The sequence below is a fragment of the Trichomycterus rosablanca genome, chromosome 20, assembly GCF_030014385.1.
Source record: "Trichomycterus rosablanca isolate fTriRos1 chromosome 20, fTriRos1.hap1, whole genome shotgun sequence".
Taxonomy (NCBI): domain Eukaryota; kingdom Metazoa; phylum Chordata; class Actinopteri; order Siluriformes; family Trichomycteridae; genus Trichomycterus; species Trichomycterus rosablanca.
In genome coordinates, this window is record NC_086007.1 from 1,778,811 (window position 1) to 1,895,229 (window position 116,419).

Consider the following 116,419-nt stretch of genomic DNA (forward strand, 5'->3'; position numbering starts at 1 on the left):
TTCCAGTGTGACTGTTCCTCTTTACACAAAATTGAGTCCATAAGGACCTGATTTGACCAGTTTGATGTGGAGGAACGCCAGTGGCTTGCACAGAGCCCTGACCTCCCCCCTACTGAACCCCGTTAAGATGAATTGGAACGCTGATTGAAAGACTGTTTGTGCATCTGGGTCTGACCTCATCAATGTTTTCATGATTAAATAAGCACAGTTTCCCAGAAACACACTCCGAAATCCTGTAAAAGCCTCCCAGTAGAGTGGAGGAGGGTAGAGCTATAGAAGGTGGGGGCAACTCCAAAATAATGCCCACGCTTTTAGAATGCAACAGCCAACATGCTCGTGGTAAGACGTCCACATGTTTCTGACCTATGAGTGTTGAGATTCTCGTTTCAAAAACAAACTGTGTTATAACAGAGCGACCCTCTTTTCAGCTAGAACTGCAGCCGCTCTTCTGACAAGCTTCTCACAAGACTTTGAACTATGCCTGTGGGAATTTGTCCAGTAAAAAGAGCATTTGTACGGCTGGACACTGATGGTTGACGGTTGATGTTCCGGTCCCAGAGCTGCTGAGTGGGGTTGAGGTCGGGGGCTCTGTGTAGGATGCTGGAGTTTCTTTAAACTGAGCTTTTCTTCAGGTCTTTATTACTTTGTGCTGAAACAGGACAGGGCCTTCCCTAAACTGTTGGTGCAAACCTGTCTGTCTGTCTGTCTGTCTGTCTATCTATCTGTCTGTCTGTCTGTCTATCTATCTATCTATCTATCTATCTATCTATCTATCTATCTATCTATCTATCTATCTATCTATCTATCTATCTATCTATCTGCCTGACTGACTGCCTGTTTGTCTGTCTGTCTGTCTATCTCTCTGTCTGCCTGTCTGTCTGTCTATCTCTATCTGTCTGCCTGTCTGTCCTTACCTTACTGACCACACATATAAATTCAGTTCGTGTTTACACCCCCGGCTGCGCGGTTCATTTTGGCTTGAACGCCACCACCAGCGACTGAACTCATAATTCTGTCCAGTTTAATTATATCAGCGTTTGAACTCCGTGCCTGGTGATGTGTAAATTATTTCCATATTATTCTTCTCTTCCCGTTCCTCTGTAGCGCGTCCCACCGGGGCGTGTCCTGAGCTCGCTCTTTTTGTGATGGATGAAGGAAAGTTGGCCACCGCGGGGCTCCGGGCAGCTCCGACGTTTCCATTCGCTCAGGCTTCTCGGGATCAGAAACGCTGAAGCAGCTTTTTTATCTTCACTTGGCGCTTATTAATTTATAGAGCGATTAGAGCATCATTAAATAAACTGTGACCAGGACATGTGTGTGCTGTAAGTCTGTCCCGGCTGCAGTACCCAGGCTTTTATGTGCCCTTATGTGCTGCAGAGTGTTTGTTTATTAATGAAGGTTTTTATGCCAGATGAACAGAGAACTCGAGACCACACCAGAAATCTGCCACCCGCTTATCCTAATCAGGGTCGCAGGGGGTGCTGGAGCCGATTCCAGCTCTCAATGGGCGCAAGGCACACAGAAACACCCTGAACAGGGCGACAGTCCATCTCAAAAACACATTCACACCTTAACACCACTGACTGCATGTCTTTGGACTGTGGGAGGAATCTGGAGCACCCACTGGAAACCCACACTGAGCCAAGGAGAACATGCCAACTCCACACAGAAAGGACCCAGACTGCTCCACCTGGGAATCAAACCCAGGATCTTCTTGCTGTGAGGCGACAGTGCTACCCACCAAGCCACCGTGCCATCCTAGATTGAATGGCACTGGACGTTTAAATCATTGAAACAGCTTAATAATTGGAAAGTCACTGGTTCAAGCCCCACCATTTCCAGATTGCCACTGTTGGGCCCTTGAGCAAGGCCATCAACCCTCAACCTTTGGATAAAAGCGTCTCCTAAATGCCGAAAGCGAAAATGTATTGTGGTGGCAGCCTTCTCAAGAGCTCGGAGGGGCAGCGGTACGTTGCATCTTTCTGCACTGCCTAGTTTGACTAGCAAATGGGGTACGAGGTCCAATTGCATGTCTCTCTTCAATCACCTTGTGGCTTATATATCACATCTTCTCGCTGCCTTCCTTGCCAGCTCCTTGGTTGGCATACCAGCATTGCTCTTGAAGCCATGAACTCGATCCGCTCCAGTTCAGCAGTCCATGATGCTTGGCCACTGCTGTTGGGTTCAAGTCCCAGCAGTTCCACCCACCGGTATGGTTTGGTGCCTTCCTGAAACAGTTGGCTGTTTCTGAGAAGGAACACCAGAGACTCCTACTGTCAGATTGGAGGATTACTGGAAGTAGAGCGTGTTATAGTGTAGAAATCCGCCGCTGGATGGTGAAAAGAAGCAAAAGAGCCTGATGGATGATTTGGAGGATCTGGATGTTCAAATCATTAAATTAAGCACCCTCGATGGAGCTCAGCATCGACCCTACAGCTCCTGATATGCAATGTGTGTTTGGTTATCACCGTGTGTGACTAGCAGCAGTATATTCTGAACACAGAGGTGCCAGATTCACCGATGCGCTGCAGATGTTTGGCACTTCGGTCGCTGTACAGTTTCACATTCTGCGTTCTTTTATCTGCAAGCTCAGCAGAAACTCTGGCGCAGGCTGGTGGGAATCCACAGGAGAGGGAGCGTGCTAGTCTGGAGTCCTCCTCGGCCAGCGTGGACGTTAGAAGCCGACCAGGAACGGGGGGTGCTTGAAATAAACTGGTCAAGTTGGTCACCAAACTGGTTTGCCCAGTCCCTCAAATAATATTACGGTATATAGCCAAAAGTATAAGGACACCCCAGTTCCTAACAGGTGCAAGGAATTTATTATATTTAGGAAATTATATGCGTCCAACTTTGCAGCAACAGTTTAGGGAAGGTTCGTACCTGTTCCAGCAAAGCAAGCTAGTGACCTGTACTGAGCCCTGACTAGAACATCATACATAGGCTTTCCTGACCAAGCTGTCTGTCTATCTATCTATCTATCTATCTATCTATCTATCTATCTATCTATCTATCTATCTATCTATCTATCTATCTATCTATCTATCTATCTATCTATCTATCTATCTATCTATCTGTTGATCTGTCTGCCTGCCTGAGGAAGGACCTTACCTGTTCCAGCAAAGCAGGCTCTATAGTGACCTGTAGACTAGAACATCAACTGAGGCTTTCCTGACCAAGCCATACAACTGCTTTTTGACTAAATGGGTACAAATTCCCACAGACATACTTCCAAGTCTTGTGAGAAGCTGTCTCAGAAGAGCGGCTGTTGTTAAAGCTTAAAGCATTACATTAGAGCTCAATGGGACATCCAACAAGCTTACGGTCAGGTGTCCAAATACTTTCGCCCATACACCAGCAGAGCAGAACAGGAACAGGAAACACCCGCCGGAGGTCCTAATTTTGGCTGCGTTCCTGTAATTATTCGACCTGAACCTCAAGCACCAGTCTGCTTCACATCAGCTTCAGTTATTTACAGGATTCGACACAAACTAGCGCTGAACTCCTCCTCTGTTCCAGCTGTAGGAAGGTTAGAAACACATCTGGATCGAGAGGGGGGTTCTGGGAGAATTTGGTGCAGTGGTACCTGATTGGATCCCAAAACTGCAGCGTGAAATCGGAACCACATGATAGACGGCGCACCAGATCCTCTGATCTGATCTTATTAGTGCAGACGCTAGTGCAGACGCTACAGAAATGAGAGCGAGTCTGTCTGTCTATCTCTTTATCTATCTATTTTGGCTGGCAGAGGGGGCATAGAGGTGCTCTCATGAGCATTAACTCGCTCCAGGTGGAAGTTTTCTACATATCACAGGTCCTCTCTCTCAGATTTGCCAGCTCCTTTGTTGGCAATCCTGCTTTTATCTGAAACCGTGAAACCAGGCTGCCAGCATACTTGTACCGTGGAGGCTGCTGAAGTAGCTCGGCATTGAGTCATGTTGAGTCATGTCCTCTTACGTTGGCATTTTGGCTGGCAGAGGGGGCACGGAGGCACTCTTGTAAGCATTAATTGGCTCCAGGTGAAAGTTGTCTACATTTTCTGTAAAAATTTTTTTTTTTCCTTTTAAAAACCCCACTAGTGCCAAGATCTTGAGCTCCTGAGTTCAAATCTCAGGCGCCTACACACACACACACACACACACACGATTGTTCAAAAACAAGTTCCAGAGGCTTTTATTGTAATTTCAGCTCTAAACAAGTACATATTATAATGAAACAGTGTTTCTCCAGGACCAAACAACACAATGCAAACAGTGCAAATTAAAACTATAAGGTTTAACCTAATAAAATAAAGGGACAGGATCAAAAACAAGTGTGGTGTTGGTCAGAACATGGTACTGAGTAAAGGTCAGGTGGGTAAAAAAGAATATACAACATATTTTGATATGTAAATAACAGTGTAGGGATTCCTCAAAACTGCTGCAATTACGACCTCTGCTGATTGGTTGATAATGGGGGGATAATGGAGATCGGTGCGTGACTGTGCGCCATACAGATCTCCATATAAACTCACCTGTTGCAGGACTAAAGAAGTGCTCGGTACTGCACACAGGTCGTAGGGGGCGTGTGATAGTCACGGCTCTCCTCTGTCAGTAGTGGAGGTGTGCAGCAGTCGAAGTGAAACAGGATGGGGAATTGGATATGACAAAAAATGCAAAAGAGAAAAGTTTAGGGAGCTGATGGGTTGGGAATCACTTCAGTTTAACTGGTACTGTGTTATTATTATTGATGAGGCTGGCTGTGAGCGTACGGTCTTATACTATATGTAGGAGCCGTACCGTGCTGTGTGTGTGTGTGTGTGTGTGTGTGTGTGAGTTAGACGTATTCACTGATATGCTAAATCCATTAGCAGCAAACTGGTTTAGCTTATGTAACCCAGTAAGAGATTTTCCATTGTGTTATGATCCGACTTTTTGGATCTGGCAACCATCAGTGTCTAAAAGTCCCGACACGCTCCCGACACCACCTACTGTCTCACTGTACCGGCCTCATAGCTGCACCACACTGAATCCCAAAAACTAGCCATGCTGCCATCGTACCCCCAAGTTTTCCTTTTATTGTGGAATTTTGGGGAGTCGAAGACATTAGCCAATCTTGTCCGTCCAGATGCCCGACTGGCTGATAGCACAGCTGAGATTCGAACCCTGGATCCCTAGACCTCAGCAGTATTTGGCCAGTGTTTTGTATTTGTGCCAGTCAATAAAGTATCTGTCTGTCTGTCTGTCTGTCTATCTGTCAATCTATCTATCTATCTGTCTGTCTGCCTATCTATCTATCTGTCTGTCTGCCTATCTATCTATCCATCTGTCTGTCTGTCTGTCTGTCTGTCTGTCTGTCAATCTATCTATCTATCTATCTGTCTGTCTGTCTGTCTGTCTGTCTGTCTGTCTGTTTATCTATTTTGGCTGGCAGAGCGGGCACGGAGGTGCTCTCGTCAGCATTAATTGGCTCCAGGTGGAGATTTTCTATATATCACAGTTTCTCTTATTTAGATTTGCCAGCTCCTCTGTTGGTAAGCGTACTTGTAACGTGGAGGCTGATTAAGTAGCTCGGCTGTGAGTCACGCTAAGAGTCGTGTCCTTCTTCGTTCTAATTTTGGCCAGCAGAGGGGGCACAGAGGCACAGATGATTGATTGTCTCGATTGACAAGACAACACTTGTGCCTTAATTCGCTCCAGGTGGAAGTTTTTCCATTTGACAGCTCCTCTGTTGGCGAACCTGCTATTTTTCTGAAAACTTGATACCAGACTGCTTGGTCCAGTCTGGTCCGGTTTCTGGTCTACTGATTTGCGATGCCACCATATTAATCTTTTTCTGGGAACTCACCCTGTGTCGCGGTGTTTCCGCGCCTCATGACGGAACAGCACTGGGAGAACAAGCGACCCCAGAGGTGGCATGACATCCCGTTTTTGGAACAGACTTCACCTGCATTTTGGTGCCATTAGGTGTGGTTTGGTGCGGTGTCCACATACTTTTGGTTACATAGCGTACTTTGAAAAAAGCACAGAAGGTACAGGGGGTAGTGATGGAGCTCTCTGCTATCCATACGGACCCTCAGGGATTCAGGAACAGTCCCGCTCGCGCTCTGTGATCCTGATGGAGGAAATTAGTCACAGAGAGGAAATATTTTGGAATATGGATCTGACGGAACCCGGCGGCTGTGGGGTGGAACTTCTCGCTAACAGATGGGGAACCAGATCCACCAAATCTCAGAGATAAACTGTTTACAGGTTCCTGTTCCTGGACCCTGGTGAGTCGTGTCTCAAATGTTATTCATGGCTGTTTGTTCTGTCACGCTCTGATTAATAGTGACTGATGTCATGTACCACCGATACTGTAGGGCACATCTGGGCGTCGTACGGCCCCCGGGTCACATCCGACCCCGTGGCTGGTATCGCCCACTTGAGGTCAGTGCTAGAGCCAAAAACAACAGCTCACGTTTGTCCCCTCGTTTTTTCACCCAATCCTGATCAATGGGAGCGCTTCTTCCTAGTATTCTACCGCTTCTTTTCACCAGCAAGGGGCGGAGTCTTATAGAGTCACGCACTGCCATCACTGATCAGCCGCCTTCCCTGTGCAGATGCCACGACCACTGTCCCTCCCCCTACAGACACCCAGCCAATCGTGTGTCTGTGTGGCTGCTCGGCCAGCTGATAGCAAAGCTATCAAAGCTACACAAATGACCACTTTTTAGAGAGTAGTACATTACGCTAGCCCACTACCTCTGGGATTCAGGTTCGAATCCCCATCAGTGCACCACGCAGTCCTGTCCGAGTTGCGTAACTGCACCGATCCCGGTAATCCCGGAGAAGTCGGACCCACCACAACCCGGGCCAGGATAAAGCGGTGGTTACATAATGAAAATGAACTGACTGGGAATGAAAGTACATTAAAGTGTTTTATGTTCGGGGGATTTATGAGGAGTCTGGTGTGTTTCGGGGGGACTTTTCATGTGTGGTGTGGTGTGGCGTTCCGAATGGAAACACTGGAACACAGATGGACTGTGGGGTCTGTGGTGGACCATGATTTTATCCTCTTCCTGATTCTGAGAACTAAGATGTGATTATTTTTTGACTCTTCTCTCGGGATTCTGTAGCTTGTGTTTGATGTAAGACCTTACCACTAACAAACCCGTAACTCCTCAACATCGGCCCTCTGACCCCCGACTTCCCTCGTCTGGAAAAAAAACCCAGCCTTGTCCTACTGAGTCCTTTCCTAAACAGTAAAACACTGGGGCGAGTTCCTAGAGAAACAACAGCATCACTGATTCAAGAGAAAACTGTTTGACGAAGAAGACAGGAAGAAGCCGTGACACATATAGACAACCTTCCACCTGGAGCACATCATTAAAAGAACAGCAGCTCATGAATCTGTGACTCCGCTCCCTCTGCAGGCCAAATTTAGCTGCTCAGCAGGGCACGAATCTAAACATGTGTGCTTAACAAGCTGCCTATCCCAGCTTTTCAATGGGCTCATGGCACACAGTAACACCCTGGACGGGACGCCAGTCCATCACAGGGCAGACACACACATACACATCATTCACCTATAGGGCAATTCAGTGTCTCCAATTAACCTGACTGCATGTTTTTGGACTGTGGGAGGAAACCCACACGGACACGGGGAGAACATGCAAACTCCGCACAGAAAGGCCCCGGACCGCCCCGCCTGGGGATTGAACCCAGGACCTTCTTGCTGTGAGGCGACAGTGCTACCCACCGAGCCACCGTGCTGCCCAGCGGCTAAACTGCATATTTTTATCATAAACTAGTTCCGTACAGATCGTTAGCTCTCATGAAACACAGGAGACTGTTAGTACCGTTAGAGCGTGAGAGCTGGCAGTGACCGAACCCTGATGATGCTCAGACTGACGTGAATACTGTCGAATACTCGCAGCCCTTCAGCCGCAGACGAGATTCCTGATAGATTTAAAGTAAAGCGCTGGTGCAGCTACAAGTTTCCCACCGGGGTTCATAAAACGGACCGTAAAACTCCGGCGCGGAGAGAAAAACCGTCCTGGCTGAAGTTTCTCAGTCTAGAAATCCTCGGTCAGTCCGGGACAGAAAGAGCTTACGGAGAGCACTGACTCATGGGACGTCTAATGATTTGTTATTCTAACTGAGGATGATGATCTTATGGACTTGATCGTGGTTATGTGGAGCAAAGAGTCACCTGCTTATTTTGGAACTGGTGCTTTTATTACATTTTACAAAACGTCCCGAGTTTTATGACCAGGAAACACTACCACAGTGCCGACTGGGAAGTTTTGTGAATGTGTGATGTTTTTTTTTTTCACCCCTGGTAGGTATTTTTTGCACGTCATAAAAAGGTGCAGACAGAATATCGCTCGGCTCCCTGTAAATGTACAGGCGCCTCGGGCTGCTAACCAGGATCCTTACGCAGCGTTTGAAGACCACACCCACTTTATTAGTCCTGTATTTTTCCACCCAGCAGACTCGATGGGTAATTCTGTCTGCTCCAGGCACTGCCAACTGTGCACGGTAGATGGCGCCCAGATGACCGGTAGCAGAGCTGAGAGTAACGCCGGGTGTAGCAGGAGAGTCTGGTGGAACGTATGGAAACGTCGATCCTCTGTTGACTCAGCTGCCCCCAAAAAGCTCTGACCTGTATCCAGGGTCTCGTAAGAACTCACAGACGTTCCTGATCTTCTGACAGGTTCTCCTGACTGGTGTGGTGAATATAGTCCTCCACGATCTCGTGTCTGCTAGATATACATTTAACCTGAAGCTAAACTGGTCGCTAAGGGGCTAGCTATGGAAATGTCGTTATCCGAATCCGGCGGGAGCTGCTGATTGGGTGATGGATTGGAGAAGCTTCCTGTGAGACCCGACTGTGAACCGTAGGAGCAGGAGATGGGAGTACGGGTTCCGTGTCAGAGATCAGGACTGATGGGTTTACTTTGAACTCTCTCGTTTGGGGGTCGCACCCTGGGAAATGGGAACTGGACTCCATATATTTTAAAGCTCTTTGAAGAAATGCACCATTGGTCGGTGGAAAGAAGCCAAAGAAGGTGACTACGCATGTCAAAGGAAGCATGATTAGGTGTCCACATACTTTTGACCATTATAAAAACAACACTTGGCTGTATCTGCTGGACACATGGCTGTGAAATATATTTTTCAGCTTGAGCTTGAGTGTTGGCGCTTGGGTGGCACAGCAGTCTGATATGCCAGCTCACCAACGCTGAGAGATCAAGATCCCGGGTCTCAGCAGACCCAGGAGCTCAGCAGACCCAGGAGCTCAGGAGACCCAGATCAGTTCCACAGAATGCAGATAAAGTTCAGGAGAACCAGGTTCCCATGGTTCTAATCTCGGTGTATCAGCCGTGACTCTGCGCTCGACCTCACACTGACGCCTCTCTGACTCGGGGGTCCAACAGAGACTGAAACAGCACAATTACTTCAGTTCAGACCGGCGCTCTGAGGTCAGGGCTCTGATCTTCAGCGCTGTTCTGACCTGATAAGCTGGACTGTGCTGGGCTTTGAGCTGGACACTTTACTTTATTATACACTAAATGGCCAAAAATATGTGGACGCCCCTCCTAATGTTTGAATTCAGTTGTTTCAGCCACATCCATTGCTACAAACGTACTTGTATATGGTAATTGATATGCTCCTAATGTTGTGGCAACAGTTTGGGGAAGTTCCCTTTCTCTTTCACCATGAAAGTGAGCTCCAGCTTCCTACAGAGAGCCCTAATGAACACTTCTGGGATGAATTACACTCGGACTGTGAGCCAGCACTTCTCTTCTCATCTCTTCTTTTTACTTCTTTTTACTTCTCTTCTCATCTCTTCTTGTCTCTTCTGTTCTGTTCTCTTCTGTTCTGTTCTCTTCTCTTTTTTTCTCTTCACTTCTCTTCACTTCTCGTCTCATCTCTTTTGTTTTTGTCTCTTCTCTTCTCGTCTCTTTTGTTGTCATCTTGTCTTTTCTCTTCTCTTCACTTCTTTTTTCTTCTCTTCTTGTCTCTCCTTTTCTCTTCTCGTATTTTCTCTTCTCGTCTCTTCTGTTCTGTTCTCTTCTTGTCTCATCTCTTCTCTTCTTTTTTCTTCTCTTCTCATCTTTTCTCTTCTTGTCTCTTCTTGTCTCTTCTGTTCTGTTCTCATCTCTTCTCTTTTGTTCTCATCTCATCTGTTCTCTTCTTTTTTCTTCTCTTCTCTTCTTGTCTCTTCTTGTCTCTTCTGTTCACTTCTCTTCTCTTCACTTCACTTCTCTTCTCTTCTTTTCACTTCTCTTCTCTTCTCTTCTTTTCACTTCTCTTTTTCTCTCTTCGCTTCTCTTCCAACATCAGTGCCTGTATTACCCTATTGATTAAACTGACACAAGGGAGTGGATGGTTTTGGAATATTAGAATATGACGTCCTACATTCTCATGGTGAGGTGTCCCAATACTTTTGGCCACATGATGTACACATGCTATTCTTTCTTTCTTTCTCTCTCTTCTCTTTCCTCGCTTCCTTCCTTTATTCTTTCATTTTCTTTCTTTCTTTGATGGGTACAAATTCCCACAGACATACTTACAAGTCCTGTGAGAAGCTGTTGTTTTAAATCTCTGGTCGCTCCTCTGCTCGGATCTTCTAGCGTCTGATCTATCCAGCAGTGCCGTGGAGTCCGATTTCAGCGGCTCCTGCTACACGGCGCTAGGTCCTCGCGCGGCACAGCTGTGGAAAGTCTAGATGGGATTTACTGGTGTGTGGAGAAACCAGTAACTCTGGGAGGAACGACTGGTTCTAAAGGCTTTACTGGAGGAGCCGAGTCGTCTGTATTGTGTTTGTATTTGCAGCATTTAGCAGACGCTTGTATCCAAAGTGACTTACAATTATGACTGATACAGTTGAGGGTTAAGGGCCTTGCTCAGGGGCCCAACAGTGGCAGCTTGGTGATGGGGCTTGAACTGGTTCTAGTTCAGTACCCTTAACCGCTGAGCTACCACTGCTATTGTCACTCTGGGAAAAGGACAAAACAAACATCAAAGCTCGTCTGACATTTGCAAAGTAAAAAAAAAACAATCTCTCACACTGTTATCCTGGTCAGGGTTGCGGTGGTTGTGGCTTCATCTGGAAGCTCTAACCTCAGTTCAGCAGTGACAAGTTGAAAATTCATAGCAGTGTAACACACACACACACACACACACACACACACACACACACACACTCATCCATTTGCTTTAAAAAATATTCATCTTTTTCTTGTGTTTACAAGGGGAGAACATGCAAAACTCAGAGAGTGACTAGCACTGGGATTCGGACCCAGGGCTAAAGGAACTGTTCTGCCGTGTTCTGTCTGCTGTACCAGCTATACCATCACGCCGACATAATGCTAACGTGAAATGAAATAAAATGATGTAACGCCTCACAGCGAGAAGGTTCTGGGTTTGATTCCCCAGCCGGGCGATCAGGGTACTTTCTGTGTAAAGTTTCCATGTTCTCCCTGTGTCCAAAGACACGTGGTCAGCTGCTAAAACTCGTCCTGTGATGGATTGCAGACCTGTCCAGGGTGTTTCCTGTTTTTTGCCTGATGAATCGGACCCACTGCGACCCTGACCAGGATAAATTGGTGGTGAAACTCCTCAGTTCTTCTCTGCAGGTCTTGAAGGATTCACACGTGTGATTTTTGGGGATCATTTCATTCTCCTCCTGAGTATCTCGATGATACGTGGACGTTTTTTTTTCCACATCTGTACCTCCGTTATCCAGATGTCAGGTTAATCTGAGACTCGCTGAAGTAATCAGACAGAAATCTAAACTTCTATCCTGCCAGAGGGTTTTTTATTCTGCTGTTTTATTTCTGCTCTCAGAATATCTGAAGCAGGTTGAATCTTTTATTAGAGACGTTTATGTGATGAATTGCTCGGTCTGATCAAACTTGGACGATGATCTGATGGAGAAGAGATTTCTGAGCTACACGTGGAGTTAAAAAAAGTAACGAGCCGATTCATCTCAGCCCGAGTGCTATTTTATTTTTACTCCTTTAGTTTGGTATTTTTATGTTCTTTAAAGTCTGATATATTTATTTTATTTTGTTTTGCTCTATGTGGTCGTGTTTGTGATGCTTGTGATGTTTGTAAATTGCTGCTGTAACTAAGTTTCCCTTTGGAGACCAATAAAGTAATCAATCAATCAATCAATCAATCAACCAATCAATATCTAAGGCTGTGAGACTTTTTTAGAAGTGTGTCTAAGAACAGTCCGAAATAAGCGCTGGAAAGATCCAGAGTTTTTCCGTTTTTGCCCCTGATCCAGGCGTATTCCATGATCTCTCAGGCTTTAGGTCTTACATGCACCGAATGGCCCAAAAGTATTCGGACGCCTGACCCTGAGCTTGTTGGATGTCTTATTTCAAAAACAAACAGTATAAATATGGTAGCACACTTCAGCTTCAGAGTGGACAGGTTACGCTATGAGCGTTCACTCATACCGTTTTACTTTGCAGTCGTATCTCAGTGGTTGAGGTACTTGACTAGTCATTTGAAGGTTGCTGGTTCAAGCCCCATCACTGCCAAGTTCCCACCTTGAGCAAGGCTCTCAACCCTCAATTGCTCTAATTGCATTCAATGATAATTGTTAATAAAAGTTGCTTTGGATGCCGAATGTTTTGGGACGTTGTAGCCTAGCGGTTAAGGTAGTGGACTAGTAATCAAAAGGTCGCTGGTTCAAGCCCCACCACTTGTCTTGAGCAAGGCCCTTAACCCTCAATTGCTTAGACAGTACACTGTGACAGTACTGCTGGAGTACATTTGGAGCAGTCTGGGTCCTTTCTGTGTGGTTTCTTCCGGGTGCTCCGGTTTCCTCCTGTAGGTCCGAATAGATGCAGTCAGGTCAACTAGAGCTACTAAAATGGCCCTGTGTGTGTCGGAATACTTTTGGGCCATGCGGTGCATGTAGATGCCCCTTCTAAGTAGTGCAGGTCATCTCATCCAGCACAGAAGTGACTAAAGGACTTTAATGCTTGTTCTTTTCCAAGCACAGCCAAATCGTGTCTGTACAGAGATGCCCGACCGGCCGATAGCATCGCAGAGGATTCGAACCCTGGATCCCGAGGTAGTGAGCTAGCACAGTTCACCACAGCACCGTCCGAGCGCCTCGGCCGTATAAAGTTTGCAGGTATTCGCATCACCTCAGATTCACCGTCACTCGTGTCCTGATGGCTCCAGGTTTTCTCCTCAGTTTGCAGTTTGTGCTCCGTCCGGTCATTGCGAGTTACCGGGTTCGGTCCTACAGTGTCCACTTACTCCGATCTGGCGCTGAAGCTTTCCTCTCGTCTGGCCAGAGCTTCCCGCAGGATTCACGCTTCAGTGCAGAAGGGAAATGAGTGAAATCATTCTGGTGATGTGATGTTATGGAAAATAATCAGACCGTGTTTGGTGATGACAACAAGCCTCAGTAGTAAAGGAACAGATACACCGATCAGCCATAACATTAAAACCACCTCCTTGTTTCTACACTCACTGTCCATTTTATCAGCTCCACTTACCATATAGAAGCACTTTGTAGTTCTACAATTACTGACTGTAGTCCATCTGTTTCTCTACATGCTTTGTTAGCCCCCTTTCATGCTGTTCTTCAATGGTCAGGACCCCCACAGAGCAGGTATTATTTAGGTGGTGGATGGTTCTCAGCACTGCAGTGACACTGACATGGTGGTGGTGTGTTAGTGTGTGTTGTGCTGGTATGAGTGGATCAGACACAGCAGCGCTGCTGGAGTTTTTAAACACCATGTCCACTCACTGTCCACTCTATTAGACACTCCTACCTAGTCGGTCCACCTTGTAGATGTAAAGTCAGAGACGATCGCTCATCTATTGCTGCTGTTTGAGTCGCTCATCTTCTAGACCTACATCAGTGGTCACAGGACGCTGCCCACGGGGCGCTGTTGGCTGGATATTTTTGGTTGGTGGACGATTCTCAGTCCAGCAGTGACAGTGAGGTGTTTAAAAACTCCAGCAGCGCTGCTGTGTCTGATCCACTCATACCAGCACAACACACACTAACACACCACCACCATGTCAGTGTCACTGCAGTGCTGAGAATCATCCACCACCTAAATAATACCTGCTCTGTGGGGGTCCTCTGGGGGTCCTGACCATTGAAGAACAGCATGAAAGGAGGCTAACAAAGCATGTAGAGAAAGTGTGTGTGTGTGTGTTTGTTTGTATGTGTGTGTGTGTGTTTGTATGTGTGTGTGTGTGTGTGTGTGTGTGTGTGTGTGTGCGTGTGTGTGTTTGCCCTGTGATGAACTGGCGACCTGTCAATCACACCCATCACCACCGTGGGTAGGACAGAGCGGCAGTAAAACAAACAATGAATGATTGAATATATTTACCCATCATTCTTTCCTAATAAATAAATAAAAGATGGGGCAGCTGCCTGGCACATAGAGGGCGCCACCCTGAACATTCTCAGTGCCCCCCTCTGTTCTCTTGCAGTCTCATTGGCTGTGTCTGAAAACCTGGTGACCCGCCCTGTTCCCCACCTACCTGATCAGACGCTCCCTTGTCATTCAGTCAGATCATCACTCAGAATTAAGGCGCCTCAGTAGGAGCATTTTAAGGGATCTGAGAATTTAGACACGCCCTCTTCTCGAGTGTAGGATGACACACAGTGAATCATCATGTGATTTATTTTAAATTAGCTGCAGTACACAAACACACCACACGGACGTTTCTACTCAGCAGTAAGCAAACAAACTTTGTCATGAACAATGGCGACTAAATACAGTAATAAACCAGGGATGTAACGATGCACCACATGTGTGCCACGATTCGAATCGGTTACTCATTTAAGATACATCAATATTCACTTTAAACAGCAGAGGGCGCTGGCGCTATTCACCTTGCCTGGTTGACGTCGCTACGGGGTTGCCAGGTTCGGAATTTTCCAGCCAAATTGATTTATGTGAGGATACTTTCTTTATTTGTATTATTAGTTTATTATTCATTTATTTATATAATGTTGGATTTGTTTTAAAATTTTATTTAAGTTTTTTTTACACAATGAGCATTGTTTGGCATAGTTTGTACCCACGTCAGAAATAAAAGGACATTAATTATTTAGATAAATAGCAGCCGTATGCATCTTATCACCTACACTTTGACGAGTGCAGTGCAGCTCAGCGTTGTGTACGGAGAGACGCACCCTGAGAGCACTCTCTTCTCATCTCTGTGCAGGCGCCATCAATCAGCCAGCAGAGGTCGTAGTTGCACCAGTCATGAGAGAGAAACCCCATCAGGCTTAGTCCCGCCCATATCTGAACAACAGGCCAATCGTTGTTCATGTGGCCGCTCAGCCTTAGCCGGCAGGCAGAGCTGAGATTCGATACGATGTATTCAAGATCCAGCTCTGGTTCCAGCGTATGTTTTATTTTTAAGAGAAATAATAAAAAGAAACTTTGTCATAATTTGTCTTCAGTTTAATTTTGTTTTAAAAAATCGGGAAAAAATCGTATCGTGAACCCAGTATCGTGAATCGTATCGCATCGTGGGTAGAGTGTATCGTTACATCCCTATAATAAACACATTAAACACGACGGCGTCACAAACGACATAGTGGCACGTTATAAAAATATAGACATTAATCACGTGGACTGATCTACAGTCCGCTGAGAGTCGAGATTCTTTAATAAAAGTGCTGAAGAGTTTTCTAGCGAATCGTTGCGCACGCAGACGCGCGGCCTGAACGTGGCGGATAACAAGCATCTCAGAGGAAGGGCGTGTTTATTATCTTGTGCATTTGAACCAGGTTTAAACGGCTTCACAAAGCCAAATAATCGTTTACGATATACGAACACATCAATGTTGTGATTGGTGGATTGAATTCAACTTAAATAATGAAGCTCCGCCCATGGATGTTCAGCACACGCTAACACCATACAGTAATTAATAAGCGAATATGACGCTGTAGGTCACTTGGTGGCCTCTGTCCCAGGCGTACAGCGTGCGCTCCTTGGGATTGTAGTCGATCTGCGTGGCGTAGGTGTAGCTGTTCACGAAGGGCAGCTGCGGCACCATCTGCGTGTGCGTGTGCGTGTCGAAGGCGTACGACACGGTGGCGTTGGCGCGCTCGTGACTGTCCACGGCGTACAGCACGCCGCAGATGACGAAGCTGTTCCCGTACGTGTTCCTCCTCAGCCCCGTCCTCCACGTGTTCTCCCTGTGTAGATCGAAGGCGTTCAGCTTGCTCAGCACGATCACCTCCTGGTGGAAGCCCTCCTCGTCCAGGGCGGGATAGACCACCCAGAGTCCGCTCTCGTCCACCGCGAAGTCCACGTCCGAGTGTCCCCGGAAGCTCCACGCCGCCTCCTTGTCCTCGTGCTCGAAGATGGCGTCGTGTAGGGTGGTCCAGGCCGGGACGTAGCGCAGGCGCAGGTCGTATTTGATGATGTCGTGGGAGAAGGCGCGGTTGTAGTACAGGGCGCCGCTGTAGATCACGTGACCGGTTCCGATGTAGCTGTAGGGGAGCTTGTACGAGTTGCTGGGACGACCTGAAACGCCAATAATAAAAATTACATTTAATAATAACAACAACATTTATAAATACGCACAAAACACAGGACACCAGCACTTCAAATCTAAGCTCTGCCACCGGTCGCTTGGGCGCCCCCTAGCGGGCACGATTGGCGGTGCCTGTAGCAGACACAACTGTGCACTAGTCTTCTGCGTGGGAAAAGACCGGACTAAAAAGTGGGCGGGGTCTTCGGCAAAGTGTAAGGACCCTGGTTAGTAGCCCGTGGAGGAATGTGGAGATCAGCGTGTGACTCTCCATGCGCGAGTCCAACCTCACACACGAATCCACTGAAGTACGGGCAAATAAGAACTGGTCGGTGGAGTGTGCACGCATCGTAGGGAGGGCGTGTCAGGTGATTATACCCTCCTCATACGCCATCGGGGTCTCCAGCAGAGAAAGAGGAACTGGCTATGATAAACATTTCATGATTTGTAGTCCCTTTGGCAGCAGTTATAAGGGATACGCCCGTAGCTCTACACAGCTGAATTTGGACTGTTTATCCCACTCTTCATGGCGGATTGAATGTCGAGCGTCTGTGAACCATCGCTGAAGCCGATCCAGTGTTGTTTTGGCTGTATGCTTCGGGTCATTGATGCATTGAAAAGTAAACCGTCACCCCAGTCGGAATTCACATGCACTCTGGAGGAGGTGTTCCTGTTTTTGGCAGTACTCATCCGTCCCTCAGCATTTACGCCCATGGCAATGAAGCTTGCTTGACTGTGGACAGTGTCGCCTGTAATTCAGCAGCTTTTAATTCACAGCAGATTGATTTTTATTGGTTCTTGGATTACATCTGATCATCTAGGTTTTTTTTTTTTCAGCTCTATGTGAGACAATGCTTAGATTTCACTACCAACCTTGGCAAGAGACCACTGCAGCCAATCTATCCTTATTTATGTGGGCACAATACAAGCCACCAGCTATACTCAAGCATTAGTTAGAGGAATAAGAGACCCGTGCCACAAAAGTTAATTGACTTTATAGAACTTTCTTTAACCCAACCAACAAATGAATGATATTTTTGGTCCAAATAATAAAACCAACAAAGTAAAATCATCAGCACGTTTACGTTACCTTGCTTGAACGACTCCATATCCCGGAATTCCAGCAGGGTGCTGCCGAAGTAGTGATTCGTGACATAAATGACGTTGCCGTTCCCTTTTGGGTCCTTCATCCAGGCTCCTTCTTCGCGACCGTAGGTGTTGTGTGTCACAGGGTCACCGATGGAAGCTAACGTGTCCTTGCAAACACCTAAAATTATAAATCAATACAGTGAAGGTTAGATTTTCTAACATTTTGTTTTTTTGTCCACTTATCTGCCCCTAAGGGTCCGTCCTCATACCCTACCGAACGTTTAACGCCGTAGTCTCATAGCTTCAGAGGTATCTAACATTAGCTGGTCAACAGGGTGAGAGAAACTCACTCACTTTCTTACTCGCTTATCCAGTTAGGGTCCCAGCTTTCCCAGCATTTCAATGGGCGCAAGGCACACAGTAACACCCTGGACGGGGCGCCAGTCCATTGCAGGGCAGACACTCAGTGTCTCCAATTAACCTGACTGCATGTTTTTGGACTGTGGGAGGAAACTGGAGCTCCCGGAGGAAACCCACGCAGACACGGGGAGAACATGCAAACTCCACACAGAAAGGACCCGGACCGCCCCACCTGGGGATCAAACCCAGGACCTTCTTGCTGTGAGGCGACAGTGCTACCCACTTAGCCACCGTGCCGCCCGTGAGAGAGGTGGCTTGGTAGGTAGCACTGTCGCCTCACAGTAAGAAGGTCCTGGGGTCGATTACCAGGTGGGGCGGTCCGGGTCCTTTCTGTGTGGGTTTCCTCCGGGAGCTCCGGTTTCCTCTCACAGTCTAAACACGTGCAGTCAGGTTAATTGGAGATACTGAATTGCCCCTAGGTGGGGTGCCCAGTGAATCGTACCCACCATGACCCTGATTGGGATGAATCGGAGGTAAAACAGAGGATGAATGAATTTGTTTCTGAGCAGCTCGGCTGAAACTCACCGGGACTCTTCGGCGCCGCAGTGCTCGCGGTAGATTCTTCATCCCAGGTGAGACGCGACTTCAGTTTCTTCACCGCTGTTGTGGAGTTGTGTTGAGTTTTGGAAGCTTTGGGAGGATGAGAGATGAATGCGGATTGGTTGGCGGCTGCTGTCTGTGCAGTGCTGGTTGTGCTGGTGGTTGTACTGGTGCTGGTAGAAGACAGCAGTGTTGCGGTGCTGGTTGAAATCATCTCAGTCTTCCAGGTCTGTTTGGTGACGTTTGGCTGAGCTGTGGTGCTCTCGTGGGTTGGATTCGGTGCCGCAGTGGTTCGAGGGCTCGTGGTGGACGGTGTGTGGACCGTGTCCTGCTGTTCGGGGATCTGATCGTCTATTAATAAATCCACTGGACCGTCTCCACTCGGACTGTCATCCACATCTGCTTCAGAGAGTAAACAATATCCAAAATTTGAGGGGTGCGACAGTATATCATTATTATGTGTGTATACACCGATCAGCCATAACATTAAAACCACCTCCTTGTTTCTACACTCACTGTCCATTTTATCAGCTCCACTCACCATATAGAAGCACTTTGTAGTTCTACAATTACTGACTGTAGTCCATCTGTTTCTCTACATGCTTTGTTACCCCCCTTTCATGCTGTTCTTCAATGGTCAGGACCCCCACAGGACCCCCACAGAGCAGGTATTATTTAGGTGGTGGGTCATTCTCAGCACTGCAGTGACACTGACATGGTGGTGGTGTGTTAGTGTGTGTTGTGCTGGTATGAGTGGATCAGACACAGCAGCGCTGCTGGAGTTTTTAGGTACCATGTCCACTCACTGTCCACTCTATTAGACACTCCTACCTAGTCGGTCCACCTTGTAGATGTAAAGTCAGAGACGATCGCTCATCTATTGCTGCTGTTTGAGTTGGTCATCTTAGAGACCTTCATCAGTGGTCACAGGACGCTGCCCACAGGGCGCTGTTGGCTGGATATTTTTGGTTGGTGGACTATTCTCAGTCCAGCAGTGAAAGTGAGGTGTTTAAAAACTCCAGCAGCGCTGCTGTGTCTGATCCACTCATACCAGCACAACACACACTAACACACCACCACCATGTCAGTGTCACTGCAGTGCTGAGAATGATCCACCACCTAAATAATACCTGCTCTGTGGTGGTCCTGTGGTGGTCCTGACCATTGAGGAACAGCATGAAAGGGGGCTAACAAAGCATGCAGAGAAACAGATGGACTACAGTCAGTAATTGTAGAACTACAAAGTACTTCTATATGGTAAGTGGAGCTGATAAAATAAACAATATCAGCAGGGTAGGGCAGAAAGGGCAATTGCCCAGCATTCTGTCAGCTTCTACATCAGAAGAACGAGTGGGATTAAGTACTTGAGTTTTATAACCAGCAGTGCATTGTGGGTCATGTGCAGTAGGGTGTGTTTCCTGGACATATTAAAGGTTGTTGAATGGGTTGTTGCGACTAGCAGCTTCAGGATGATTACAGACTGCACACCTAACAGCAGTCGTTACAAACAGATGTTTGTGCTTCTTCCAGTTGAATTAAAACAGATGTAACACCTTGACATCTTCATGCAACATCTGGAGAGACCGGGTGTCTGTAAGGGACGCTGTGAGACCCACGTTTACAAGAAATACAAACTGGTTCCACACACAAGGGGTTTCAACTTTTATTGACTAAACGGGACAGTGGTGGCATAATGGGTAGAGCTTTGGGCTATCAATCAAAAGGTTGAGGGTTTGAATCCCAGCTCTGTCACGCAGCCACTGTTGGGCCCATGAGCAAGGCCCTTAACCCTCAATTGCTTAGACAAAACACTGTCACAGTACTGTAAGTCACTTTGGATAAAAGTGTCTGCTAAATGCCGAAAATGTAAATGTAATGTAATGTAAATATGTACAATCTGGTCCCACTGTGGTTTACAAGATGCAACGTAAAGCCTCCACAAGGGGGCGCTTGTGTACAAGTTCATTTTATATTCAAGTTCCTGTTAATATTAGCTTATTTATTTATTATTATTGTTGTCTGTGACCTAGTTTTTGGCTTGTGACCCATCCAAAAGTCATGATCCAAAGTTTAAAACACCCTGACATAAACCTGCTACATGGATCTTCTGCTGGTCCATAAAAGATGTCTTGAGTAATGTGTTCTGGCGTCGATGAGTCTCGGCCGCCCAACAACCCGTCAGCAGTTTGAGATCTGTCCCTCCTCAGACCCCCGTCTGTGAATACTCCTCACTGTTTCAGAGGTCAACCCAGTTATCCCCACCTTATGAGTCACTTAGGTCTTCCTCCATCAGCCCAACATCTAACACCACCCTTACATCCACCACTGGTGCCAAAGAGGCACTGACGATCATTTTTGGGAGGTGATACAAATATTACAGCTTACCATTTGGTTCTCCGTTCTCGTCCTCATCAGCATCAGCTTTGTAGAAGGTCATGCTCCTGATGCTCATCCCATTAGGTCCAGTTTTAACCTTTGTTGGTTTGTGTTTCTCCTCTGTATGACTTCTCTTCAGGAGCCTGCCGGAGTCCTGACTGCTGCCTACGAACTTCTCCTCGTACTTCTTCTGCACACACAAACCGACTTCTGTTTAGTGTCACACCGGTGATGGTCAAAATATAAAAAACATCAACTTGACGTTGAAACGTCTACATCACAGTTACAACCACAGCTGTACAGATGAGTCTGATATTCTGAATTTACAGCAGGTATCTCTAATACCTGATCCACTTTTGCCAATTTGCCAGAATGTTATTTGCTGAGCTCACATTTTCCTACAGAGGAACTCAGCAGGAATGGGTTTGGTGGAACTTCCATGGTTGAAATACTCTTTGCTGAGCGATTTATTCACCCAAAGCTTAGACTGTTCCTCTAGGCTGGCAGTTTGGTCCATCCACTCCCACCCCATCTTTAAACGGGGACCCAGCAGCCAGGACGTTCCACTGCTGTCGTAAGGTAGGATTTGGAACGCCGGGAGCCATTCCTTTAGAAGAAGGTACTGTAACATCCCAACCTGCCTGGGTTTGATTACCTGAATGGGCAGTCTGGTCTATTGGAGCTATTAAATTGTCCATGTGATGGACTGGCAACCTGTCCGGGTGCCTTTCATCCAAAGAATCAGACCAAAGAATCAAAATACTGGTAAACCAGACAGTGAATAAATGGTAAACAATGTTTACCAGTGTGTGAGACCTTGATGTGTAAGGTTCTTTCTCACCTCTGTATGTGAAAATGCTGCAGCCACTTTATTCTGCAGCGATGATTCTAAATCATTCAGACGCTTTTTCTTCTCCTCTCGGTGCTGGTTTTGTAGCTCTTTCTCTGCTTTTACACTCTCTCTCTCTTTCGTTACGTTTCCAGACACCGACTGGAAGAAAATTAGATGATTAGCTGAAATTCAGGGGGATAAAAATCTCAGGATGATGGATGATGTATTTGTATTGAAAGCGTTGGGAAACATCTGTACTGAAACATCAACCAAACCTTCTCGATGTTCTCCACTCGCTCCAGGAGTTTCGAGGTCACTGAGTGGAGCTTCAGTAGGTCCATCCCATATAAAGCCCCCTCCAGGAGGTCCATGATGGTAGAGAGCTACCAAAAAAACATAATAATACAGAAGCATTATTGTTTTAAAGCTTTATAGTATTATAAGTATTATACATCACTTTCCGCCACTAGAAACAGCCAAGCATCACAGAGCTATTATTATTCCCTACTCATTTACAAATCTGATATTTAAAAATGGATTCTGTCAGGGGTTTGAAGGTAGATGCATCCCATGGTCATCCCCATCTCCATTAGCTTCCGTCTTTGTGCTGTGCAGCACCACAATCAGCCAGCAGAGGTCAGAAATGCAGCACTTATGAGGAACTTCTATGGTCCTCCCTCCTTTGATCCTCTGCCAGCTTGAGATGCCAGCACTGGTGTTATCATGTGACCAATCATAAGTGCCCGACCAGGCTGGTGGCACCACTGAGATCTAAACTCAACAGCTCAGGCTCTCAGAGCTGGTGGATTAGCGTATTTGCCCGCTGCACCAACTGATGCTCTCTCAGAAAAACAAAAACAAATGATTATATTTTATTAACGTATCCGTGATGCCATCCTACCCTGACATCGTCTCTGCCGGCCTCCTGCAGCTTCTTGAACCTGAAGTCCCCCTCGCAGGGGTTGAGGGCGGACGGAGGGGCGATGCAGGCGCACTTCTTGCAGTTGGGTCCGTCCGTCACCGTCTCCACCGTGTAGAAATCCTCGGCTTTTCCGTTTCCCTCTTCGATGCGTCTGCAGGCACTTCTGCTCAGCGGCCGGACCACACACCTACAGCGACAGTCCGGCCCCACCGACAGCGTCTTCACCTTATCATAGTCACCCAGGAGCTGAAACATGAAGAAATTAGCTCAACATTCATGGATCTTGGTATCGTCTGCTTTAATAAATGTGGTCAGAAGTATTTGGAACAGGAAAGGATCTTCCCTAAACTGTTGCTGCAAAATTTACTTTATATAATTGATTTATTACACCTGTTAGTACGGGTGTGGCTGAAACACATGAATTCGATAAATAGAAGGGGCGTCCCAATACCTCTCCCCTTTTGCCCAGTGAATCACACCCACCGCGACCCTGACCAGGCTGAACACCCACAATTTTCCTCCCAATCGAATCATAGCCGATCCTCTTATTTCGGCCAATTCCAGTCTTCCCCTGTGTGCTGGCCGAGGAGAGCTGAAACTGTCACGTACCGCTCTGACAGGCGTGACCACATCTCACCCGGCAGTCGTGGAGTCTCACAGAGAGCCGTATCACGTACAGACCGCCTCGCTGAGCACTCCACAAACCGTCTCTCACTATTGTGAGGACGGCATAAGGCACCATTACATAGATACATAGTGTCACTGAAAACGTTTTTGACCTCCTAAGTGTGCCTGTTGGATGCACGGCCAGGTCGATAGCACTGCCCGGAATTGGAATTCGGAAGCTTGAGATCCTCAGTGGTGGTGGTGGGGTTTAATTCCACTTCTACTTGCTTTCTAACACAATTTTAATTATTATAATTACAACTAAATTACAATTTTTGCTAGAATAGAAGAAAAAGAATTCAGGTGTTTTTTGCAAACTTGAGATTTATTTATTTATTATCTATTTATCTATTTATTTATTAACTTATTTATTTATCTATGTATTTATTTATTTTTATTTATTTATCTATTTATTTATTTGTCTATTTATCTTTTATCTATCTATTTTTTTATTTTTTTATCTATTTATTTTTTATATATATTTATTTATTTTTAATCTTTTTATCTATTTATTATTTATTTATTTATCTATCTATTTATTTTTAATCTATTTATCTATTTATTTATCTATTTTTTATCTATTTATTAATTTAATTATTTATTTATTGATTGATTTAATTATTTATTTATTAATATATTTATGTATTTATATATTTATTTAATTATCTATTTTTTTCTATTTATCTATTTACTTATTTATTTATGTACTTATTTACTTGTTTATTTATTTATTAGCACCAGTGTTTCTTGACTCAGGATCAGAAATTTCTGCAACTTCTAAACATTTTTGCATGCTGTACTCTTGGTGTGATCTTTGCAGGATGCCCATTTCAGAACAGAATAACTACGGCAGAATTCTTTGTAAAGGCCCATTTTCACCCTATAGAACCCGCACCCCCAAATCTCATTCATTCCTTTACTGTGTGCTTTACCACCAGTTTATCCTGGTCAGGGTCGCGGTGGGTCTGATTCATTGGGCGAAAGGCAGGAAACACCTTGGACGGGTTGCTAGTAAATCACAGGGCAACACACAACCCGGAGAACCCGGAGGAAACCCACACAGACACAGGGAGAACATGCAAACCCCACACAGAAATCGAACCCAGGCCCTTCTTGCTTGGTGGAGACAGGGCTCACTGCTCCACTGTGCCATCAAGTCAGGATCTGACTGATTTATGAGGTTTTAATTAATTGGTTTTTTAGAAAAGTGGAAATTCAAGTAAAATACTGATGGCATTTATTAACTGGTCCCAGTTTCCTGAACTGGGCTCTGATTACCTGAGTTAAAATGTTTTCCTGGTTGTCCAGCTCGTCCTCCAGCAGCCCACCGTTATCTTCTACATCCTCACCAATCAACCCACCGGTCCACGCCAGCGGTACACAGCACAGCGCACCAGTCCACACCAGCACTACCAGTCTTACCGCAGAGATCGTCATTCTGGACGTCCAACCATCCACAGAGGGCAGATCAAGGGTTCTGATGTAAGATGTAAGAGCTTCCTGGTGGACGATCCTGAGGAACTGCTGCTCTTTGTGCAGATGTTGAAATGTAATCCACAGATGTTCGGTGGACCAGCAGTCGTGTTACGAGTCCTCCAGGTCGTGCTCCAGCCTCAGATGCTTGCAGATGAATGGATGGAGGAAAGATCTCCTGCTTGAGAGGGAGGAAAGTGGGATGGACCATCGGCACAGACAGGGAGGAGTCAACGGATCACAGACTGGACCAGGGTTTCCAAAATCCTGCTCCTCCAGACCTTCAGACTGACTGGTTCAATGCTTCCTACACAGAAGTATTGAGACACCCCTTTAACAGTTTAGGGAAGGCCCCCTGCCTGTTCCAGCATGAATGCGCCCCCCTCCTGACCTCAGCCCTGCTCAACATTCAACATCAGTGTCCAGCCGTACAAACATTGTCCTCTTTTCACTGAATGGGCACAAATCCCCACAGGCATACTTCAAAGTCTTGTGAGAAGCCTTCTCAGAAAAGCCACTGTTGATTTATCTGAAATGGTCACACAGAGGTCACTCAGGGTCAGGTGTCCCAATACATAAAAGTCCAAAAGTATCCGGACACCCCTCATAAGTATCAAGTTCAGGTGTTCATCCATTAATAACTTTGTGACAACAGTCTGGTGAAGGTCCTTCCCAGTTTCAGAATGGCTGTACCCAACAAGGTGCACTAAGTAAGAAAGCCTGACCCCAACCCTGTTTAACACCTTTGGAATGAATTGGAATGTTGACTGCAAGCCAGGCCTTCCTGCTCTTTTGAAAGATGTTCACAAATTCCCACAGACACACTCCAAAACCTATCAATTCTCAGAGGAATGAAGCTGATTATCTACTTCACAGTTTGAAGAACATAGACAATGGGTGTCAGTATCTCAGAGGATACAGTATTGAATTGGTGATCAGTAGGTCGCTGGTTCAAACCCCAACTCTTCCGAATGGTCGCTGTTGGACTCTTGAGCAAGACCCTTAACCCCTCAGTTCTATGTTGCTTTGAAAATTTCATTCTGGTGTATTACATCAGCAGGAAAGAGTGTTGCACCATAAGGTGCGCTTGGTGTGCAAAACAGGGGGAAATTGGTTCATTCAGTGTCTGATTTACCACCGCTTTATCCTGATCAGGGTCGCGGTGGGTCTGATTCATTGGCCGAGAGGCAGGAACCACCTTTGTGCATGTTTGTGAAAGGTCGGAGGAAACTTGAGTACTGAAGTTCTCCAGGAACCTGAAGCTGTGCAGCACCCACACCACCCACTGCACCATGAGTGTAGAGAAATACAGTGTGTGTGTGTGTGTGTGTGTGTGTGTGAATGGTCGGAGGAAACTTAAGTACTTGAGTACTGAAGTTCTCCAGGAACCTGAAGCTGTGCAGCACCCACATCACCCACTGCACCATGAGTGTAGAGAAATACAGTGTGTGTGTGTGTGTGTGTGTGTGTGTGTGTGTGTGTGTGTGTGTGTGTGTGTGTGTATTCCTGCTGGCATTAATGCCTTCAGGTTTTACAAGACCACATCACTTTTAAAACCTCCTTCCACTGGTTTGCTACCTCGTTTTATTTTCCATTACTAGTAATGATAACGGAGCCAGCCGAGGGTTCTGATAGAAACCACGTGGAACATCTGCACCACCCTTCCAACACCCAGGGCTGATGATGTTCCATGTTTAGAACATGAGCGCCATCTAGCTGCACCTAACATCAATCACTCTACAAGAACAGCTTCTTGATCAAGGTTCCAAACCCAGGTGGTCAGTACCTTGTTGCTGTGTGCCACCCACACTACCTGCTGCACCACCATGTCACCCCAGTGTGAAATAATAGGTCGGGCACCACCCACACCACCCACTCTGAGTGCAAGACAGCAATACACCACGGACACGCCACCACATGCCTACATTTTACTCACTCACTTACACCTGGAGGTGATTCCAGCAGCCAATCCACCTTCTGTATGTTTCTACTTGAAACACCTGAATGCCATTTATACTTATAAAGTATAAATATTTACGTGTTTACCCATTATAGTCCCTTTAATGCCTGTGGCCACAGACACTTGTTTGCTCTATGACCATAACATTACAATCATCCCCCAGTTCAGGGATTCAAACCCTGAATCCCAGAGTTAATGGGGTAGGGTAATGGGTAACGGGGTAGGGTAATTTATCGCTGTAGCACATGTGCGCCACCATTATTAACCTGTATTACCAATAACTCAATATTTATGTAAGGCACAGTGATGTGTCTGGTAGAATGGGTGACACAAGAAACAAGGGTCCCAAAACCTGGGTTTGATCCTGCTCTCTGATTACTGTCATAGAAAAGTTTGTATTGGCAGATCTAAATACCCACTGTGAGTGAATGAATAAGTAAATGAATGCGTTACTGAGTGACTAAATAAGTTAGTGAGTTAATGAGTGAGTGAGTGAATAAGTGAGTGAATAAGTAAATGAGTAAGTGAATACGTGAATAAGTGAATGTGTAAGTGAATAAGTGAATGAGTGAATGAATGAGTAAATGAGTGAGTGAGTAAATAAGTGAGTGAGTGAGTGAGTAAATAAGTGAATGAGTGAGTGAATAAATGAGTGAGTGACCGAGTAAACGAGTTAGTGAGTTAATTAGTGAGTGAGTGAGTAAATGAGTAAGTAAATGAATGAGTGAGTAAATAAGTGAGTAAGTGACTGTGTGACCGAGTAAATGAATGAGTGACTTAATTAGTTAGTAATTAAATAAGTGAGTAAGTAAATGAATGAGTGAGTTAATTAGTGAGTGATTAAATAAGTGAGTAAGTAAATGAATGAGTGAGTGAGTAAATAAGTGAGTGAGTGATTTACTGAGTGAGTGAATGAGTAAATGAATGAGTGAGTGAGTAAATAAGTAAGTAAGTGACTGTGTGACCGAGTAAATGAATGAGTGACTTAATTAGTTAGTAATTAAATAAGTGAGTAAGTAAATGAATGAGTGAGTTAATTAGTGAGTGATTAAATAAGTGAGTAAGTAAATGAATGAGTGAGTTAATTAGTGAGTGATTAAATAAGTGAGTAAGTAAATGAATGAGTGAGTTAATTAGTGAGTGATTAAATAAGTGAATAAGTAAATTAATGAGTGAGTAAATAAGTGAGTAAGTAAATGAATGAGTGAGTGAGTGAGTAAATAAGTGAGTGAGTGATTTACTGAGTGAGTGAATGAGTAAATGAATGAGTGAGTGAGTAAATAAGTAAGTGACTGTGTGACCGAGTAAATGAATGAGTGACTTAATTAGTTAGTGAATAAATAAGTGAGTAAGTAAATGAATGAGTGAGTTAATTAGTGAGGGATTAAATAAGTGAGTAAGTAAATGAATGAGTTAATTAGTGAGTGATTAAATAAGTGAGTAAGTAAATGAATGAGTGAGTTAATTAGTGAGTGAGTAAATAAGTGAGTAAGTAAATGAATGAGTGAGTTAATTAGTGAGTAATTAAATAAGTAAGTCAATGAATGAGTGACTGAGTAAATAAGTGAGTAAGTGACTGTGTGACCGAGTAAATGAATGAGAATGTGGAAGTGTGACCTGGTTGACCTGTTCCTGCTTTGTGCCTAGTATTTCTTGGTGGGCCCCAGACCCACCGCAACCCTGATCAGAATGAAGTGGTTACCGAAGATGAATAACAGCTGAAGCAACATGAGTCCAGGGGTCGCTGTTTTAACAATATACAGAGCATGCAGGAAGGTGGATTGGCTGCTCCAGATTGCACGAATAAGAGAGTCAGAGAGTAAATCGGTAATTAAGTGTTTTCTAAAGTGCCTTGCACCCAGTGCGACCCTGACCAGGAGAATTAGGTGAACGCAAACGATCGAATGACTTACTTGATTTCTTCATTAAGCAGTCGCTGTGACTGGTGAATCAAATGATTCGACTCTTGGCAGTTCGATTCACTGTATTCAGTGTATTTGAAGAATCGATTCAGCGGAGTGACTCGTGATGACTCCGTGTGTGTTTCTCGTTGTGAGTTGAAGACCATGGGTGAGGGTTCCTCTCTCCCTCTCTCTCTTGTATGAACCATGCACTGTTTCTGGACCTCAGCACTCCTGCACATCTTCATTCACTGCTCTTTAATGTGGATCTTTGAGAAGTCAGAAGCCTTCAGTATTAAGGTAAGTCGCATGTTTAACACGGATGAGAATTGATTATAAAAAAACGCGTCGCTTCGCTTCATTCTGCCGCAGATGCGCGAAAACGCGCAAACCGGTGAGTGAGCGGAGGAACCGAGGAGCTTCTGAAGCTCACTGACAGTCCAGGTTTACACAGATTCTGGTTTAATACGTGTAGAACATGATGGTTTGGTCTGACCCACTGTTCCTGCGACTCTGGGCTGAAGATCAAAACCCAGCTGGAGACTTTCGGCTCGGTTGTGGAATTTGGGAGCTTGTTCGAGCTGCACCAAACTTCTGCTCCATTCATCTGACACCAATGAGGCCAAAACCCCTTTTTAGGGCTTCATTTTAAATAGATTTGACCTTATTTGACTAAAAGTATCTGGACTCCTGACCATAATATGCAGCTTCACTTATTTGGGAACGTTTTCTTTTGTTTTCTTTTCTTTTTCTTCTTTTGGATTTTGGAGTGTGTCTGTGGGTATCTTGTGCACGTTCAGTCAGGAGACCATTTGTGCGGTCAGGCACTGACCCAATCAATCATACCAAAGCTGTATGCCAGCACCAAACTTGGCTGACCACTTCTTTAAGGACTTTGGTCAGCGTGGAACAGCGTGGGCATGCCGTAGCCTAGTGGTTAAGGTGCTGGACTAGTAACCAGAAGGTCGCTGGTTCAAGCCCCATCGCTGCCAGGTTGCTGCTGTTGGGCCCTTGAGCAAGGCCCTTAACCCTCAGTTGCTCAGACTGTATACTGTACCTGTATTGTAAGTCGCTTTGGTAAAAGGACCTTCGCTGTATAATTAATGTCATGTAATTGATTTTATACTGTACTGTACACATATTTACTCTGCAAGTCCGGAGCATTTCACCTGAGTAAAACAGGGGTGTCCGAATACTTTTGGCCATGCAGTGTATGCAGGATACACTCGAGCAACTCATAGCATGAATTCCACAAGATTCCTTTAAGATCTCGACCCCTGCTGACGTGATTAATATACATTAAAGCTGCCACCCTTCTATTTCTATCCGGGCTTGTGACCAGCACTTAGAGAGCACCGACAAGCGCACCTCACAACGGCTAGTCTGTTTTGACCCCCTCCTTTTCTCAGACATTAGCACAGCCGAGATTCGAACCCCAGATCTCCTGATCTCAGTCTGGCATACTTTACCTGTAAGTCCTGATCCTACTTCTGCATCAGCGCCCACTTTTATCTGGCATGTTGCTTTGCATCATGCGTACTGCCAGCTGTGCCATCATGCCACAACCTGTTCTGTTTTAAAAGGGGAGGATGAATGTAAACAAACAAGCTGCTCCAGCAGTTCAAAGTAGCTGGTTTAGGGGACATGAGTGTACACCCATCTGCATGTATAAACACTATATAGCCAAAAGTATGTGGACACCCTTCCTAATCACACCATGTTTAGGGGCAACAGTTTGGGGAAGGCCCTTTCCTGTTCCATCATGACTGTGCCCCTTGCACAATATGCTCCGGTGTTTCGCAAGAGCCTGGACCTCAACCCTACTGAACATTTTTGGGATGAATTGGATTGCTGATTGCGAGCTGAGCCTTCTCGGTCAGTCAGTGAATTGCTTAGACTGTATGAGGTCAATCGTTTTGGACAAACGTGTCCTCTAAATGATGATATCTCAGGTCCGGTCTGTTGTACTTTACTTAATACGTAGTACGCAGTAATCAGAAGGTTCCTGGTTCAAACCCCACCAATACAAGACTGCAACAGCTGGGCCCTTGAGCAAGGCCCCTAACCCTAAACAGTTTGGATTGTATTAGGATAAAAGCGTATGAATGTAAACATATTAGCGTTTCATCAGGAAGCTGGATGTCATGTTTTTTTACGCCAGGTCCCGTCCGGAGCGGCGCCTCGTCCCGTATCCACAGACTAAACTGGAGTTCTGTGAACTTTTCGGGGAGCCCCGTCTCTAAAAGCCCTCTGCATTAAAGCACAAAGAAGAGGCCAATCCTGTCTGTTTAGGATGTAAACATCCAAGGGCTATCGAGATACAAAACATATGGGCATGCAGATTCCTGTTTGGACAAGCTTTAAGGTCCCGCGGCTGAACTTAAGGGGGGTATGGGAGGGAGGGAGGGAGGGAGGGGGACTTTTGGGGTGAAGTTGTGGGGGTAGACAAGCACTTATGAGCGCTGTGCTCCTCCACCATGTACGTTCTTCACGGTCACACTGAACTCTGCTCTCAAATCACACATTTACATTTTAGGCATTTAGCAGACGCTTTTATCCAAAGCGACTTACAGTATACAGTCTAAGCAATTGAGAGTTAAGGGCCTTGCTCAAGGGCCCAACAGCTGCAACCTGGCAGTGGTGGGGTTTGAACCGTGACCTTCTGCTTAATAGTCCAGTACTTTAACCACCAGGCTACAACTACCCTACACACATATTTATTTATTATTTATTTATGCAGTTGTACTGCAGTTGTACTGCCAGGTTGCCACTGTTGGGCCCTTTAGCAAGGCCCTTAACCCTCAATTGCCTAGACAGCATACTGTCACAGTACTGTAAATCGCTTTGGATAAAAGCTACTTGCTAAATGCCTAAACTGTAAATTTATTAATTAATTTTATTTACATTTTATTTTGTTTTATTTATTTATGTATTTATTTATTTATGTGTTTAATTATGTTTGTGTTTATTTATGTATTTTTATGTGTTTGTTATTTTATTTACATTTTATTTTATTTATTCATGTGTTTATTTATGTTTATGTGTTTATTTATATTTGTGTTTATTTATGTATTTTTGTGTTTATTTATGTATTTATTTATTTTATTTTATTGTATTTAAATTTTATTTTATTGTATTTATTTAAGTAGTATGTATTTTTATGTGTTTATGTATTTATTTTATTTAAATGTTATTTTATTTATTTATGTATATATTTATTTTATTTTATGTAAATTTTATTTTATTGTATTTATGTATTTTTATGTGTTTATGTATTTATTTATTTTGTTTTATTTAAATTGTATTTTATTGTATTTATTTATGTATTTATTTATTTTATTTTATTTATTTATGTATTTACTTATTTTACTTTATTTAAATTGTATTTTATTGTATTTATTTATGTATTTATTTTATTTTATTTAAGTTTTATTTTATTTTATTTATTTATTCACGTGCAGTATCTTTCACATTTGCCTGTTGTTATATTCTGGGTCCATCTCATTTCTACTTCCAAAGACAACTTTGCAGCAACAGACCAAGCCATGCAAACGCTCTTTTGACTGAATGGGCACAAATTCCCATACACAGACATGTCAGGGTTAAATGCAGTTAGGATCGACAAGAAGCAAAGATGTAAAAATGTGTCCGAATGAAGGGCCTGGGTTCGATTCCCTGGTCAGTGTGGAGTTTGTATGTTCTCCCCGTGTCTGTGTGGGTTTCCTCCGGGTGTTCCGGTTTCCTCCCACAGTCCAAAGACATGCAGTCAGGTCAGTTGGAGCTACTAGAAACTGACCCAAGTGTGTGTGTGTGTGTATCCTGTGATGGACTGGTGACCTGTCCATGGTTTTGTCTTATTTTTTTCCCCTTTGAATCAGACCCACAGCGACCCTGACCAGGATAAAGTGGCTGTAAAACAGACAATAAATGAATGAATGTAAAGTGATTTTCCCCCATTTGGCTCATCGGCGTGGTATCCGAGCTCACCGAGTCGGGCTTCAGGCTGTAAGGAGGGGTGTTTATCTCTCCGTCTAGACGACAGACAGGAGTGGGTGTAATTCGCCCGGGGGGCCGCGGGGCCCTTTTATCTCCCGGAGCCGCTCAGAGGCCCTCAGAGTGAGACCTTCTGTTTTCCTCTTCAGGTCGTTACACACCGTCTCGCTCGTCTCTCCGACCGTCCGGCTTCCTGCTCGTCTGGACTCGAGCGTCCCGCGTTGTGTCCCTCTAAACCTCGCTGTATCTTTCAATGTACAAACCCTGTTTCCAAAAAAAGTTGGGACGGGCGTGTTTACCCTGTGTTCCGTCATCTCTCTTATTAACGAGACTTTTTAATGGTTTGGAATCAGAGAACTATGAGACAGCTGCTCGACAGTCTGTGCTCAGCGTCGCCTGATTCTCCTCAATAGGGGGCAGATCTGGACTGCAGGCAGGCCGCTCAAGCACACGCGCTCTGTGTCTACGAAGCTGTGCTGTTATGGCAGGTACAGAACAAGGCCTGGCACTGTCATGCCTGGGAACCTTTGCACATTTGCAAGGTGCTTGTGCCCACACGAACCTGCTTATCGTATCCGGGCTCGTGACCTGCACTGAGAGGTGCATGTGCCCCCTATAGGTGATAAAGTTTATCTGCACATTTTGGAATATTTGGGAATTTAAAGTTGCGATTGTTCCGTCCCCGCTTTGACTTCTCTTCGCCCGGAGTGACGTGAGTTCTTCGGTGCAGCTCTCTACTTTTGGACGTCTGAGGGAACCTCTCGAACCCTTGACTCCTAGAAGCGACTGATATTAGCGAACAGGAGGTTTGTTTCCACACGCCGCAGACGTTTATCTCTAGCGGTGCTGTACACGAGGTGTTGTTTGAATCCCGGTGATGGAGTTTACATTTCAGCCTCCGTCCGCACCGTTTCTCACCGCCGGCTTCAGCAGAACCACCAGAACGAAACTCACCTCAGGTTCAGGGTGGAGGGGCGACGGTACGAACGCTTACTCAACACCAATCTGTATATAATTACATAAAAAATTAAGCTCTTAATTAAAGAAATGTAACATGGGGTGCACAAACTTTTGCACTAAACTGTATATTCACTATGTGGCTCAAAAGTATTTGGACGCCCGATCGTGAGCTTGTTGGACGTCCCATATCAAAAACAAACGTTATTAAAACAGAGTGACCCCTATGTGATCTTTACAGCTAGAACAACAGCTGCTTTTCTTGTCACAAGACTTCGGAGTATGTCTGTGAGAATTTGTGCCTTGTCAGAAAAGTCTCAGTTGATGTTCCGAGTCATACCAGAGCTGTTGAGTGGGACTGAGGTCAGGGATCAGTGCTGGACACTGGAGCTTTTCTTCATGCGCAGGGGCTCAGTCATGCTAGAAAAGGAACGGGCCTTCCCTAAACTGTTGCTGCAAAGTTGAAAGCAAATAATTACTTTAATATAACTGATTTATTACGCCTGTTAGTAACTGTTGTGGCTGAAAAACATGAATTGAAAAGTTAGAAGGGGCGTCCCAATACTTTTGTCCATATAGTGTATGTCAACAAAGCATGACAATGAAGCAGCATCTCTCGTCCTTTCCTTATTTGTCTGTGTCTCTGTCTGTCTCCCTGTCTCACTCTCTCTGTCTGTCTTTCTGTCTTTGTCTCTCTGTCTGTCTCTGTGTCTCTCTCTGTCTGTTTCTGTTTTTCTGTCTTTGTCTCTCTGTCTGTTTCTTTTGTCTCTGTGTCTGTCTTTCTGTCTCTCTGTCTGTCTGTCTGTCTCTCTTTCTCTGTCTTCTCTCTGTCTCTTTATCTCTGTCTGTCTGTCTCTGTATTTTTGTCTGTCTCTTTGTCTCTGTCTGCCCTGCTTTTGTTATGTCTCTGTGTCTCTCTCTGTCTTCTCTCTGTGTCTCTCTCTGTCTTCTCTCTGTGTCTCTCTCTGTCTTCTCTCTGTCTCTCTCTCTCTGTCTGTCTCTCTCTGGGTCAGGACAGCAGGGAGCGGACGGACGAGCACCCTCAGGATGAAGTGGCTCAGTGGTGGGGCGAGTGGAGCAGCTGGTCCACCTGTAGCTGGACGTGTGGTGGAGGAGTCCGTTCACAGGAGCGACACTGTCTACAACAAAGGTATCACAGCGAGATCACAGCCGCCAACCAGAACAGGCATCAGCAACACGACTACTGGGATGCTGCACGCTGTACTGCAACTGGTTTGAAATGTTAAACCCAACGTCTTGGCTAGCAAAGGTGTCATGTGAGCGGGTCCGGGTCCCAGTGGGTTGGATTCCTTGGGCGAAAGGCTGACACACACACACACACACACATTAGTAGCTCCAGTTGACCTGACTGCATGTCTTTGGACTGTGGGAGGAAACCCACACAGACACTGGTAGAACTCCCCTTTTCTTCCAGTTTAGTCATAGCCAATTACTCTTCCGCTGCTGGAGACCCTGATGGCGTACGAGGAGGGTATATTTGCCTGACATGTGCTCCTTCCGACACATGTACCCCTTCTTATCATCATTTGTGTAGCGTTTAAGTGCCTCACGTTTACTGATTAATCTGCACTATGAGGCGTCCTAGCAATCCTACGGCAATTCAGTTAGCAATCGGTTAGTCAAAACGTCCAAGATGTAGAAGTGTAAGGTAGCTAAAAACACGAGGTAACAGGTAACTTAGTTTGGAAAAGTAACGGTCCATTTTAAGGACAACCTAGAGTAATGAAAGACGATGATCTGTAGTAACGTAATGGTCCACCTTAAGGACAACCTAGAAACGGTCCACCTTAAAGACAACCTAAGCTTCTGAAAGACGATGATCTGTAGTAACAATGGTCCACCTTAAGGACAACCTAGAAACGGTCCACCTTAAAAACAACCTAGAGTTCTGAAAGACAGTAATGATCTGTAGTAACGTAATGGTCCAAATTAAGGTCAACCCAGAAGCGGTCCACCTCAAAGACAACCCAGAAGCAGTCCACCTCAAAGACAACCTAGAAACGGTCCACCTTAAAGACAACCTGGAGTTCTGAAAGACGATGATGATCTGTAATAACGTAATGGTCCATCTTAAGGACAACCCAGAAACGGTCCACCTTAAAACAACCTACGGTTCTGAAAGACAATGATGATCTGTAGTAACGTAACGGTCCACCTTAAGGACAACCTAGAAACGGTCCACCTGGAGTTCTAAAAGACGATATTGATCTTATTCGCCCGTACTTCAGTGGATTAGCACGTGAGGTCGGTCTCGTGCATGGAGAGTCATGCGCTGATCTCCACGTTCCTCCACTTCTGTACAGGCGCTACTAACCAGGGTCGTTACACAGCCTCGAAGACCCCGCCCACTTTTTAGTCCCGTCTTTTTAGTCGAAAGCATTAATTTACTGTATACTGTATAACTGATTTATTCCACCTGTTAGCAACTGTTGTAGGGGCGTCCCAATACTTTTGTCCATGTAGTGTAAGTAGTGGTGGGTCTATGGATCATTAGGAAACGTAATGACCGGCTCACATTCCCGCCGTTTTGAGGAAGATTCGTCTGTAGATAAGGGTGCACGCTGAGATACACCAGCTGGCCCCCATTAGCACTGTGTGTGTGTGTGTGTGTGTGTGTGTGTGTGTGTGTGTGTGTGTGTGTATCAGTACTGAGGTGGACGACCTCAAGGCCTGTCTGGAGTTAGAGAAAGCAGATCTGTAGTAAGTGTCACTGATGATGCACGTTATATATGGCTAAAAGTATTTGGACGCCCCTCCTGATAGATGTAGTTTGAGAGCTCTGAGCTCAACCCTGTTTAACACATGATGAATCAGAACCTTGACTGTGAGCCAGGAGTTCAGCATTGACAGTCTGAGGAGTTGGACCAGGATTTACTGTATGGACAAAAGCACTGGGACACCCCCCCGTTTCAGCTAGGAAAATATATGCTTCCAACTTTGCAGCAACAGTTTAGGGAAGGGCCTGTACCCCGGGAATGAAGCTCCAAACCTCAGCCCTACTGAACAGATTTGGAATGAACCGGAACGTCAACTGAGGCATCAGTGCCCAGCCATACAAATGCTCTCATCGTTTGACTGAATGGGCACAAATTCCCACACACAGACTCAGAGGAGCGGCTCCTGTTATAGCTGCAAAGATCATACAGATCTGAAAGTGACCGTATTACTGATCACGTGACCTTTACGTTCCAGACTCACCACGACTCACAACATCAACAGCTCCTTCTGCGCCGGATCCGCCAGGCGCTACCAGTTGTGCACGCAGCAGGTACGCCGCATTTCCTGCATGTTTGTCTCTGTGATCTGCAGCAGGAAGTGCTTCTGGATTTAATGACATAATGGTGTAAATGTTTGTGGATTGTTTTCTCTGCATCTCAGCTGCCGTACACGTGTGTTCCTTCTTAAAACCTCATGTACAGAAACGCTGGCTGCAACACACTCAAAAAAAAGTTGGGACGGGGTAAAGCAGGAGTGAGAAGTTTAGAGAATATTTAAAATGCACCAGTTTGAAACATTCCACTAGAAGCGGGTGAACTGGTAACAAATAATTTAGATCTTTTACCATCTACCGTCCATAATATTGTGAAAAGATCAGGGAATCTGGAAAGATCTCAGTTGTGTATGCCAAACCGTAAACCACTTTTAAATATGCCCTCAGACGGCAGTTCATGAGAAACTGTCATGCTGCTGTAACAAATATAGCCACGTGGCTCAGGAACACTTTGGAAAACCGTTGTCACTTCATACAGTCCATCGCTGCATCAAGGAATGCAAACGGGAAAAAAAACCCAGTTCACTGTGGAAACTCGAAACTTGGTCAGATGAGTCCAGGTTTCAGCTTGTTTTTGGGGAAAAAACGGATACTGAGTTGTCCAGCAAAAAGTGCCAAAGGCAAGGTCTGTCATGGTTCTGGGGTGCATCAGCACCCATGCCAGTGGCTAGCATATGTGTGAACCGCTGCCCTCAAGGTGACGTCCGTAGTAACTGCAGCAAGACATTATCAGCATTTAGCGGACGCTTTTATCCAAAGTGACTTACAGTACTGTAACAGTTTACTGTCTAAGCAATTAAGGGCCTTGCTTAAGGGTCCAACAGTGGTGACCTGGCAGTGCTGGTGCTTGAACCAGCGACCTTTCGATTATAGCCCAGTACCTTAACCACTAGGCTACAAGTACAATATGTACATGCCAGAGGTGGAAAAAGTACTAAAATATCGTACTCAAGTAAAAGTACTATTACTTGAATGAATTTTTACTTAAGTACGAGTAAAATTACTAGTCTAAAAATCTACTCAAGTAAAAAGTTAAAAGTAACTCATTTAAAATGTACTCAGAGTAAACGTTACTTAGTTACTTTTTTAACAGGGAGTCTCTTCTGTGTAATGCAAACAGGACAAGTGGATTTATCTCACAATAGTTGTTTTTAATTAAAATATAATAGAAAAAAAAATGTTGATACAACATTTAAAACATTTAGGGATGTGTAATGTGTCATTTTAGTACAGACCATCCCATAAAACTTTTTCAAACTGTATAACCACTGAAGTTGGCATTAATTGTGGATTCTATAGACCAGCCTTCTTTTCATCACCAACAAATACCAAACAACATCATACTGCAGATCTCATAACTCACAACAAGTCGAGGTTACAGGTGTTGTGACTTTCACTAAATGAAAAGAAAACCTCCAAGATGTAACCGAGACAAAACTTCGCCATTCTTTGACATTAGACTATGTTATCAAATAACGAAACATCAAACTCTAAACATGTTGAACTTTTAAAATCGTCCCTCCCTCCCTACTCTACACCTAGATTACAGCTCCTTTATTTAGCACCAGTTTATTTTCAATCCCAGAATTCACTGCAGCAGTTTCCCAAATGCCATTTTTTTAGCGTATTTTTTTTACTCAGTAACGGATGTTATTCAAAATGTAGCGAATTACAATTCTTAATACAAAACATACTTAAGTAAAAGTAAAATTACTGGTACAAGTACACAAAAAAACTGCTCAATTACAGTAACGCGAGTAAATGTAATTCCTTACTTTCCACCTCTGGTACACGCAATAACAACAGCGTAGCTTTGTCGACACGGAGTATGTGTGCTTGACTGGCTTGCCTGCAGTCCAGATCTGTCTCCTATAAGACTCATCTTGCTCTGTTGAGCAGCTGAAGTCTCGCAGTTTTGTTGCAAAACTGCAAACAATTAGCGTCCGCAGTTCCTAAACCAAGTTGTTAAAAACACCTCCGTCCCAAATTTTTTTGGAGTGTGTTGCAGGCATGATGAAGCTACAGTGAAGATTGAAGAGATTTAAAATGCATTTTACAGACTGTCCCATCTTTTTTGAAACACGTTTATATTAATACTGTATTAAATGCATAAATTATATTAACTGACGTGTGTGTGTGTGTGTGTGTGTGTGTGTGTCCAGCTGTGTCCGAACAACAGAATCAGCTTCAAGCAGCACCAGTGCTCCCAGTTCAACTCCAAACTCTTCGACAGGAAACACTACGAGTGGGTTCCTCTATATCCAGGTAAAAACCAGATCTATTGCTCACACACACCGTACGGCTAAAAGTATGTGGACACGTCACCTTCTGGCAGGATTTGGAGTCCTCAGCGTTCCTCAGACCAGGGATGTCCACATACTTTTGGCCGTATATCGTACTGCAATATTTCCAAAACCGGGGAACCAAAGGAGCCCCTACTTGACTCCGTTGTTAATGATGTCATTTCCTGTCCAGATGATTACCTCAGCATTTCCAGTAAGCCGTGTGACCTGCAGTGCACCACCACCAGCGGCGAGCGGCAGATCCTGGTTCAGGCTCACGACGGGACCTCCTGCAGGACGGGCGTCTATAAGGGCGTCTGCATCCAAGGACAGTGCCAGGTCACTTACCACGGTTTCCTTCATTCACTCATTTAGGGTCTGTTTCACTAGCGCTTTATCCTGGTCAGGGTCGCAGTGGGTCAGATTCATTGAGCAAAAGTTAGGAGACACCCCGGACAGGTTGCCAGTCCGTCACAGGGCACACACACACTTCTAGTAATTTCTAGTAGCTCTAGTATAACCGGACTGCACGTGTTTGGACTGTGGGAGGAAACCGGAGCACCCGAAGTAAACCCACACAGGCACAGGGAGAACATGCAAACTCCACACAGAAAGGACCCTGGCCACCCAGCTGAGGAATCGAACCCAGAACCTTCTTACTGTGTCACCCAGGAATGTTGTGAATATACGTATTTGAAAGGTAAAAAATATGATTGGCTATGTGTGTGGAGGGGATCAGCATCCGGGATTCCTGCCTTGTGTATCCTGATCAGGATTGCAGTGCATCTGGAGCCGACCCAGAACACCTAAAGCTCCACACACTTTCTCACTCACCCACTCACTTAGTTATTTAGACCTATGTGCACGTATAGCAGCCAATCCACCTACTAATAATCAAATAATCTAATTACCCAGAGAATACAAGTTCTGTCTCAACATTCACAATCACTCTAGTATTTTTGCCTCTCTAACCGTCCTCCTAAATGTTCCTGGTGGTAAAATAAACGTCATTAAATCATCATTAATATCTGGTCAGTAGGGGTCGTTTGTGGGTCCCTGTATATTGATGATTGGGGTAAAATGATGTAACGGATCCTACTAGGAACCACAGTTTTGGCTGTGTACCTATTTTTATATATCATCCCAATTTTTTAGGTTCTTTTGTGCACGTATTTTGTAGCTTTATGGCCAATCTATGGCTGTTTACTTTTTTGTAACTACATAATTTCCTAATTCTGTTTATAAACACCTATTTCATGTTCATATCTTTTAGTTCCTTACTTAAAGACACAGTATGTGTAGAGTTTAAGACATTTGCACTGAATCTGTGTTTAATAACGTCAGCGATGATCGAATTCTTTCCTTTTACTGTCTCTAGTCGGACTCTAGTATACTTGTGCTCATGTGCAGGTCGTGGGCTGCGATGGGAAGCTCTACTCCAGCAAAACCGTAGATAAATGTGGCGTGTGCGCCGGGAACGGAGACACGTGCCACCGCGTCTCGGGATCCTACCGAAAAGGGATCACACAGTTAGGTATTATACATCATACCGCCACAGACAGGCCAACCTGTTTCTATACAAGAGGCTTTTTGTTCAAAAAATTCATGTAGAAATTGATGAGACTTTATCGTGACATTTTCTATGAATCGACAGGTTATGCTTTTATAACCCACATACCTGTCGGAGCCACGGACATCCAGATCGTTGAGCGACGAAAGACTGAGAACATTCTGGGTAAAATCTTAATACACTTTGAACATACAACATACAAACACGATTGGGACAGTGGGAAGGGGGGAGGTGGTATTTACTTTTTCTCACCAGTGTAAAATTGACTCGTCGTACTCGTCCTGTTCCGCAGCTCTGTCGGACGAAGCCGGGCGCTTCTTCTTTAACGGGAACACCGTGATCGACAACCCGCGCAACTTCCACGTAGCAGGAACCGTGTTCAAGTACAGACGGCCGCTCACCCTCTTCACCGACGGCTTCGAGTACATCATGGCTCAGGGGCCCACGCAGCACGGCCTCAACGTCATGGTGGGTATATAAATACGTACTCAGCCCAAGGGTCTAAATCTCATTTTAGTGTTTGGTAAAATTCCTCCAGAGGGGGGCGCTAAAGGTGCTATCATAAGTGCTGCTGTTTTAAGGGACCAACCAGTAATACCAAGAATGGCCTGTAGGTGGCTCACTGTAGTGTGATATTTGGGGGGCTGTCATGGAATCACAGCGCTGCTATCGACTGGCCGGGTGTCTGATACGACCCTCCTATTTATCCAGGCTTGTGACCGGCACCAAGGGTGCACTGGGATGTGTCCAGCTCCCATGGCTAGCTTCACGTTACGCTATGTGCCTTCTTTATTTGTGAGCCCAGCCTGGGATTCAAACCAGTTATCACTACGCCACAGCAGCTCACGTAACCTGGGATAACTTGCTCATTAAATAATTGAAATGTGTTATTTAGGGTGTTGTGTATTTATTTACGTTTCTTATGTGATATATCATGCTTTGTTTAATGGTCTGAAGTTATTAAATGTATCCAGTTTGCAGTAACAGAGGTGATCAGAATGGGGGGCGATTACTTTTTCACAGAATTATTTCCCAGTATTAATAACGTCTTTCTTTTTCCGATCCAGTACTACAACCTGAACGGAAAGGTGCCTCACATCACGTACGAGTACACGGTTCCCCGTGCGTCCGGACCCATCCCGTCCACCCCGGCATCCCTCACCCCAGAGCAACCGCAGCTCAGCAGCCTGGTGTCCAACGCCACCTCGCCTCGCCTGCCCATCACGGGGAACGAGGTGGACCCTCGGCAGGACAGCACGGAGGCAGAGATCCAGAGCACCCCCTCTGTTCCCGAGGAGAACCTGAAGGGGCGCGGAGGCTCCGCTCGTAACCTCAGTGAAGACCCCGAGGTGCTGAGCTTCAGATCGGCTGCAGACGTTCTCCGTAACGAGCTGGAGGAGCAGGAGAGCTTCGGTAAGACCTGTGGTATTCAGACCCCTACACAGTCATCAAATGACACTCTTCATCAGGACCGCCCTGTAATTCTGCTCTGATCCCTGCAGGTTCCGACTTCAACCTGATCGAAGGCGACTCCTCCGGTACGATTAATGAGACCCACCCGAGAGCGCAGAGCGTACAGAACGGTGAGGAGAACCCAGCTCAAGGTGTTCATCTGAACTCCAGCTCATCTGTGGTGAACGTCCTACCTCTCCGGATCCACACGTCCACCCACAGAGAACCTGAGTCCAACGGCACCTCGGAGCACACGGCGCAAGCCCTCCAGTTCCAACAGGGGGCAGCACAGCGCCTCGCTCATTCTGAAAGGTCAGTTCGACATAGGGAGGGGTCTGTGGACTCAGATCCTGCAGAATGATCTGTGATGTTCACTGAAAGTGTTATTGGTAGAATTAGGCAGTTACTTGGTGGAAAACAAAACCATGATAAAGACTTACAGGCAGTAGAGCACAGGAATCTGCCATGTTTATGTTTGAAGACTGTAGACCTATTAGGGTGGGAACACTAAGTCCAAACATCCATTGGCTTTGATGTATTCAACACCCCTCCTGATTGAAGAGGTCAGGCATTTCAGCCGCACCCATTGCTAACAAAAACTATTATATGCTTCCGACATTGTGGCAACAGTTTAGGGAAGGCTCCTTCCTGTTTCAGCATGACTGTGCCTCTGTGCCTTGACCTCAGCCCCAAACAGTTTTGGAATGAACCGGAACATCAACTGAGGCTTTCTTGACCAACATCAGTGCCCGGGCATACGAATGCTCTTTTGACCGAATGGGCACAAATTCCCACAGACATATTTTAAAAAATCACAATGGGACATCCAGCACGCTCATGGTCAGGTGTCCAAATACTTTTGGCCATATAGCGTGTGTGTGTGTGCGTAATATTGATATAATAATGTCAGTCTATGCTTGTGTACGCTTCTGATTGTTTACTGATCGTCCGCTCTCTCTCACCGCTGCAGTAATGAGTTTGAGCTGGTGTCTCTCGACCACGACGTCAGTCTGGAGGACACGTACAGATGGAAGGTGTCTGCGATCGCACCCTGCAGTTCGACATGTACCACAGGTGCTGCACACACACACACACACACACACACACACACACACACAGAACTACTGGCACCCTAGGTCAATCATTTATTGAAAATATGAGATAAATGAGATGAGTTCTGACCTCATTCATAAGAGCAGCAGATATGATCAGCCAACAGTGAGGTGGTCACTAAAGCCGGTATTTAAAATCTCCTCTATCTGAAGCGGATTAACACTTAATGAGGTGCAGAGACATCTATGCCTCCATGCCCCCTGCTGGCTCAAAATGGCATAGCAGGAGGGCATGATTCTGTAATTTGCAGTCACTGCTGGTCATCTAACTGTGATCTTTGCCTCTCTAATCATCCTCCTTAATGTGCACGGTGGCAAAATACAGGTGTTGTGATAGAAATGACAATAATAATAGTAGCAGATTTAATATTATTATATAATCGTATAATATACAGACAATCTTTTGGTGTTTGGTTGACCCCACCCTCTTTTATCGCAGGTATCAGCACATCGTATGCATTATGTGTGAGGTACGACGGCTTGGAGGTGGACGAGAGTTACTGTGATGCTCTGACCCGACCCGAACCCACGCATCAGTTCTGCACCGGCAAAGAGTGTCCACCCAGGTCAGAGAGCACCGGGACCTACCGGAACCAACCGGAACCTAGAGGCTCATAACTGGAGAAACACCACTGGAGTTCAAACCTGACCAATGAAAACACTTTATTAGAAATTGAGGGTCTTGCTTAGGGGCAACAGTGGCACTGGTGGGGCTTGAACCATTTTGGCCATACAGTGTATATCAGATTATGTAGTTAGTTCCACACATAATGTAAGTTTACATTTTCGGCATTTAGCAGACGCTTTTATCCAAAGTGACTTACAGTACTGTGACAGTATATTGTCTGAGCAACTGAAGGTTTAGGGCCGTGCTCAAGAGCCCAACAGTGGCAACCTGGCAGTGGTGGGGCTTGAACCGGTGACCTTTTGATCACTAGTCAAGTTAACCACTTAACCACTGTGCTACAACTGCCTACAATTGCCTACAGAACAGCGTGATGCTGTGACATCTCTCTCACTCCGGTGTTGTGTTTCCGAGGCAGGTGGGAGACGAGCCGCTGGAGCGAATGTTCCCGGACGTGCGGCGAGGGCTTTCAGTCCCGGACGGTGCGCTGTTGGAAGATGATCGCTCCGGGATTCGACAGCTCCGTGTACGATGACCTGTGCCACGGCGTCGAGCTCCAGAAACCCGTCGTTCGCAAATCCTGCAAGAGTAAATCCTGCGGCCCTCAGTGGGAGGTGTCCGACTGGTCTGAGGTCAGTCCGTCTGTATTCTGCTGTATTACTTCTTCTCTGTGGTCACTTATTTTGTAGGGTGACCCTAGTACGACACAGTCTGACCCATTTAAAAAATAAATGGTGTTAAAACAGAGAGACCTCTGTGTCTGTGGGAATTTGTGCCCATTTAGACAGAAGATGAAAGTGTTTGTATGGCTAGGCACTTATGCTGTATAATGATGTGTGTGTGTGTGTGTGCTGTATTATAATGTGTGTGTGTATGCTGTATTATAATGTGTGTGTGTGTGTGCTGTATAATGTGTGTGTGTATGCTGTATTATAATGTGTGTGTGTGTGTGTGTGTATGCTGTATTATAATGTGTGTGTATGTGCTGTATAATGTGTGTGTGTGTGTGTATGCTGTATTATAATGTGTGTGTGTGTGTGTGTGTATGCTGTATTATAATGTGTGTGTATGCTGTATAATGTGTGTGTGTGTGTGTGTGTATGCTGTATTATAATGTGTGTGTGTGTGTGTGTGTATGCTGTATAATGTGTGTGTGTGTGTGTGTGTATGCTGTATAATGTGTGTGTGTGTATGCTGTATTATAATGTGTGTGTGTATGCTGTATAATGTGTGTGTGTGTATGCTGTATTATAATGTGTGTGTGTGTGTGTATGCTGTATAATGTGTGTGTGTGTGTGTGTATGCTGTATAATGTGTGTGTGTGTCCTAATATTTTTGACCATATATGTATAGTAAATGTGAAAGTGTTGCTGTTGTGTGTGTGTGTGTGTATGTGTGTGTGTGCGTGTGTGTGTGTGGTGCAGTGCTCAGCCCGGTGTGGACGTCAGGGTGTGAGAAACCGGGAGGTCCGGTGCTCCATGGACGCTCGCCTGTGTAACGAGTCCACTCGTCCCAGCGGTCAGAGGGAGTGCGAGGGGCCGCCATGTGACCGCAGGTGGACCGTCTCCGATTGGGGACCAGTAAGTGTCTTCACGGTCATGTGACCAAACACTTGGATATATCCGAGACCCTGCGATGTTTCTGCAGTAACCTGTTCTCGTGTCGTAAGTGCTCAGGCGGGTGCGGCGAGGGGCGGATGACGCGCTACGTGGTGTGTAAGAGCGGGAACGGGAGGGTGATCTCCGACGGCCAGTGCGACCGAGAGCTGAAACCTCTGGCGGTGCAGCCGTGCGGGGACCCGAACTGCCCCCCGCACTGGGTGGAACAGGAGTGGGAACAGGTACATGTTTATACGCCGGATTTAGGAACACTGGGGTGTCCATGTGCTTTTAATCGTATGGTGTATGATGTGTGTGTGTGTGTGTGTTTCAGTGTAATGCCACGTGTGGGCGTGGCGTGAAGAGCAGGCAGGTCACGTGTGCCGGACTCGAGGGCGGCGTGTTTAAAGAGTTTCCTGATCACGTGTGTTCACGTTCATCCAAACCTGAGGAGAGCGCCACGTGTTTCGAGAGACCCTGTTCCAAATGGTTCACCACCTCCTGGTCTCAGGTAACGTCCACCTACCCACAGTGTGAGGTCACTACGTTACATCATAACGTGTGTGTGTGTGAAAGTGTGTGTATGCTGTATTATGATGTGTGTGTGTATATATACACTGATCAGCCATAACATTAAAACCACCTTGTTTCTACACTCACTGTTCATTGTATCAGCTCCACTTACCATATAGAAGCATTTTGTAGTTCTACAATTACTGACTGTAGTCCATCTGTTTCTCTGCATGCTTTGTTACCCCCTTTCACCCTGTGGATCATTCTCAGCACTGCAGTGACACTGACATGGTGGTGGTGTGTTAGTGTGTGTTATGCTGGTATGAGTGGATCAGACACAGCAGCACTGCTGGAGTTTTTAAACACCTCACTGTCACCGCTGGACTGAGAATAGTCCACCAACCAAAAACATCCAGCCAACAGCGCCCCGTGGGCAGCGTCCTGTGACCACTGATGAAGGTCTAGAAGATGAGCGACTCAAACAGCAGCAACAGAAGAGCGATCGTCTCTGACTTTACATCTACAAGGTGGACCAACTAGGTAGGAGTGTCTAATAGAGTGGACAGTGAGTGGACACGGTATTTAAAAACTCCAGCAGCGCTGCTGTGTCTGATCCACTCATACCAGCACAACACACACTAACACACCAGCACCATGTCAGCGTCACTGCAGTGCTGAGAATGATCCACCACCTAAATAATACCTGCTCTGTGGTGGTCCTGTGGGGGTCCTGACCATTGAAGAACAGGGTGAAAGGAGCTAAAAAGTATGTAGAGAAACAGATGGACTACAGTCAGTAATTGTATATGTATATGGTAAGTGGAGCTGATAAAATGGACAGTGAGTGTAGAAACAGGGAGGTGGTTTTAATGTTATGGCTGATCGGTGTAAATGCTGTATTATGATGTGTGTGTGTGTGTTTTATTATTATGTGTGTGTGTGTGTGTGTGTGTACAGTGCAGTAAGACGTGTGGCAGTGGGCTGAAGGTGAGGGAGGTGAAATGTTATCAGGGAGATGAAATCGGACAAAGTTGTGATTCTGCGCTCAGACCGCAGGCCAGACAGAGCTGTGAGGTTCAACCCTGTCCTGCTGAGGCTCCTGGTAACTAATACACACACACACACACACACACACACACACACACACACACACACACTACAGGGCCAAAAGCATCTGGACACCTGAGCATGAGCTGGTTGGATGTCCCATTCCAGAGTGACATTCTGTGTGATCTTTTTAGCTTCTCATAAGACTTTAAAGTATGTCTGTGGGAATTTGTGCCCAGTCATTCACAGCGTATGGTCGGCTTGGTCAGGAAAGCCTCAGTCAAAGTTCCAGTTCATTCCGGAGCTGTCAGGTGGGGCAAGAAATATATGTATTTGTGTGTGTGTGTGTGTGTGTTATTATTAATGTGTTTCTCCTGTGTGCGTGCGTGTGTGTGTGTGTGTTGTAGTGGAGGACGTGTGTGAGGACAAGGCCACGGCGAACTGCGCTCTGGTGCTGAAGGTGAAGCTCTGTACACACTGGTACTACAGGAAGGCCTGCTGTCTGTCCTGCAGAACCAGAGAGCGCTGACCAGCTGCTGACCAACACCCCCCCCCCCCCCCCATCCAAACTGTCCATGCAAATGTGAAGAACCCGAGAACCTACACACACACACACACACACACTGTACCCTCAACTCTGTTACCTCCAACACTGTACCCGAAACCTACACACACTGTACTCTCTACACTAATCCTGTTACCCCCCAAATCTGTTACCTCCAACTGTTACCCAAACACTGTACCCTAAACACATTACCCTCAACCCTGTTACCTCCAACTGTTACCCAAACACTGTACCCTAAACACATTACCCTCAACCCTGTTACCCTCAACCTGTTACCTCCAACTGTTACCCAAACACTGTACCGTCAACCCTGTTACCTTCACCCTTGTTACACCAACCCTGTTACTTCAACACCTTACCCTAACTGTTACGCCAATACCGTACCCCAATCTAGTATTTTAACCGTTACCCCAATACTGAACACCAGTCCAGTAGCTTAACCCTGTTACCCCAATACTGTACCTCAGTCCAGTATTTTACCCCTGTTACCCCAATACTGTATCTTAACCCTGTTACCCCAATATTGTACCTCAGTCCAGTATCTCAACCCCGTTACCCCAATACTGTGCACCAATCCAGTATCTCAACCCTGTTACCTCCAACCCTACACCAATTCAGTATCTTAACCCTGTTACCACAATACTGTACACCAAACCAGTATATCAACTCTGTTACCTTAACATTACCCTACCTGTTACCCAAATACTGGACACTAACCCAGTATCCCAATTGCCACCTCCAACCCTGTTACCCTAAACTCTGTTACCACTAGTAATGCACAACTACTTTGTTACCTCAGCAATGTTCTCCAGACTTGTTACCATCAACACCTCACCCTAACTCTTTTACCCTAATACTGCACACCAATCCAGTATCTCAACCCTGTTACTCCAATACTGCACACCAATCCAGTATCTCAACCCTGTTACTCCAATACTGCACACCAATCCAGTATCTCAACCCTGTTACTCCAATACTGCACACCAATCCAGTATCTCAACCCTGTTACTCCAATACTGCACACCAATCCAGTATCTCAACCCTGTTACTCCAATACTGCACACCAATCCAGTATCTCAACCCTGTTACTCCAATACTGCACACCAATCCAGTATCTCAACCCTGTTACTCCAATACTGCACACCAATCCAGTATCTCAACCCTGTTACCTCAGACTTGTTAACCTTAAAACTACATCCCGGTTCACATGTACATTTAAAACTTGTTACTTCTGTAGAACCTGTTACTTCTGTAAATATCCTTTAATTTGTTACCTGACCCCAACTATGTACCCTAAGAACCAAACCCAGATCTACATCAACAAACTCTACACCCTGCTCGAAGCGCCAAGCTAAATTCCCTGAACCTACACCTGTGTGTTATCTCTAAAGCAGGGTTCCCAAACCTCTACACTTCACCACACCCTAACAGCACTCTCTCACCTCAGAACCACTCCATATCCTGTAACCTTGACCTGTATACAGAAGGTGCTACGTGTTTATTAAAGTGGGGTTTGTGTTTCAGACCCCTGACGGCAGCTCCCCCCCCCCCCCCCCCCCTCCTGCACCCCTACAGACTTTTACTGTTTGTAAAAAGCTTCTTATTTTTACTTTAAATGTTTTTATGGTCACTTGTGATGGAAGGAAAAATAAACTCAATGTTTTTTTGGTCATCGCTGCCTCCTGACGTTCGTCTGCTCTGACCGCAGTACGTCCAATTATTGGTGTGGATTGTGTATTAAAATGCTTTTGTGTTCTGTTTTGTTCCCCAAAATAAAGAATTTAGGTTTTGAGACTTTCTTGACCACCATCAGTGTCCGGCCATAGAAATACTGCCATAGAAATACTGACATGCTTCAAAATCCTGTGACGTGGTGGTGTGTTAGTGTGTGTTGTACTGGTATGAGTGGATCAGACACAGCAGCGCTGCTGGAGTTTTTAAACACCTCACTGTCACTGCTGGACTGGGAATAGTCCACCAACCAAAAACATCCAGCCAACAGCGCCCCGTGACCACTGATGAAGGTCTAGAAGATGACCGACTCAAACAGCAGCAATAGATGAGCGATCGTCTCTGACTTTACATCTACAAGGTGGACCGACTAGGTAGGACAGTCTCATAGAGTGGACAGTGAGTGGACACGGTATTTAAAAACTCCAGCAGCGCTGCTGTGTCTGATCCACTCATACCAGCACAACACACACTAACACACCACCACCATGTCAGTGTCACTGCAGTGCTGAGAAACATCCACCACCCAAATAATACCTGCTCTGTGGGGGTCCTGACCATTGAAGAACAGGGAGAAAGGGGGTAACAAAGCATGTAGAGAAACAGATGAACTAAGTGGAGCTGATAAAATGGACAGTGAGTGTAAAAACAAGGAGGTGGTTTTAATGTTATGGCTGATCGGTGTATGTGGTCCCATTAAACTAGCAGGACAATAAAGACCAGTAACACATTCTGAATCTCTTAAATTAATTTATTTCATAAACGTTTCTGCTTTTTTATCACGGTCAGTAAATCAGTACACGAACGTTAAGCACCGGACGCTAACGAAGGCTTCATCAGTGACTAAAACACTACAGCAGATTCACAGACGATGTAAACACACACACACACACACAACACGACCTACGAGACACACAGACAGGACGACGACCCCACAGGGTTCCACTCGGTTCTGCTAAGCTTTGCTAATTATGAAACGTGACGGACATTAAAATCTACTACTGGCACACGGCGAATGTTTGGGAGGTTCGTTTCCGTACCGCGCGGCACACGTTCAGCGGCACAGGTTCAGCACCCCAAAACAATTTCGCCTCCATCCAGAAGCTAGCTAGCACCCGGAGGGAGGCGTTCAGGAAGACTCGCGATTCCGAAGCGCCCCGGGAACGCCTACAGGTCATGAAGGACCTCCAGGACGGTGGCGATGGACCAGGCCTGCGTCTCACAGCTGAAGGAGCAGTACTGACCGTTCTCGTTGGTCAGCTCGGGCAGACCCTTCCACGGGGATCTAGTAACAGGATGAGAAAAAAAAACTTAAGTCTGAAGCCATGTAGACACTCCGAATGATCGAATTCAGGTGTTCCAGCCACGCCCACGACTAACTCGTGGACTTTATCAAGTACACCTGTCTGTTACTATTTACTTTCGTTGCGTAACGTCCACCGTTGATGACACAGGCTTGGTTCCCAAAAACTGGTGGAAACGCGGGACGGTTCTCTACAAAACAAAGTTCTGACAACCGGTTCAAGAACAAGGATTCTTTTGGTGGAATTACCTTTCCAAGTGGACGTTATGACGTGAGAGGACGTTCTTCACCAGGAACACCGTCTGCTCGTAGGTTTCCTTCCCCAGCTTCTTCGCAAAATATAATTTAGCTCGTAGAAAATAACCGACTGGCCAAAGCCACTCCTGATAAAATACAAACAAACAAACAAAAACAACAAACAATTACAAACAACGAGATTTACTGTATAAAACACGTAAATAAAATCACAATCACATCATGATCCACAACATAACGGATCAGGACGTGACGGTAACACCTCGTTAACCTAGTTTCATTCTTAATTACTCTTAATACAACACAAACTTTAATTACATCACTATTTGACATTAAAATAAAGTTAAAACTTTATACACATTTTAATTCGTTTACAGCCCGAGGCTGTCACACGCCTCTCTGACACTCTCAAAGCCGCCGATCACTTCTTTTCCCCTGCCAGGGACGGGGTCTCACACTGCAGTCTGTGCAGCCTTCTCGATCGCACTTGCCCCAGTGAAAAGAACCCACTGCCTCGGCCATTGTCCCTCCCTTTATTGGCTGTGTGTCTGTGTGGGTGCGTGGCTGGTTGATAGCGGAGCTGAGATTCGAACTCGAGCGTTTGAGTGCTTAATTCAGCAAATGCTTTTATCCACCTACAATCAGGGTTGAATATAATTTGAGCAATTGAGGGATAGGGGCGGTGATCAGGCGGTCACGGGGCTTGATCCCGCAACCTTCTGATCATAATTTCAGTCCAGCAATTTACCCACTGAGCCACCACGGTCTTCTTTATTTGTATCGTGGCATGCTTGTGTTCAAATCAGCTGTGCTATTTGAGGGAGGGCCGGACGACAGGGATGCTGACTGCACAGAGACGGTGAATAACGGAGAGCAGCTCGTGACTCTCTATACGCGATACTGATCTCCGTCAGGGTCTGCAGCAGTGGAGGAGATACAACCAGGGGAATTGGATATGACCAATGTTTATCATGGTCAGGGTCACGGTGGTTCCGGTTTCTGGAACGTCAATGGATGTAGACGCCCGACAAGCACTGCTAGGGATTTAAACCCCGGACCCCAATGCTAATTACCGCTGCGCCACCTGACTGAAACGAATAACGATCCTCGTTAGTGTTTACGGTTGATTACTAGCTCGTTAGTAGCATCGTTTTCAGACGCAGGAGGAAGACGCGGTTCCTTACAGGCCCTTGGTGGTAGTTGAATCCCTTGGCAAGGTTGTAGTTGTTGTTGTCGAGCGAGTTGTCGTAGACGCCGCAGTAAACCATGTCACTGTTCAAAAACAAGAATCGATCAGCCAATCAGTCAGTAAAACATCAAAAAGTAATCTAACGGGTAACAAGAAGCGGTTCTCACTCTGGATCCAGGGTTTTCATTCCCAGAGGGCCGAGCAGCTTCTCCTCAGCGGCGCTCAGAGCCTCCCAGGCTCGCTCGACTGTAAACATCTCTGGAGCCTACGCAGAACAGAACACAAGAAATACTATAATCACAATGTATACACTATAGGACCAAAAGTATTTGGACACCTGATCATGAGTTTGAATCTCAGCTCTGCTACCAGTCACCGGTCGGCTGGGCGCCCCCTAGCGGGCACGATCGGCAGTACAGACAAAATCAGCCGCTAGTCTGCTAAGTGGGAAAAGACGGGACAAAAAAAAAAGTGGGCGGGGCCTTCGACAATGTCTAAGGACCCTGGTTAGTATCCAGAAGTGGAGGAACGTGAAGGTCGGTGCGTGACTCTCCATGCGCGTGACTGACCTCACGCGCCGATCCACCGAAGTACGAGAGGATAAAAAGGGGTAGCTGGAGTGGCAAATGTACCCTCCTAGTATGCCATGAGGAACTGGTTATGACTAAATTGGAAGAAAATGCAGAAATAACTAAATAAAGCGTGATCTTACCACCACCATGGCGATGGTGAAGTTTGGTCTGAGCTGGTAGTCGCACCACGGGCTCGATGCCCCCACGCTGTCTTTGTAAATGCCCCTCTTATGGACCAGGTTGGGGTTTTTCTGGTTGGGGTCGGTGGGGTCGTGAGACACGTAGAACATCTTCTCGAAGTTCTCCTGGATCTTTCGGTTCCAGTCCTCGTAGGAAACGGTGAGCTGCTTCCCTACAAGTGTGGATGAGGGGGTAAATACTTAGCCTTAGTACGCGTGTGTATGGTACGAGATGACGTGTACGTTCTCACCTTCTCTGTGGACGCTGATGGTACTGTGAGGGTAAAGACCTTGTTTATGAAGCTCCACCAGCCAGCGGAGTGTAGATTTACACAAACCCACGATCTCCACCGCCGAGCCGTCCCTGTGGTACCAGTCAGAGAGGATCTTATGTAGCGTGTCGTCACATAAATGAGGTGACAAACTATTCAGCCACATGTATGTAGACACCACTGCTGATTATTAAATTCATGTGTATTTTCTATCTCCCAATCTAGTCATTTCCAATTCCCGATCGTGAATCCACTGCGCTCGCGAACCCTCTGACGTGTCTGGTCTGATCTGCGGCCGCTTCTTATCACCTATCAACGATCTATATGGACAGCCACACTGAGCCAATGTGCCCGGCGCCCAGAACAATCCTGGAAATCGCATTTCACAGCAGCAGCGACAAGAGTCCCTCCTAAGAGTCCCAGTGTCGGAGTCTTACAGAGAGTCTTAGCATGGACCACGCTACTCTCTGTATTCCTCCTCTGCCTGTGCCAGTGCCTTGACCGTTCAGCCTTCCACGGTCAGCAGTGTGCAGCAGCGGAGAGAGATACAGTAGGGGAATTGGATCCGACTAGTTTGGGAGAAAAAATATCTGTCAACTTTCTCCCAATTCCACTGACGCTCGCACCACCACCGTGCAGGCCGTAAAAACTAGCACCCACGCTCTCAGACAAGTGTGAAGTTGGCAGCTGTTCTTTACACCAGCCAGCAGGGTTTCTCAGGATCAGTCAATCGTATCTGTCCAGAGCGTGAACCTTTCGAGCTCAATGTACCTGGGTGTCGCTGGAATCCCTTTGTTCCGAGCTTGCTCGCTTTCTCCCATTTTATCCATCCAGGTTCCGCAGTTGAAACGATTTCCTCCGTAAACGAAGCCGGTGTCTGGAATCACTTTAGCCACGATGTTAAATCCTGACAAAAAACACACACACTCTAATACATACCCATCAATCATCAATCATTATCGGTGCCCCCTATAGTGCCAGTCACAAGCCTGGATCAGGGTATCTGCAGGTATTGGGAAATTAAATTTAAGACTTTTTAATACCACTCTGAGACAAAAATTAAGACCACTGTCGCAGTAACAAAGCAGCAAAAAGCACACATCAACATTATGTTTACAGACTTTATTGTAAGCATGCGAGTGCTGTATTTTCTGTTTAACCAATATTTAATGATTTAAACTTAAATGAACAGTTTTGTATAAACCAAAACCATTTATACTTATATTTTGTATAAACCAGAACCGTCTGTACACTGAAAAGGGGGTCTCAGTTTTCTGCTCGGGAATAATCTGTCCTGTTACATGTTAGCATAATTAAACAAGTTTATTTCTTAATTATTTGTCATTATACTAAGAGCACTGCTTATTTTCTGCATGTTCTATCTGTTGCTCCGTTACGGCTCTGTGTGTGTGTGTGTGTGTGTGTGTGTGTGTGCGCGTGTCTCTCGCTCGCTCTTTATTATGCCTCTCATTGTGACTGATTAATTCCCTTTACTGATGGAAGCAGAATGGGTGGATTACAGTCGATAAGAACTGTGCAAAACTATTAAAAAAAATACACCTAACGGCTCCCAGAGGCGCGACTCGGTTCATTTCGTTCATTTTAAAGAGCCGTTCAATAGAATCGGATCCTTCGCGAACACATGAATACAGACTGGCAGATCGCAGTCACACACACTAGCTGTCGGTCGCGAACGAGCTCTTTGAGCCGACAATTTTCTCCGTGGCACGGGCAGGCACTCCACAGGCAGAAGTGGTAAAATTGAAGAGCCATTTTGGAGCAGAAAGAGCCGACTCTTCTCGGTGAGCTGAGCCAAATGGCTCACCAAAAAGAGCCGGAATTCGCATCACTCTTAAACACAGGCGGAGCAGTTTTCATTTTAGGCTCTGTGACTTTTTTTATTTCTCTAATAAGGGAACTATTCGGTCCGATAGCTATTTGTAGTGAAAGAAATACTGTTACGATTTCAAGCATTTTCAAGCACTTTACCCAAAATTCCAGCACTTTTCAAACCTGGAAAATACGACATTAAAATTCAAGCATTTTCAAGGATTTCAAGCACCCGTACGAACCCTGTTATTAAATGTACACTTTGTTACGCGTTTAGCAAGTAATGAGCGTAAGGTTACCTCAAATTAGCGCCCCTCGGAACCATTAAGACTGCCGTTGGTTCCGCTTAGTTCAGTCCGCCGTTTAAACAGTTAAACTATTTGCATACGAAATCTGGAAATTACGAGATACAATCCACGAAAATAAAACCTAAATTATATTTACACTCTGTGGCATTTTTAAGACCAGTGGCAGATGAATTTAAGACTTTTTAAGACAAATTAAGGCCTTTTTTTAAGATAAACGAATTTAAGACTTTTTAAGGATCCGCGGACACCCTGCTGGATAAATAGGAGAGTTGGGTCAGTAACCTTAATTAAATATGTGGACCGATGACCTGCTCTAGCGCCCCCTAATGGGAGCATCATTTATTTGAATGACTTTTAACCAGGATGACGCACCTTCGTCTCTCATGTTGCGATCGATCTGAGGGCCGGCGTTCCTCTCTCTGAACTCAATGCCCTGCAGGTGGCGCTGCAGAGCTTCATGAATCACGTCACACAGAGGCTGATCCTGCACACACACACACACACACACACACACACAGAGCATATCAAACACACTGCACATAAAAAGCTCACACACACACACACACACGTTTAACAATAATGTATCTCACCACGGTGCCCGGAGCCTGAGCCTCAGACTCGTCCGTCGGGTACATCCTGGAGACGGGGCACCGCAGCATGCCCTCGCCGTCGGGTACCAGGGTGCAGTAATCCTGAATGCACTGCAACCACCACCACACCGCATCCCGACAGTTAAACCTGGCCCCCACGCCCTCGCCCAACAGGTTAGGGATCAACCCGTGCCTCAGGGTGCCCGCGAACGAGAGGATGATGTTCCTAAGAGAGAGGCACACACCCGGCGGCACACGCAGAGGTAAAGATGTGCTCACACGTCCTGGTTGAACAGTAAATCATTGTATTATATTGTGCTGTACTTTACCTGGCCTCCAGGTGGCGCCCGGTGAGCAGCATGAGACCCCGCAGGGCAATGAACGTGTCTCTACCCCAACAGCGGAAAATTCCCGACGAGAAATGAGGCAGACCTGCGAAAGTGATAAAACCCTCACAAAAATATTCACTCAGTACACGTATAACCCCGACTATACCTCAGTAACGCTGACTGACCCGCCGCCATGGAGACGCAGCACTGCTCTTCCTGTTTGGTGATGCTGTTGGTACGGTGCGGGACGTCGGGCAGCGCTGGAGAGAGGGGCGGCAGAGCCGGTAAACGACCCACGCCGCACATCTGCAGCGAACCCAGAGCCAGCAAACGGACGAACGAGGAGCCGTTCTGCACGAAACTGGTACACACACACACAATCATCAACAGTGGGATCACACACACACACACACAATCATCAACAATGGGATCACACACACACACACACAATGATCAACAATGGGATCACACACACACACACCATCAATATGATCGTCAGAAAGTCTGATTTCATTTTTTATTTACGTAATTATGACGTTACGATTAAAGAGGACATTAGAGGAGGTTCGAGGCTGTAACACAGCCCCTCCAATGCGCATACCTGGCAACCAATTCTTTTCACCTGCCAGGGGCGGGGTCTCACACACTGCGATCTGTGATCAGCAGCCCCCCTCCCTGCAGGTGCCTCAATCGGTGCCTCAAAGAAGCTCTGTTCCAGCCAACGTCCCTCCCCCACATTCACACAGCCAATCGTGTGTCTGTGTAGGCGCCTGACCGGCCGATAGCAAAGCCGAGATTGGAATCCGAAAGCTCAAGATCTCGGCACTGGTGGGCTAGGAAACACAATGCATCTTACTCTCTCTCTACAAGATGTAACATAAAGCCTCCACAAGGGGGCGTTTACGTAAAAGTTTATTTAATTATTATTATTTTTCTCTGTGACCCATTTTTTCCGGGTCACAACCCTTTGAAAAACCCTCCTCTACGCTACCAGTGTCGCTACTAAAAAATGCATTCTGTGTAAATATAAAGGGAACATTTGCTATAATGTCATAAATATCCATAAATATAGCTGTTCTGCACAACACTGGTACACACACACACACACAATGATCAACAGTGGGATCACACACAGGTTCCACATCAAAACATCGTCGGAAAGTTATTTACGTAATTATAATGTGACAATCAAGGAGGACATTCTCTGATCCGCTTTCCTGGCAACCGCTTCTTTTCACCTACCAGGGGCGGGTTCTCACTGAAAGCCACGCATTGCAATCTGTTATCAGCCGCCCCCTTCTCCCGCGTGCAGACAGCATGATCAGCCAGCAGAGGTTGCACTAAACCTGGAGGAGCCCTGATTCAGCTGCTGTCCCTCCTACTACAGACTCACAGCCAATCATGTGTCTGTGTAGGCGCCCAACCGGCCAATAGCAGAGCAGAGATTCGAAATCTAGAGCTCAAGATCTCAGCGCTGGTGAGCTAGCGAGTTTTACCGACCAGGAACACTGTATGTCTGTAAAGCGTCTCTGAGTCTTTGAATGTATTATTATTATTATGATTATTATGTGAACGCCCCCTTGTGGAGGCTTTATGTTACATCTTGTGCAGAGGGAGTAAGATGCTTTGCTTGTGTTGCCTGGGTCATGTAAAAAATCATGGACAAACTGTGGGTCGCTGTCAATCGAAAGGTTGAGAGTTCGAATCCCGGCTCTGCCATGTAGTCACTGCTGGGCCCTTGAGCAAGGCCCTTAACCCTCCCTGCTCCAGCACACAGACACCAGCTCCCAAACAAACTATATAAGCAAGCTTTATATATATATATATATATATATATATATATATATACATACAGGGGTTGGACAAAATAACTGAAACACCTGGTTTTAGACCACAATAATTTATTAGTATGGTGTAGCGCCTCCTTTTGCGGCCAATACAGCGTCAATTTGTCTTGGAAATGACATATACAAGTCCTGCACAGTGGTCAGAGGGATTTTAAGCCATTCTTCTTGCAGGATAGTGGCCAGGTCACTACGTGATGCTGGTGGAGGAAAACGTTTCCTGACTCGCTTCTCCAAAACACCCCAAAGTGGCTCAATAATATTTAGATCTGGTGACTGTGCAGGCCATGGGAGATGTTCAACTTCACTTTCATGTTCATCAAACCAATCTTTCACCAGTCTTGCTGTGTGTATTGGTGCATCGTCATCCTGATACACGGCACCGCCATTGGATGCACATGGTCCTCCAGAATGGTTCGGTAGTCCTTGGCAGTGACGCGCCCATCTAGCACAAGTATTGGGCCGAGGGAATGCCATGATATGGCAGCCCAAACCATCACTGATCCACCCCCATGCTTCACTCTGGGCATGCAACAGTCTGGGTGGTACGCTTCTTTGGGGCTTCTCCACACCGTAACTCTCCCGGATGTGGGGAAAACAGTAAAGGTGGACTCATCAGAGAACAATACATGTTTCACATTGTCCACAGCCCAAGATTTGCGCTCCTTGCACCATTGAAACCGACGTTTGGCATCGGCACGAGTGACCAAAGGTTTGGCTATAGCAGCCCGGCCGTGTATATCGACCCTGTGGAGCTCCCGACGGACAGTTCTGGTGGAAACAGGAGAGTCGAGGTGCACATTTAATTCTGCCGTGATTTGGGCAGCCGTGGTTTTATGTTTTTTGGATACAATCCGGGTTAGCACCCGAACATCCCTTTCAGACAGCTTCCTCTTGCGTCCACAGTTAATCCTGTTGGATGTGGTTTGTCCTTCTTGGTGGTATGCTGACATTACCCTGGATACCGTGTCTCTTGATACATCACAAAGACTTGCTGTCTTGGTCACAGATGCGCCAGCAAGACGTGCACCAACAATTTATCCTCTTTTGAACTCTGGTATGTCACCCATAATGTTGTGTGCATTGCAATATTTTGAGCAAAACTGTGCTCTTACCCTGCTAATTGAACCTTCACACTCTGCTCTTACTGGAGCAATGTGCAATTAATGAAGATTGGCCACCAGACTGGTCCAATTTAGCCATGAAACCTCCCACACTAAAATGACAGGTGTTTCAGTTATTTTGTCCAACCCCTGTATATATATACAGTGTATCACAGAAGTGAGTACACCCCTCACATTTCTGCAGATATTTAAGTATATCTTTTCATGGGACAACACTGACAAAATGACACTTTGACACAATGAAAAGTAGTCTGTGTGCAGCTTATATAACAGTGTAAATTTATTCTTCCCTCAAAATAACTCAATATACAGCCATTAATGTCTAAACCACCGGCAACAAAAGTGAGTACACCCCTAAGAGACTACACCCCTAAATGTCCAAATTGAGCACTGCTTGTCATTTTCCCTCCAAAATGTCATGTGATTTGTTAGTGTTACTAGGTCTCAGGTGTGCATAGGGAGCAGGTGTGTTCAATTTAGTAGTACAGCTCTCACACTCTCTCATACTGGTCACTGAAAGTTCCAACATGGCACCTCATGGCAAAGAACTCTCTGAGGATCTTAAAAGACGAATTGTTGCGCTACATGAAGATGGCCAAGGCTTCAAGAAGATTGCCAACACCCTGAAACTGAGCTGCAGCACAGTGGCCAAGATCATCCAGCGTTTTAAAAGAGCAGGGTCCACTCAGAACAGACCTCGCGTTGGTCGTCCAAAGAAGCTGAGTGCACATGCTCAGCGTCACATCCAACTGCTGTCTTTGAAAGATAGGCGCAGGAGTGCTGTCAGCATTGCTGCAGAGATTGAAAAGGTGGGGGGTCAGCCTGTCAGTGCTCAGACCATACGCCGCACACTACATCAAATTGGTCTGCATGGCTGTCACCCCAGAAGGAAGCCTCTTCTGAAGTCTCTACACAAGAAAGCCCTCAAACAGTTTGCTGAAGACATGTCAACAAAGGACATGGATTACTGGAACCATGTCCTATGGTCTGATGAGACCAAGATTAATTTGTTTGGTTCAGATGGTCTCAAGCATGTGTGGCGGCAATCAGGTGAGGAGTACAAAGATAAGTGTGTCATGCCTACAGTCAAGCATGGTGGTGGGAATGCCATGGTCTGGGGCTGCATGAGTGCAGCAGGTGTTGGGGAGTTACATTTCATTGAGGGACACATGAACTCCAATATGTACTGTGAAATACTGAAGCAGAGCATGATCCCCTCCCTCCGGAATCTGGGTCGCAGGGCAGTGTTCCAGCATGATAATGACCCCAAACACACCTCTAAGACGACCACTGCTTTATTGAAGAGGCTGAGGGTAAAGGTGATGGACTGGCCAAGCATGTCTCCAGACCTAAACCCAATAGAACATCTTTGGGGCATCCTCAAGCGGAAGGTGGAGGAGCGCAAAGTCTCGAATATCCGCCAGCTCCGTGATGTCATCATGGAGGAGTGGAAAAGCATTCCAGTGGCAACCTGTGAAGCTCTGGTAAACTCCATGCCCAGGAGAGTTAAGGCAGTTCTGGGAAATAATGGTGGCCACACAAAATATTGACACTTCAGCAACTTTCACTAAGGGGTGTACTCACTTTTGTTGCCGGTGGTTTAGACATTAATGGCTGTATATTGAGTTATTTTGAGGGAAGAATAAATTTACACTGTTATATAAGCTGCACACAGACTTCTTTTCATTGTGTCAAAGTGTCATTTTGTCAGTGTTGTCCCATGAAAAGATATACTTAAATATCTGCAGAAATGTGAGGGGTGTACTCACTTCTGTGATACACTGTATATATATGATAAATAAATAAACACGAAGAGGGACTGACGGTGACATCTGACTGAAGGTTGCGTCCAGGGCCGTGGTGTACGCTCCGATCAGGATGGCGTCAAAGTAGCGGGGGATGAGGTAGCGAGGGATGTGCTTCAGGTAGCCAAACATGGCCTGGAACCACTGACCCACCTACAGGACACAGAGAGGGGAAAAGAACCACGCCCAACACACTCAGGTTCTGACCATCTACATTTACAGCATTAAGGAGATGTTTTGTTCCAGAGTGACTAACAGTCCTGTGACAGTATACAATGTCTAAGCAATTGAGGGTTAAGGGCCTCGCTCAAGGGCCCAACAGTGGCAACCTGGCAGTGGTGGGGCTTGAATCAGCGACCTTTCGATTACTAGTCCAGTACCTTAACCGCGAGTCTACAGCTGTGCTCTATCTCACTTCGGCTGCTTGTGGTTAAGGTACTGGACCTGTAATCAAAAGGTCGCCGGTTCAAGCCCCACCACTGCCAGATTGTCACTGTTGGGCCCTTGAGCAAGGCCCTTAACCCTCAATCGCTTAGACAGTCTACTCTATACATTCTTGATGATTATTACTTTTACTTATATCATTATTATTATCATTATTATTGCTCACCTCTCCCAGAGTTCCTCCTCGAGAGACCAGGCGCTTACTGACGTAGTCGATCATCCAATCTCCCTGCCGCAGGTTATCACAGAACGGGTGGCCCAGGTCGTTCTTAGGCCGGATATCAGCCATGACCGATATCAGACCTGCGTGGAAAAGGGTTCATCTATAATTCAGCCGGTGTCGTTAATAATACGGACAAAAGTATTTGGACAGCCCTTCTAATTATTGAATTCATGTGTTTCAGCGCTTCGGAATGATCTGGAACATCAACTGAGGCTTTCCTGACCTCTTGTGCCCAGTCTTTTAACTAAACGGGCACAAATTCCCACAGACTCTTCTCATTAGAGCAGCTGTTGTTCCAGGTCTGTCTATTTTAATTCCATTAAAGGGTGTAAAAGTGTCCATATAATTTTGTCCACGTATTTGATTTCACAGTGCATTTGGGTATGGGCGGTCTGTACCTTGGAGGCCACCGTACTTCAGCGTGGTCCATCCAGGGATGCTGTAACATCCTCCTCCGTCCTCCTTCTCCTCAGCATCACAGCGGAACAGCAGCACGTTCAGATCAGCCAGCGACAGTTTCTCTATCAACCTGCACCGTGGAGAAACACACAGAATTAACACGTGAACGGACATTCAGACTAATGGTGTGTGTGTGTGTGTGTGTGTGTGTGTGTGTGTGTGTGTGTGTGTGTGTGTGTGTGTGTGTGGACTCACGTCTTCAGCGGGGTTTTCAGTACAGCTGGAGTGTTACTGTCCGCTTCACTCCCTGCTCTGTACTGGGGGTTAAACTGAACCAGATGACTCCTCAGAAACCCCACCAGCTCCTGCGCCTTCGGGTCCAAACTCACCCTGCACTCAATTATAATAATAATCATATTAAATAAATACAAATATAAACAATAATCAGTAACAATAATATCAGTAAATACTATACTGTTATTATTGATACTGCTACTAGTAATAAGTATTATTATTAATAATCAGCAGTAAAATACGCTAGCCCACCAATAATAACAACAATAATAATAATAAATAATCAGCAATAATAATCAGCAATAATAATAATAATAATTATAATAAAAAATCAGCAATAATAATAATAATAATACTAAATAATGAGCAATAATAATAATAATAAATATTCAGCAATAATAAGAATATAAATAATAATAATAATAATAATAATAAATATTCAGCAATAATAAGAATATACATTATAATAATAATAATAATAAATATTCAGCAATAATAAGAATAATAATGATAAATAGCCAATAATAGGTCTAATAATAATAATAATAAAGCCAATATACAATTACAAAATTACAATTACAAAAAAATAATATTCATAAATAATAATAACAGTGATAGTAACCATCATAAATATAATATTATCATTAATAATAATATAAATAATAATAACAATTATTATTATTAGTAGTAGTATTTAGTATCATTGTTATTGTTATTAATTATAACCAACAGCAATAATAATATTAATAAACATTGTTATTAATAATAATTACAAATAATAATAACACACTTATTACCTTTAATAAAAATAATATAAATAAAACTAATAATAACTACTAATATAAACAATGCAAAAATATTACTTACTACAATAACTAATGAATAATAATAATAATAACAATTTGATTTATTAGCTTAAAAAAAGAACTCATAGTGGAATCTGTGACACATGGACGGCCGTGTGTATGAGTATATGGTGTGTGCATAGTGTGTGTATGCCGTGTGTATGAGTATATGGTGTGTGTGTGTGTGTGTGTGCATAGTGTGTGTACGCCGTGTGTATGAGTATATGGTGTGTGTGTGTGTGTGTGCATAGTGTGTGTACGCCGTGTGTATGAGTATATGGTGTGTGTGTGTGTGTGTGTGTGTGTGTGTGTGCATAGTGTGTGTACGCCGTGTGTATGAGTATATGGTGTGTGTGTGTGTGCGTGTGTGTGTCGATATACAACCTGAAAGCGATGACGCTGCCGGGCGTGAGGTGCTCAAACACAATTTCCTGAACAAACTCGCTGCGGCCGCGGGACGTGACCCCGGCCTGCTTCACCACCCCGCTGTCCTTCAGCTAACAACAACAGAACCGGTGGGTTAGATTCAACTTGCTGAAGCTGAAGCTCATACAGGATTACATACAGTATATATGTGTTAAACACACAAAAACACAACAGCGTGATGAGAAGATGAGAAAGCCGCTCTGACCTGGATGTGCTCCTTAATCTCCACGGTGAACTCAGGGAGGCCGTTTATGCTCCTCTCATCCTTCTTATAGGAACCAGCCTGAACCTCCACCGTACGCACCTCCAACACCACCTCCTCGATCTTACCTACAACCCCACGGTGAGAGAGCGAGCAAAACGTGAGCGTGGCCAAGCTCCACACAGGAAAGGACTCGAACCCAGACCCTTCGTGCTGTCTTGTCTGTGGTGTGACTCACCGGGGATGAACATGGGCGGAACCTCCTTGGAGTACTGGTGGTGTTTGGGGTTGCGGAAGGCGGTGCGACACACGGCCACGACGGACTGGTGCGAACTGGGAGAGTGACGCGTCACCGCCACGACGTCCTCGTCCACCTGATCCACAAACACCTGCAGCCGGGAACGCGGTCGGGGTCAGAAGTTTATAGACACGAGGGACGCAAGTCTGAGAAGCTCGGAATAAATCTTAGAATCCAGATCACAGATTTACAAGGTACATGGAACAGTGGTCTCTTTGTCAAGGTCTGAACCCAGAGTAAATCTAAGAAGAACATATTTTTTGGTGGCTTGGCAGTGCTGGGATTCGAACCCACAACCAGGGGGTTTCGACTGATAGCCCGAAGCTCCACCCACTGAGCCACTGCCGTCCCTCTCGGATAGGAAGAGCTGAGAGCAAATTTGTAGGGATGTTTAGATCTGTAAAAAAACATCCTTAAATTAAATAGAAGCCACTGGGGCGTGGCACTGTCCACAGTCGAGCAGGCTTTATAATGCTGTGAGTTTTAGGCTGCTTCAGTGTATGTAAACGTTTATGGGGACACTTTACATTCAAGATGCTTGTTGGAATAAGAGCAGAGGGGTGGTGGTACCTCGGCTTTTGAAGCACTGGACTAGCAATCAGAAGGTTGCTGGTTCAAGCCCCACCACATGGCCCCCTGAGCAAGGTTCTCAACCCTCAATTGCTCAAACTAAATTTACAATAATATTAGATGCTCGCTGGAATGATAGGAAATACTGTCTGTTTCAGCCACACCCCTCAGACGGCAGCCAATCATGTCCGTGCAGACGCCCGACCGGCTGATAGCACCACTGAGATCTGATCCCTGGATCTTTAAGTATGAGGAAACGCCGTGTGTACCTGGTTGAAGCCGTGAGCCGCCAGCTCCTGGTGCAGGCGGTTGAGTGCCAGTTTGCCGGCGATGATGCCCGTCTGCAGGTTGACCTCGCCGGGCGTGGCTCGCTTGGCCTCTGGGTTCCACTTCTGATAGAAGCGCTCCTCTGTTACCACGGAGATCTGTAACACAAGGTCACACCGAAACTCCAGTTCCACCCTGCGCGCACCGGCGAACCAGTTCTTTTCGGAGAGGGGTGCGGGGTTACCTGATGAGGTACGAGCTCATCGTAACCTCGGGTGCTTCCCGTGGCGCAGCAGGCCATCGAGACGATCCCAGAGCTGGGCAGCGAGTCGAACGCCGAGCGGATCTGCAAGACGCAAAACAAATGACTTTCACATCACTGAATCCTGCGTTGTCATAGCCGACTCCCATCCCACCCTGAAGCTGCTTTTCTCCACATGTGCGACCCTGTTGCTTTTTTCGCGTCCGCCCCGACTGTCCCTCCATCGTACAGCCTGTGCTGTAAAGCCATCAGTGACCGGGAGCCGAGAGCTGATTGGTGTTGCCCAACGGTGGCTGCTTGGCAGAGCTGGGATTCGAACCCACAACTGGGAGTTTCGACTGATAATCCAAAGCTCCACCCACTGAGCTTTCAAATACAAAGAGCTGAGAGCAAATTTATAGGGATCATTAGATCCCCAATCAAGGGAACAGAACAGAAGTCTCACAGAGCGCAGTATTGTGTGTGGAGGCCACGTACTGCCGTCTGTGATCAGCCGCCCCCTTGTGGAAGCACTCAGAGCGGTCAGCAGACAAGAAACCCGTTTGGAAATCGTCCCTCCCCCTACAGACACAGCCGATAGCCAATAGAGACGTTTATTGACCAAAGAACCGGATGATGGACTTCCTCACCTCTATTAAACACCAGTACCAGTAAACAGAAGAGGTTACCTGAATGGGGCACTCGTTGTCATGCGTGACATCCAGGAACATGGCATGGGCGATACTGGGTACCAGAGGTCGAAGGCTCGGCTGCATGAAGGCTCCGACCGGCTCTCCGCCGTAGCGGTACACCAACCGACCCTCCTCGTGACTGTCTCCGGCACTCATCGCCTCTGTGACACACACACACACACACACACCGAGTACTGACCGATCTGGCACAACATTAACAACCAATTAAATCAAAAGTATTGGGACACCTGAGCCATTTAAAACAAGTTATATTAAAATAGAGTGACCTCTTTGTGATCTTTTTCAGCTAGAAGACTGTCTGTGGGAATTTGTGCCCATCTTTCCTATATATAATTCAATGATTAGGAGAGGTGTCCCAATACTTTTGTCCAAATACAGTGTACATTATTGCTGTCCTGTTATAAGAAATGAGCTCACACTCGCTAGCCAATCAGAAGCAAGCATTTAATCAGACTGTGGCGTGATGAGCGTAAGTGCAGTGTCAGATCAAACAGGACGCATCAAATGCCTTCGTTAACTATTTAATAATGACTTTAATTGTTACTGTAATTATTACTGTGTGTGTGTGTGTGTGTGTGTGTGTGTGTGTTAGCCGTTGTACCTCGGATGAGGGAGGAGATTCCTAGTCTAGTAACAAACACATTGTCGAGTTCCTCACTGCCAGTGAACAGCTCTGCCACCACATACAGATCAGGCCTGATAGAGCGAGCAGCCGCCAACATGAACTACACACCGAAACCAGGGCGGGGTCATGGGGGGAAATTAGGAGAGGGTTATGGACAGAGGAAGGTTCGGTGACCAAAGGAGAAATTGAGAGGGGGGCAGAAAAGCAACATGGAAGATAAAATGGGGCAAAAAGAGATGAGAAAATGAAAAGAGAAGAGAATGAGAGAGAGAAGCTGGAGAGATACAGAGCAATAAATACGAGTGATGAAATAAGAAAAGTAAATAAAAGAGAACGAGTGAAGAGACCGAGGGGAGAGAAGATGAGAGGAGAATAAAAAATGTAAAAGAGAGCACAACAAAAATCCAAAAAGAAAAGAGAAGCAGGAGGATAAAAGAGAGAAGAGGAACCAGAGTGTGAGAAGAGTCGGGAAAATTAAAAGAAGCAAATAGAAATAGAAAAATAACAGCAGGAGCGAGAGGAAGAGAGGGACGAGAAAGGTGGAACAGTAGAAGAAGCATAAAGAGAAAAGCAGAATTATAAATGAGAAAGAAAAGAACAAAGAAAAGATCAAAGAGAAAAATCAAAGGGAAAAAGATACAAAGTGACAACAAAAAGAATAAACAACAAAGGAAGCAAAACGAGAGAGATAAAAAATAAGAAATAAAATGTAAAATATAAAAGGAAAACAATGACAGATGAAAGGAAGGAAGGGAGGAAAAACAGGAAGGAATGAATTAAGGAAGGGAAATGGGAATTAAGAAATGAAAATATGAAGGAAGGAAAGGAGGAAGAAAGGTAAAAGGGGGAGAAAGCAAGGAAGCAAAGAGGAAAATGGGGAAGGAAGGAGGGAAGGAAGGAGGAAAGAATTAATTGAGGAAGAAATAAAGGTCGAAATGAAGGAATTAATTAAGGGGAAAAAATGGGAATGAAGAAAAAAGGAATAAATAAAGGAAGGAATTAAGGAGAAAAAGGGGAAGGTAGAAAAGAAGGGAGGAAAGTAGGAAGGAAAGAAGGAAATGGGGAAGCAAGAAGAGAAGGAAGAAATGAAAAAAGAAAGGAAGGAATTCATTAAGAAAGAAAAGGATAGATGAAAGGAAAGGGGAAAAGGGAAGGAATGAAGAAAGGGAGGAAGGCATGAAGGAATTAATTCAAGTCAGAATGAGAGAATTAATTAAGGAGAAAAGGGAGAAGGTAGGAAAGAAGAAAGGATGGACAGAAGGAAGGAAGATGGGAAGGATGAAAAGTAAATGAAGTAAAGAGGGAGGGAAGGAAAAAAAGAAGGAAAAAAGGAAGTAAGAAAAGGAGGGAAAAAAGTTAGAAATGAATAAAAGAAGGAAGGAAGGAAGGAAAAAAGGAAATGAAGGAAAGAAGAAAGAAAGGGGGAGGAAAGAAGAAAGAAGGAAATAAGTAAATGGAGAAGCAAGAAGAGAAGGAAGAAAGGAAAAAAGAAAGGAAGGAATTAATTAAGAAAAGAAAAAGGAAAGGAAGAAAGGAAAGGGGAACGAACGAAGAAATGAAGAAAGGGAGGAAGGCATGAATGAATTAATTAAGGAAGAAATCAAGGAAGAAAGGAATTAATTAAGGTCAGAATGAAATAATTAATTAATTAAGAAAGGACGGAAAAAGTTAAGGAGAAAAGGGGAAAGTAGGAAAGAAGAAAAGTAAAATGAAGTAAAGGAGGAGGAAAGGAAAAGGAAAGTAGGAAGGAATGAAGAACACAAGGAAAAGAGGAAGGAAGGAGTGAGTGAATAAAGGAAGGGATTAATTAAGGAAGGAAGTCGGATGTTAATGTTTTGCAAACGTGAAATCAAGACAAAGCCGTGAAAAAGATTAATAGGTGGACAAAAGAAAAAAACACAAACAAAGATTCGGTTAGTGTCTCACTCACACACACACGCACGCACGCACACACACACACACACACACACACACACACACACACACCGTGCAGTACCTCGGATCAGGCTGCTTATTCCCAGCCGGTTTACAAACACATTATCAATCATCTCGCTGCCGGTAAAGAGTTCAGCTATAACGTACAGATCAGGTCTGACCGCTCTCGCCGCACACAGCATCGCCTGCGCGGTCAAAACCTCCGGTCAGCGTCCACACCCCACACTGCGAGCAACTCAGGGTTAAGGGCCTTGCTCAGGGGCCCAACGGTGGCAACCTAGCTGCCAGTACCCTAACCTCTGAGCTACCACCGCCCCCAACACATCACATTCCTAAAAACCTTAGAGACATGGCTACACTACATGGCCAAAAGTATACGGACAGCACAAATTTGAGCATGATTCTGGTCAGGAACGTGGTGGGTTTGGTGGATTTATGGCGGTAACACACCCACAAATTCATTTAATGTTCGTCTATAATGTTTGCAAGCAGGCAGACTTGATTAATGTGGCCAAAACATCATAATGTGTCCACATCAAATGTTCACATATTTTTGGTCATGCAGATTTCAGCATTTTTCCACAACTGAATGTTTGGAACACGATGTTTTGTCCAAATAAAATAGGTTAAAAATATACATACAACATCCACTATATAGACTTAAGTATTGGGACACCTCTTCTAATTGTTGGATTTATGTCTTTCAGAGAGGAAATTATACTGTTCCAGATTTAAAGCAACAATTTAGGGAAGGTCCTCTCCTGTTCAGCATGACTCTGCCCTGTGCATAATCAAAGCTCTATAAGGACATGAAGAAGAGCCTCACGTAACAGCTCTGGGATGACTCAGGCCCTCACATTAACTTACAGTACTGTGACAGTATACAGTCTGAGCAAATTGAGGGTTAAGGGCCTTGCTCAAGGGCCCAACAGTGGCAACCTGGCGAGGGGTGGTGAGGCTTGAACCGGCAGCCCATCCATACGAATGCTGTAATCTTTTGATTGAACGGACACAAATTCCCAGACATACTTTAAAGTCTTGTGAGAACATTTACACTGTCAGCATTTAGCAGACGCTTTTATACAAAGGGACGCACAGTGAATAGACCAAGCAATTGAGGGTTAAGGGCCTTGCTCAAGGGCCCAACAGTGGCAACCTGGCAGTGATGGGGTTTGAACCAGCAACCTTATGCTTACTAGTCCAGTACTTTAACCACTAGGACACACTGCATTCTATTTTAATACTGTTTGTTAACCTTTGTCAATAACTTTGTCAGGTGTCCAAATACTTTTGACCATATAGTGTAGTGCTGCAGTTTTATCTAGTGTGGGAGCAGGACCTTACTATGAGGTCCACACAGAAATTTGTGTTTCTGTTTCTGTATCTAACATGGATTCCGTGCGTACCTCGGCCACGTGGAGCGGTGTAGAATGGCAGTTGTCGAGCCGGACGCCGGTGAAGTACGTGGCGGTGATTTCGGTGTATTTCTGCATGTGCGCCCACAGGTACGGGCAGTCCTCGGGTTTACCGCCGTACCGCAGCTTCACGCTGTCGCCCCAGCAGATCAGCTCCCGTCTGACGTACACGTTAGATCCTAAAACGGAAGAGGAGACGCAGAGGGGAGACGTTCAGCTTCCTGGTCTGTCTGGCACGGTGGTGCGGTACCCGTCAGCACCCGCGCTTCGGTTCGTACCCGGTTCGGCGAAGTTCCTCAGTGGGTCGTCACCCATCACCCAGCCGTTGTGAGCCAGGAAGTGACAGCACTTATCCGGCTGGTCCATCAGCAGCAGGTCCTGCTCCAAAGTCGCCTCTTTGAAGGGGAAGGTGAAGTACCTGCACACACACACACACACACAATAAATAAAGATCAAAGCCTTCACATCAGGACACACATAAATCAAAGATGATGTAATACAGTAGGGTTTTGGATGGTCCTCTGGTCCCACCCCCCAGTTATGCACCCAATTTCGTCATAGCCAATTGGAGTGTGATGATGCTGATGTGGTACCTACAGTGCTGATCTGGTGATGCATCAAAATGTTGTCGGTTCAAGCCCCACCCCTGAGCAAGGCCCTTGAACAGTATTCAGTCATGAATTTAAGTCGTATAGGGCAATAGGGCAGCGGTAGATCAGTGGTTAACAAACCAAACTAGTTATCAAAAGGCTGCCAGTTCGAGAACCTTTTACAGCTAAGTTGCCACTATTGGGCCCCTGAGCAACTCCTCTTAATGCCAAGTTCACACTACACGACTTTCCAAGTCACTGTACAGTTCACACTACACGACTGAATCTCCTGCACTCGGGAGTCTTTCAGTCGGTGTATATTTCACACTAAACGACTGATCGGCGATAGGGGGTTTCACACTACACGATCCATCACTAACTGGAATCGCAGACGAGCGTCTCTGGTCTCCCTTTTTTTCTTTCTTTTTTTTTTTTTTTTTACAAAAACACACGTGAGAAGTGACGAGAAGTTTAATGATACCACGTCCAAAAAAATGAACGTCAACAAGTAGCGAGAGATCAAAGGGTTTGTGCGCTGATGTGCAGCGTAATATCAAGGAGGAAAAATAAATGAATCTGAGTGGATTTGGTAACACGAACAGTATATGGCTTGTTTTGTAGTAAGTTTTGCAATGCAGCGTGGGTATTATGTTTTGTAGAGGACGATCAAATCAGAAATACTGTAAAACGTGTGCGTGTCGGTGTATCCTGATATAAACTACAGTATATTAATTAAGCCCCTGTCCCCTGTCCTCTCCTGCATTTCCCCCTCACGCTGTATCCTGTGTTCTCATTGGCTGTTCGACATGTCACTCATTCCCAGTTGCCCGTCTGAGATCAGATATCTGGCGTGCTAGAAAACTCAATCCGGTCGCCGAGCGCTCGGCGAGCCGGTCGGGTCGAGTTGTTGGATAGTTCACACTTAGCGACTGAGAGCCGAGTTTTGATCGCCGAGCGAACGCTGAGTTGCTCCCGACCCGGAAAATCAATCGCCGACCAGTCGCCGAGCGAAAATCAGGGCAAAAATCGTGTAGTGTGAACTAGGCGTAACTCTCAATTACCCTCAGATTGTATTCAGTCGTAATTGTAAGTCGCTTTGGATAAAAGCGTCTGCCAAATGCTGTACATGTAAATGTAATGTAAATGCCCAATGCCACGCCCCTGAGCGGAAATGGAAAAGTATTTAGGGCAGCTGTAGCCCACTGTGGGGCCCTTGAGCAAGGCCCTTAACCCTCAATTGCTTAGACTGTATACTGCCCCAGTATTGTAAGTCGTTTTTGAATTAAAAGCATCTCCTAAATGCTAAGAATGTAAATGCTTTAGAAAAAAACTGCTGCTAAATGCCGGAAACTCAAATGTAAATGTGCGGCCCTGTAAATAAGCGGTGGGACATCAGGCGAACTCAATCATATGCTTTTTGGATTTACGCTTGATCGAATCCACACATGTGGAACCCGTAGATACAGAGGACCGGCTGTAATAAATCGACGTAATAAATCACAATCCATCCGATTTCATGCCGTTACCTTGTGACCAGCGGGTGCTTCCTGGTGACGGGTCCGAGTTTGGGGCCGTGGTCCGCCACACGCTCATACACCACCGTACCCATGCTACAATTAACAGCCTGAAGAGAGAAACACTAAGCGTGAAAGCTAAAAGCATGTAGTATTAAACATTACACGATCGGGGTTCGAACCCGGCTGACCTGTTCCTGATGGTAGTTGACCTCGCGGTACTGCTCCGCGTTCAGTTCCTCCAGTCTCTTCCTGAACCAGGTACAGCAGTCCTCGATCGCTCCGGGACTGTTCCTACAGCACACGGTTCATACCAGGACCCGTCAGGATCGAATACAGCAACAATTCATCCATCAACACACACAGAGGGTAACACACTGACCCGCTGGGCACAAAGATCTCCAGAGCTAAATTCAGATCCACTTTGCTTCCGAATCTTCTGTACTGAGGGTCCTGGATGATCCTCAGCTGCTTTTTACCGTCTAATTTACTCCGGTCTGGTTGGGCTCCTGTGCAGAAAAGAGACTGACTAGTAATCAGAAGGTCATTGGTTCTAGCCCCATCACTGCCAGGTTGCCACTCCTGGGCCCTTGAGCAAGACCTTTAACTTAAGTCTTAATTCCTTACAATTGAAGCATCATCTAAACATCAGAAATGATGGTGTGGTGCAGTGGGTGGTGCCAACCTCACACAGACACACTACTGTGAAGTACTCAAACTAATAAGTTTAAATATTAACAGAGCCACGAGCTGGTCAGATCTCCACGACTAGTCTGTGTGTGTGTAACAGGGGGTGGGTATGGACCCTAACATACAATGGACCATAGTTCGTGATACGGCTCTGTGTGAGAACCAAACACTGGCGGGTGATAAGAAGAGACTGAACGCTGATCAGATCGATCGGATCTGGGGTTGTGCAAGCAGCAGCAGAGTTACAACTGGAAATCAGAAATGACTCCATTATTCTTCACTACATTTTATATTCTGACTTCATTAATCCTCAGAACTGCATGTAAAATATTTTATTTTGTTTAAGTAGAAAATGTAAAGACGTCATGTGTGTAAATTTGATCTGACGTTTTGTTGTTATATATCTATAATTTATTTATCTGTTATTCATAAATCTATCATTTATGTATCTATAGTGTATTGACCTAATTATTAATATATATATAATATAATGTAATATAATATATATTAATATATAATTTATTTCTTATTTACTAATTTATTTTTCATCTGTAAATTATTTATGTATATTTTATTAATCTAATTATTTTATCTGTCTTATTAATATAATTTATTTATCTATATTTTAATAATATAATTACTTTATCTATGATTTATTAAAATAATTTATTCATCTATATTTTATTAGTCTAATTATTTTATCTGTTTTATTAATATAATTTATTTATCTATATTTTAATAATTAATTATTTTATGTTTTATTAATATAATTTATTTATCTATATTTTTTTTTTTTTTTTTTTTTTTTTATCTGTTTTATTAATATAATTTATTTATCTATATATTTTTTGTTTGTTTTATCTATAATTTGTTTCTGTATTTTAAATACCCACTTAAAATAAGTAATTTATCTATATTTATCAATAATTAATTAATATGTAATACTTTATCTATACTTTATTTGTCTATAATTTATGTATCTATAATAAAAAAAATTATAATTTATGTATCTATAATTTATGTATCTATATTTTATTTATAATGTATGCATCTATATTCTATGAATCTATATTTTAGGTATCTATAACTTAGTTATAATTAATGTATGTATAATGTCTCACCGTTCTGAAGTAAAGTTCTGAACTGATCCACTATCGGCTCCACTTTGATCTGGAAAAACTCCCACAGCTTAATCTTAGGAAACACGTCCTGCCCGAAGATCCCACGGAGGCTCTACCAACAAAACCAGTAACACCAGTACAATCAGAATTAGTACAGTCACACACACACACACACACACGTCCTGCCAGAAGACGGAGGCTCTACCAATAAACCAGTAACACCAGCATTAATACAGTCTCACACACACACACTCACGTTGAGGTGTTCGTTGAGGATGAGGGCCGGGACGCCGCGCTGGGCGTATTTTCCATCGGCGAGGTTACAGGTGACGTGCCAGAGCGCCCTGTCCAGAACCCAGGCCGGTCTGAGGTGGGGCGAGTTCACCAGGTTGTACCCACACTCGGGGTGTTTCTGAATCCACACACTGTTCGCAGCTAAGAGAAAGAGCAAAGGATCATGGGAGTTAGTGGATTTGATCCAGCAGCTCAGGTGATGAATGTGATGGGATGTAAACAGGGAACCAAGGAAAACTGGTCCGAATAAGAAGCTGCTGGAGGCTACAGTGCAAAAATGAAGCTCCAAACCCAACAACACTGTACCTACTGCCAAACATAGTGACGTCTGAGCTGAACGGGCACAAATTCCCACAGACACAATTCGAAATCTTGTGGAAAGCCTTGTCAGAAGAGTGGAGGCTGTTATAGCTGCACATGGGGGTCAAACTTATATTAATGCCAATATTTTCCCGCAATACACTGTATGGCCAAAAGTATCTCACGCCAGGCGTGAGATCGGGGTCCTGTGCAGACCACTAAAGTTCTTCCAGACCGAACGTATCAAACCTGGTCTTTATGGACCCTGTTTTGTTTACAGGGGCACAGACTGTTTGGAGAGGTTAAGGGCCTTGCTCAAGGGCCCAAGAATGGTAACCTGGGACTTGAACCAGGTGGGGCTTGATTCAGAGACCTTCTGATCTCTAGTCCACAACTTTAACGATTGAGCTACCGCTGCTCTCATACATTACATATAATTAAAAAAAAAACAGATGGGTGTCCACATACTTTTGGTCACAGTGTACATTAAAGAAATCTGAAACCTAAGAGCCACAAATACAGTACTGTCTGGTTTACTGTCCAAGGGTCAGAAGGTACAGTTAGAAGGAACACAGGACGCTGGTTCTTCTCCTCGTTCTCCTGCTCCTCAGTAACGTGGCCTTTACAGTGAACTACAGATGAGGTTTCATTCACCCGCTGACCTTTAGCTTCTGCGTGTGTGTGTACGTGTGTGTGTGTGTGTGTGTGTGTACGTGTGTTTACTCCACAGCCCTCGACTCTGAACTTAATTTAGAATCCAGATAACTGAGCGTCGCTTTAGCAACACTCCTGTGGAACACCGTCCACCGTGTCGTGCATGTCAAGTGTGCAGAGTGGACGCGGTTCCCAAACCGAGGCCTCATTCGGAGCATCGCCGCCCGGCAACGGTGCCAAACTTCACCAACCGAGCGTCACAGGGCAACACCGCGGAGGTATATTTAGTTTGGTTCAGCGGAGTGACCTTTCAGTGCCGCCCGCAGAGCTCCCGCAAGAGGAATACAATCCAGGGGTGTCCAAACCTTTCTTGCTGAGGGCCAGATGGAGTAAGAAATACACAAACATGAGGCCACGGAGTCTTAATAATAAAAGAAATACAAATATAACAGAGCTCCTGATCACTAACAATTCCACCTTCTGTTTATTTATTTATTTTTTAAATGCATTTTCTCCCCATTTTCCTCCCGATTTAGCGACTCAATTTTGTCTTCCGCTGAGAGATACCAGTTTGCATCCGAGGAGAGCACGCCGCTGTGCACGCCTCCTCCGACACGTGCACAGCCCTCCTCTTCTCGCCCCTGCGTTCTGCACAGGCGTCTCTTCCTCCAATCAGGGTCTTACTTATTTACACAGTGTATGTGGACCCACCCACCGACACATACACCGACCCTGCAGATACGGTGGTCAATTAGTATCTGCTGCAGGCACTGCCAATTATGCCCGCCACATGGTGCCCAGCCGATCGGTGGCAACCGAGGAGTTCAGAAACTTGGTGCTGGTGTGCTAGCGGAATATCCCGCTGCGCCGCCTGGGCGCCACGTCCTGTTTATTTGAGTGATTAATGATCTGTCGTCCACAGTGTCGTGTAAACTCAAAAGTTTAGAAACATACCCACTTCCCTCTGTACTCAGCGCCCCTGAAATCTTCTGCGTTCGCTAGTTTGTCTAGTTTTCGTTTCTCTGGAGCCGCCGCATTTATCCAAAAACTGGGGAACGTTAATGTTGGTGTAACATTGGGGGTAAGAAGACGGGAAGCATTTTAGATTTGGTTTATGTGAGAGCGCCACCCAGAGTTCAAACAGTTTAAAGTTAAGTCAAGTCAAGTTAAAACCTGATTAAAAACCTGATTACCTCACGACTTGTTTTAAACACAAGTGACCCGCGGACCGTAGTTTAGACGCCCCTGGTCTACACTATACTACACAATATGGCAAAAAGTATTTGGACACCTGACCATGAGCTTGTCGGACGTCCTATTTAAAAAACAACTGGTATTAAAACTGAGTGACCTCTGTGTGATCTATCAGCTAGAACAACAGCCGTATGTCTGTGGGAATATGTGTCCAATCAGGCCACAGAGTGTTTGCACGGCTGGGCACTGATGTTCCAGTTCATTCCCAAGCTGTTCAGAATTCTGTGCAGGACACTGGAGTTTCTTCTTCGTGTCCTTACAGAGCTACACAGTCATGCTGGAACAGGAAAGGACCTTCCCTAAACTGTTGCTGAACAGTTAGAAGCACATAATTTCCTTTATATGACGGATTTATTACAAAAAAAAAATTTGAAATGGTGTCCAAATACTTTTGTCCATATATTGTATTATATAGGTGGGTGCATTCAAGATGTAACACACACACACCTGTATGGTTGTAGACCACGTCGGTGATGCACAGCATGTTCCACTCCTTCTTCATCTTCTCCACCACGACCCCCACATCACTCCAGCCGTAGTTCTTACCGGGTGGGGAAAAGTCAGGGTTCAGCGACAACTGATCGGCCAGAGAGTAGCAGGACCGGGACTCGCCCAGCGTCTGCAGCGGCGTGAAGTGGATCATGTTATAACCTGCAACGACACACACACACACACACACACACATACACACACACACAGATACACACACAGATACACACACAGCACAGACCAGGTTCATTATACAGTATTTTGACTCTCAAGGTCACCTGACAACACAAAATCAGTAATAAAACATTTAATAAGCAAAAACATCGTTAAAATGTTGGGCTTTATTGCCATGACTATCTTGGCCAGGGTCGCTGTGGGTCCAGTTCCAAGCAAGGCATTCACCCTGGACGTTTAAAGATCCGGGGATATCTCTGTGTGTAGACTCACATCACCTTCCCACATCACAGCAGCTCAGCTACACTTTACAGGATGTTAGGATTGATTGCACTGGGTATATTTTAATACCTCCGTGGCTGCACCCATATTTAGGCGTCGCCACAGCGGATCTGGTCCACATACCAGCCTTGGTACAGTTTTTACTAAGGCTATCCGTCCTGACGCAACCCCTCTGTTTCTATCTGGGCTTTCGACTGGCATTTATAGCCCGTTCTGACCAAAAGAAACTCTGGTTCTTGAACTGGTTCAGTTTTGGCTTTTTCAAAGGTGCTTTTTAAAAAACACCCCAAGTTTCCACCAGTTTTTGGGAGCCAAGTATGCGTCTATGATGGAGGAGCATGTAGATTACCTGCAGGGATTTGTGCTGCTGTTACAGATGTTCGTTTTGTGCAAAAAGCATTGCTCAACTACTGGAGATAAAAAGACGTAGAAGGCGACTCCGAGCGAGACGAACGGTGTGTGAAACGTTTTCGTTTACAGATGTTTAGTTTGTCAGTTTGTATATGGACACAAAAATGTATATTTATAGTTTTAAACTGTATTTATATATTTTACATTATAAACTTTACAGTCATTGTTGCTTTCTTTATTCTCTACAACTTGACATGCCACGGGTCATGCTGAAAACCCTGGTATTCTTTGGATCCAGCTGCAAATGCACATTCACACTTGCTTGTACCTCCCAGTCATGTTACCCTAGCATGCGCTGATTGAGTAACGTAGCTGGAACGGTCGTTCGGGCCTCGAACCAGAGATTTACGATTAGGCACCGTCGCTACGTACATCATTCTGATAGGATCGACCAGACACAGTGGATCCAACAGCGGTTGAAGGATTATTGGTAGAGATGATCGTCACACGTCCGCGCCCCTCTTACCCGATTCCTTGGCGACCCTCAGCCGGTCGAGCCATTCGTCCAGGGGCCCGAGACATTTACCCAGGTACGTCTGGATGCTGATGCAGTCCAGCGGTAGGATGTGATTATCGGCTCCGACGCGCAGCACCGGATCCACCACCACGTACCCTCCTCCCACCTTCTCCTCATTTCTGTAAACACACGGAACAGGGAATGCTCACGTACTTCAAATTCCACAGAGAGATGATGGTACTGGCACCAGTTCTACCAACCGAAAGCAAAAGTTTAAGCACCCCTGGTTTAAGCACCAGGTATTTCTGAAGTGAAAACACACTTTAAATAACCTTGACAAAATGAACAATGACATTATTGCAGCTCTTTTGCCGCATGTTGTTATCAAAGGGTTGATCTGTAATAATACTTACAAAGTCTGTAATAAAACAAACATTTAATAAGCGAGACAAACGGCATTAAAATGGTAGTATAAATAAATTACAATAATTAAGCAAGTTTAAAACGCTAAGTTATTAGAGCAGCTTTCAATTCTGGGTCAGAACCGTGTGGCTTTATTGGCATGACTTTTGAAATCAGTCGCATTATCCTGAACCCCTGTTCCACATCGGTCTAAAAGGGCTGAGAGAGACACGCTATACATGATCGGCTTTTCATCCAACCTCAGTGCCTGATCTGACAATTGCTTTTTCATGGCCTTAAATTCCCACAGGCACGCTCCAAAATCTTACGGACAGCCAGGCTGTTATAGACGGCTGCGTGTTTGGAATGAAATTTCCAACAAGCTCACGATCAGGTGACCACATACTTTAAGCCATATTTTGAGATGCTGCAGGGATTCAGGCTGCCCATGTGGCTTTAAAACTGTTTTAGAACCTCCTACATGCTCGAAAACGATTCTACAAAGCTCCAGTTCATTAAATAAAGTGTGAAAATCACAACTCCAATCTGAAAAACAAAATCTAGCCGGCCAGGAAAGTCATTAAGTCTCAGATTTGCAGCCTTGCACTTCTGCTGGGATCCGAGGTTCGAACCCCCGGCAGTACGGTCAGCCTGTCGGGAGTGTGCTATGTCTGAGGGGTTGTCCGAAACCCCAGAATGCGTCGACTGATTCCAGGAGCCCTGAACCCACTGGTTGTGGCACAACATGCAAAATAAAACACACCGATTATAGTTCCTCACCCGTGTCCGAAGTAATACTGGTACGAGCCGGAGACGTGCGCCTCGAGCGAGCAGAACTTATCAGAGTCGTCCTCTCTGCCGGAGAGATTCACCCAGTCCAGGGCGCGGAATCTGTGCCGGTCGAATGTCTCTCCGTCGGCCGGGTAGTTGACGTGAACGTGGACGCGTTTGCCCTGAAGCGTCGGACCCAGTCGGAACTGCAACTCAAAACCTAAAGAGAAAATAAATAAATGAGGGAATTTAATCGATATGCAGCTTTATTGATGTAACGTCCGATCCCGAACCGAACTGACCTTGTTCCAGGCGGAACAGAGTCCGGTCCAGCCTCTCCATGTCGTTGAGCACCAGCACTCGGATCTGTTTACTCCCCGTCATCTTCGCTCCTCTGATTTAGATCGGACTGGAGTTCACGGTGGAGTTCAGTACCGTCCTCTTCACTACAGATCAACAAAACAGCCAACAGTGAGCACAATGAGGCAGATCTCACTGACCACGCTGGACAATCCATGTCGGGTCATACCGAGCAGGCTGGAGGTGATGCCTGATTTACAACCATCTGATAAATGCATGTCTGATTATTACTGAATCTGACATTAATGCACGTCTGATTATTACTGAATCTGACATTAATGCACGTCTGATTATTACTGAATCTGATAAAAATGCACATCTGATAATTATTAAATCTGACATTAATGCACGTCTGATTATTACAGAATCTGACAGAAATGCACATCTGATAATTATTAAATCTGACATTAATGCACGTCTGATTATTACAGAATCTAACACTAATGCACATCTGATCATTAATAAATCTGACATTAATGCACGTCTGATTATTACAGAATCTGACACTAATGCACATCTGATTATTACTTAATTTGATTAATGCACATCTGATTATTACAGAATCTGACATTAATGCACATCTAATTATTACTGAATCTGATAATGCACGTCTGATTATTACTGAATCTGATAATGCATGTCTGATCATTACTGAATCTGACATTAATGCATGTCTGATCATTACTGAATCTGACATTAATGCACATCTGATTATTACTGAATCTGACATTATTGCACATCTGATAATTAATAAATCTGACATTAATGCACGTCTGATCATTACTGAATCTGATATAAATGCACATCTGACTATTACTGAATCTGATAATGCAGATCTGATTATGACTGAATCTAATAAATGCACGTCTGATTAATACTGAATCTGATAAATGCACATCTGATTATTACAGAATCTGATAATATTGCATATCTAAGTATTACTGAATCAGACATTAATGCACATCTGATTATTACTTAATCTGATTAATGCACGTCTGATAAATACTGAATTTGATTAATGCACATCTGATTATTACTGAATCTGACATTAATGCATGTCTGATTATTACTGAATCTGACATTAATGCAGATCTGATTATTACTGAATCTGACATTAATGAACATCTGATTATTACTGAATCTGACATTAATTAACATCTGATTATTACTGAATCTGACATTAATGCACGTCTGATTATTACTGAATCTGATTAATGCACATCTGATTATTACTGAATCTGACATTAATGCACGTCTGATTATTACTGAATCTGATTAATGCACGTCTGATTATTACTGAATCTGACAGAAATGCACATCTGATTATTACTGAATCTGACATTAATGCATGTCTGATTATTACTGAATCTGACATTAATTAACATCTGATTATTACTGAATCTGACATTAATGCACGTCTGATTATTACTGAATCTGATTAATGCACATCTGATTATTACTGAATCTGACATTAATGCACGTCTGATTATTACTGAATCTGATTAATGCACGTCTGATTATTACTGAATCTGACAGAAATGCACATCTGATTATTACTGAATCTGACATTAATGCATGTCTGATTATTACTGAATCTGACATTAATTAACATCTGATTATTACTGAATCTGACATTAATGCACGTCTGATTATTACTGAATCTGATTAATGCACATCTGATTATTACTGAATCTGACATTAATGCACGTCTGATTATTACTGAATCTGATTAATGCACGTCTGATTATTACTGAATCTGACAGAAATGCACATCTGATTATTACTGAATCTGACATTAATGCATGTCTGATTATTACTGAATCAGACATTAATGCACATCTGATTATTACTTAATCTGATTAATGCACGTCTGATAAATACTGAATTTGATTAATGCACATCTGATTATTACTGAATCTGACATTAATGCATGTCTGATTATTACTGAATCTGACATTAATGCAGATCTGATTATTACTGAATCTGACATTAATGAACATCTGATTATTACTGAATCTGACATTAATTAACATCTGATTATTACTGAATCTGACATTAATGCACGTCTGATTATTACTGAATCTGATTAATGCACATCTGATTATTACTGAATCTGACATTAATGCACGTCTGATTATTACTGAATCTGATTAATGCACGTCTGATTATTACTGAATCTGACAGAAATGCACATCTGATTATTACTGAATCTGACATTAATGCATGTCTGATTATTACTGAATCTGACATTAATTAACATCTGATTATTACTGAATCTGACATTAATGCACGTCTGATTATTACTGAATCTGATTAATGCACATCTGATTATTACTGAATCTGACATTAATGCACGTCTGATTATTACTGAATCTGATTAATGCACATCTGATTATTACTGAATCTGACATTAATGCACGTCTGATTATTACTGAATCTGATTAATGCACGTCTGATTATTACTGAATCTGACAGAAATGCACATCTGATTATTACTGAATCTGACATTAATGAACATCTGATTATTACTGAATCTGACATTAATTAACATCTGATTATTACTGAATCTGACATTAATGCACGTCTGATTATTACTGAATCTGATTAATGCACATCTGATTATTACTGAATCTGACATTAATGCACGTCTGATTATTACTGAATCTGATTAATGCACGTCTGATTATTACTGAATCTGACAGAAATGCACATCTGATTATTACTGAATCTGACATTAATGCATGTCTGATTATTACTGAATCTGACATTAATGCACATCTGATTATGACTGAATCTGATAATAATGCACATCTGATTATGACTGAATCTGATAATAATGCACGTCTGATTATTACTGAATCTGACATTACTGCACATCTGATTATTACTGAATCTGATAATAATGCACGTCTGATTATTACTGAATCTGACAGTAATGCACGTCTGATTATTAGTGATAATCGGACAGAATGGAATTTCTGATTATGTTATAATCTGATCTAAGCTCACAGGTGCAGAATGATCTCTGGTTAGAGGTCAGTAAAACAACACCGGCCAGTTGCTCAATATACAACAAACTCGTCGTTTTTCTGCACCTATTACCGCTTGTAAACAGGTTAACAGAGTCTGACAGCTTTAAACATCGTCTGATAATAGTATTTTATACATAATCGGATGAATAAAAGCAGTTTTTACGAGTTTTATAAAGTAAAACGCACCTCGGTAGGCCGACGCTCCGCTGTTAGATCAGGATGTGTTTCTCAATGCAGCTGAAGGGGGCGTGGCCCGAAAGCCCAGGGGGCGTGTCTAGCTCAGCGTTAATGACCTTCGAACGGGCTTACGTCATTTTGTAGTCTCATGTAAACACCCATTCGAATTATTAACTCTATTTTGTTCGTTTAAATGTTTATACTTCAAATAAATATATATTAATAAATATATATCTTCAAATGAGTTGCTCGCATTGAATGTTGTTGTATATTAGACTGTTTATAAGACGTTTTTTGGTTTTTTTTTTTACAAACTACATTACTTATAAAGCAACGTATAGGGGTCTAGTCAAATCAGCTACCGCACTCACATCCGGGTAGCCTAGCTGCGCAAACCCTACCTAGCGCAACAGCTAACGATTTGATTAACTAAATAGAATTTAAAAAATCTACTAATGTCATTATGTGATCGTTGACATCATAACATTACTGTTTTATACTTGTAAGATCAATGTGTCGCTGCAACAATCACAAAATCATTTTCCAATAAAATGATTACGTGCAGTCAGAGAGCAGGTGCTCATGGGTAATGTAGTTTGTTGACTGTGAGAGTTATGGCTAATAAAATATTTACCCATTCCTAATAAACACGCCCCTATCCGCCACTGTTATCTAACTGAGGGTGTATTATTATAATAAAAAATCCCATAAAAAACTTAGAACTGCTGATCAGATGATAACACAGCCATTTGCTAATGTGTTCATGGTCCCACAAGACTAGCCACTCATGGGTAGATTCAGCACAGCTATGATTTTACATCATCGAGAGATAATGGGTTTCATTTTCTGATGTTTTAATATTCCACAATAATAATGCTCACGTGCCAAGTGCTAAAACTATTAGTGGTTTAATTAACATGAATATAAAAAGCTCATTTTATGTTCTCAATGATCACAGGTTAAAAAAAAACCTATAAGCTGTAGTACACATTCTGTACCTTCTTTATCCCTCAAAGTATTGGAAGATTTTGGTCTTGAAGAAGCTCCAACATTCCACCACAAAGCATTCAGGACTCGATGATTTGGGAGCAAACAGTGGGATCCTTTTGTGTTGATATCAATGTATTTTTACAGTTGATAAGATAAGATAAGATAAGACTTTACTGATCCCAAAGGAAATTGCAGTAATTGTTAATTACTGTTATTTGGTCCTGATCGTCTCTATATTTCTTTAGTTCTAGGTTGAATTTAGGACTTTGGTTGTCCAAATAATTTACCATTTGTGCCATAATAATAATAATAATTTATTTGAAAAGCGCTTTTCATGACACTGTACAATAAAAATAATGAAAATCTAAGCAAAATTATAAATAAAATACACATTTACAAACATGGAAAACACCAATTGTGGCACAGTTCTGGGTCACCCAAAAGCCAGCTGGAAAAGATGAGTTTTGAGATGGGTTTTGAACACAGCTGCAGATGAGCAGGCACGTAGCTCAAGAGGGAGACTAATCCACAACTTGGGGCCTGCGTCATCTTTACCATCAGAGGGCCCTGTTTTATTAAAAAAAATAATGGAACACTGCAATTATCTTTGAGTATTTTTGAGTGTGCAGCATCAATGTTATTTAAGTAAGCACTTGAAGCATGGGAGGGATGTGTAGCTTGGAGAACTTTTTAATAATCCACATTTAGAGTGGAAGAAACTGCTCAACTGAAGTGATTCATTTGTACATTTTTATGCATATACAGTGTATCACAAAAGTGAGTACACCCCTCACATTTCTGCAAATATTTTATTATATCTTTTCATGGGACAACACTATAGACATGAAACTTGGATATAACTTAGAGTAGTCAGTGTACAACTTGTATAGCAGTGTAGATTTACTGTCTTCTGAAAATAACTCAACACACAGCCATTAATGTCTAAATGGCTGGCAACATAAGTAGTACACCCCACAGTGAACATGTCCAAATGTGCCCAAAGTGTCAATATTTTGTGTGACCACCATTATTATCCAGCACTGCCTTAACCCTCCTGGGCATGGAATTCACCAGAGCTGCACAGGTTGCTACTGGAATCCTCTTCCACTCCTCCATGATGACATCACGGAGCTGGTGGATGTTAGACACCTTGAACTCCTCCACCTTCCACTTGAGGATGCGCCACAATTGCTCAATTGGGTTTAGTCCATCACCTTTACCTTCAGCTTCCTCAGCAAGGCAGTTGTCATCTTGGAGGTTGTGTTTGGGGTCGTTATCCTGTTTGAAAACGGCCATGAGGCCCAGTTTTCGAAGGGAGGGGATCATGCTCTGTTTCAGAATGTCACAGTACATGTTGGAATTCATGTTTCCCTCAATGAACTGCAGCTCCCCAGTGCCAGCAACACTCATGCAGCCCAAGACCATGATGCTACCACCACCATGCTTGACTGTAGGCAAGATACAGTTGTCTTGGTACTTCTCACCAGGGCGCCGCCACACATGCTGGACACCATCTGAGCCAAACAAGTTTATCTTGGTCTCGTCAGACCACAGGGCATTCCAGTAATCCATGTTCTTGGACTGCTTGTCTTCAGCAAACTGTTTGCTGGCTTTCTTGTGCGTCAGCTTCCTTCTTGGATAACGACCATGCAGACTGAGTTGATGCAGTGTGCGGCGTATGGTCTGAGCACTGACAGGCTGACCTCCCACGTCTTCAACCTCTGCAGCGATGCTGACAGCACTCATGTGTCTATTTTTTAAAGCCAACCTCTGGATATGACGTCGAACACGTGGACTCAACTTCTTTGGTCGACCCTGGCGAAGCCTGTTCCGAGTGGAACCTGTCCTGGAAAACCGCTGTATGACCTTGGCCACCATGCTGTAGCTCAGTTTCAGGGTGTTAGCAATCTTCTTATAGCCCAGGCCATCTTTGTGGAGAGCAACAATTCTATTTCTCACATCCTCAGAGAGTTCTTTGCCATGAGGTGCCATGTTGAATATCCAGTGGCCAGTATGAGAGAATTGTACCCAAAACACCAAATCTAACAGCCCTGCTCCCCATTTACACCTGGGACCTTGACACATGACACCAGGGAGGGACAACGACACATTTGGGCACAATTTGGACATGTTCACTGTGGGGTGTACTCACTTATGTTGCCAGCTATTTAGACATTAATGGCTGTGTGTTGAGTTATTTTCAGAAGACAGTAAATCTACACTGCTATACAAGTTGTACACTGACAACTCTAAGTTATATCCAAGTTTCATGTCTATAGTGTTGTCCCATGAAAAGATATAATGAAATATTTGCAGAAATGTGAGGGGTGTACTCACTTTTGTGATACACTGTATATTACTGCAAGTGGTACTCATACAGTAGGTCATGATTTCTTAAACACTGGGCCAGGGACAACAAGTGGACCGCAGAGAGCCATATAGTGACCCTTAAACTCACACTTGGGTGAAAATAGTGGGCTGTATTTGGCCGCTAATAGTACTTCATGTTGAAAAAGAAAAAAAATAGCTATATTAGTCTTTATTCTTCTAATTATTCTGTCTAGATTTTGAGTGTCTTTTTTTACCAATTCAGTCATTTATAAAAATCAGGCCCTGATTTTATAGGGCACTGACGAGAAGGCATGGCTCACAATCAGCATTCCAATTCATCACAAGGTGAATCAGAGCTCAGTACAGGTCATAGACACATCCTGCTGAATGCCCTTTTTTAAGCAAGTAAAAGTGTCTTTACATCTGTTAGCAATGTGTGTGGCAAAGACACCCACACTCCATAAATGGGAGGGGTGTTTACATAGTTTTAAATGTGTCATTAATGTGTAATGCATGGCCTGTAATGATGAGACTTCTGTGTAAAGTCAGTATATTAATACAGTGGCTCCGCTTTGTCGCCTTCTAGCATTTTGGCTCACAAAATAAAAGAAAAAATATCAATGTCTAATAAGCAAACTTAGTTTTAGCAACTAATATCTCTTTATTTCACAGATAAATGAACAGGTGCTCGGAAAACATCTGGTAAGAGAAAATAAACAGCTTACGCAATAATGCACCACGGTCCAAATAATATTCAATTCAATAATAAACATTTACATGAGCTATAAATCTAGAATTCTTTACTTACAGGAATAAATCACATGGTACAAAACTCAGCAGGCAATAATCATGTTTCAGAACACTGGTGTGCAAAAAGTTCACAACGCAAAACATTCAAAGCAAAAAAGTGCAATTCATATTACACTATATGGACAAAAGTATTGGGACACCCCTTGTCATTTTTGAATTCGTGTGTTTCAGCCACAACAATTGCTAGCAGTTGTAATAATTTTCCTCCGGAAATTTTCTGCTGCCACACACTAAACTGTATTGACTATGTTACTTGCATTTTTTGCACACCTCCTGGAACTGAACAAGTAATTTCTGCACCTTACTTGTATTTTTGCACCTTATTTACTTTTTAGGCACCTTATCGGCATTGCCAATTTTACGCTGCTAATGTACAACATGTCACTACCTCATGAACCATTGTACCATCTATTCACCATCATGTACTAACACTTGTCTTTAGTCCTGTCTTCTAATTACTTGTTTATATTAGGGATAATTAGGAATATCTTTTGTAGTTATTTATTATAGGATTTTTTTGTATTTATTGTTGTATTTACACTGTTTTGTATTGTCTTGCACTTTTTGTACCGTGTTACACCGTGATCCTAGAGGAACGCTGTTTCGTTTCAATATGTACTTGTATGTAGCTGAAATGACAATAAAACCTCTCTGACTCTGAAATCAATTATTATTATTATTAATTGCAGCAACAGTTTGGGGAATGCCATTTCCTGTTCCAGCATTACTGTGCCCCTGTGCATTAAGAAAAGCTCAGTTTAAAGAAACTCTAGTGTCCTGCACAGAGCCCTGACCTCTACAGCTCTGGAATGAACTGGAACATCAACTGAGGCTTTCTTGACCATTCTATGCCCAGCCGTACAATTTTATCCAAAGCGACTTACAGTACTGTGACAGCATACAGGCTAAGCAATTGAGGATTAAGGGCCTTAAGGGCCCAACAGTGGCAACCTGGCACTGACCTTTCGATTACTAGTCCAGTACCTTAACCACTAGGCTACAACTGGCCTTCTGAAATGGGACGTCCGACAATCTCATGCTGGTGTCCGAATGCTTTCGGCTGTACAGTGTATTAATGTTTAATAAATTAACATCGAGGAAAAGACCCAAAATGCTTAAAGTAACTACAGTGCTCACACAGAATCAGTGATTTGCTCTGCTATTTTTATAGTATAAACTTTTATTCTGGTTCGAGTCGCATGTGCAAATAACAACAAGCTTCAAGCAAGCCAACGATCTACTGCGTAAAAATGACATTAAATAGAATAATGAACGTCTGATCTTGTGTCTCTTCTTTTTAAATGATTCATTAGCAAAATGCAGTGTGTCGTCTGTCAGTTAGAAATTGTGCTTCATGCCGTAATACAAACACTCTTCAGAAGAAAATATAAAAGGAAAAATAACATCCAGGATTTTTACAGAAATTTCAACACTCACCTTGGAACAGGGACTCTGACCATCAGCCAGCTGGACACTTGCGGCCCAGGACCCATGTCCAGCCTGAACTTTTGTATTGTGGGCGTTTTTATTTCTTTACATTCATTAATTCTTTACATTAACAGCTGGCAGAGCAACACAATCACCAGTTCACTTAAACTTATGAGCAATGTAGAGCAGCCAGTCCACCTTCTGCACGTTTTTGAGAGAGACAGTGAAATGAGGTGAGGTTTAAACCCAGGTACCCTGGACCCTGGTGCTGTGTAGTGCTCACTCCAGTTGCTTGTTTATTCTTAAAGTTTACATTTATTTTGTGCATGTACGGCTTGTGTAAATCATATCCGTGTGATGATTCTCCAGGCCACTCAAGGAGGGAGAGGACGAATTTTAGGGGAGTTTTCCTTGCCACTGTCATCCTCGGTTTGCTCAACAGGGTTTTTTTTTTGGTCTGTTGGTCCAGGATTCTGTAAAGTTGCTTGTAGACAATGTGTATTGTAAAAAAAAGGCAATACAAATAAATTTGACTTGACTTGACAGTGCCATTTTTGTCATTTTAAGTTTTGAGTTATCTACAGGGAGAAATAATTCACATGTTCTTCACTTCTGTCAGTTTGTTTTGGCAAACCATCTCTAAGTCAGTCTTTAAGATGGACCGCCATACATTTATAAATAGATTTAAGACAGGAGATTGGCTAAGACGTGCAAACACGACAGCTTAATTCTTAGAATCAATTCTCGAGCTATTCTGGCTTTATGTTTGCTGGCGTCGTCTTACTGAATTGAAAGACTCCACGTATCATGAGCTCCATATTTATTGTGGATTCGGTTTTTTGTTACGTTTCATTTTTCTAAACAAGACGAGATGAATTATTGCCAAGAAATTCTATTTTTCATTCATCTTGTCTTTGCTCTGATTTGTCTAAATGCTTAAGTGCAAATTTTAGACACCTTTGCATCTCTGTGCTTCTTATTTGAGCAGATTCCTAGCAGGGTTTTAAACAGGAAGGCTGTAGGAATAGAGATTGTGCTGTTTATTGCTTCCTATACACGGTGTCACTGTTGTTTCTGCAACTCTTTCTAAAAGGGACGTCAGCTTTTGTCTCTGAAAGCAATTTATGCGGGAAGGTTTGAAGTGGATATACAAACTGGAAGTGAATAAAGTGGTTGAATATTTTTCCTACCACTGCATATCAATGCCGTTTCACCCTTCTGACACCAATTTAGGATTCCAAGTTTGGAAATGGCTTGTGTTCCATCCATACTGGTGTTTTATCACCTACCTGTTGCATTACAGACTTTACACAAGTTGCTGGATTCAGGATAAACGACTGGAAGATTTAGGAATTAAAATACAGGTCAGTCAAAACATTTGACCAGCAGAATCAGACGTGCTGTTGTTGATTGGCGAACACGGCTGCTTCCCATCTCTGGACCAGGGTGCTTTTTCTTCGGACTCGGTGGAAAACTGGTGCTTCTGGGAACTAAAGGAAAGAGTTTCACCTGTAAACCTGCATGCAGGCGCCAGTTTCAAGGTGAAAGATGTAAAGAAGGTTAAATGAAATGTGACAGTTTGATGGTAAACAACACGGTGTCCGAAATGGCACCAACGATGAGAAAACATGATGTGAAAACATGAAGTACACTGAAGAAGCTAAAACACAGTAACTACTGACGAAGAGACACATTTGGATATTTGGATGTCATGACAAAATACGAAATGAATTGCAATAATAACAATACTATTTTTTAGTTTTGTCTGAAATCTGGAGTCTATCCTGCTAACAACAAGTGGAAGAGCAATGATCCTCTAAAAATTAATGCATTCTGCCTGCCAGACGTCTACACAGACTTCGATTTGCTCTATCTGAGGAGTGGAGGCCAAAGCTTTGTGATCAATTGGCTCCCCGTCCAGGGTTTCCCTGCCTTGCCACCAGTCAGAGCCGATTGCTCATCTATTGCTGCTGTTTGAGTCGGTCATCTTTTAGACCTTTATCAGTGGTCACAGGACGCTGCCCACGGGGTGCTGTTGGCTGGATATTTTTGGTTGGTGGTCCAGCAGTGACAGTGAGGTGTTTAAAAACCCCATCAGAGCTGCTGTGTCTGATCCACTCACACCAGCACAACACACACTAACACACCACCACCATGTCAGTGTCACTGCAGTGCTGAGAATGATCCACCATCTAAATAATACCTGCTCTGTGGTGGTCCTGTGGGGGTCCTGACCATTGAAGAACAGCATGAAAGGAACTTACAAAGTGCTCCTATATGTGAGTGTGAGTGTAGAAACAAGGAGGTGGATTTAATGTTATGGCTGATCTGAGTTTGATTTACCTTCTGGTCGCAGGACAAAGTGGAACGGTCCATCTTGCGCACCCTTAAAGGCGAGGAAGGGGAGGACTTGCATTTTGCTGGCGTACCACCTAGAAAAGACAAACCTAAAATGAACAGCCATTGCATTTTATTTCTGAAATTAACTGCAATTTATCAACAGCAACTTGAAATAAGACGTCTGTGCAGAATTAGGAATCCTCCTGTGGGCAGCAGCGTCTTAGCGATCAAAACTGAGGCTGAAAGTCCCACCACTGCCAAACTCTTATCCTTAGATTGCTGGGATTATAATCCGTTTTTAATTGGAAGTTGCTCTGAATAGATCCGTCACCAAATGGCTTTATGTAACTGCACTTTAATTAATACTGGGTGAAACTGAGGACACAGCCGCCGTTTTAATCAATAAAAATTGATTTCCGATGGGCATTTTGCCCGCTAGTGGCACTGCAAAGCAGGATTTAATAACACGGGTCTTAGGCACCAGTGTGGCTGACGACAGCTGAGATCTCAGGCTGTTGAGTTTCAATCTTAGCTGGGCTATCGGCCAACCGCGCGGCCACACAGACACACGATTGGCTGTGTGTCTGTAGGGAAAGGGACAGTAGCTGAAACGGGGTTCTTTGTTGCTGATGGCAGTGCATGACTCTCCTCATGCAATACTGTGCTCTCTGAGACCACACCCCTGATAGGTAAAAAGAAGTGTCAGGGGCATGACAACCTCAGCCCTCATCAATCACTGAAGCTGGGGGTGATGGAAGTGATAAGACAGAGAGATAAACTCATATTGGTCATGACTGGACTGGGTAAAGAAGAAGGAACAAAAGCTACTACGATGCCAACAGTGCCAATAACTTCCTCTCCTCCACTGGAATGGTCCAGGGGTAAACACATATTCTTTTATAATGTTTTTGGTAGTAAACATTAAAAAAAAGATTTAACCCAGTATTAATGAAACTGGAACACTTGATGTATGCTGGAACTGTTCACTAGTTCTTTAACCCACGTACCTGGTTTGTCGTAGGTAAAACTCAGCGGTGAGCTGGGAGACACCAACACCGTGTCGTACTGCTCCTTGGTGTACAGCAGCACCCTCTGCCTCCGAAACTCCTCGTCTCGCTGCCTCACCTCCTTGATCTCCCGGTCCACCAGAGACTGCGTGCTGTGTGACCGAAGTTTGAAGAAAGGATTGTTATGGAAGGTGCTCTCCTGGGTCTCCTGGCACGCCGTGTTCAGGCAGAATTCGGAAACGCTTCGGATGATCAGATTGGCCGTCTCCAGGACGACGACGTTGCTTGTGTCGGAGGGCCACTCGTGGAATCTGCTGGTCACCGGGGAGAGGAGGTTGTTCTTCTTGTGACGTGGGTTTGCGGGATGAGAATCTGGCTCCAGAATGATGACGTTTTTGGCCACCATTTCTTGGTAGGTTGATTTTGGTGACGGTGAAGCGCTGAAGGACAGGGTTGGCGATTTGGCACTGGATGGTCTCTGCGATCGGCACCTGTCCTCACGGGTGTTATACACTTTTTTTGAGTCTAGATCTGCTTTACTTGGTAACAAAGTCACTGGTCTGGCTTTATTCATCATGGGGTCATCAGAGCATGGTCTGGACATAGCCCTTTCCCGACGGAAAGATTCCTCTCGCTCCATGGTCTCACGTATCTCCCTCTCGACTGGCGTCTCTGGCTCATCGTAATGAGACCTGTAGCTTGCATCGTCCAGCCCAGAGTCATCTGAGGATGGGCTAAACTGTGTGTACTGGTAGTCACCAAGGCTCAGACTAAGACTATCTGACTCTAGGTCTCTTTTGGACCTCTCTAGGTTGCGTACAGGTGTGTACATGAGGCTATGACCTCCTTGACAGGTCTCTTGCTTCACCGTAGGTTGGAGAACCTGCCCCTTGCCCTGTTCCTCCATTTTCTGCCACTGTTGACGTGCCATTTTGAAATCCAAATGCTCTGTGCTGATGTTTTCACTCTTCATGTCCTGGATCACGCAATAGTCTCGAGGCAACGTCTTGTCCAGTTCGGAGGTGGATGCAGACAGGCGCTGCAGGCTGTGCTTGATTGGCATCTCCTCATCTTCTGGAATCTTTGATAAACTGCTGTAATGTATGGAGTCGTATGAACTATCCTCCAGATCACATTCAGTAGGACATTCTGGTTGCTCCACAATATCGATATTGTCTGTCGCCAACATCAGATCAGGTTCAGTTTTATGTTCTGACAGGCTTGTAACATCATCCTCGGTTGCTTGGTCTTGGTTGACCGTCTCTTTGTTAACTTCAGATTCCAAAATGCCGTCGAACTCATCTTCATCGACGACTGGAGAAAACATGGACTTCCACTGCTCTTCGTTATCGCTGTCGGATGAGACGATAGCCATTTCCACGTGCAGGCAATCGCTCAGGTCATCACGGTCATTATCATGGCAGGATTCTGTTGAGGCCTCAGAGATGGCCAACTCCTTGATTTGCCTTTCCAATGCAGACTCTGTCTCCATTCCAGGAGGTTCTTGTGGTTCCTGGTGCTCTGGCATCTTTGGATCCAGTGAGGATGGGATGTTGTCAACTTTCTCCCTGTCTTCCTTGGCATTGGAAGACAATATCTTGCTAGTTTCATCCTCCACTGTTGGATCTGGTACATGGTGATCTATGTTCTTGGCATCAAAAGACAACGTTCTGTTGGATTCCTCTTGAACTTGGTGATCTTTCTCCTTAGCATTGACTGAGCATGTGTTGCTGTCATCTTCCTTCATTCGCTGGCTTTGGGCTTGGTAAGCCTCCTTTGACTCATGTTCTTCCTCGGAGGAAAAGTGTGATTGGTAGTCAGTGTTCTTGTCATCCAAAGACGATGTTCTGTCAGGTTCTTCTTTCACCATTTGTCCTTGTGCTTGGTCGTTTCTCTCATTTGCATCAAATGCCAATGTGCTCTTGACTTCTATCTCTGCCAGGTGACATGAATCAGAAGATGGAATACTGTTTATGTTTTCTCCTGACTGTCCTTGTACTTGATTAGCTTCTTCTACCATAGACTGGCTTTGTTCTTGAAGATCTGCCTCCCTGGCCTTACAAGACAAATTACTACCGGTTTCTTCCTCCACTGGCGAGTCTTGCTCTTGGAGAGCTGTCTCATTAGTGGTATTGCTTTCTTCTTTTATTGGTTGGCTTTGTTCTTGGAGACCTGCCTCCTTGGAACTACAAGACATAGTGCTTTTGGTTTCTTCTTCCACTGGTTGGCCTTGTTCTTGGAGACCTGCCTCCTTGGAACTACCAGACATAGTGCTTTTGGTTTCGTCTTCCATTTGTTGACCTTGTTCTTGAAGAACTGCTTCCTTCGCTTCACAAGACAAATAGCTACCGGTTTCTTCTTCCACTGGCTGGTCTTGGTCTTGGAGAGCTGTCTTGTTGGCATTACATGCCATAGTGGTATTGGTTTCTTCTTTTATTGGCTGGCTTTGTTCTTGAAGAGCAGTCGCCTTGGCATTACAAGACATAGTGCTTTTGGTTTCTTCTACCATTGGCTGGTCTTGCTCTTGGAGAGCTGTCTTCTTGGAACTACAAGACATAGTGCTTTTGGTTTCGTCTTCCATTTGTTGACCTTGTTCTTGGAGAGATGCCTTCTTAGCTTTACAAGACACCGTGTTATTGGTGTCTTCTTCCACTGGCTGGTCTTGGTCTTGGAGAGCCGTCTTGTTGGCATTCCATGCCATAGTGGTATTGGTTTCTTCTTTTATTGGTTGACCTTGTTCTTGGAGAGCTGCCTCCTTGGCTTCACAAGACAAATAGTTACTCGTTTCTTCTTCCACTGGCTGACCTTGCTCTTGTTCATTGGCATTGCAGGCCACAGTGGTATTGGTTTCTTCTTTTATTGGCTGGCCTTGCTCTTGGAGAGCTGTCTCCTTGGCATTACAAGACAAAGTGCTATTGGTTTCTTCTTCCATTGGTTGGTTCCATTTTTCTTGGTAAACAGTTTCCTTGGCATTGGAAGAGCATAAACTGTTGGTTTCCTCTTTCACTGGTTGACTTTGTGGTTTGGGATCTTGGTCAGACTCTAAAGGTAAAACAGATTCTTTAAGAGTTACCTCCTCGTTCTTGATCGTTACATCTTCCAGCTGCTGGATAGCGTTTCCTTTAGGTTCTGTTGCGTTCTCACAGTCTATGGTGCCACTGTTGTTTTTGTCCTGATCCTCGCTGTACTGGCATTCTTCCACGTGAATTTTCCCTTCCACAAGCTGGCTAGTCTCCATGGAGGCGGCCTGTGAGAGGTTTTCTTGCTCCTTTTCTTGTTGGTCTGTCGACTCTCTTTCCCCTTCAGTTATCTCATTACCGTCCGGTCTTTTCACGCCAGTCGTGGCTCTCTATAAAAAGAATGGAGGCAATGAAGAACTCAACCCATCACTCTTCATTTCATTTGGATTCATCAAGAACTTACTGATAATTGTACAGACCTAGTAATCAGAAGGTTGCCGGTTTAAGCCCCACAACCACCACCATTGGGCCCCTGACCTAAGCCCTTGGCTCTCAATTGCTTGAATTATATTTAGTCACAGCTGTAAGTCACTTTGGATTAAAGCGTCAACTAAATGCCATACGTGTAGCCACAGCTGTAGCCTGCCAGTCAGGGTACTGGTCCAGTAATCAGAAGGTTGTCGGTTCAAGCCTCACCACTTGAGCAAGGCCCTTTACCCTCAATTGCTTAGACTGTATACCGTCACAACTGTAAGTCACTTACTACATACATGCCAAAAATGTAAATGTACATGTAATGTAAAGCTACACTAATAGACCAAATGTATTAAAGAAGATCCTGGAATCAACACTGAGGGGAATTTACAGCAGCCAATCCTCCTTGATAACATCTTTTAAAGAAAGTCTAAGTAAACACGTGGAGAACATCCATACAGACAGTGACCAGACCTGGTTTAGTGCAGTTTTTAGGGCCCATGTTGCCTGCTATGCCACCATGCTACCCTTCACTCTCATTCATTTCTAGCTCATTTATGGACAAGTATTGGTCCACCTTCCTCTCAGCTCATATTAAACTGGACACTTCATCTACGAACACAACGGTCATCCTTTATACAACCTGTAACTGTAAAAAGCTTCCTCTGGTCAAAATGTAGAAATACTTTAAAAATTGTTAAAGACGAGCGTTTCAGTTCTGCATTTCCTTATCGCTGTTATATAATTGTAATATATACATATATACATATACTATATATACATATACATATATATACTGCACTTTAAATTGACTTTTGCTGTGCAATGCTGGCTGATGGTCAAATGTATATTTGGCATCAATATTTAAAAACAGCATGAGACGGTTGCTTGGAAACAGTCTCTTCTTGGTGGATGTGGGGTGAATTCATTCGAAATTCAATCTCATTATAAATTTATACTAATTTACTTATGAGTTCAGTAAAATGTGATCCACTGCGGCAACAGTGGCAACTTAATGGATGTGGGGTTTAAACTAGCGACCTCCTGATTACTCGTCCAGGATCTTAACCACTGAGCTACCAGTGATGGATATCAGACAGAGCTTATTTGACCATGTGACCACTTGTATAACCACCTGAAATGGATCACAGCTATTGACATGTGACCCGGCATCCATTCAATATTCATCCAGCTTGTTTTGGGAATTTAGTGTCTGCAGAACATCCTGATGCCCTGAAGCAAGTGTTGGTCATTACATTGTCCATCATCCTGTGACCTCATCCAATGCGATCCAGTGCTGACTCTCAATGCGATTGACATTGCTTAATCGACTCTTACATGACACTTAATTTAGGCCAGACATCCTAAAAACTATATTGTATTTAAGGTCAATTCAATACGCCGGGACAGTTTTGTTTCAGGGTACAATTTTAGACGTTCCCTCGGCTGCACAGGTCCGGGCAGCACGGTGGCTAAGTGGGTAGCACTGTCGCCTCACAGCAAGAAGGTGCTGGGATCGATCCCCAGGTGGGGTGGTCCAGGTCCTCTCTGTGTGGAGTTTGCATGTTCTCCTCGTGTCCGCATGGGTTTTCTCCGGGTGCTCCGGTTTTCTCCCACAGTCCAAAGACATGCAAGTGAGTTGAATTGAAGACACAAAATTGTCCAGGACTGTGTTCGATATAACCTTGTGTAATGACTAACTACTGTTCCTGTCATGAATGTAATCAAAAGTGTAAAACATGATGTTAAAATCCTAATAAACTAACGAACTAACTGCACAGGTCCCCTTGCCTACAGCCTGTCATGTATGTAGGATGCTGTGTTACTGAGCAACAGGAGGGAGAGAGCCGGCCAATCATAAAACCTAGAAAATAAGTACCATTACTGGTGCAAAATAATTGCATTAATAATAATTATGCACATCCTTCCACAAAGACACCAAATGTGTAGGTTCAGATGTATTTAAGAACAAGGAAGAAAGAAAAATGCACACATTTTCAAGTAAGAACAGACTGGGAGACATATTAGCTGCAAAAATAATAACTCAAATATGTGCAAGCTATGTTTGCACATACACTCCTGTAGAAACACTGCAAGTGAAACAGATCAGTAATAAATCATTCGAAAACAATAGCAAGGGTTTGTGCATGTCTCAGACGTCTCATGTTTTCAGATGCATTGCATTAAATGCTTGCAGGACAGAACAGATGTCAGATCACATGTAAACATTCCAAAAATAAAGACGTGTGCATCATGTTGGCAGCGAATGCAATGCATTTTTGAATGCATGCACGCGATTTATAGTTTGCAAATTCGCGATGCAGATTGTATTATTATTATTATCATCAGTTGGAGCATATGGGTACCTACCAACAGCCTTAAAAACAGCAGCCAGACGGAGATCATCTCCAGCCTACCGCCGCGCATGCATGCCTGCGCCAGTCGCAGCAGCACGAGAGTCCGTGTGGCAGAGCGTCGCGAGCGAATCATAGGGTTCGAGTCCCGCTTTTCAGCCCGCCGATCGATCAGTCGGTGTGATCAGCTGAAGCGGACGCGATGGGCATCGACAGATATTCGATACTTCCGATGCTGTCTCTCTCTCTCTCTCTCTCTCTCTCTGAGCTCGAGCGGAGAGACGGATGCGCACGCGCTGGCAGCAGGCAGCAGCTCGCGCTCAGGCGCCCACACACGTTGCGCGAGCTGCTATTGAACGCACGCGGGTTAACGATTCGAGCCCGGTCGATTTTGCAGGGAGAACTGGGTTATGTAACTCTCCAGTGGCGGGATAATGGGATTTTATTTGGGAAACAGGGCGCGGATGTGACGTGAACCAGGTTTGAGGCCCTGCTGATTTCACTTTGGCTGACCTTCACAGATTTGGGTCACTTTGGGGGGGGTATTGTTGTGCACATTTATGTGGTCCAGGTGCAGAAATAAATGCAATGCATGGGTTACTTTATAGGAGGAACAACCTGCTCAATGAGGAGCCTGCTCAGGGGCCCAAATGTACATGCTTGCTGGTGGCAGGCTGGAACTTTCAACCTAGTCCAAAAAACAGTCAAGTACAATAATTCACCCCTGATTCACTACTGCCCTTAATGTGAACAGGGGCGGCTCGTTCCTTAGGGCGATCGGGCGACGCACCACCAAAGGGCGAAAGGGAAGAAATTTTTCTATCACAGCTGTGACTGTTCTGGACAGTCTGTCTTGTCTCTGAATATCGTAGTCCAATCAGCGTCGAGTTGTGTTCCGTACAGTACCGCCCCATTTTCAGTCAGACTGAAAATCGCCCCGGATTGCTCTCACAGACTCTCATGTTAAGGCTCTTTTTTTCGAACTGCAGGCGCTGCAATACATTCTGAATGGGTTCCGGGAGAGCTCGCACTTATGTAACATGGTACCGTGATCTCATCACCATGACCACCATCACCTCAGTTCGGAGCAACTCCATCGTGTCATTAAGGGAAATGCCATTCAGTCATTGTAGTAATCAGGATAAATTAGCAACTAAAGAATTAGGGCCACCCAGACCAAATTTAAACATCAAGCAAGTACCTACAAAGGGGGGAAAATCATTTAAGTTACAAGTAAATTACAAGTAATTAATGTCATTTTTTAATTGTGAATTGTGATTGCACTTATTGTATCTCCACAATTGTTTAATTGTGCTTCTTTATTTATTGCACATCAGCCCCGATGTCCCCGATCTTTATTCTGGATCTGCTGCACCTAAAATAAAATGCTATCTGATGAAGACTGAATTAAATTGTTAGTGTGAAGCTTTACTTCATCTGATAATTAACGGTAAAGCTGCTCTCTCTCTCTCTCTCTCTCTCTCTCCATGTTCAGAGTTATTTGTGAGGGCAAACTGACAGATGACTTAAGATGTTAATTATTTAAGCTTTAATTTACCCATTGAACGGGTCACCTTGGCCATCATCGCAACAATTGCCCCCCCTGAGAGATTTGGCAGGAGCCGCCACTGAATGTGAACACTAAAGTAATAAGTAATTTTACATCATGGCACTTAAAATACTTCCATTTATGCTTACATTCAAAATTAGACATTAATCTCAAGTTGTTCTTATGTGACCACTTCTTGCAGCCTTGTTGAAATGCTGCCTTCAAGTGGTGTCTGTTTTATGGGGAAAACGAGTTTTCCACCGGACGGCACCACATGACATTCTGAAGCTGATGTCGAACACAGACATTCTCAATGTTGTGGAAGAAATTACATAATGTGCAATTTGTACGTTAATTAAAGCAGTAACGTCTTTTTAAAACATCTACGATCAACAGTCGTGTTTAAAAACACCAACAGAAAGGCTAAAATTGACAGCTATATATCTGGTTTGTGCATTTAAGTGGCTAGGTGCATATAGGACAATTCAGTGTCTCCAATTAGCCTAGCTGCATGTTTTTTGGACTGTGGGAGGAAACCAGAGCTCCCGGAGGAAACCCACGCAGACACGGGGAGAACATGCAAACTCCACACAGAAAGGACCCGGACCTCCCTGCCTGGGGATCGAACCCAGGACCTTCTTGCTGTGAGGCGACAGTGCTACCCACTTACCCGCCCATATATATTAGCTGCAGATAATAATATTTTAAACACTTAAATAACTAAATGTTATCTAGCATTTTCATTTTTTCAGTCACTATTTCTTATCACTGGGCTCGTCTGTCAGCGTATGTAGATTCCATCACAACGAAGATACTTTGGACGGCATTAAACTACCTTCTTGTTATTTAAACTTCTCACACAAACCCCAAAAAGTAAAGTTTCCTCACCTCCTAAATTCAAACCAAACCCTTTTTATTTGCAATTTATGTACACATAGCTGGAGAGAGGGACAAACTGAAGCTCTAGTGGAAGATCTAGATCAAGGTCCTGTTTTTATTATGCTCATCATGCCATGCTGTGCCATCCATCCCACACAAACATGAAAATCAATGTGCATAAAGAGCCGACGATTCTCAGCGACACTCGCAGCAACTTCGTCTTTCTTTCCTTCGTTCTCACTTTCCTCCCACGGAGGCGCATTCGCTCAGCGCCCCCTCCGAATCGCCCACCTTCCACCTTCCATCCAACTGTATGTAGCGCCGAGAGTGACTCACTTCGTCCTGCTGGGACTCTGATATCACAGATGTGCCACAGGAACCATCCGAGATGTTTAGTGTGTGTGTGTGTGTGTGTGTGTGTACACTTACCACTGCCTGTTTTAGGAGTCAGTGTGTCTTCTGTCTGCCTCTGTGTGATGGATGTGACAGTGATGCAGCCTGACTGAATGTTGGGGGTTTGTACCAATGACAGGACATGAGTTGGAAAGACTGAAGTGATTGGTACACACGCCCACACACACACGCCCACACACACACACACTGCATTTAGTACTCTATACCACCTTAGCATTACAGCACTGAGTACCATACAGAGTTCGGCCCGCGTCGTTTACTTTAATTTACTTTAATACAGACGACATGAGCAGCTGCTGCAAACACGAGTGTCACAACAATCTGCGGCCACACCAACACCACGCCAAAGTCCATTCAGCCTCCCACATCACAGCTCCTCTCACCAGCATTCCTGTTTCCCATTCAGACCAGCACCTGTGCACAGAGGGAGGTCCTCGAGATGATCTACAAGCAAAAAAGCTAAGCTAAATATGCTGGACTCCACAAGACATCTGAAGGAGCCTTGTGGTATCTAGTACCAGGAGCTTACCAGCAGTTGCTTCAGCTTCTGTATATTGGAGTGGATTGTTGATCTTCTGCATGTAAGTGATGAGGAAATGATGTTGCTTTAGATGTTGCTCTGATGTCCAGCCTGGGCACTTTCTCAAAAAAAGTTTCATACTTCACCTCATCACCAGGATTAAAATGATCTGCATTTTAGGGACATTTAGGAGCCACAGCAGATCTTCTGTTGGTCCACACCAGACGTCATAGCCTTCACGTCATCAGGCATCAATGAGTCTTAGCTGCTCAACAGCCTGGTGACCATTTGAGGCTTGCCTCTAACTGGACCTCTGTTAATGGGTCCTCAGCAGTTCATGCTGTTGCTGAGATACTTTAACCCATAACGATTTGGCCCCTTGGACACCCGACCATGAGCTTGATTTCATTCCTTCATTCCGTTTCGAAAACAAACCATATTAAAACAGAGTGACCTCTGTGTGATCTTTCATATAGAACAACTTATGAGAAGACTTCTTACAAGACTTTGACATATGTCTGCTGGGATTCATGACCAAATTTTGTATTGCTGGCCACTGATGTTGACGTTATGGTTCATTCCAGAGCTGTTGAGTGAGGCTGAGGTCAGGGATCTTACTTCATATCTTTCTATAAATCTTTCTTTAGATCTTTCTTTATATCTTCTCAGATCTTTCTACAGATATTTTTTAGATCTTTTTTTTAGATCTTCTCAAATCTTTCTTTAGATTTTTTTTTAGATCTCAAATCTTTCTTAACATTTTTCTTTAGATCTTTCTTCAGATCTTCTCAGATCTTTCTACAGATCTTACTTCAGATCTTTCTTTAGATTTTCTCAGATCTTTCTACAGATCTTTTTTTTTAGATCTTCTCAAATATTTCTTTAGATCTTTCTTTAGATCTTTCTTCAGGTTTTTCAGATCTTTTCAGATCTTTCTGTGCAGGACTCTGGAGTTTCTTTAAACTGGAGTTTCTTCATGTCTTTATAGAGCTCGCTTCATGCTAGAAAAGGGCCTTCCCTAAACTGATGCTGAAGTTGGGAGCATATCTTTTTCTTTATATGCTTGATTTATTCCCAATACTTTTGACCCTATAGCTGATCTGCTGCAACTTCCATCAGCCAATCATTTTAAAGATCCCCGACCCTCACATGCACCACTGTTAGGTAACAGGCATTGCCACGCCTGATGTTGGTGGTAGCTTTAATGTTTTGGCTCATTAGTGCATGTTTCACATCTAAAAAACAAAACTATAATGCTTAAATTATCTTGAGTCAACTAAACCTCCTCTGTTGAGTATTAAACTACACAACGGTGGAATCATTTTAATGTTAAATATATTTATTATTTATTTATTTTAGTTAGATCCTCAGAGCTGACATTCATCTGCCGGCTGGTCAGTAACACACATACTGCACATAGCACCCGTTTAAACATGTCAGTTTCATTTCACTTCTGCTTATTAGTATTAAAAACAGCTAACAATATAATCAAACATCAAAATTAGCACAAAGGCAAAGACACAAGGGCATTTAGGTGGCGCAGCGATAAAGAACGCTTGTCCACCAATGCTGACATCTCAAGTTCAAGCTGAGAGGCTCTGAGAGTATAACAGCCTTCAACCTTTTGCGAAGGCTTTCAACAGGATTTTGGAGTGTATGGGAATCTGTGTCCATTCAGTCAAATGAGCATTTGTACCAGAGCTTGTTGGTTCGAATCTCAGCTCTGCTTGGGGGTTGGGGTTTTTGGGGGGAGGTTGGGTGCAGTTACGCCCTCTGCTGGCTGATAGTTGGCACCTGCACAGAGACGGGGAAAATAAGGGGATCAGGGTGTGACTCTCCGTACACAAAACTGGTCCACATATGAACTCTCCTCAGTCAGACTGGAGGTCAACAAGAGTAATGCAGTTGGGTAATTGCATATGACTAAATTGGGATAAAAAGAGCATTTGTAAATTTGTGGGCGCTGATGGTTGGTGAGAAGGCGTGGCTCTTAAACTACATTCCAGTTCATCCCAGAGGTGTTAACTGGGGTTGAGGTCAGTTCTCTATGCTGGTCACTTGAGTTCCTCCACACCAAACTCATCAAACCAGGTCATTATGGAGCTCCAATCTGGAAGCCTGGGATTTATTCAACAAACTATTGATTAGAAGGTGTGTCCACATACATTTGGACATATAATGTAAGGACGGCTCATCTTGGATTTGCTCCAGACCAGTCAAGTTACTGATGGATTTTCCCTGGCTGTAGTTTTGACATGTTCTCCTCTATGATCTGATTACATAACAGTTCAGCTCGATGTAGTAGAACCATGATCAGGTTCTTCAAAAGGTTCCCTGGTCCAAGGGCGTCTTGTGCTTTGATTTGGTATCTGTACTCTGCACCTCCATGCAGTTGTTGTGGGTGTTGTGCGGTTCCTCTAAGCTGAGTTCCAGGATTTGGCGACTTCCTACACCGTTTGGTCCGTCTGTGAAACTGTGAGTGGTAAAGAAAAGCTTTTAATTCATTTTTAACTTCAGCATTTACTCCGTTTACTGAAATGAATCTTACATTCTTGCAGCTTCAAAATAAAAATACACTGTTTTTTATTGGGTATCTAGTTTCTATTCAGTAAATGAAAGTAAAATGTTGTTGCTTATGTTTTTTTTACTTCCGCTTTATCCTGATCAGGGTTGCGGTGGGTTCATTTTCCCTGGTAACACACCCCGGATGCGGGGCATCAACATAGCCAATCGTACGTATGTTCATGCCGAACAAATGGCAGCACCGCTTGGGGTTCGAACCTTTCATCTCAGTAATCAAGGGCCAGCGCAATTTACTGCTGCGCTACCTGAGCGCCTGGAAACTTAAATGTTGAAATAAAATTAAATAATACAGAGTTAAAATGTGTAATTATGTAGATTATGGGCACTGGGTGCAAAACAGGAATACCCTGGATCAAATGCCCAAACACCACCCTTAGACATAGCTGATTATGCCTGTGTAGACGCCCAATTGGCTGATAGCAGCACTAAAATCCATGTTTGAAGTGTTCGTGGGACTGTGTTAGACCACTGTTCCACCCGATCCACCTAAATATATGTAGTATGTATAGTACTGTAAATTTACAGTGGTTATAGTGTCCACATTCTTTTGGCAGTGTACTTACGAACTGTCGATTGATTAATAATTCAGTGTCGTGTCTGCATTATTCTCTGCTGTGCCTGGTAATAGATCTTACATGAGCCTTAAATTACATATTGTAAAAGCGTAATCCATTTATATCAACCTGGTTTATTAGAAAGCAGAGCACACACGTGTCGTGCATGCAGAGTGAGAGCAGATCATCAGCACATGATAGCCAGTGTAAAAGCTTGATATTCATATTGATATTCACAGCCAGCTTATATGAATATCAGAATAATGAGAACAGAACAATGAGTGATGTGTGAGGACGAAAAGCTTCCACATTAAAGACAGAAATACAAAAACTAACAGCAAATGAGCTTCAAACAATCCAATTTATTTACTTTTTTAGATATAATATATTTATTTTCATCAATCGTTTTATCTTTGCTGGGTGAAAGGCAGGAATATCCTGGACTGGGTGCCAATCCATTCAGAACCTGGGCCAATTAACCATGTTTGCCAATCATGTCTGTGTAGATAGCACTGCTGAGACTCGAACCTAGATCTCAGTGGTGGTGGGCTAGAGTAATAGCCTGCTGGTCACATTGTAGACAGTCTTCTGTGTGGACACCCCTGATCAAAATCTGTCTATTACAGAAAATGATTTCACGTTGCAGAAAACGGAGTCAACGCAACCTGTAGCCACTAGAGGGCGACAAAGCACAGGCGAACTATTTCTCCCTAAAGCGTTTAGTCTCATCCACTAAAGTACCACTGTTCCTGGAAACCAGGGTCAGAACGACATCATTCCTTCATTTTTACCGACTGATTCATCCTGGTTGGGGTTGCAGTGGGTCCATTGTCATGGGGAAACACAGTGCACAGGCCAGGAATACATACTAGACAGGCAGCACATTTAAACGGTTCCCTAAGGTGCAGGACGTTTGTAATTAAATCCGTGATTAGTGGTTGTTTTCACTGCCGAGGACCAACTGTAAGTGAAACAGCGTCAAAATTTAATTGGTCAAACCGAATCTCCACTGGAATGAACCAGACAAGCGGCAAGTCTGAAACCAACTGCGTCTGGGGGGTATTATGAGCATTTCTGAGCATGTATTGGGACGTATGCCCTCAATATACTGTATACTGTGATTATGGCCTTGTTTGATTGTATAAAAGCGTTGTTGTAAAACAAATATAATCAGTGGGTGCTCAGGTGCTAACAGCCAGTTGGGCACCTATGCAGACAGTGATCGTCCAGTCTGGGAAAGGGAGAGATGTAGGGGTTCCTCATGACTGCTGCGTTTATGCCATCTGCTGGCTGATCGATGGCGCTGCACAGAGAAGGGGGATAATGGGGATCGATGCGTGACTCTCCGTGCGCGATACGGATGTCTATATGCACTCTTGTCATACCATGCTGGTAAAAAGAAGTGGTCAGCTATAGTACACGTGTGTTAGTCACGACCCTCCTTGGTCAGGAGTGGAGGTCTTGCTATACAGTTGCCTGCCATCTCAGCCTTGGAGGGACCCTTGTGCGGACGGTTCTTGATTTGGACGCCTGTCAAGTTTTTGGGACAAAACGTACAAGAACGTGGGGAGAACATGCTAAAAACCTCACAGATGTTAGGTAGAAGACCTATTACTTTGTGCATTTCTATATTTGATTACATTTACATTCGGATCTTCTATCTTTCGTCCATCACTGTCCATTTTAAACAGAAGAAAAGCTTTTGCAGGACAGAAGATGCAGCAGAGAAGAAACCAGCATGCAGAGAAAGCAGGACATTACCCAGCATGCCATGCACAGGAAGCCATTCTGAAGACAAACAGCAGATAACTGACCGCATTCAGCGCTACATTAGCATGCAGCAGGACTTCAGACGTCCAGCTTTGGTCTTTTTGCTACCTGTGGCTGATTTCTCCATGGTTGGGTACGTGGTGGCGTTGTTGGTGTTGTGGTTTCGTTGAGGATGAAAGTGAGCTTTCTGGTAAGGATGGTCTTCTTCACCATCTTCTATAACGATGAGCTCGGCCTGAACGGAGCCCTCGAAGCTCCGGGCGTCATCCTCGGCTTGCTGATAGCCCATGAAGATCATGGTGACGGGCTGGTCTGAAGGCACCGCGTGCAGAGCTCTGGGTCGAGGCTCCGTGATGAGGGAGGACGCCGGTCTGGGGTTCATCTGACCTGGAGAACCTTTGTGTGAGGACGCCGCTCCAGGTCCGCGTCTCATCTTTCCTTCGTATACCTCACTGTCCATGTGATAATACTCCTGATCAGGGCGGTAACTGTGAACCTCATGAGCAGGTTGGTGAACGTCCTGCTCCGGACGATGTCCGTCACTGTCGATGTACTCCAGCTCTGGCCATTCGCTCGCCGCGCTGTACGAACCTGACCAGAGGTTCCTCTCATGGTTCAGAAAGCGTGGAGGCTCGTTTTGCTCCTGATGCTTCTGCTTTCTCATGGTGGCCTGTTTCAGGAGATCCTCCACCTCACCGGGGCTGAGCTCGTCTGGTTCGCTGGACTGGGGCTGACCGGGGGCCGAGCGCACGGCGTAGACCGACTTGCGACCGTCGTCGTAGACCTTGACGCCTCGCTGCTGGAGCTCCTGTGCCGAGACGGTGCAGGTGGACAGGACGCGGCTCTCGCCAGTCCGCAGATCCTTCTGTACGTTGATCTCCATGGCGTACAGGGCTGCCGAGAGAAGGACGAGACCATCAGGGGGAAGGAAATAAAAAGCACTCAGATTTTTGGATGAACTAGTTCAAGCTTACCAGGTTTGTTTTGGTCATTTTGGGGTTTGTGACCCACAGTCAGTGTTTTTCTTATATTCAAAGGCGTGTAAGATTTTACTGGATCTGAAGTTCCTGGATGAACCTGAACCGGTTCTGCAGGATAACAGGACACACAGGATTATTTCAGCATTTTGCACAGTATAATAATAATATCATAAAATTACTCTTTTTATTATTAATGATGAAGATTTTATTCACCTGATTTAAAGTTTTCATTTGCAGCCTGTAGGAAAATAAAACATTAAGTTTCCAGTTAATGTTCAAATAAACAGAGCAGATAGAATTAGGTGATTGTGTGTGTGCAAGTATGTATTTAGTGGGGGTGTGAATACTTCTGCTCAGATAGGTGATACTGTGTGTGCAAGCATGTATTTGGTGGGGGTGTGAATACTTTCGGTTGAATAGGTGATACTGTGTGTGCAAGTATGTATTTGGTGGGGTTGTGAATACTTTTGCTCAGACAGGTGATTGTGTGTGTGCAAGCATGCTCTGCAATTGCAAATCTGTTGCTAGGTGGTTGCCAAGGTGTTCTCAATGGCTGTTAAGGCTGTTAGGTGGTTGCTAAGGTATAGCCAGACGGTTGCTATAGTAACAGGAGTTGCAAAGACGTTGCTAGGTGGTTGCTATGGTAACGGGACATTCCACTAGCACATCAGCGCTGGGACTAAAAAGTGGGCGGGGTCTTCGGTGCTGTGTAAGGACCCTGGTAAGAAGCCCGAGGCGCCTGTACTGAAGTGGAGGAACGTGGAGATCAGCGAGTGACTCTCCATACGCGAGACCGACCTAACGCGCCGATCTACCAAAGTACTGCAAATAAGAAGTGGTCGTGGACCATGTACGCGTCGCCATCTAGGTCCCCAGCAGCGGAAGAGTAACTGGCTATGACTAAGTTGTCGTTTTGTTACCTTGATGATGTCCTCGGTGGATCTCTCCACGGCTTTCAGCCTCGTCAGGATGAACTCCTCGTTCCTGGAGATGTTGAGCTCCTCCCTCTCCAGAGCCTCGATCTCCTTCTCCATCCTGCAGGACACAGCAGGAGCTGGACGTTAATAAAGTCTGGATGGACGCTTGTCAGGCACTGAGTAATCTATCGTTCATTTCCTGGCACACGCAGATACGGCGGGCACGGAACAGTCACGATGATTCTCATGAGCCTGGCATTTACCAACAGCGTGGCAGCAGGAGGGCGTCGCCGGGCGCGCTGTGTCCTGTAATATGAGCGAATATTTAGCGACGTCCTGCGAGCCTCGTTTGTCACGGGTCAGCCGGAGATGCCAGGCCTGCCAGGCACCAGTGCAACAGCTTTTTAATAGCTCACAGCCCCGCCCTGTTGCACTGCTGTTGCCTCATGCTGCATTCTTCATCTGGTGCTCAGGGTCAAAAGACTGGAACACGACGTGGGTCCCTGAATGTCACCGGTCCTACACTCCTGTGCTATCAACCCGTAAATTCTTATACTGTGTATTAATGCGTGTTTCCACCCTGTGAGCTTTTGCTTACTGGTGCCATCCATCGTGGACCAGCTGATCAAAAGATTAAGAACCTTTCGTCTACATATGTTGGAAATAAACAGAAAAGGCAGCGATTTGGGAGCTGTCAACATTGGGACCCTTTGGGACAAGCGATTAATATGTTTTACCTTAAACCATCCAATAAAAATGGGATACCCGCTCACAGAAATCCCAATAAATTACCCAAACTCAGTCTAAAAGGGCTACATGGAGGACACACTTCCGTAGATGTCATTTGCATTTTTTTTGTATTATCTTTCTGGCATTTTACCCCCTTTTACTCCTAATTTTAGTGTAGCCAATCCGCTTGATTTGCGTGTGAGGATGGGTTCGCGTACGGAGAGTCACGCCCCGATCTCTGCGCGCCTCCACTTTCTGTACAGGTGCCCTGGGCAACCGAGGTCCTTACACAGCGCCACCTGAGTGCCCAGTCATTAGCGTTTTGAATCCCTGAATAGATATAAAAAGTGTTGTATTAGAAACATTAAAGATGAGTTTCTTTACCTGTGTATGTTGCTCTGGAGTATTTTGGTCTGTTGTGCATCGTTCTGAAAACTCTGTTCCTCTCCAGGACTCGAACCGCTCATCAACCACAGATCTCTCATCGACCTCTTCTGTTACGTACATAAACAAATACTGGTGATTATTTTTACTTCCAGTGCATTCAGAGAAATGTGTTTATTAATATTATTATTTAATTGTTTTGTGTGTTTGGAGACTATTTATTGTCTTTTTGGCTGCTCCTGTATTTAAGGCTCGCGACTGCAGATCTGGTTCACATACACACGAACCTTAAATACAATTTAAATTCATTAGTTTTGGTGAGATAGGTGATATTGTGTGTGTACAAGTATGTATTTAGTGGGGGGTTTGAATACTTTTGGTTGGATAGGTGATATTGTGTGTACAAGTATGTATTTAGTGGGGGGTTTGAATACTTTTGGTTGGATAGGTGATATTGTGTGTACAAGTATGTATTTGCTGGGGGGTTGAATACTTTTGCTCAGACAGGTGATTGTGTGTGTGCAAGCATGCTCGGCAATTGCAAATCTGTTGCTAGGTGGTTGCCAAGGTGTTCTCGTTGGTTGTTAAGGCTTTTACAGTAACTTCTTGTTGTTAAAGAGTTGCCGAGACGTTGCTAGGTGGTTGCTATGGTAACGGGACATTCTGCTAGCACATCAGCTCCTAAATTGCTGTTTTGTTACCTTGACGATGTCCTCGGTGGATAAAATAATAAAGAACACATTAAAAAGTACAATTAATAAATGAATAAACAGAGTTACTTTGAGGTGCTGAAGCTTTAATTTCTCTCGGTCGATCTCCAGGCGCTTGGAGGAAATGTTCTGCTGGATTTTCCTTTTATTCTGCCGACAGATGTTTACACAGTAAAAAATAAATCTATATTATAATATTATAATTATAAATATGTTATTATACGTCTCTCGTGTGTGGAATCGTCAGAACCAAAGACCCTTGACAGGGTGCCAATTAAACGCAGGACAGGGTAGTTGTAGCCTAGTGGTTAAGATGCTGGACTAGTAACCAGAAGGTCGCCGGTTTAAGCCCCACCACTGCCAGGTTGCTGCTGTCGGGCCCTTGAGCAAGGCCCTTAACCCTCAATTGCTCATACTGTATACTGTAACTGTACTGTAAGTCGCTTTGGATAAAAGCGTCCGCTAAATGACAAAAATGTAAATGTAGCCTATTGGTTAAAGTGCTGGACTGGACTAGTAATCGAAAGGTCACTGGTTCAAGCCCCACCACTGCCAGGTTGCTGCTGCTGGGCCCTTAAGCAAGGCCCTTAACCCCCAATTGCTTAGACTGTATAGTCACAGTACTGTAAGCCTCAGACTATCACGTGCTCCCTCCAACGCTGCTTCTTGATGCTTCACACAAAGGAGAATCGAGCTCGGTGGTGTAGTGGTCCAGCTCGACTCCAGCCCACCACCGCTGAGATCCAGGTTCAAATCGCAGTGGGATATTTCACTAGCACACCAGTTCGAAACTCGGTGTTGCCACCAGTCGGCGGGATGACCGGACTATGTGGGTGGGGTCTTCAAACGCTGTGTAAGGACCCTGATTGGTGGATAGAGGGGCGCCCGTGCAGAGTGCATGGGTGAAAAAGGTTCCGCTAGGGGCTGTGTGCGGGTCGGAGGAGGCGTGAGCAGCAATATACCCACCTCGACCGAATTCATGGACCCCCAGCAGTGGAAGACATGGTGACTACGGTAAATTGGGAGAAAATGGGATAAAATGCAGAAATAAAATAGGATTGGCACCCTGTCCTGTGTATTCCTGCCTCGAGTCTAGTGTTTTCCGGTCCAGGATGAAGCAAGTTCATGAAAATGAAATGAAGAAATGAAGCTCACGTTACCGTAATGGCTTGAAGTCGCTCTTTTATAAGCGTCGTCTCCTCCATCCTGAATCTAGAGAGAAATAAATAGATTTATATCACTTAGTTTCATAAAAAACGTCTTGTGTTTGTATATAAACTAGTTTCATTTCAGCGCCTGGTAGGAACTGCGGGCAGGACGGTAGACGTGTTTGAAAAGGTCAAGAGAAAATCTAACCTCATATGTAACTATTTATTTATTTGTTTGTTAGTTTATTAGGGTTTTTAAATCATGTCTTACACTTTGGTTCTATTCATGACTGTACAGGTAGTCAGGCTGGATAGATTACCCATGATTCATCAGTGTAAGTCCAATGTCAAACACCTTCACGGTCAGTTTTGTATCTTTAATTCACCACACGTACGTCTTTGTACTGTAGGAGAAAACCGGAGGTGAAAACCTTGTTGACGTTCCGGTTCATCCCAGAGCTGTTGTGCTCAGTGGCGCTGAGGTCAGGGCTCTGTGCAACCGAGCTTTTCTTTATGCGCAGGGACCTTCCCTAACTGTTGCTGCAAAGTTCATTGATTTATAGTGTCGATATGGGTCGAACTTCATGAGCAGATCTACTGACCCACCAAAAACAATCAGCCTCAAATATTCACACTCCATTCCTTCAATCCTTCAGTACCTGTTTTATCACCATGTTTTCCTGGTCAGGGTCGCTGTGGGTCTGAGTCACTGGGCGAAGGGCAGGAAACACCCCGGACTCGTCATAGTTCTCTTAAGCCTCAATTACTGGTTTTGTATTCGGATTTGGATAAATGTGTCCGCTAAATGTCGCAAATGTAATTAAGAACTTCTGCAATAAATAATATCAATGAACTGTCTAGTAATCATGAGGTTGCTGGTTCAAGCTCCACCATTGCCAATGTTAAACTGTTGGGCCCCTGAGCAAGGCCCTTAACCCTAAAGTGCTCGAATTGTATTCAGGTTTGGATGAAAGTGTCCGCTAAATGTCACAAAGAACACAATTTATGATCAATGAACTAAAAAATCATGATTAATATTCATGTTGTCCAGCTCAACACGATCGACAAGCTCCACCAACGACAAGCTGCCACTGTTGGGCCCCTGAGCAAGGCCCTTAAGCCTCATTTGCTTGCATTGTATAAGTCACCATTATAACTCTGCTAAATTCCACTAACGTAAATGTCAAGAAAAGTAGATGTTTATTTTATTAAGACAGTAGTAGCTCAGCGGTTAAGGCACTGGTAATCATAATGTTGCTGGTTCAAGCCCCATTATCACCAATGTTAAACTGTTGGGCCCCTGAGCAAGACCCCTATTGCACGAATTTTAATGTATTAAATGTCACAAATGTAATTAAGAACATTTGCAATAAATAATATCAATTTATGATCAATAAACTGTCTAGTAATCATGAGGTTGCTGGTTCAAGCTCCACCTTCGCCAATGTTAAACTGTTGGGCCCTTGAGCAAGGCCCTTAACCCTAAAGTGCTCGAATTGCATTCAGGTTTGGATGAAAGTGTCCGCTAAATGTCACAAAGAACACAATTTATGATCAATGAACTACAAATCATGATTAATAATCGTGTTGTCTAGTATTCATGAGGTTGCTGGTTCAAGCTCCATCATCGACAAGGTAAGGTACTGGTAATTACAACTGTTGGGCCCCTGAGCAAGGCCCTTAACCCTAAAGTGCTCGAATTGTATTCAGTGTATAACTGAAAGTCGCTTTGGACAAAAATGTCCTCTAAATGTCTCAAGAACTCAAGAACTGCAGTAAATAATATCAATTAATGATCAATAACCTAATAAATCATGATTAATAATCGTGTGGTCCTACCAGCCAGCAGTGAAACTCTCAGAACCTCTAGCTTCTCCTTTAGCTTCTCCTCGTAGGATGGCACCTCCAGAAGAACCTGATGCCCCCTCAGATCGTACAGAAATCCCCTCACACACACACACGGTCCTCACAGCAGCTGAACCATGACTAAATATTTCCCTCAGTACAGGAACGAACCCAGATGGACGAGGACGTAACCCCACCCAGTGCAGGCGCCAGGAATAGTTTACGCTCCTCCGGGATCTTCGGCGCCCCGCTGTGCCACCCTGTCACCCGCCGCTGAGGGAGGCCGACAGGTGACGTCAGAAATACGAAACGCAAACATGCAGCTCATGCAGACGTGTGATCGGAACGCTGTAGGGACAAAAGTATCGGGACGCACCTCTAATTATCACATTCATGTGTATTTCAGCCACAAGAGTTTAGGGAAGGACCTTTCCTGTCCCAGCATGACTGTGACAAAGCAATCGTTATTAAACATGTAAAGAAAAGCTCGGTTTAAAGAAACTCCAGTGACCTGAACGACTTTGGAATGAACCGGAACATCAACTGAGGCTTTCTCGAGCAACATCAGTGTTATACAAATGATGTCATAGCCGGTCGGGCACCTACACAGACACACGATTGGCCGTGTGCCTGTAAGCGAGGGAAAAGTGGCTGAAAGAGGGTTTCAGCTGACCTCTGGTGGCCAGTTGATGCGACTGCACCTAGGGTGGCTTATCACGGATGGCAGCGCATGGCTCTCTGCAGGCTATACTGTGCTTTGTGAGACCACACCCCTGGTAGGTGAAAAGAAGTGATCAGAAGGGCAGGTGACATCGTTGGCCCTCCCCCTTAATCGCGGGTGGGTGCAGCAGCACCAAGGAGAGATTTATATTTTCATTTTCATTTCATTTTATCCAAAACAACTTACAATTCTGACTGAATACAGTTTGAGCAATTGAGGGTTAAGGGCCTTACTCAGGGGCCCAACAGTGGTACCTGGCAGTAGAGAGGTAAGCTCCAACTGACCATGACTGGATTGGTTGAAAAATAGGAAAAACGGTCAATAACAAACAAGTGACCGCTGAGCAGATCAGAGCATCTTTAGGTTTCTTACTGGTGGAACGAGGCTCCACATGGTCAGTCCAGTTTCTCCGGACAGTCCAGCAGCCCGGACGTTTCCTCTAATCTGCTCTAATCTGATCAACACAGACTCAGGGACCAAATCTCCTCTGGCATCTGTTACAACCAACCGAGCACACAAACGCCTGCTGGCACCCAGTTATTCCAGTACACACTACCAGTACTGGGAACTGTGGGATTATGTACACGGCGTTATAGCAGATGTATGAGAATTAAATACATAAATAAATAAAGGTGCACCAATTAGGGTCATTTATAAATGATACGTGGTCAGGGTCTGACTCACTGGGCAGGAAACACCCCAGACGCACGCACACACACACACACACACACACACACACACACACACACACACACACTATTTTTAGTAGCTCCAGTTGACCTGACTGCACATCTTTGGACTGTAGTAGAAAACCCACACAGACACAGGGAGAACATGCAAACTCCACACAGAAAGGAATCGAACGTAGAATTTATTTAGTAAATTGATTTAAATGTTCATGTTGAATTAAAGCTGATTTTATAAGGTTTCTATTCATTATTTACATTTATGTTTAATATAATGCAATGCAATATAAAAAATAATGATTTATAATAAAACAATCATTATATTAAATGATATAATCATGACAGTAATATTGTAGACGTGTGGATGAGAACAGCGTTCACTTCAACACACCAGAGATTTAATCCACCAGCAGAACTTCCTGCGACACACTTACTGGCATTATACCGGATTAGTGAACGTGCCGTCTGAGGAGCTTCTGTTTATAAACTCCATTCTTTTAGACACTGATCAGCCATAACATTAAAACCACCTCCTTGTTTCTACACTCACTGTCCATTTTATCAGCTCCACTTACCATATAGAAGCACTTTGTAGTTCTACAATTACTGACTGTAGTCCATCTGTTTCTCTACATGCTTTGTTACCCCCTTTCACTCTGTTCTTCAATGGTCAGGACCCCCATAGGACCACCACAGAGCAGGTATTATTTGGTGGTGGATCATTCTCAGCACTGCAGTGACACTGACATGGTGGTGGTGTTTTAGTGTGTGTTGTGCTGGTATGAGTGGATCAGACACAGCAGCGCTGCTGGAGTTTTTAAATACTGTGTCCACTCACTGTCCACTCTATTAGACACTCCTCCCTAGTTGGTCCACCTTGTAGATGTAAAGTCAGAGACGATCGCTCATCTATTGCTGCTGTTTGAGTCGGTCATCTCCTAGACATTCATCAGTGGTCACAGGACGCTGCCCACAGGGCGCTGTTGGCTGGATATTTTTGGTTGGTGGACTATTTTCAGTCCAGCAGTGCTGCTGTGTCTGATCCACTCATACCAGCACAACACACACTAACACACCACCACCATGTCAGTGTCACTGCAGTGCTGAGAATGATCCACCACCTAAATAATACCTGCTCTGTGGGGGTCCTGTGGGGGTCCTGACCATTGAAGAACAGGGTGAAAGGGGGCTAACAAAGCATGTAGAGAAACAGATGGACTACAGTCAGTAATTGTAGAACTACAAAGTGCTTCTATATGGTAAGTGGAGCTGATAAAATGAACAGTGAGTGTAGAAACAAGGAGGTGGTTTTAATGTTATGGCTGATCGGTGTATATGGTTTATAGTATATATGGAAGGACGGGGGTCCTACGTTTTGCCTTATTAGTAAAGTTTTATGGGTAGCACTGTCGCCTCACAGCATGAAGGTCCTTGGTTCGATTCCCAGGTGGGGCGGTCCGGGTCCTTTCTCTGTGGAGTTTACATGTTCCCCCGTGTCTGTGTGGGTTTCCTCCCACAGTCCAAAGACGTGCAATCAGGTCAGCTAGAGCTACAAAAAATTGCCCTTACATGTGTGTGTGTGTGTGTGTGTGTGTGTGTGTGTGTGTGTGTGTGTGTGTGTGTGTGTGTGCCCTGCAATGAACTGGCAAAAACAGTGTTAAAACAAAGTGACCTCTGTGTGATCCTCTTAAAAAGCTTCTCACAAGACTTTGAGCAGACAAATCTGTGGGAATTTGTGTCCATTCAGTCAAAAGAATATTTGAAAGCTGTAGTTTATGTCCCTTAAATATGTAGTTTACTTCTCACCTTTAACTGAGACGTGTTTTATTTCAGTAGATTTTTAACAGTAATGTAGAAATGAATTCATTTATATTTTATGTTGCTTTGCACAGCGTTTAAATAAAATAAAATGAATCTATAATAGAATTAATAAAGAAACTTACCAGCCCTGTAGAGCAGCGAATAATTCCACCAGAACTCACACCACTAACACCAGTGTAACCCAGCAGTCAGGTGCAGTGGGCGGGATCACACATGACTGACAGCTGAAATGCACCAATGACAGGAAGCTGTGTGTGTAATCACAGGTCACTGTAAAAATATAATACCATAATAAAATAACTGTTATTTTCTTTATAATGCTTTACAAAGGTGTGAGTTTATCTGGTTATGAGGGTCAGTGGTATCCTAGAGAGCAGAGCTGTCAATCAGAAGATTGTTTAAATCCAGCCTCTGCCATGCAGCCACTGTTGGGCCCTTGAGCAAGGCCCTTAACTATGTCTGTGCTGTACAATTACACTTTGGATTTTTCTTTTTTTAAATTTGTAGTTCATTTTACATATTTTTACTGTTTATTTTACACATTAGATTTTTTTTTAATTTTCAGTTTAATGTTTTTTAAACTTTACATTTTACACATATTCACTTTAGAATTCTGTAAACTTTACAT

The 116,419-nt window shown here is 44.4% G+C and overlaps 4 protein-coding genes across 7 annotated transcripts; 1 reads left to right on the forward strand and 3 right to left on the reverse strand.

Moving 5' to 3' along the window:
• Positions 1-15,808: 15,808 nt before the first annotated feature.
• On the reverse strand, positions 15,809-24,784 carry olfml2bb (olfactomedin-like 2Bb). The gene is made up of 8 exons (XM_063016910.1): positions 24,626-24,784; positions 22,661-22,927; positions 22,035-22,142; positions 21,769-21,918; positions 20,937-21,117; positions 18,537-18,953; positions 17,593-17,769; positions 15,809-16,495 (listed from the first exon to the last, which is right to left on the reverse strand). Exons 1-8 carry the CDS (start codon positions 24,782-24,784, stop codon positions 15,891-15,893), a joined length of 2,064 nt encoding a protein of 687 aa, XP_062872980.1. The 3' UTR covers positions 15,809-15,890.
• A 2,204-nt stretch (positions 24,785-26,988) lies between these two features.
• On the forward strand, positions 26,989-47,651 carry si:ch211-267e7.3 (ADAMTS-like protein 2). Its single transcript, XM_063017292.1, has 20 exons — positions 26,989-26,992; positions 28,838-28,850; positions 28,961-28,981; positions 34,650-34,781; positions 36,845-36,920; positions 39,086-39,188; positions 39,399-39,544; positions 40,616-40,739; positions 40,860-40,940; positions 41,068-41,243; positions 41,843-42,188; positions 42,278-42,539; positions 43,198-43,301; positions 43,779-43,905; positions 44,383-44,596; positions 45,389-45,544; positions 45,634-45,804; positions 45,897-46,073; positions 47,033-47,177; positions 47,530-47,651. The coding sequence occupies exons 1-20, from the start codon at positions 26,989-26,991 to the stop codon at positions 47,649-47,651; spliced, it is 2,700 nt and encodes an 899-aa protein (XP_062873362.1).
• Positions 47,652-50,148: 2,497 nt separating this feature from the next.
• On the reverse strand, positions 50,149-82,938 carry agla (amylo-alpha-1, 6-glucosidase, 4-alpha-glucanotransferase a). 2 transcript variants are annotated; one of them, XM_063016393.1, is made up of 34 exons: positions 82,897-82,938; positions 79,621-79,764; positions 79,328-79,538; positions 78,155-78,324; positions 76,780-76,983; positions 74,087-74,265; positions 73,831-73,942; positions 72,402-72,528; positions 72,211-72,313; positions 72,032-72,129; positions 70,194-70,333; positions 69,907-70,094; positions 66,542-66,665; positions 65,917-66,080; positions 65,231-65,332; positions 64,989-65,144; positions 64,090-64,240; positions 63,855-63,979; positions 63,608-63,720; positions 62,340-62,474; positions 62,084-62,214; positions 61,629-61,765; positions 61,038-61,171; positions 56,431-56,606; positions 56,246-56,348; positions 55,917-56,142; positions 55,699-55,810; positions 53,960-54,095; positions 53,168-53,280; positions 52,878-53,089; positions 52,333-52,430; positions 52,161-52,248; positions 50,971-51,104; positions 50,149-50,703 (listed from the first exon to the last, which is right to left on the reverse strand). In XM_063016393.1, exons 2-34 carry the CDS (start codon positions 79,700-79,702, stop codon positions 50,586-50,588), a joined length of 4,602 nt encoding a protein of 1,533 aa, XP_062872463.1. In that variant the 5' UTR covers positions 79,703-79,764; positions 82,897-82,938; the 3' UTR covers positions 50,149-50,585. The 2 variants fall into 2 exon arrangements, with proteins under 2 accessions (XP_062872463.1, XP_062872464.1); XM_063016394.1 differs by lacking the exon at positions 66,542-66,665 and adding an exon at positions 68,562-68,685.
• A 19,326-nt stretch (positions 82,939-102,264) lies between these two features.
• On the reverse strand, positions 102,265-112,634 carry palmda (palmdelphin a). 3 transcript variants are annotated; one of them, XM_063016400.1, is made up of 9 exons: positions 112,558-112,634; positions 110,731-110,782; positions 109,640-109,720; positions 108,861-108,970; positions 107,751-107,865; positions 107,044-107,068; positions 106,825-106,938; positions 105,959-106,744; positions 102,265-103,416 (listed from the first exon to the last, which is right to left on the reverse strand). In XM_063016400.1, exons 2-9 carry the CDS (start codon positions 110,773-110,775, stop codon positions 103,391-103,393), a joined length of 1,302 nt encoding a protein of 433 aa, XP_062872470.1. In that variant the 5' UTR covers positions 110,776-110,782; positions 112,558-112,634; the 3' UTR covers positions 102,265-103,390. The 3 variants fall into 3 exon arrangements, with proteins under 3 accessions (XP_062872470.1, XP_062872469.1, XP_062872471.1); XM_063016399.1 differs by lacking the exon at positions 102,265-103,416 and having other exon boundaries at positions 105,906-106,744; XM_063016401.1 differs by lacking the exons at positions 102,265-103,416; positions 107,751-107,865; positions 109,640-109,720; positions 110,731-110,782; positions 112,558-112,634 and having other exon boundaries at positions 105,906-106,744; positions 108,861-109,597.
• Positions 112,635-116,419: the final 3,785 nt, after the last annotated feature.

Bases quoted from the DNA above. Each gene is read 5' to 3' on its own strand.
- agla (XM_063016393.1), bottom strand. From the start codon at position 79,702: ATGACGGGGAGTAAACAGATCCGAGTGCTGGTGCTCAACGACATGGAG. The intron at 72,529-73,830 runs GTGAGACATTAT...TTTTCTGCACAG, and splicing joins CAGAACTTTACTTCAGAACG to GAGCCCAACCAGACCGGAGT. The intron at 72,314-72,401 runs GTCAGTGTGTTA...CGTGTGCTGTAG, and splicing joins GAGATCTTTGTGCCCAGCGG to GAACAGTCCCGGAGCGATCG.
- olfml2bb (XM_063016910.1), bottom strand. From the start codon at position 24,784: ATGACGATCTCTGCGGTAAGACTGGTAGTGCTGGTGTGGACTGGTGCG. The intron at 22,143-22,660 runs GTAGGATGGCAT...TTTTTTTGGTAG, and splicing joins CCGGCAGAGACGATGTCAGG to CTCTCTACCATCATGGACCT. The intron at 21,919-22,034 runs GTTTGGTTGATG...ATTTTCTTCCAG, and splicing joins GAGTGGAGAACATCGAGAAG to TCGGTGTCTGGAAACGTAAC.
- si:ch211-267e7.3 (XM_063017292.1), top strand. The intron at 42,540-43,197 runs GTCAGTTCGACA...TCACCGCTGCAG, and splicing joins CGCCTCGCTCATTCTGAAAG to TAATGAGTTTGAGCTGGTGT. The intron at 43,302-43,778 runs GTGCTGCACACA...CTTTTATCGCAG, and splicing joins CAGTTCGACATGTACCACAG to GTATCAGCACATCGTATGCA.
- palmda (XM_063016399.1), bottom strand. From the start codon at position 110,775: ATGGAGGAGACGACGCTTATAAAAGAGCGACTTCAAGCCATTACG. The intron at 108,971-109,639 runs GTAACTCTGTTT...TGTACGTAACAG, and splicing joins TAAAGCTTCAGCACCTCAAA to AAGAGGTCGATGAGAGATCT. The intron at 106,745-106,824 runs GTAAGCTTGAAC...TTCTCTCGGCAG, and splicing joins AAATGACCAAAACAAACCTG to CCCTGTACGCCATGGAGATC.